This window comes from Nelumbo lutea, chromosome 4, assembly GCF_056320005.1.
Source record: "Nelumbo lutea isolate HS-2025 chromosome 4, American lotus-T2T, whole genome shotgun sequence".
In the NCBI taxonomy this organism is placed as follows: Eukaryota; Viridiplantae; Streptophyta; class Magnoliopsida; order Proteales; family Nelumbonaceae; genus Nelumbo; species Nelumbo lutea.
Window position 1 is genome coordinate 87,185,626 of NC_142687.1, and position 124,482 is coordinate 87,310,107.

Consider the following 124,482-nt stretch of genomic DNA (forward strand, 5'->3'; position numbering starts at 1 on the left):
AGCATCAGACGGTTCTGCTTTGCTGCCGCTTCATCGACAGTGAATTTCATGGGGAAATTCCAAGAGGGGCTCGTGCCACCGTCTTTATCGATGAAGGTTTTCTGCTTTGACCGCGAGTCACCGGAGAGGGAAACGACGGCATAAACGTCCATTTTGGAGAAAAGATTGACGTCCTTGAGATCTTTTGCAGAGATGACGGTGATATCCAAGGTCCGGTATTCCATGTTTGGATCAGACTTCAGAGAATTATCGACGGCGAAACGGATCGGAGAGAGAGAGGAAAGAATAGTTTCGGAACGAAAAAGAGAAGTCAGGTGAGGGTAGATGTATATAGACGCGGTTTTAGAGAAGGCACATTGAAGCTTCTTTCGCGGGAAACCGACTCGAACGGTTGCTTCTCGAATAAAAAATCCGGCGTCATCACTTTCTAGGTTTTAGCCTTGTAGATAAGACAAAACAGCCGCGTTTTTAACAGAATCTACCAAATTGCCCTTGTTAGGTCTGGATGGTTGGAGCCTTGGAGGACGGTCCAGGGTCCACCACCAGTCGAGATTCGAGAGTCCCTTGAAATTCTAGGTATTGATGTCATTCTGGAATCAGATAAGGGTAAATTTGTCTTATGAGTGGTGGTTGTCTTGTTGATGTAGAATCCGCGTACAAAGCGTGGGATCTAACTCCCGTCAACGCTCGTAACCACAGAATGGCCAAACTCAACCGCGGTTAAGGCAGATTGATAAATTTTTTCATTCTCCGAGGTGGCCGTGGCTACGATTCTCATTGACATTTGGAAACTTCGAACGCATTTAGATAGGTCGGTCCTACATCGTAAGACCTTGTCTCTTCAAATAACACGAATGATCCAAAGGGGAAACCGAATTTTAGGGGTGCTCATGGGACCGAACGATCAGTTTGGTTTCGGTTTTTTTCCAAAAATTCGGTTTTCATATCGGTTTATATATTGTATAGCGAAACATTTAAGGTAAATTTTTTAATTAAAAGTTTATTGGAAAAAAATATTTCTTTAAAATAAATAAAAAATTATGGAATAATAATTTATTTAATTTAACAAAAAAACAATAAATAAATAATTGTCATTGTATTTTTGTTTTATATAATAGCATAATTGTAAATAATTAATTTAATTTAATAAATAAATAAATTTAATAAAATAAATAAGATAGATAGGCAATCAAATGAAAGAGTAAATATATATAAATATATACACGATTCTATGTCTTACTTTTCTTGCAATAATAAGTTGTTATGTTACTAAATTATTAACTAATTAAATAATTTATTAAAATAAGTAAATAAATCAATAAAATTTTATGTATTATCAACACAAGATTGGTAAGCACTATCTCAAATTATTTAATTAATTAATTTAGTGTTATTAATAGGTCGGGCTAAACTATCGGGCTACCTAGTCCATGATCAAGTCTAGTTGGTATAACATGTACCTCTCCCATTCCAATAATAAATTATTTTTATTTATTTAGTTTACTAAATTAAATTAGTCATTTATTTATTTTAATAAATTAAGTAAATTATCATCCATCATTTTTTTATTTATTGAATTTACTAAATTATTAAATTAAATAGTAATTTATTTACTAGCAAATTATTTATTTATCTCTTCCTCTCCAAAGCCCAATGCCCCAATATGTAGGTCATCAATAGGTTGAGTCTGGTTTGAAATAGCCTACGCCAATCTCGTCCCAATAACAAATTAATTGATTGATTAATTAATTAAGGGTTGCCAACGGGCTAGGTCGAGTCTTTGGGCTATCCGGTCCACTCTTGGTTGGGCTTGGACAATAATTTGGGCTTAGAGGCTCAAGCCCAAAACACATAGCCTAAGTTTTTTTTTCTTTTGAGCCTGAGTTGTCAACAAGTCATCGACCTACCCAACCCACTCTTGGTCGGGCTGAATAAGAATCTAGGCCCTCTGACTCAGGCTCGGGCCCAAAACACCAAGCCCGACTTTTTTTTCGAGCTTGAGTTGTCAATGAGCTGTCAAGCTACCAAACCCAATTTGGATCGGGCTTAGATAAGAATTTAGGCCTTTAGGCTCAACTCAGGCTTGGGCCCAAAACACCAAGCCTGACTTTATTGGAACTGGGGTGCAAGCCAATGTTTTAAAAACCAAACTAGAGGTCAAACCATTTTTCCTCTAGGTCACAGGTCATTGGTTTGACCGTCAGGGTCAAATGGGTTAGGTCGTGCCACGTCAACCATATGGAAATTCAAACATATGGTATGTATAGGTAGGGATGGCATTTTCCCCATCCCCGATGGGGACCCGACTTCCCTGACCCAATGCGACCGGGGATGGAGATTGTTTAGGCGGAGTGGGGATGGGGATTGAGGTCCCCGCCCCACCCCGCCCCACCCCGACCCCGATTATATATGTAACGTTATTTATATCAAATATACTATTATATAATTTAATATATATATATATATATATATATATATATATATATATATATGTTTATCTGAAAACATTTCAAGGATTAGGGTCCCCATGGGGAACCCATCCCCGTCACGGATCGAGGATGAAGGACAAATTTTTTTCCCGACGGGGATCGAGGAGAGGGATGGAAGTTAATTTCAAAATCGGGGTCGGGGAAAGGGAATATAATCCCCACCCCATTGCCATTCCTATGTATAGGTATGGAAATTCAAACATATGGGTTAGGTTGTGCCATGTCAACCATATGGAAATTCAAACATTTGTGCGTGTGTGTATAGGTATGTATAAACAAGTATTTATCAATAAATAATGTATAATTATGTTCTACATATAATATATTTATTATTTTACATTAAAATTTTTTTATTTGTAAAAACAATATTAAAATTTGCAATTTAAGGCTAAAAAAGTTTTTTTTTGAGAAAATAGAAGTGCAAAGCATATATGGCTCCTTGGGACACATAGATCTAGAAATGTTATCCAAAATAAAAAAGGGTCACCTCAATTGAACATTGGAGTGCAAAGTTATGGCTTCCTAGAGTTCGCATACACATTTAGTATGCAACCCATAACCCGGTCACTGGGTCGAATGGGTCAACAATCCAACCATGCAGGCCAGACATTTTTTGACCAAGTCAATGATTTTTTATCTCCATCCAGGTTTTACTCAAACCAAACCTATAATCTTGACCAAGTGATGGTTCAAGTAGAGCAACCGGTCGGGTTCAACCAAACCCAACCGTTGGAAAACCCTAAATATTTGTTAATTTAGTTTTAAGTTTTTTATTTTTAAAAATAAAAAATACAATTTTAGGGAAAAAAGGGGTTTTGGCCAAAATAGTTACCCAAAATTAAAAAAAAATAATCATCTTAATGGGACATTGAGTGCAAAGTTATGGCCTCCCAAAGTTTGCATACACATTTAGTATGCAACCCGTGACATGGTCACTAGGTCAAACGGGGCAACGCTCCAACCATTTGGGTCAGACAGTTTTTTACCAAGTCAATGATTTTTACCTCCCACTAGATTTTACTCAAATTAGACCCAAAATCTTGATTGGATGATTGTTTAAGCAGTTTAACCAATTGGACCACACCCAACCTATTGACAACCTTAAATATTTTTTAGTTCAATTTTAAATTTTTTATTTATAAAACAATATTAAAATTTTGAAGTTCGTATACACATTTAGCATACAACCTGTGACCTAGTTACTAGGTTGAATGGGTCAACGATCCAACTGTTCGGGTTACTCAAATCGAACTCGAAAACTTCACTAAGTGATGGTTCAAGCAGTTCAACTGGTTAAGTTCAACCAAGCCTAACTTGTTGACAACCCTAAACATTTTTTAGTTCGGTTTTAAATTTTTTATTTGTAAAAATATTAAAATTTGTAATTTGAAGCCAAAAAAGGGTTTTGGCGAAAATAACAGGACAAGGCACCTTTTGGCTCCTTGGGACGTATAGATCTCAAAAAGTTACCCAAAATAAAAAAATCACCTCAATTGGACATCAGAGTGCAAAGTTAAGGCCTCTCGAAGTGTGCAACTTATTACCTACTCACTAGGTTGAACAAGTCAATGGTCCAATCATCCACATTGAATGGTTTTGATGAAGTCAATGATTTTTATCTTCCTCTAGGTTTTACTCAAACTGGACCTAGAATCTTGAATGGATGACGATTCAAGCGGTTAAACCAATCGAGTTCAATCAAACCCAATGAGATGAAGTGAAAATGAGAAAGGACAAATTACCATTGCTTTTTTGTTTTATTCAATGACATCATTGTAATTAATTAAATCTTTAATGATAAATATAAAACTGATTTCACATGCCCCAAACCCCATATGTGTAGATGCTTTTTACTCTTTTCTCATGCAACCATGTCTCCTCCTCTTATGGCGTAGTGTGTGTGTGTAGAGAGAGAGAGAGAGAGAGAGAGAGAGAGAGAGAGAGAGAGAGAGAGAGGTGTGTGTGTGTGTTTTAACCTTTAATAAAATTTATAAACTTTTAAGCTGTTGAGACTTTCCTCTTAATTCAAATTTTGTTATAAGCCTTTTTAAAGTCCACCCCACTTATTCATTTATTCCCATATTCATTTAGAATTGGGAAATTATTTTCCCTTATTCCCCGCTCCCCTATAAACAACATCCCCCCGAATTAGGAATCTTCCACCCCCCTTGACACTGATCCAAATTGGGGAATTATCTTAACCACTCAAGAGTTAAAAGTCGTAATAAAACCCTAATTAGTCCCTAGGCTCACAGATATTTTCCCTCCCATCTCTATCTAACAAGGAACATTTGAAGTTTGGAACACTGAACAATTTCCATCCCTTAATAGTAAATGCATAGAAAAGACTCTATCTCTCTCTCTGATCTTAGATTTTCCATCTTAGTACCTGATTGTTGTGTATATCTATCTACAAGGAGCACCTAAATTGTTAAATGGAAGATTCATCTCCTTTGGTTTAAAACCTATTTCTTTCATCTCCACCACAGTACCATACGATATGTTTTTGGACATTGGCCATTGGCTTGTTGCCTTGTCATTATTCTCTCTATCTCATTGTCTCTCTACTCTAGCAACTCTTGGTTACTCTTTCTTATTCTTAAAGGTAAATCTTGTTTATGTTTTTCCCTTTTTTCCTTTAAATAATCTAGTGTATATTGTTTTAATGCTTTTATTTTTTTCCATTCTATGCATTCCTTTTATTTTTGTGATTTGAAGAACAAGAATACACAGTGGTGTTCTTGGTGAAAACTATTTTTTAATATTTTAAATAAAATTATAACATAATACAAAACCAAAAATCGTAAATGTCAGCATCCAATTTTTGCTCAGTTTCTTCTTCATATCTTTTCATATCCTATTTTTAGACCCCAAAACTATAAAAAACCTTGATATCAACATCAATGTCCAATCAAATATAGCCTATAGACTAAGGAAATTATAAATTAGTCATACATCTACCATTCATCATGCCAACTTCCTTTCTAACTGCCCTGATCCAACACATTCATCACCTCAAGATCACTAGGATAGAATCAAGTAGGGATGGATTCAAGTTGTGAGCCTAATACTTGGCTATTTAAGCTCGATTCGTTGAAATTGTGTTAAGCTCAAGCTCGAGCTCGGCTCAGTTCAAAGCTTACAAGTTCGAGCTCGGCTCGGCTCGAGCTTAACTGTAAGCCAAGGTTTTTTCAACATATAAAATAAAAAATATACATATAAAAAAAATTATTTTACATACAAAAATGAAAATTATAAAAGTTATTTACTATTATATATAAACAATAAAAATATCATATATAAATACAATTATAATAAAAATTATTTATTATATATATATAAATATTTATATATTTATTTTTATATGTATATGTATATGTATGTATATAATAAAAAATTGTTTATTTGTTATACTAGGCTCGGTTAGGCTCACAAGTCGAGCTTCACTAAACTCGAGCTCAGCTCATGGCCACCTCTACAATCAACTAGCAAATCCCACTATAAGTCTACAACGACTAACCTCAAAAGCGCCAAGATTTCATTTTGACGGCCCCACACAACTAGAATTAGAAAACATAGATCACTTGACTCATTACCTTAGTCCATCAATGCCTACCCACCAAATTTCAACCCAAAATTCTCTTGTTTGATATACCATCAAGCCTAGATCCTATTTCAGCAAATCTCATTGATTAGAGCTTACCATCTACCACCACAGCTCCATTTGATTAATCAAATCTCAACACTATGTTTGGAAACCCAAAAAACCCTGGCACATATAATTTCATGACCAAACTCTTCCAATAAACAGTTAAGAAAGTGAGATTCCATTTCAAGCCTTCTCATTAATTAATAAACCATTGGCTAAAACATTGACCCAAAAAACCCAGCACATCAAATTTTACATTCTAATTCACCCGTTTGACCATTAAACTATGAAGATGTTATTTTGACACACAAGATTAAATTGCCACATCATCTTTCCTAACCTAAAACCTCAAAAGGGCGATGGTTGATGTAAGACCCATTCTTGACATGTTCAAACACCTAGACCAATGAAATTAAGCCTAATAGACTCACAAACTCAAAAATACACCCACTTGAAATTGAGAATAGACAAAACAAATTAAACAGAAAATTAATTACAAAGACAGGGAGATAAACTTTCTTAACTCTCCCAACAGAGGCAAGGGCCTCCAAAGTGATATAACTATAATTACTATTGAGGACAAAATGTAGATTCCCTAACCACTCTTTGCTTAGCTCACCCAAAACGAGTTAGTAGATATCTTCACCCAACTATAGTTTAATTCCATGTTCATAACCAACCACCTAAATTTTTTCCTTTTATTGCTATAGTTCCATAACACAATCTTGTCTTCTTTCAACCACCCAACTACCACCTCTGAATTCCCTTCAATTAAAAGCTTCCTAATGTTCATTTTCTTTGCCCTTTGAACACCTTCCAAGACCGCCAAGATCTCAACCCTAAAAGAATTACCTACCCCAATTGGGCCTAAGAACATAACTAAAATACCCATTCTAATCCCTAAACACACTCCCAATGTCAGATTGCCCAAGGTTCCCTCTACTACTACCATCAAAGTTTAGCTTTATGGAACCAAGAGGGGGAGGACTCCAAGACAAATTTAGACCTATTTTGACCTGTATGCAGATAACAATCTCTCCCAACTTTTTTAGCAGATAATCTGCTATAAAATCTGTAAATAACTCTGAGACTTCAACCACTAAATACTCTTATATGAATCAGATCTATCAAGTTTTCAATGCTTCTCTCTTTTTCAGAGAAGATTCTCGAGTTCCTTTCTTCCCACAATGACCAACATATAGCATTCCTAACCCCTAAGACATCTCCACATAGTCTTTCCCTTCTTCAAGTGCCACATAAAGGAAGAATAAGAAAATAACACATTCAAAGGGGGTCCATCTACACCTAAAACGGGAAAATGCCCATTCCCAAAATTGATTTAGCAACTTGGAAAGATACCAATAAGTGATAACTAGTCTCCCCATCAGCTTTGTAAAGACTACACTAGTGAGGGGACAAACAATTCTTAGGTCTCTTTCTTTGAAATAAATCACTAGTGTTGATTATTTCCAATAAAGCTTTCCAACAAAAACTCCCAACCTAAGGAGGAATTGGCTTACACCAAATCTCTTTAATAAGGAAGGACAAGACTATAGGGATGGATGGTTGAAGATAAGACTTTGGAGAAAAAAGTACAAGAAAAAGAACCCGAAGGGGTGAGGGTCTAAATTCTTGCCTTCCTTTGTGGGGTTCAAGAAAATATTTTCAAGAATACCCAAGAGAGTGAAAGTGTTGTTCAGATCTATATCTCTAACAACCCTTCTCAAACCTAAATTCCAAATAAACCCAAAGTTTGAAGATGATGGGACAACAAAGGAGGAGATTGGCTCATTCTTCAAGTTAGAGAAAGCATATAAGGATGAGAATTGATCATTCAATGGGGAACTCCCCACCCAAATTTGTTCCCAAAATTTTATGGCATTGCCTGAGTTTAAATTATACCTAATTAGAGGGGAGAAAACTGGTATCAAGTCATGAATGGCTTTGCAAGGTGAAGCACTTGTAATCCTTGCCAGAATTCCAAGATCCCATTCGTTGTCCTCTAGCCTATGAATGCTAACCACTATTTTATCCCACAACTTCTCATTTATTAAAGAGAACCTCCATAACCATTTCCCTAATAAGGCCACATTCCTTTTTCCAGTGTTCCCAAGCTCCAATCCCCCTAACTTCTTACTCCTAATCACCACCTCCCAACCCACTCTATGGTCCATCTTCTCCTCTCCTAGCTCTCATAGAAAGTCTCTCATCATCTTCTACAATCTATTAGACACTTCTGTCGGAATCTTTAACACTTATAGAAAAGAGATAAGTAAGTTGGCTAAGGTAGCCCTAATTAGTGTGATCCTCTCACCAAGAGAAATATAGTTCTTTTTCCAAGAGACAAGTCTCTTCTCAAATATTTCCACCACCAAACTCCCAAAAATTCCTTTCTTAGGGTTATCTCCCAGGGGTAAACCTAGATAATTCAAGGGTCAACTTGGAACAGCACACCCCAAAAGCTCTGTGCACTCCCTAACCTTCCCTTCTTCCATGTTCACTTTCACTACACAGTTCTTCTCAAAATTCACCTTAAGGTTGGACATATATTCAAAAAATTGTATCACCAATTTCAAGTTCCTAATTCATTTCAAATTTCCACCTTCTTAGAAAAAGAATTGTGTCAAATTTGCTTTATAAATCAATCTCCCCAACACATATACAATCAAGTTAAACAAGAAGGGAGAGACTGGATCTCCTTGTCTTATTCCTCTAATAGCTAGGAAAAAGTCAACCACTACTCCATTTACCAACACAATGTAATAGCAGTTCCTAACACATCCCATTATTGCACCATCTTTCCCTGAACCCAAAGTTAACCATCACTTCCTTTAAAAATGACCAATCAACCAAGTCATAGGCCTTTTCTAGGTCGAATTTGCACACCACTCCTTTTTTACCCTTTTGAAATTCTCTACACTTTTATTGGTAATTAATATTTGATCAGCTATTTGTCTTTCCTTCACAAAAGCTCATTGGTTTGATGCAATAATAGTGGACAGGACTTGCTTTAACCTAGAGGACAATACCTTTTGAATTATTTTATACAAACTATTTACCAAGTTAATTGGTCTGAAATCCTTTGGATGAGACGCATCTTTCTTCTCAGGGATCAACCACTTCAAACCTCATTTCTAATCTTTGTTTGTTTTCAGCCCCTAGACTGGCCAATACAACCCTTCTAATCAAACCCTCCCATTTAATGGCCTTCTAAAAATGGACATGAAGTGGTTTGTAAAGCCCTTGCTATCTCATCCTGTTGGGTCAAAATTGATCCTTCAATTTCCAATATGGAAATAAAATTCTTTCTCCTCTACCATTCACCATAGTATGAAAGAATCTAATAATTCTCTCTCTCTCCTTTAGCCATTTTCATCAAGATTTTTGTCTCAAACTCTCTTCCTCCTTGTGTAGCCAATCATCTAATTGTCATTTCAATCCCCCTCTTTTTTCCTTATCTCCCACTTCAAATTCTCCCCTTTCCTCTTTTAGATCCAAAGCCTCAATTTGATCCATCAATATTCTCTTCCTTTCTTCTAATCTCCCAAACTCCAATAGGTTCCACTCCCTAATATTTGTTCTCAAGAATTGGAGTTTCTTGTGAAACCTCATTCCTTCCCATTCCACTAAAGGATTACACTAGTCCCACCATTCTCTAACTTTCTTGGTAAATCTCGGATTGTGTAGCCACATATTTTTAAATCTAAATGGAGTAGGTCCCTCTCTCCGTTAGTCCTCCTTGCAAACTACTATAGACCAATTATTTTAAGTGAGCCTAGGAAGTTCTTTAGATGTTAAGTTGGACCAAGTAAACATCTTCTGAGCTAGTGGGATTTCTTTAAGCTCAAAAGCATCCACAAAGAGATTAAATTTCCTTATACTTATTGTCACTCTCTGATTAGGGTTATTGGTTTTCTCTATGAACCTAACCACACAGAAGTCCCCACCGACACACCAAGGCCCTTCCCATAGTCCCCTAGCATCACCTAATTCCTCCCACATTTCTATTATTTCCCTGTAATCATTTGGTCTATATACATTCATTAACACCCACTTAAACCCACTCTCTACCTACTTGAATTTCAGAGACACTGAATATTTGCCAATTAATTCCTCCATTCCTTCAAGCACATCATTTTTCCACAATTTTACAATCCCACCAGAGGATCCCTAAGATGGAGCAACCACCCAATTAATCACCATGGTTCTCTATACACTCTTTGCCCATTTGCTATTGAAATCCATTCTTTTGGATTCTTGGATCAACACCACATCTGGGTCATACCTCCTAATCGTTTCTCTTTTTCTCGCACTTCCCAAACCCCTCAAGTTCCAACTAAGAATTCGCATATTAACCTTTGTTCTTGGCTCCCTCGTACAAGTGGCCTCTACTTCACCCCTTTCCTCCTATCTCCATTTACTTCAAACTGCTTGTCACTTTCCACATCTCTTTTCAACTTCTCTACTTCACTCAAATTCCTCTTCTTAGTTTTGCACTTCTTTTTTCTTTTGTTGGAAAACTTTTAAGTCATTTAGATTTTTCAATTTACACCATAATTTTCTCACAAATTTGCCACTAATTCCTCTCTTCCAGAGGCCTCCTCCACTATTCTTTCCATCTCTTCCCTCCCACCCCCTTCTCACCAAAATCTTTCCCTATTGTTTCATTTATGTCCTCCCTCTGTAACTCACTCTCCTCAAATTCTCTCATTATTCTTTAATGATTTCTTAGACCTTCCTATTTCTATCCACTTATTCCACCAGTTCCCCCTGTCTTTCACCTCCTTCTGCTTAGAAGAACATTCTACTAAGTTGGCTTCTCTTCCTTAGGCTATCGAACCTGGGATGAAAAGGGAATTTGGAATACAAGACACAGAGCACTCATTTGTAGCAAAAGTTGAACTCACTTGGTTACCTGGATTTTTCTGCAATGTGGAAGGTGGATAGGGATTGTTGATTTCAACTATCCTACCTTGTTTCGAGGATTGGTTTCTATCTATCTCCTCGGATTGGTAAAAAAACAATCATATCACTTGGTCAATACAATGATCCTTTTTTTCACCCTATAATTTACCCTCTTTCAATGTATTCTTGTTCTACCTCAAATTATCCTAATTCGCTCCTCTATCAGTGCCTCACGTAGGTTGAACCACTGGAGAACACTTTCAAGATTTAAAGTTTCAACATGCTCTTCATTGCAAAAACCTCCATCACCTACACTTCCTATACCAGTAGCGTCAAATAAGTTGTCATCAATATTTTCTTCCTCCCTGCTACAATCCACCTATCCTTCATCTACTTCCTCCCTTTCTTTAGTCATATTCTTTGCATATCTAGGGATTGGGTGCTCGATAGAACGATGATTGACATCGATTTCATCTTGGTTCTAGCAAGATACCCACTACAAGGCGTTTTCTCAAACTAGTTCCTGTTGCTACATCCCCTTTCCTTCACCGTCCTTCGTTTTAGATGATGATAGATGATACTTTTTATCTATTGTCTCCCTCATCTCCCTTGTCTTGCCCCGGTCCACGTGACCACTTAAGTTGTCACATGGATTGGTTTTTTTATTAATTGGCTTAGTAACTAAACCGCCCATAACCCCGGCTAGTTCAGACAAAGCAACTCAATTTAAATTGTTAGGGCCACAAAAATTCTTTGCCACATCAACATAAGAGAGTTTGCTCACTCAGTTTCTATTTAGTTCAAAATTTTGAATTAATTTCCTTAAGGGGGTAGCTTGTCGATTGGTTTACCCCAGCTGACTACTTCTTTTCTAATTTTATGTTCTCTTGCATGTCAGTCTTCTCTTGCACTCCCCTGCGGCCACGTGTTCTCCAACCTACAACTTAGCATCGTCTTCAACCACAGGTTGCCTTCCCCATAATGATGCTTCAATTTTTGAAGCCATCCACACTCGGTACCAAATGCCTTCAGAGCAGATCTTAAGCGATTGAGGTAGGTTTTCATGCTCGATTCCTACAATTCGCAACTCAACTACACTCAAGCTCCTTTGGTTCACTTCCAATAGAACTTCTCCAAAATTTGTACGATGTATTCAAGGGCATATTTGCACCACAAGTTGAAGGGAATCCCCAACTTCAACAAAGTACATCCTTCTTTGAGTTCAACTTTGATGCAAATTTGAGTCTAGTTTTGGATCTGGATCAAACCATCATTTCATCGACTCAAGAATTGCTTTCCTTTTTGCTAATGGAATCAAGATTGCATCAACATCAATTCCAACCTTTTGTGCTACCACATCCAGTCCTTCACCCCCTTGTCTACCGCTAGAATCATTCATTTCTTCCATTTATCAACTCCAACCTTGACCATTACTCTGCACTATTCATTTGAGTAAACAACCGCAAAACCAAAGGGTGGTAGACTTTGCTCCTCATTATTCTCAGGCGCATCAGTTTTACTCAACTCCCCCTAATCCCTTTGACCATTCTCTTCATTGCCTCCACCGAGGACAACCCCTTCATCTATCTCCTTTTTCTCCGCTACTATAAGGAAACTCTACAATTTCTTAACAAAGGCCATCCTTCCCATCTGCTTCTTTCCTTTTGGCACACAAACTTTCCGTCTTCCATTAGTGTCAAAAAGCTTTGTTATAGTTATATACTAGCCCTTTCCATTCCTCCCCAGTTCCACTTCAAAGTTCTTCTCAGGTAAAGTGATGGAGTTTTTTTAGCCTTCTTCCTTAATGGAGTCAAGTGCTCCATTGACAAATCCTTTCACCCACAAAGTTGCCTCCTTTGGTAAGAAAGTTGTTGCCCTACTACATTCTCTAATTTTCAATACATTCTTACCTTTGGATCAAACCTGAGCATCTTTTCTTCAATCACTAATTCATATCGCCACCTACCTGTTGTTCTGAACTCTCTGTCTCCCCCTATTCTTACCTGTGTGTGTGTGTGTATAAATATATATTTTATCAATAAATAATGTATAATTATATTTTAGATATATTATATGTATTTTTATATTTAATTTATACTTTTAATTCATTTTAAATTTTTATTTATAAAAATATTAAAAATTATAATTTAAGGCCAAAAAGGTTTTCTTTTTTTTTTTCAAAAATAGTGATGCATAGATCTCAAAAAGTTACACAAAGTATTAAAAAAAACTCCTCAATCAAACATCGGAGTGCAAAGTTATGGCCTCCGAAAGTTTGCATGCATTAAGTGTGCAACACGTGACTCGGTCATCGAGTTGAATGGGTCAACGGTCGAACCGGTCAAGTTGAATGGTTCTTGACTAAATCACCAATTTTTTACCGTCTGGTGGGTATTGACTGAACTAGACCTAGAATCCAAACCAGGTGATGGTTTGAACAGTTCGACTGACTAGGTCAACGGTAGATTGAAAACACTAGTTGCAACAAGAAGACAAATTTGTGAAGACTGAAGAGAGACTATGGAAGAAAGAAATAACAAAGAGCATCGGTGGGAGTTTAATAAAGGGTATTTTGGTTATAAAAAATCAATGTTTTCGGCTTTCATTGGTCATTTATTTTAATTGACTAGACTTGGGCCCCATTTGGCGTGTCTTTTCGCATGGGCTTTCGGATGTTTAGAAGATTGACAGATTGTGTTTTGGTCTTTTCCCGTTTGGTTGGGAAAAAATCTAGTTGCCAAAAGACGATGCCCCAAAAAGACTCGCAAAACCCGTTTTGGGCTATTTTTGGGAAGCTTCAAATGGAATTTTTTGACTTTTTTCATCATGTCTTCATGCAGAAAGACGTGTGGGAAGATGTGCCTTAACAAAACGGTCTCCTAGCTACTAAAATCTTAATGCAAAAGCTCAAATCGTCTTTTGACTGTCAGGTCTACCGGAAGATCTTTCAAAAAAGACTTGCCAAATGACACCTTGATTATTTAATTTGTAAAAAACCCAAAATTAACAATGTTTCATTGATTGAAAAATGTGTTTGTAATCAAATTGCAAAATATAGTGGTGGGATAAAAAGTTAATATTTTTTTTGACTAAATTACTCTTTCCTATTCTATCACTCTCTCCTTGCTTCCGGTATCAAAGACACCCATTATTTGTCAAACCATGGAAGGAATGTGTATAGGAATATTCTAAAAGATTTGATTTTACATTTAGTTAATCTTTTAACTTAAAAATGTTTTAGTAAAAAAGGCAAATTAAGTTTGTTCTTTGAATGGTAAGGACAAATATGAGACAAAGATGAATAAAGGTATGTGTTATTGGTAATGCAGATAATGCAATTGATTTGGGAACTACAATAGGGTTAATTCATATCAAATGCATGGTTGCTGAGAAAAGAAGGAGAATGAACTAAAAAGCATGAACAAAGTATTTTGTGTAGTAAAACGATCCTACAAATGGGGTTTTACTTGGTGAGCCACATTATGTGCAGGAGAATTAAAAATTTTATTTACAAATAAAAGGTCCACATAGTGAAAAGATTATAGTTTTTGCTTGATCATTGTCAAACGTCCAAGGCACGACAATTAAAATTCATGAACTAAGTAAATTACAACAATTATTGATGTAGCGTGATCTAGTAGTTCCCTGTTGGAGAACAGGTCAAACATCGGGCTAGTGATGTTGCCTGGTCAAACTACAAAATAAGGCTATTAGAGTGTTCGAGGTGCTATACCTGGTGTGGACACTCCAATACTTAAGTTAGTGATATGGAGATTTGAGAAAGCTGAGAGATTAATTGTAAGGGAATTCGAGAGCTAAATCACGCATATCTTGTGAGCCTGGAGGCGAGGCCTTTATATAGGCAAGCTGCCATGGGCCTCACGATGTGTGTCCGAGATTGTTGGCCCATCTAGTCCGTAGTTAGTTTCACACCCGAAGATGGACTCCAAGTAAGCTAATAAGGCTTATCCAGGTCCATCTGAATTGGGCTGGGAAAAGATAAGATCCGTTGATGTATGCTGTGATCCCAAGGAGATTGAAGACAACTGGCTTGCTTCTAGAAAGAGATTGTGTGGCACATTGGCAGGTCGGTGCGTACAATTGAGCTATTTAGACCTCGATCTAGCTGGGTGACCCGAACTATCCCGAGGTGACTAGGATCGTTGAGGTGTCATCACATCATTCCGTCACTCCACGTGTCATCACATCATTGGACATGCCAAATTATCCCTCATCAATTATTATTATGCTACATAAGTTATGATAAATTTTAGTTATTTACATAAATGAAGATAATTTTGAAAATTTATATGATTTATGATAATTTTCAATAAGTTAGTTAATTACATAATAAAAATATGGTAATTTTCAATAATTTACATAATTAAATATTACATAAACATTGGAATAATGTAATTTTTAGTAATTGAAAAACACACATTAAAATTTATTACTTTTACTGAAAATTATGCAATTTACATAATTACAAAAATTATTAAAATTTTCAGTAATTATTAATTTTACATTAATAAGAAATTTAAAATTAAAATAATTTTCATTAATTAAAATTATATAATCTTCAATGATTATGTAAATTAATAGTTTTTAATTATGTAAGTTTCTAAAATTTTAGCTATTTACAGTAATTTAACTACTACAAATTAAAAATCACTACTTCCCAAAAATTTCAGTATTACATAAATTATTAATTTTTAATTACATAAATTAGTAATTAGTTATTTAAATTAGTTAATGACTTAAAAGTATTGATTTAAATTAGTGATAGCAATTAAATTACCGTAATTTAACTATTAATTACCCACTTAACTAAAATTAATTAACTGATTATTAATTGTAATTAAGTGTAATTGTCTTAGATTAATTATTTGGGCCAAGGGGTTTAGATTCGAATTGGGTAACCCATGATATATCCGACCCAAATACCTTGTCTTCCTAACCCGATTGAGGCAATAGTGGTCCCAACGACCACAATATAACAAAATTCAACCATAACCGACCACACCTAATTAAAAAATAACAATAATGCTTGGGGTTGATTGATTTGTCAAATTTAAAAATCCATAACCAACTGTTCAAAATGTAAAAAATGAAATTCCTGTGTTTCGTTGCAGTGCAAATAAATTATATTGCATTCAAACAAAATAAGTTGAAATTTGAATAAAAATAGAGCAGAATTTACACTCAAATCATTTGCACCGTCATAGTTTTACATCAGTACAAATTTATTTGCATTGCTATCAAACACAGGCACACAGCCAATCATTAATCCAAATGTGGATAATCTTTAGGTTCTTTGATCAATTATCTTTTTGAATCTATAACTGATTTTCCCCGGTAAGCTGAGTTTGGAAGGAGTGAAAATACAAATATGTAAGATGTAAAACCTTATATTTTGTATGTATTTACATTTTACATATTTGTATTTGTACTCTTTCAAATGAGTCTTAAGGAAGATCAACCCAAACAGCCTGACATTGCATAGCCTGTAGCATTTTAGCTTCCTCTTGATGAATGACGGGAATAGAGTATTTATTAGTTAATTATAAGTAATTACTAAAATACTGAATTTATTAATTAATAATATTTTTAATTAATATAGTACTTTTAATAATTACAGTATTAATAATTAACCATATTTTACAGTATTTTCAATAATTGCAATATTATTAATTACAGTATTTATTAATTAGTTGTGTTTATAAAAAATACTGTGTTTATAATATTAATATTTTATTTGTTCATTAATTACCAGTTTTTAATTTGTTAATAAATGTACGTTATAATTTAAATTTTATTTTAAATATTAATTAAATTATATTTGAAATTGTAAGTAATATAATTTAATTTTAATTTATAATTAAAAGTAATTATATTTATTTTTTTTATTTATATATAATTTAAGCTATAAATAACAGAAAATTACATTTAATGAACAGATATTAGCCAAGAAAATAACCAAAATAAAGTACTAATAATTGTCATAATTACCAAAAATGGATTAACATAATTTCTAATAAGTATGATAAATTACCAAAAATTAAAAAAATAAAACCATTAATTTGAGGGCTATACCACCTTATACGATTTGATTAGCGGTAAATTTTTTTCCGGTATGATAGATTAATAGTTGAATCCGATGTGTATTTTTTGTAAGATTAGTATTGTTGTATATTTTTGTATAGGTATATATCGGATTCCGTCCGACTCGTTCGAAGGACGTCATTGTCTAAAAGAAAATTGTCAAAGCTAAGCACGTGTACTATGCCAGCGACCTTTTTTTTGGTGAAGTGTGGGCAGAAAATTCCATGACAAATAATGGGTGGGCCCTTACTTACTTAATAACTTTCAGCCGTATGCTCTCTTGTAAGGAGCTTCCAATGCCGTAAAGACACGTGGCGATATTAAAATTCTTTATGCATCAATGTGAGTCCACTCGAATCGAGGCGGCTTCGGTGCTCATAAACCGTGCGCACAGCCTTTTACACGGTAGGTTGAGAATATCTCCATACTTATAAAACAGGAGATATTCTCAATACAAAGCCGTCAGGAACTGCACGAACGGTGTGAATACGTTCTCGTGAGCACATCGACTCTGCTATAAATAGGTCTGTACAAGTACAACGGGCTACTTGATACAATCAAAGTTGAACACGTGATCCGTATAAAATGGATTTTTTGGCCTTTGTCTTCTGCCTGTTTGGCAATTGTTTGATCCATATAAAATGAATTTTTTGGCCCTTGTTTTTTTTCCTATTTGACAATTATTTTGCAGAAGATTTGTTACAAGATCTGATCTGACGACGACAGGATGAACTTTGGTTGATTAAACCAAAAATTCTTTGGTTGATATATTTTTTATGAGTCCGGATCTGCTCCTCATTGCCTGACGAAAGTGGGAGCCTTAATTGTCGTTAGGAGCCATTCCATTAACCGCCACCCCACCACCGAGTATTCCTCCTCCGCAAGTCTTATTTTTAATTTCTTGTTGTTTCCCGCTAAGCCCCTACTAAACCTTAGCGCCCTCCATCGATTGTAGTGCTTTCTCTGGTGAACAGCGATTTCACCGGCGATGATACGAAGTCTCCCTGCGAACACAGACGAAACGAGACTGACAACTGTACCAGAAGGAAAAGAGAAATTACATAGTTTGGAAATATTTTGGCAAAAACTACTGGAATATGACAAAACAATAAACCAAAAGCATGGAATGTTTATCACTGCAGTTATAGCTTTAGGATTTGTGTAAAGAGAAGACGCAGAGTTTGAGCATAAGAAGCAAACAAATAGAGGCACAAACAGAGTATGAGAGTGAAACCAGGCGCTGGGGACCCTGGAAGGGACATCAGTCTCGAACTCAACGGGCAAACCTAGAAAGCCATTGTAGCGATCGAAGGTAAGGTGGGAGACATGCCTGACATTGGTAGGCCAGCTAATATCCTCCCTTTCCATGCTACATGTCACCAAAGACTTCTTTAACGCCGCTAGCAAAATTTCCAGAATTGGGAAATGATGGTGCTCATCTCTGGCACCTCCCTCTCTCCCTGCAGGAATTATATCATCTTCCTCTCCTTCTTCGTCTTAGTTCAGTTAGATGTATGTATATAGGGCTTATATACATTTTTCAAAGTGGATTTCATACCATTGTTGGATATGTATGTGAGGCCCACATACATTTTACAACGTGGGCCTGATGTATCATTGATGGATATGCATGTGGGGTCTATGTGTGGACTCGTATGTGGGGTTCATATGTAATTTTCAGGTTGGTCTCGTATACTATTGGTGGATATGTAAGTTGGGGATACATACATTTTTTCAAGATGGACCCCGCATATCATTGGTGGACATGTATGTAGAGTTCATGTGTGGATATGTACATGGGTCCTATGTACATTTTATAAAGTGGGCTTGACATACCATTGGATATGCATGTGAGTCCATGTGTGGACATGTATGTGGATTGATACATTTTTTAAGATGAATCCTACACACATTTTTCTAAAGTGGGCCCTATATTCTATTGGTAGGTTTCACTTGCACATTCAAATAGGTTTTTGTGGAAAGATAACCCATTTTCCCAAGTGTGATCGGGCACTAAAAAGCTGTAAAAACTTCACTTAAAGTTTCTTACAAAAGCCCAAATTCAGACTATTAGCATTTTTTACGAGGTGGAGTTTTTTCCGGATAATATTTTTATTACCAAACAGAAAATGCCCAGAATTCAAGCCCGCGCGGAAAGACTTGTCAAACGCGGCCGAATTTTTTGGGTAAGAATGTAAGAAGTGATCCAAACAAGCCGTTAGCAGACAACGTTGAGATAAAGCAAAGAGAGAGCGTCAGACAGAGAAGAGTAGTCCTTTCACCTTTGCTTCTCTTTAAACGGTCACCGTTTCTTCATTTTCCCGGCGTTTTTTTTTATTATTTTCCCCCTCTCACTCTAAACACATCCAACTCGGTCGGGGTTCTTTCTCGTCGGCGTTCAAGGCGGCAAGTAAAGATTCTCTGCTCACCTTAATGGCGGATCATGTATTTCCTTCGATCATTGCGCGTTTTTTAGGGTACATGGTTGCTCTCACTTTCCTTTATCAACATCTCACCGTCACCGATCTTCACTCTTCAGTAGCCCTTCACGATTCATGAGTATCTCGTGGAACCCTAATTCTCGTTTTTACAAATATTCCGGATTCTTGACCGTTATTAGTTCCTGTTCGTTTGTCCTTAACGGCGTGAATTTGGGTCATGTTGTTGTTGTGTTTTTTATTTTTGTTTTCTTTTGGAACAAAGTTAGGTTTTCGTTTCGTTGATTTAAATTGTTGATTCGAGACCGTTCTTTGGCGGCTCTGCTTTTGATATGGGAAGTAGGTTTTAGCTCATCTGGTTTGGTTTTCGGTTGATGGAAGAGCCGAGTCAGCTCAAACGGGCGTTGATAGATGCCACGGCGGGTGCAATATCCGGCGGCATTTCCCGGACGTTAACATCGCCGCTTGATGTTATCAAGATTAGATTTCAGGTAAGTTATGTTGATTGATTAAAGTGCTCTTTCATTATTCTATTCATACATATGCACAATAAATTGGGAATTTGCTTTAATATTGCCAATAAAGTGAGACAAGAAGGAATGAAAGAAAAGAATAGCAGCAGCATAGGCAAGAGCTGAAAAATTGGAAAGTGCAGTTCAGAACAAAGTTTACCACGTGGAAGATAGAACATTGTCTTTTCCTATAACTTAGTCCAGAAACTACATCATTCCCCTAAAAGAAAAGTTTCTCTTCTTTTCTTACCAAAGGAACCATTTCCCTTCAGTTTCACGGCCATTTACCTCATGATTGCCTCATTCACAATTTAATATGATCTTATAATACTTCTGGAAGAAAACCTTTAGCTCTGAAAAGTGGATACAATTTATTGCAGAATGGGGGAATTCATCAATAAATTGATATTAATTGAAAATTCAACCATATTGGGGGGTAGGGGATGTTAAGTGTACTAATAATAATTTATGTAGAAAAACTGTATATGAGAAGAGTATGGTGATACACAAAAATTATGAACAGATAGCTCAACCAAATCAGAAGCACTAGCCAGTATCAAGTTATTGTCATATAAAAAATGCCCTGTCAATGATGGTGTTTAACCTTCTAAGGATCCAATAAAACTTTTTCATAGTTCAATAAGATAGTGCACTAATAGATGTGGAAAGAAGTTTGCTGGGTTCAAGTTATGAGCAGAAGAGGGAGATATTGTTTTAAATCTAGAGTGAGATCTTATGGAACATCTTTCATTTTGTAGTCTGTTTTCCCATTTTGAAGGACCATAGTTTTCAAGGCGCCAAGGTGAGGCTAGGCGACAGGGGGGTTCCTAGTCGTCTAGGCGATGGATTTTTTAAAGTAAAAACATGTATCCTAGGGTAGTTCCCTAGGTTCCATAGTCATATTTCCTTTATAAATATCCAGATTTTTCATAAGAAAAGTATAAACTTAATGTTAAAGCATAGAAAATCAACATATTCCAACATATTCATGAGAAGAAAAGGAAGAAAGAAAAGAAAATTTGAAAAATATAGGGGCTGGACCCCTATTTCTGTTATAGGAAAAGAAGAAAAGAAACGTGTTGATTGGAAAACATTTTATGTTTTTTCTTACTTATTGGTTCAGGTTTTGAAGTCTTTGAGGGTTCAATACAGCATTTATCAATGTTTGTGTTGATTAAATCCTAACAAATAAGAAAATAACAAAATGAAATTAGTATATAAACACACAAAATGAATAATTTTAGTTTAAAAATGTCTATTTTATAATTATAACCTAAAAAAATTAAGAATATAAGAATTTGTTATAACACGCTATAGAAAACTGCTTGGCGATTAGGTGAGGCGAGACTCCAAGGGCACCTTGTTGCTTAGGTGCCCACCTAAGCGTCGCCTTGACAACTATGTGAAGGACTATAATTACCATATCTTATTCTTATGAAAATAAAAGTTCTACAATGAAAACCATCGTGTTTGAAGTGTTCAATAAACTCACATTTGTTTGAGTTGCATTGGGGTTTTGCTCGACTTGTGTAGACTTATTGGGTTCCATTGTACCTTGGGTTGGAAGGGGGGTGGAGGGGATATAGGCCCAGCCTTTCCTCTTGTGGTGGAATTTCTCTTGTAAGCTTATGCTCTTCTTGTATTTTTAGTAAAACTTTCTAATTTGTTACCAATTAGGCCTCGCTTGCTTCTCGTTAAATGACTTGCTTGGGTAAATGCACTTATCTGCACAAGTGTTTCTTGGGAAATACTTACCCAGATAAGATCACTTATCAGTGTTCTTTTTATTCCCCAGTAAAAGTGTACAATGACTGATTTATCCAAAAAAATAACATTATTGAAGGGGCAATATTGTCCCATCATGTATTAGCGATATTCGATATGGGTAAGTAATTTACCAAAGTCTGAGGAGAGTATTACTTCCCCAGGTAAATGAGATTATTTTCTATATGACCCACTAATACCGGAAAACAAACATGGGTTTATTTCTTTTCCATGGGACCTACCAACTTCCTAGAAAATGAATGAGGCCTTAAAGAATGAGTGTAGATAACTTTGCCCTGGTTTTCCATTTTGACAGAGTTATGAGATTCAAGATTCCAAATTTTTTATTTTGATTGGGATTATATTATCTTAATATCATTCACTGCTCCATCTATCCTAGTTGTCAAGGCATATAGGTGATTCTAGGTGACAGGGGAGTGCCTGGTCGCATAAGCATTGCCTAGGCAATAGATATTTGCAAAGGAAATAAAACTATATTCTAGGTTAATTTCTTAGTTTTATATACCAACCCACATGCATAGAATGTGAGAAGTAGCAACTTTCTTTTGATTTCTTTTTGAAGGGCTACACAATGGGGGGTTGCCCATCCCCCAACCCAAGTGTAGGCGGGATTCAATCCCAAGTATCCGTATGACCAGCATATAAGTAGCAACTCTCCTTTTTTTTTATAAATAAAGTAGCAACTCTCTCTCTCTCTCTTTATTAATAACATTATTTCTCTCTCTCAAATCATGGCAAATTATTAATTTCAACATCTCAAACACAACATTGTTATATAATTAGTATTTAATAGAACAGTTAAGCTATTCAAGGGGAAAACTTAAGCACACAACATAAATTAATGGTGGTAGAAGTGTGTATTAAAAACAAGAAAGGGAAATAGAGTGGAACATAGGTGCCCAAGAATTGGGTGGGCTAATCTAAACGGAGAAAAGCTAGTACAATTAGAGGCAAATTATTAGTAGAAGGAACATAGAATTTAGATGAAGAGACTAATGATATGTGGCTTGAAATGACCATCTTTATAAAAAAAGTAGCAAAATACATTTTAGGAGAATTTAAAGGAAAATGACCAAGTGATGAAGAAACTAGCAGTGGAATGAAGATGTTCAAAATATAATTGAAGCAGCAAGGTGCCAACTGGACAGACGATAAGGCTAAAGGCCATATCAACTGGTTGTAGTGGAGGCTTGGGATCAAATCACGCCTGCACCAGGGTTGGGCGGGTTATGGGTTTGGGTGATAGACTACCCCCCATAGTGTAGCCCCATGGAGCCATATAAAGTGACAAGCATGCGATAAGGATTGGCAAGTCAAAATACATTGGGTTTACAAGATCTTGATCATGGTGGATATAGATAACTTAATTATCTATCTAATGACACCAAAAGGCATATAATGACTAATCTATTTCTTAGATGGTCACAAACTAGAAAATAAATTTAAAAACTCAAAAGTACCAAAATCAAAAATACACAAAAATTATGAAATAGCCTTGGATGAGGAAATGAGAGAAAAGTGGTTTGTTTCTCTAGGATTCTTGCCCTACCTCTGTGTCTGCACTACAACTATTGTCAAATTATCAAGCTAAAGGGCTATCAATTATAATAACGTCTTATTAGGTCAGACCCAATAAACCTGATTAATAATAAGGTCAATTGGGTTTATTACTTAGAGACCCTATAAGAAAGTAATCAGAACAATCTTTGGTATTATCTGATCTAAAAACCTTAGTTCTCACTCCAAATTGTGTGAGAACCATTTGGTGGAATTGTCGTACTAAGTTAGGAACCTCATCCCGTGATCTCATCAAATATATCCAAGAATATTGTGTATAATCATCCACAAACAAAAGAAAGTAACGGAACCTCCCATGGAAGGGATTTGATATGGCCCCCATACATCAGTGTGAACAATGTTAAAAGCAGAAGTACTTCTTTTATTACTTTGTTTAAAAGACTGTCTACAATGCTTTCCTAACTGACAACTCTCACACTCCAAAGTAGATAATTGAACAAACTTAAACAACTTTGGGAAAAGACATTTCAAAGAACTAAAAGAAAGATGTCCCATGCGATTGTGCCAAAGCATAATCTGGTTTACTGACTCTGACCCACTACTACTGCTACTACTAACATGATGGCCCTGATGTCTCAGAATCTCATCCAGAAGGTAGACTCCATTCACCTCACGACCACTCCCAATCATCTTCTTTGACTCCAGATCCTGCAAAACACAATTACCGGGAAGAAAGGTCACAGAATAATTCAAAGTTTTTGTCAAAGATCTAACAGACAGTAGGTTGGTATGAAGTCTAGGGACATGTAAAACAAAAGACAGAGTTATATCATTGGTCACTCTAACTATCCCCTTCCCAGCAATGGGCATATGTGAACCATTTGCTGTAGAGACTCTGTCTCTACTAGAGCACAATTGATAGGAACTGAAAATGGTAGGGGCATTAGTCATATGCTCAGATGCTCCTGAGTCTATAATCTAGGGAGGTCCCTCCTTACCTGAAGTGGATGCAAGATTTGCAGTTGCATATGAACTACCTGTATGTGCAAAGGAAGTGGTGTAGTTGGCTCTCGCATTCTGTTGTCCATCTGGAAGGCTAGAGCTGGGTGAATCTTTTTTCATAAGCTGTCCAAACCTCTCCAATTTTGTTCTCATTGTTGCTACTGTAATGAATTCCAAATCAGTTTGGGAGAGAGGGGCTTAAGAGTTTCCTGTAGTGGCTACATTTGTATTTCCCTTCTTGTTTTTTATCCGAGCAGGCATAAGATTTGGATGAAGCTTCCAACAAGTGTCCCTGGTATGTTTAGGCTTCTTGCAATAATCACACACCAAGTCCTTCTTATCTTCCCTTCTAGTCTCACTACTCCCCCTGTCTCCATTCGGCTTAGGTTTTGTTGTACCAACCATAGTCGACTGGTCAATCCCAGGCTATCTCAGCATTACATTCCTCCCACTCTTCTCTCCAGAGACAAAAGCATAGGCCTGAGAGAGTGTCACAACCTCCCTAAAAAGAATATGCTGCCTAGCAATGTCAAATTCAGGGTTCAGCCCTACCAAGAACTCAAAAACCCTATTCCTCTCTACTAGTTTGTGATAAGTTGCTGCATCATTTACACTTTCCCATACCATAGTTTCTAAGTGATCTATTTCCTGCCATAGGGTTTTCAGCATGGAGAAATACACAAGAGGTTTTTCTCCTTGTTTCATACTTATCACCTGATTTCTTAGCTAATAGGCTCTGGCTTCATTTTGCTTCTGAGAGTAAGTTTTAGTCATTCCATCCCAAATCTCCTTAGTAGTATTAGCCCATAGGAAATTTTTTGCAATATGAGATAACATAGAATTACACAGCCAGGACATTACCATGTAATTCTCTTGCATCCATCGGGAAGAGTCTGTATTAGGTTTCTTATCCTCCCTAGTGAGATACCCTAATTTTCCACGGGCACCAATAGCCATCTTAGTTGATTGTGCCCACTCCAAATAATTTGTACCATCAAGTTTTACTGTAGTAATGATCCCAGACCCAAAAATATCACTACTACCTCCAACACCCAGTCCCACAGTATCGGTAGATTTCATCTTGGTATTCCAACTCTCCATTTTACTTCAAACAGTTCAACAGTAAGAAAAAATAGATTGGAGACTTTTAAAAAATAATTTAATACCACACACATAGAAACCAACCCTTCTGGAAGAAGAAAACCCTACCTGGAGGGAAATCTCTCTCCTCCCCATGCCTCCCAACAGAGAGAAAAGTGAATCAATCACTTCGGAAGGCCTAGAAAATTTCAGAAACCAAACCGCCCTCTTCAAAAAATCAAAAGAAAACTAACAATACCTGGGCGCCCAAGATCAGATAAAAAACAAAGAGTCCAACTTTTTTGGGACTCTTCCCTGTACTCTAGTTCTTCCTGATTTTGATGCCGAATAGTAGATCACCTTTCTGATGTGTAGATCCCACCAAAAACTCCAAGAACTGGGCAATCTATAGCAGATCAATCAGCCCTTTACTACTTCATGCAGTCGGCTGATCTAGGGCTGCATGAAAATGTTTCAAGAAACCCTAGCCAATGCTCTGATACCAAGTAAAAATCTGCTGAATTAAAAAATATGGAAGAAAGTAGTTTCTTGAAGAGAGAAGGAAGAGAGAAGGAGAAGAAGAGAAGTTGAAAGAAACGAGAGCAATTAACCTGGCCGCCCCCTTCACTTATTATTTATACTAAAATAATAGAACAATACAAAGACAACTATGTCCTTATAGGGCGGCAAAACATAAAGCAGCATATATAACACTCAGAAAACATAATAAAATTTGGACTCACATAACTACTGTGGTCCTCATCTCCTATCTAACAACTAACATAAAACATCTACTCAGAAAAACATCATAAAACTAATTAATCTTCAACAAAATGCATCACAAACACGGCATAGAGACCAGACTGTTGAGCAAATGCACTAATCTGATTGAGATACTTTCCAATAAAAGTTTTCTCTAGGGGTGCGAATCAGGTACCCAACTTGAAGAATTTACACTTCATCAGTTCATTGGGCTCAGGCCCTTGGACTGGGCCCATTCAAATTTTATTAAATGCTCAACCTGATTCCACCCAAATTGCAGCCATAGTTCCCTCTTTCTAGATACTAGAGAGTGTGCAGACCTGTCTACTCATCTGAACAAGATCTTTGCTCTAGATGTTGGAAAGTCAGTTTTCTATGTTTTTTTTTAATCAATAGGTCAATTTTTTATATGCTATGATGGACATAAAAGAAATGCTTGAAGTAATCTGTTCCCATCATTAGAAAGATTTTAGCAAACCTGCAATAAGAACTATGACTAAACTTTTTTTGTCCATACATCAGCTTACTGCTAAACTGGTGGAAGATAATGCAATTAAAGAGTAGGAATGAAAGAAGACAACAAGAATAGGTGCTCCAGTTTTTTCCTAGATGCTTTATCTTAAATTCGTCTGTAATATGTGAAAGTGAAACTGTGAAATTGCCCAACTTTCAAAATTATGAAAGCAGTTGGATTCAAAATTATCTGCTCTGATAGGGAAGTGGTGCTGTTATGGTGACTTCCCTTAAGATTCACTGGTTTTGATCTGATCTACAATTCTATATCATGAATACGGGCATTCTGTATCTCCGTGATTCCATATTGATACCTATTGATAGATTCATTCATTTATTATTTTTTTTATGACTTGTTGACAGGTTCAGTTAGAGCCCACTTCTTCATGGGCTTTGCTTCGGAAAGATCTGTATAGGACGTCAAAGTATACAGGTATCTTGCAAGCATCCAAGGACATCTTTAGGGAGGAAGGTTTTTCGGTAATAGTTCTAACTTTATAATCCTCCTCCCTTCCTTCTGGAACTCTTGACTTCTTTTCTAATTTATCTTCATTTCCTTCATAGCTGTCAAGACATCACTGGGCAAGCAGGTGCCTTGGCTAGACACCCTGACTTATAGCAACAAGGCACCCACCTTATTATAATATCATTCATATTGCTATGTTGGTAAATATTTGTGTAAATACATTCTATTATATACTATATATATCATTTATACTTTGTTTTAAAGTTTTACTATTAGAAATTTAAAAGATCAAAAGGTTTTAAGAAGAGAGGCAATGGTTTCTTTTTTTCCTATTCTCTCTATTACATTAAACAGAACAACAACTCCTCCCTTGTTTAGTTGTTTGTAAGTGTGTGACTACCACTTGATGTCTCCCAATTCTCCAACCTTTGATTAGATTTTTTGAGTCAGCCCTGGAAATCATCACACTTAGAACATCCACTATCAGAGTAAAAGGAAAGGGGGACAAAGGGTCTCTTTGTCTGAGGCCTCTCTTAGCATGAAAGAAGTCTAGCTACTCCATTAACCAAAATGGAGTAGTGGCATGTAGTAATACAACCTTTAATCCACTTACACCACCTCTCACCAAAACGTCTGCTCCTCAAAACATCTAACAAGAAATCCCAATCTACCAAGTCATAGGCCTTTTCTAGATCAAGTTTACAAATCAAGCCATTTTCTCCTCATCTTTTCCTGTAATCCACACACTCATTGGCAATTAGGATTTGATTGATGATTTGTCTTTCATCTACAAAAGCCCCTTGATTTGGTGGAATTAAAGATGTGTGTACTTTTTTGATCCTCAAAGCAAGAACTTTAGAGATTAACTTATACATGCTCCCAATCAAGCTGATGGGTCTAAAATCCTTAGGATGGCGTGCATCCACCTTCTTAGGGATCAAAGCTATAAAAGTCGCATTTGCACCCGAATTAATTTTTCCCCTTACAAAGAATTCCGAGAAGACCTCCACCAAATCCTCCCCTAAAATATCCCAACAATCTTGATAAAAGGCCATTGTAAAACCATCTAGACCCAAGGCTGTTGTCTCCTATCCAAAGAGAAGAGTGTCGCTTTTATCTCCCGACTCTCAAAAGGTTTCTCCAAGGGATTCATCAACTCTCTATCACCAATCTGCCACTCAAAATCAGCTAGAGACTCTCTCAAACTATTAGGGCTGTCAAAGATAGATTTAACATGCTCCACTAGGTCTTTTGCAATATCCTCTTCTCTAGTTAGCACTTCTCCATTCCATTCCAAACTTGCTATGGAATTCTTCCTCTTCCTACCATTTGCCATGTTATGAAAATATCTTGTATAACCATTCTCTTCCTTCAACCATTTGCATCTTGATTTCTATCTCCAGCTTGTCTCTTCTTTTAAGGATTTCTTCATGTTCGAGTTTCAATTTCCACCTCTCTTCCCTTTTTGCTGCCCTCATACTTTCACTTGCTTCCACTAGGGCTAAATCTTAAATCCTTTTGATAATGAGATGGCCTCCCTTTTTTTCTTCAACTCTACCGAATGCCTCTTTATTCCAATCTTTGATCCTAGCTTTCAGATTTTATAGCTTCTTATAGAATCTGTAACCTTTCCATCTAAAAACTACTTGGTCCTCATCCCACCATTCTTTTACTTTTCTTTTAAATTCCGGGTGAAGCAACCACACGTTTTCAAATCTGAATGGGCACTGACCTCCTCCCAATCTTTTCTTGTGACAACCTAATTGGGCAATGATCCGACGTAGGTCTAGGTAGAGCTTTGACAACCAACCCTCTCCAAACCTCCTCCCAATCAGAAGATAGAAGGAATCTGTCTAACTTATAGCAGAGGGGCTCTTCTTGAAAGTTGGACCAGGTGAAATTAGCTTGTAGCATTGGCAACTCTCTTAACTCAAAAGAGTCTACAAAATGGTTGAACTTTCTCATGCTTGAGGTGATCCTATGGTTGGTGTTGTTTGTTTCAGTTACAAATCTAATCACATTAAAGTCACCACCCAGAATCCAAGGACCCTCCCAAAGTCCCCTTATAGCTGCTAGCTCCTACCAAAGTTCCTCCCTTTCCCTGTAAGAATTTGGACCATAAACATTTGTTAAGGCCCATTCCAACCCATCCTCTCTCCTCCTAAATTTTGTTGTAATTGTGAATTTACCAATTAGTTCTTCAGAACAGTCCAACTCTTCATTTTTCCAGATTGTCAGAATTCCTCCTGAGGCCCCCCAAGACTGTGCAAAAGCCCAACTTAGTCCTCTAGAAGCCCAGACACTCCTCACCCATCTCCTATCTACTTTGGACAGCTTTGATTCTTGGATCAGCACTGTATCTGGTCTCTCTTTTCTAAGCATTTCCCTGACCACTCAGTCTAATGGCTGCTGACCGAAGGTCTAATATGAAAACACCATCAAGTTGGGCCTTACACAATGAAGCAATGGACTCAAAAACCTCTTTCTTCCATAGGTGGAAAGGCAATCCAGCAATTCTGACCGTGACTCCATCCATCAACTCCAAGTCCTTTGAGTTTGAGCTAGGGGACCATTTCATAACTGTGACATTTTCCTTTGCTATCTAGGAAGTTCAATGCTTTTACTTCCACTTCATCCTCCAGCAAGTCTATCACAGCTTTGCAGTCTTCTGCTAACCTTCAAAAGGTGTAATTAAGACAGGACCCTTCAATCTCATTACTTTGATTAGGTGTTCTGCTAACCTTCTCCAATCCTCTGGTAGCGTTTTCACAACCGCTACTAATTTCTTTTCCCATTCATCCTTCTCTACTCTGCAGGTTAACTTCCTAATACCTAGGCCATTCACTATCAAACTGACCCCACTTTCTTTCTCAGGGGCAAAACTCTCAACTACCCCCATTTCTTTCTCAGAAGCAAAGTTCTCGACTACTTCTGTAGAAATCTTTGGAACTTCTTCTTCTTTCTGCGCTTTCAAGAACTCCTCCAAGATGCTTCTAATCTCCCTCCAAATTGCACCTTTTTTCCTTCAGGCAAACAAACCAACTGTTTCTTCCTTTCCCCAAAAACTTCCAACACAGCCACAAAAGCTGCCTTTGGTGTTGCTTCTTCTCTCTGCTGTATACCTCCTCTTATCCCCTTCCTTCAGACTTCTCCACTCTGTACTTCTGTTGGCAGAAAGTGCACCATCCAAACAATCTTGAAGCCATTCAACTACATCATACCTTACCAATATGACTATAGCTTTCTTTATCTCCCTTATCTTCAATGAAGGTTTACCTTGCATCCTGGTTTTCTCGAAGAGCAGATTTTTTTGCTTCAGCCTTCAGCCTTCAGCCCTTCAAAAATCTTCTCCAGGTGGAAGACTGTTTGAACTCCATCTCCTTCTCCTTCATGTTCTCCCGTCGGACTGTTCTTAGTTAAGTTTGTAATCCTTTTCTTCTCTCTTGGCATTATATAATCCAAGCCGCAAGCCGAGCTTTGTAATAAATCATCTTTGGACATTGAATACAACTTGTGTTTTGCCTTTTTTTTTTTTATCATCAACTTGTGTTTTGCCTTTAAGGTGTTCCTATTATCTTCTTCTTCCCTTTTTTTGTTGGAACTTTAATGCAAAAAATACTCAATTTTGGTTCAAAGCGCATTCTTCAAATAGTGATTCTTTGGAGCAGAATTTTAACCAAACACAAGTATCTGCATTCTGTAGTAAACATGTTTCCAGGTCAGTATAACCACTGTTTGGTCCCCTTCCCAACCACTTTTAGGGGCTTCAGTCCAACTTTTATTTTTCTTCTATGAATTCTTTTTATCTATTAAAAAGAAATGATCTTTTGCCTTTTGATAAATTTTACTTAATAACTTTTTCAAAAAATGTCTTATGGAAAATATTTTCTTTGTATTGGTTTTCATTAATTTATCAAAGAGTCCGTCCCTTTCCACATGATTTGGTAGGTGTCATTTCTAGAGCAGGTTCTAGAATCTTATTTCCAGAATCTGTTCAAGCATATTTTCTTTGTTTGGTTTGTTCATTTATATGTTAAAGTTCTAAAATCGTCTTTTCTAAGAATGTAAGAGAGGACAATAAATGAACTAAAATTTTGAGATGGTTGTATTTGGACTCTGCACCCTAAGGGTTTGCTCTCTTATACCTCTTTCTTCTCTTCTTTGTGCTCAGCCCCAAACCTTTATCCATGCCCTATAAAATAAATTTGGTCCAACCTATTCCTCCCAAGGTTGATGCCTTGTGTTGGGAATTTTTTCATGGAAAAACAAACACATTGGATACTTTACAAAAAAGAAGACCCTTTTCTGTGTCTTTCCCCTAATTGGTGTACCATTTGTAAAGCAAGTGGAGAAATCTGTTTCCACCTCCCAATCTCTTGCCCTTATGTTGTAGGCCTTTGGGAAAGGGTTTTTGATCTTTTTGGCCACAGGTGGATTATGCCTCTTCAGATTGGAAGCCTCTTTGACTCTACGACCTTTAGTTGGCCAAAGAAGAGAGGTAAAATAAATATGGTCTAACCTATTTCTCCCAAGGTTGAGCCCTTGTGTCAGGAATTTTTTTCATGGAAAAACAACTACATTGGATACTTCACAAAAAAGAAGACCCTTTTCTGTGTCTTTCCCCTAACTGGTGTATCCTTTGCAAAGCAAGTGGAGAAATCTGTTACCACCTCCTAATCTCTTGCCCTTATGTTGTAGGCCTCTAGGAAAGGGTTTTTGATCTTTTTTGTCACAGGTGGATTGTGCCTCTTCAGATTGGAAGCCTCTTTGACTCTACGGCCTTTAGTTGGCCAAAGAAGAGAGAGAAAATCATGTGGAGATGTGCTAAGGCTGCTTTGATATGGATGGTGTTGGAAGAGAGAAATGGCAGTCTTCAGTGATAAAGAAAGGAGTGAGGAGGCAGTGTGGAAATGTATCTTAAATAGAGCTATACATTGGGCTAAATCCTCGGATATTTTTTCAAACTTCTTCATTGATGATTTGTGGAGAAATTGGGATGCTGTAGCAAGAAGTTCTACTGTAAGGAGCAAACCAGTTCTAGCTTGGAAACCCCCTGATGAAGGTTTTGTCAAACTGGATTTTGATGGTAGCAGTCTAGGGAATCCAGGTCTGGTTGGCATAGGAGGAGTGTTCAGAAACAATGAAGGGCATATTGTTGTTGTATTCTCAGGTCCGGTAGGAATAGGGGATACAGTTTTTGCTGAGTTCCAAGCAGTCTTGCAAGGAGTACAGATTGCTAGAGATCTAAAGGTTCTAAGCTTTGACAGACTGTTAATTGATGGTGATTCTAAATTGATAGTAGCATGGCTGAAGGAACCGGAAACAGTAATTTGGAAGTATAGGGAATCTATGCAAATATTCAAATGGATGGTTAGATATGACAATAGTTGTTCAATGGGGATGACAATTGGCAAATGGGACATAGTTGTCAAGGTGACGCCTAGGCAACAAGGCGCCCTTGGAGGCTCGCCTCACCAAGTCACCAAACAGTTTTGTGCATTGGGTTATAAAATACTTTTATATTTTTAATTTTTTGACATTATAATTATAAAATAGACATTATTAAACTAGAATATTCATTTTATATTGTAGAGAACACTGAAGTGGGCCCCACAGCTACGGTCCCACTCTGTTCGTAGGGTAGAAGATATTCTAGTCTGCCTAGGGTTAGCTATTGGTCATTTAGTTGTTTCAGTTGTTATTTATTTCAGTCTTTGTTTTACTCTATTTGTTATGTAAAGACTAAGGGCAGATCTGTCCTTTCCATGTAATGAGCATAACCTATAAATATTAATTAAAGTGGCGGCGGCAGAACATGAAGCTTCTGCTCCTCCTTTCAACCCTTGTGTTCTACTGCTTCTTCTCCCTCTTTCTCTTCTCTCCTCTTTCTTTCTGCTTATCTTCGATCCTGAGATTCATTAGGGTTCAAGACTGATAACAGTCCTGAACTTCTAGTTATATGTTTCTATACTAATTTCTTTTTATTATTTTCATATTTTGTTAGGGTTTAATCAACGCAAACATTGCTAACTTCTGTATTGAACCCATGGTTCAAAGTATACTCGCCCTATTTTTTTTTAATTCTTCAGTTTTCAATTTCAATTTTATATATATATATATATATATATATTATTTAAAAAATGGGTCCCCGAAAAAACCTGTAAATAGGTATTGGGACCCCAAAGATACAATGCAATACACCTGATATGGGGCGTATCGTATTGAAATTTTGATCCTTGATTGAACCCTCAAAAATTTCAAAACCTGAACCAATAAGCAAGGGAAGAACTTAAACATTTTCTTCTTCTTCCTCCACCTTTTCTTTTCTTCTTTCCTATAACAAAAGTAGGGGTTCAGCCCCTATATTTTTTGAATTTTCTTTACTTTGTTCTTTTTCTTCTAATAAATGTTGATTTTCTAGACTTAAACATGAAATTTATACTTCTCTTATGAAAATTATGAATCTTTATTAAGGAAAGATGGTTATGGAACCTAATTGATCAAAAAAAAAAAAAAAGATGGTTATGGAACCTAGGGAACTACCCTAGGATATATGGTTTTACTTAAAAAAAAAATCCATCGCCTAGGCGCCCCTGTCACCTAGCCTCACCTTGGCGCCTTGAAAACTATGAAATGGGATGGCAGATTACTTTGCAAAGATGGGAGTGCGTAAGTCTGAACTATTTTTGGTTCAGTTGTAATTTGTTTCTGTTTGGGGGTTTCACCTTGCATCCTATTGGAATGATTGTCTAGTAAAATTTTGATGTAACTCCTCATTCTTAATAAAATTTCATCATTTATCAAAAAAAATTGAGATGATCATTTTGACACGATAGATGTAGAGAGAGAAGGGAGGAGGGATTGCTCATTTGTATGTGAAGTTCTAAAATTCATCTTTATCCAGGAATGTTAGATATACCTTTTTTATTAGTCTTGGAGTTGGACATGCTTTGCTCTTCAGGATTTGGATATCCTATTGGAAAGTGATGCAACTTGAAGTTCGAGGTGGCTACATATACAATAATGCAATTGCTCCTTTCAAAAATGGCAAGTTTTGGGTGGTCATCTAGAAAAATATTTATGGTCATAGCGGAGACTTGGAAATCCTGTATTTTACATATCCATACGATTGAGTCCTTTGGTTTCCAAAATAGTGTAAAAAGAAGTGCTTCGAATCATTGCTATTGACTCAGACATGTTCTAAAAAAGTCAAGGTATTTTGAATTGTTTGTTGACGCAGACAAAGTTGGGGAAAACCTCTGAAATGATTTCAATATTGGACCTTGGGCATATAATAGTTCCGAATCGAATCTCTTTAGAAAGATCTTTTGTCTCATTGGTAGCCTACTCCAGTCCCCTTACGAAACTTTCGTTATTGGGTTAGCCATACACTTCACATGTTTCTAGTGATTCACATGGTATCATCAAATGATACAAGTCTTGGATAAGAATCTACAACGCACTAGAACGCCCTCGTTGACGATCTTTTACTCCGACAACATCTAGGGTTCCTCGAACAATGTGATATCTTATTCTTTGTTCAACTCTTTGACAACACGAAAAAAACATTGCATTGTTCAACTCTTTGACAACATGAAAAAAACCAAAAGCTCGATATTCCGGTGTCCTAGGCGTAGAGGAACCACACCAATCCATCCCGTTATATAGTATTTTAGCTATGATGTGAACTATATATTCAACAACCTTTCAAATGAACTATATATTTGGTTATTGGCATCTTTACATATTCAACATGTCTTGTGTAACAAATCTTTTATGACAGGGATTTTGGCGAGGTAATGTCCCAGCACTTCTTATGGTTATGCCTTACACTGCCATACAATTTACAGTGTTGCATAAACTGAAAACGTTTGCAGCAGGTTCTTCAAAGACAGGTATGCTTTCTTCTAGAACATGTTCTTTGAGGCTTTCATATAAGATTTTCTTGGTCCATTCTTCAAATTTCAGAGCAGTTATCTGGATCATTTAAAGTTTGATGTTTTATTAGTGTCTTCAAACCATGTTGACCTGGTCTATCAATCCATTTGATCATTTCACCGGGTGAACTGTTCAGCCTGCCTTCTGAACGACTTTCAGGATTGATGTCTGAGCCGGTTTTGAACATTTAATTGTATGATGCCTTTTCTTTGTTCTCTATATTGAAGATTAAATAATAATTATTTCATCATGTTCAACCAAGCACGAATGCTGACAACTGACTGTTTCCTCTTGCTTACATTGTTTAGATTAATTTCTGGTTTAGTTACAACTCCATGATGAATTCTCATTTGTTATTTTCTTGTTGAAATATATTAGAGTTCGGCTTGCCTATTAGACTGATAACAGTCAAGGAAAAGAGAGAAGAGAGAGAGAGAAAGGAGAAGAGTAGAAGAGAAGACAAGGAGGAAAAGGTCTGGTTCGAGTGAGAGAAAAGTCAATCCTCTCATTTGGCCAGATTTGTTTTATATTACTAAAAATATTGTGGAAAAGTCACATGTGCCCCTACTTAAGTTAAGGACATTAGATCTAACATAAACTTACACATAAGCACCTAAGCGTAAGCACAAAGATAGAAATACCCCCACATACTTGACATTAACACTCCCCCTCAAGCTAGAGAGTATATATCATATAATCCCAGCTTGTTACATATGTAGTCCACTCTACCCCGACTCAATCCTTTAGTAAACAAATCTGCCCACTGGTTCCCTGTGTTGACATATGCAATGTCTATCACTCCACTCAGCACCTTCTCTCTAACAAAGTGACAGTTAACCTCTATGTGCATGGTTCTCTCATGAAACACCGGATTAGAGGAAATATGAACTGCAACCTGATTGTCACACTAGAGCTTCATCGGATTATCAACAGTGTATCCCATCTTCTGTAGAAGGTTTCTTAGCCACACTAATTCACAAGTAGTATGTGCCATAGCTCTATATTCAGCCTCTACATTGCTTCTTGCCACAACCGTCTGCTTCTTGCTTTTCCATGTCACCAGATTACCCCCAAGAAAAGTGCAATAGCTTGTGGTAGATCTCCTATCAGATACAGAACCGGCCCAATCAACATCAATATATCCTTCTATTTCAAGTTTTCCATCACTTCTGTATATCAAACCACGATCAGGAGCCCCCTTTAAATACCTCTCAATCCTTAGAACCGCATCCCAATGTGGAACCAGAGGTTTTTGCATGAACTAACTTAACACACTAACTAGGAATGAAATGTCTAGCCGAGTGATGGTTAGGTAGTTCAGTTTACCTACCAGCCACCGGTATCTACCAGGGTCTTCAAACACTTTACCCATATCACTACTTAGCTTAGTGTTTGTTTCTATAGGTGTTTCAGCTAGTTTAGCACCTAACAAACTTGTTTCTTCAAGCAAATCAAGAACATATTTCCTCTGACACAAGTTAATACCATGCTTAGACCTTGCCACTTCTATCCTCAAGAAATACTTCAATTTACCAAGGTCATTTGTCCGAAAATGTTTACGTAGAAAAATCTTCAACCTGTCAATGCCCATTTTATCATTTCCGGTAATGGCAATATCATCTACATACACCACCAATAGGATCTTCCCTACCTGAGAGTCATGACTGAAGACTGAATGGTCAACTTGGCACTGTTTCATACCAAACTTCTTTACCACCTCACTAAATCTGCCAAACCATGCTCGAGGAGACTGTTTAAGCCCATAAATGGCCTTCGTTAGTTGGCACACCTTACCATCCTCCCCCTGAGCAACATACCCCGATGGCTGCTCCATATAGACCTCCTCGAGCAGATCACCATGCAAGAAGGCATTCTTGATATCAAGCTAATAGAGGGGCCAATCATACATCGTGGCAAGAGAAACCACAACACAGATTGAACCAATCTTAGCAACCGGGGAAAATGTCTCTGTGTAATCAATACCATGGGTTTGGGAATACCCTTTGGCAAACAGTCTAGCTTTCAGCCCCTCTACACTACCATTAGGTAAGTGCTTAACCGTATAAACCCACTTACAACCAACAACTTGCTTACCAGGAGGAAGAGTGGTGAGTTCCCATGTACGATTATGGGCCAGAGCTGAGAGTTCTTCCATCGCATGACACCATCCTGGAGAGGCAAGGTCTTCCTAGACATCCTTAAGGATAACAACAGATGATAACAAAGAGATGAACTGGCGATGGGAAACGAAAAGGTGAGTCAGTGAAACATAATTAGAAATAGGATGAAGGGTACAACTGCGTTTACCTTTCCATAGGCAATGGGAAGATCATGATCAAATACTGGGGTTGGGGCTGGTGTGGGAACAACTGCCGGATTTGTCACGATGATGGAGCTGGAGGAGGAGCCGGTACATGTGGGCAATGTGTATACATGTGATGGATAGGTGGTCGTTCAACAGGTGGTGGCACTGGAGGCAAGGACGTGGTCACAACTAGAACAAGAGGAACAAAATCCACAACTGAAAGAGGAAGAGGAGGAGGTGATGAAGAGGAAAAAACATCATCGGACCCCCCAAGAAAAATGTAGACTCGAAGAAGGTAACATTAGCACACACAAAGGAACATTGAGAGCTAGGATGATAACACTTATATCGTTTCTGAGTCCAGGAATTAGATCGTGCATCTAACTTGTCCTTTTTTTATCAATAACAACTTCATTAATTCACCAAGGAGGTTGCATAAGGAAGACAAACACACTTATCTTCCAAGTACAATCAAGAAAACAAAAGAATAGGTAGAGACAAAAAATTACAACTTAGCTCAAATCATTGAATCCCTTTCTCCCCCTTGTTTAGCAAAACCATCAGCTAGAGAATTGGTTGATCTTTTGACCCAACACATTTTAACTTCCATTTCCCGCACCAGCCACTTAAATTTCCTCTGATTACTGTACCTCCATAAACCATTGTTGTCTGCATTCAGCCACCCTATCACTACCTCCGAATCCCCTTCAATTAAGAGTTTTTTGATGTTCATCTCCTTGGCTTTCTGGACTCCTTCCATAACTGCAAAGATCTCAGCTCTAAGGGAGTCACCCACTCCAATTGGGCATGAGAACAAGGCAAAAATGACCCCATTCTCATCCCTAAAGACACCCCCAATCCCTGATTGTCCAGGGTTCCCCCTACTACTCCCATCAAAATTTAATTTCATGAACCCAACAGGTGGAGGTGTCCAAGACACATTCATTACTGACTTGGTCTGTGTGCACTTTGCGATTTCACCCCACTTCCTCAACATGTCATCCACTGTGTAACCTGTGAATAGTTCCAAAGATTTCAGCCACCGTACAACCCTAAAATGAATGATAGCCTTTAGTTCTTCCACCCCCCTCTCAGTCGCTGAGAATATCCTGAAGTTTCTTTCTTCCCATATCGTCCAACATACTACATCTAACTTGTCCTTTCCTGGTCCCAAATTATGAATGAAGCAAACACACCCAAAAACCCAAGGAGAAAGAGGAAACGGAGACAAGGTAGGAAACAGTGTGGTGAATGGAGAATGACCATCAAGGATAGACGTGGGCATCCTGTTAATCAAGAAGCAAGAAGTAAGCACTGCATCACTCCAAAAGGATTTGTGAACATTCATGTGATGCAAGAAGGACCGAGCTGTTTCTAAAAGATGACGATTCTTTCTCTCAGCCACCCCATTTTGTTGTGGGGTGTAGGTACATGAAGTCTGATGGATAATGCCATGTTGGTCCAGGTATTCTTGAAATGATGAAGAGAAATATTCACGGCCATTATCGGAACGAAAAATTTTAATGTGAACACCAAATTGGTTGCGAATCTCAGCATAAAATTTTTGGAAAATGGTAAACATTTCCTTCATTTCTTTCATTAAATAGAGCCACATCATCATTGAATAATCATCAACAAAAATGACAAAATATTTATATCCATTGTATGACATTACTTTATAAGGACCCCAAACATCTAAATGGACCAAAGAAAAAGGATTCGACATATGGTTATCAACTCTAGGACTAAAGGGAACACGATGATGTTTCCCCCAACTAACACGACTCACAATCCAAAACAGACATATGACTCAATGAAGGAACCAAAGACTTCAAAACTTTCAGTGAAGGATAACCAAATCGACAGTGCCACTGGAGAGGAGAAAGAGACGATTGGAGAGCTGTTGATGTACTTCCACCACCATCAAGATAATACAATCCACTAGCTTCATGCCCTCTACCAATCTTCATCCCCGTCTTGAGATCCTGAAAAACACACGAAGAGGGGTAAAAGGTAATGGAGCAATTAAGAGACTTGGTCAACTTACTAACTGACATAAGATTAAAAGGAAATTTAGGGACGTCCAAAACTGAGGATAAGGATATAGGATCATTGTTAACATTATCAACACCACAAATGGAAGATGTGGAACCATTAGCAAGGGTAACAAATTGTGATGTTGGGCAATGAGAGAGGGAAGAAAACACACCTGGAGTTCCAGTCATGTGATCGAAGGCTCCAGAATCAATAATCTAGGGATTGGGTGTGGATGCCAGACAATCCATACCTGAGTGTGCGAGAGTGGTCGTGTTTTGCTGAGATGTGGCCTGAACAAACCTCTCATACTCATCACGGGGAATACTCATCATCTCATTCCCAGTAACACGTGTGGATGTAGAAGGTATCTGATCAGCTGAATGACTCCTGTCTGAAGCTACTGTCACTAGTCACGACATGATTGGCCCAAGTTGAGGGTGGACCATGCAAGTCATAGCAATAATTAATGGTATGTCCATCCATACCACATTGTGTACACCTCCTCGGACCCAAACTACGTCTCTGTCATGGGCTCCCCCTGAATCTTGACCTCCAGTACGACCACCACCACTGTTATACGTAGGTCCACTACCACCACTTCGGCCATATGCCGGTCCACTACTGCCACTACGGCCAGACTGAGCTCCCCGAGCTCCACCTCTAACACCATGGCCTCTGGATACTGCAAAGGCTGATCTATCGGAAACATTAGGGTTCTTGGTAGATCCAATGGAAATCCTCCTAAGTCGAGCAAACACTTCTTCTAAGGAAGGGAGAGCTGACCCTCCTAGTATTTGAGCCCGCACTGGTTCATACTCAGATTTCAGCCCCACCAAAAATCGAGTCACATCAAGTTGTTCCCTCTGTTGGTGCTGAATTTTGACATCAGAAGTGAGGGGGTGATCAACATTCAATTCATTACGAATGTTTATCATACTAGCATAGTACTCCTCAAGACTTTGATTACCCTATTGTAGATTAAAGTATTCCTGATACAACTGATATACTCTGGTTGTATTGTCTTGGCCCGAATACAACTTCTTAGCATGGTCCCACACTTCTGTAGTAGTATCAAGAAACATGAAATTTATACTAATCTTGGGTTCCATACTATTCCATAACCATGTGATAATCTATGCATCTGCTTGCTCCCAATCATCATACTCATGAGAATCGGTGGAGGGTTTTTCGTCCCTTATGTGTTTCACTTTCTTCTTTTGCCTTAAGAAAGACTTCTACAGATTTAGCCCAAGGTACATAATTTTCTCCATTCAACTTAATGGAGGTCATTTGAACATTCAGGTAGTCAGTAGGAACCATCACGCTAGTCTTGTTATCACTGTTGTCTCCCATTGCTGAATTCTGGTGTTGCTGAATTCGGCACACTAGACCGCATTACACACTGATTTCAATACTTGCTATTGCTGTAAACTGCACTCTTTACACCACAAACCCTACCTCACGACTACCTGAAACTTCACCACACTGTTTGAGGAACACTTCCCCTTCGAATCACACTGAAAAATGCACAAACCCTAGCACACTACAATCTGAAATCCCACCATACAGTCTGAAACAGACTTATCATTTAATCCACACCAAGAAAATGCATAGAACCTCTTACCTGATCACCCGAAAATCAGACCACACAAGGCACCCGCTGCACCACACTAATCAGCCCTTTTCTCTTCATCGATTAGGGGAGGGCTTCTTAGAAACTGCAGCAACCGACCACGAACACCACAACTGGAGATATAGAAATCTACCAAGGGAAGAGGGTGATCACTCCTTTTCAGCCCTTTCCATTATCTCCAACTGATGGCAAAGAAAGCACGAGAAAACCCTAGACTGGGTGCGCAGAGAACAGAATTCTGGGTGGATCCGATTTGCTCAGTTTAGCTCTGATACCATATTAGAGTTCAGCCTGCCTGTTAGACTGATAACAGTCAAGGAAAAGAGAGAAGAGAGAAGAGAGAGAGAGAGAAAGAGAGAAAGGGGAAGAGTAGAAGAGAAGACAAGGAGGAAAAGGTCTGGTTGGAATGAGAAAAGTCAACCCTCCCATTTGGCCAGATTTGTTTAATATTACTAAAAATATTGTGGAAAAGTCATGTGTGCCCCTACTTAAGTTAGGGACATTAGATCTAACACAAGCTTACACATCAGCACCTAAACATAAGCACAAAGACAGAAATACCCCTCCATACTCGACACTAACAAAATATTAAATAGCTTCCTTGTAATGACTGTTAACTGATCGTCTTCATTTTTTGTATTTTCTTTGTAACTATTCATATATCTATGAAGACATCACTGGAATATTGAGTATCGAGAATTATTTCAACTTTTCAATTAGATATTTCTTATTTTTGTGATTGTTTTTTCCTTCGATTTTTGTTAAAAATGCAGAGGATCACATTAATTTGACTCCTTACTTGTCTTACGTAAGTGGAGCGCTAGCAGGATGTGCAGCTACTGTTGGATCATATCCATTTGATCTTCTACGAACCATTTTGGCTTCACAGGGTGAGCCAAAGGTATGCCCTCTTAAGTATGTTGAATATATCTATTCTCGGTAATCCAGTAATATTTTGTTCAAGTTCCTTTAGTGGCAGTAAATTTCAAGAATCTGTAAGGTGTCTGTTGTAACTCCCAAATCATTCATTTTAAATATTATATGTTTGGCAACTGTGTTCTCCTTATAGACTTCTTGGAAATGCTGCTATGGGTTATTCTAACAGGGAAAGCACCTGAGCACATCTTCACCTGTGTCAACTTATGCTCTCCTGGAATATCCAAATATTCTTTATTCTTTTTGGCCTCTTTCTTTGCTTCCATGCATATATTGATTGTTATATGTTCTACTATCTCCAATAAAAAAGCTTCTCTATGGTGTTACTGGATGCCTGAATCATACTCCATTATCACTGAATCTAACAGTCCATACACATTGCATTCTGACCAGTGATTTAAAAGGTGCACAGGTGAGGTGCATTTTAGGGTATGCATCCCGCCTGTCCTAGGTGCAGCACTTCCAAAAGGCACACGCCTGATGTGCCTTGCACCTCAGCCTAGGTGTGCACCTTTTTAAATTTTTCGCTCGCTCACCAAAGCTCCAAGAACCCCCTATTTGCTAACATTCGTTCATTCATCCTAATAAAATATCTTCTTAAAAGGTAATTAAAATTATAAATAATTAGTTTTTGTGTGAGAATTAAGAATTTAAGACCCTAACATAGACTTGTTTGGGCATGCCTTGAGGGGTGTGGTACAAAGGCTGCTCGTAGAATCAGGAATGCAATATGTTTTACATCACATTAGCTGCTTGAAGTAATGCAATTGATGTAAAAAAGATATTGTGGATTTGACATGCTTGAAAATGTTCTATATGATTGATTTTATTTTTAAATTTTCATTTGAATACACTTTACATGTTATGTTTATGTATTTTAATTTTAGTTAATAGTTTTTTTTAAACATTCATTTTAATATTTAGGTTTATATTTTTATTAATAATATGTCTAATATTATTTTTTGTATTTTTGCACCTTGCTTCAAAAAGGTGCATGCCTCGCCTTGCACTTTTAAAACACTGATTCTGACTTCATCTCCCTGTGCAGTAGTTATGAGAGCCAGGGTTTTCATTTCAAGAATGACAATTGATAAGAAATAAGCATGCAATATAGAATTTCTTGAGACTTGTGCATTTGACATCATTTATGATGTCACTCTGTTATATGCAAAGTGTTCACTTATACTTTATTAGGAGCAGCCTAACGTGTGATGGTCTTGAAGGGTGTCTTTAAACTTGCACTTGCAGGAGGGTTTTAATGGTTTTCTGCATAGAAATAGAAATAAATAAAGAAGAGAACACAATAAGAAATGTCAAAGGTGGATTTATGGGTTAGTTTTAACTACCCTTTCCGACCTTGGGGTTTGAATCTCATTAATCCTAAAGCAAGGAGTTGATGGTGTCTCACCACCAGTTTAGCAATCTGTCCATGCAAGAAGACAAGCGTGTTGCAGGCTCAGGATGACAAATATGTTGTAGCATTATACAATGGAGTATTGGTTTTACTCAGGAGACAAATCATTTCCAAAAAAACAAAGCAAATAAAGACAAATGAGAGTAGGCTTTCTTCCATGTTGGTCATTTGGCCTGCAGGAGTGGGCTACAAGTTTTGAAGATGAGGCAATGGCGAATGGCTAAATCTATCTGGGCTGTGGGACAATGAGAGTGGGCTATTCATGGTCTTGACACTTGAATCTTAATGGATTTTGTGATCAATCTGTGAACAATTAGGGGCTTTGTATGCTAGTTGTATTTGGATCGTATTCAGATGAGGTCCAGTTACCAGTTACTACTGAGTTTGTTCTAATTAGAAAAAAAAAATCCATTACTGAATTCAATTTGAAAATTGAAATCTATCGGTTGATCAATCCAAGTTTCATATAATTGCATTTATATATTTGATCTGATTAATAAACTGATTGAACTTCTGAAATAACATTTATATTCATTTAATTAATGGATCGTCTGAATCCAGACAATCAGATTTTGAGTATTGGAGTTTCATGCTCCATTAACATCCCTACCTATTTCAATGAATTCAAAGATATTTTACTTTAAAAAAAAAGCCCTGCATATTTGCATATTGACATAGAGCTAGGTGGGCAGAGACCATTGCATCACTTTACGTTTGAAGCGTTTTAACATACCATCACTACAACGATGCAAAAGGATTGAGCTTTAATCAATTGCTTGGACAGTGACAAGGTCAGGCCCAGAGAACTGTTGTTCCAAAACCAAGAAGGTTTAAAATGTCAATGTCAGTCATTCAAATATAAGTAACATGCCGGAAATATCTTATGGAAATATTGTAAAAATTATAGACATGGTGGAAACATTTTAAAATATGCAAATTATAGAATGATATCTTGTGAAATGATAAAAGAAGCATAGGCAAACCTTTTTAAACTATTATCTAGTTCCAAATCAGTAAACAAAGCTAAGAAACTAAGGTTGTAGACAAAATAATACATTTTGGAGTTGCCCTGTAAACCTTAAGATTTAGAGTTTCATGATAAAATGAGTTAAAGCAAAGTTTTAACTCAGAAAATGTAAATGATTGTAATAGATTAACCAAATAATCCATTAAATAAACAAAAAACTAATATGTTTTTCTGAAACCGGTTCAGGGGGGGGCGGCTTAGGGCTCCTCTACCCCCTGAACCGGTCAGACCCCCGATACACCCACTATAGGGGCGTATTGGTGGGGTCCCGGAATGATACGTATCGGCCGAACGGGCCAATACGTGTCGATACTTTGAACCTTGATTGAGCTAGCTCAAAGTGGTAATCATGTTAGTTAGGTGGACAATAACATTGTTATTTAACATATCTACAATATTGTACCAACTTATGTTATAATACTATTTCTTGGACTCCACATGGTACCAGTAGTGTTTAGTGGGGAATATGTTGGTTCTAGTAAAGTTTCATGTCGCTACCCATGGAAGTGGAAATGGAAATATGTCATGAAAACTGTCTATTGTACTCCACATAGTGCTGGTAGTGTTCATCGGGGAAATGTCAATTCTGGTAAAATTTCGTGTCGCTACCCATGGTAATGGAAATGTTGTGGAAATATTAGGGAAATTAGGGACATTTTAAACCATGTTTACAAGGTATGTTCTTTGTCAAGCCCCCGAATGAAGCCCACCCTTGTAGGCATTTTCCATAAATAAAGTCTATTACACCGGCTCATTTTGGTGTCATAGATATTGTGACAGAAAGGAATGATTACTTGATATTTCCTTATTTTTTAATGGTAATTGTTCAATTGTATTAGTTTATAAGAAAAAATGGAGTATAAGCAAGAACAAAGTGCCTTACACCCCTTTTGATTTAGGCGAGCAGTTTCTGTCCACTCATAGTCCCCTTCATTTACATTTATGTCAATCCATCCCCCTTGGTCTGTAAACCCCTCCCCCCCCCCTCCCCCCCTAATTACAAATAAACTGTAATCCTTGTCTGTCCAAATGCATCTGTCAAGCTGTTTGCTGATCTCTCTTTCCAGTTGAACAAGGTTCTTACCTTCCTAGCCAAGCTTCTTACCTCTCTGAATTTGTGTCTGTACTACCATGTACCTAAATTGTTGTTTATAACTTATAAGCTAGTCAGTTACGATCATTGTTCAGAGAACTGGACTGGGGATAGAACTGGAAAAGGAAGAGATTCAACCACGATCAAACCGTGATAACATAACACACATACATATATTTTGGGTTACATAAATACTATATTATATGTACAAATGTTATTGCACTTGAATGTGATGGATAAATGGTTAGAGCCTTAATTTTTAAAGCAATATATACATTATAGAGACATAAAGTGAACACAAATAAAGAGATAGGTTAGTGGTAACAAAATAATATAGACAATTAAAAGGTTATGGGTTCAAGTCTTGCTTTTGACATTTTGAAACTTCCAGTCATTTGGTGACTGGGCAGTTTTTTAAAATTGGGATCAGTTCACTAGTTTTCCTGTTAAACTGGCCAGTCAGCCGGTTTTGACAGGTTTTTCATGAGTTACAGGTTTCAGCATATAACTGAACTGGCCAATGCCCTGGGTCATGGTTTAACCGGTCTGACCAGCTGGTCCGGTCTGCTTTCTAAACAATGATTATGACTGTTGAGTCCCCTTCCACTACAACCTCCCTGTAATTTAAAACGTTTTCCCAACTTCAACCCTTAAAGAACTGCCAACAGCTCTATTCTAGTTGAATCTCCTTTCCCACTAGGTCCTCAATGAAGGACCATGATATTCCAAGGATGACCCATCTACAGCACCAGTAAGTGATATCTGTTACAAGTTGAAGGGGCTAGAAGAGCTAGGAACAGACCAAAAAGGGCATAGGTTGCATTGGTAAGAAACAATTCAAGGGGTCATAATTTAAAAAGGAATATGGCAGTGAAAAATAAAATAGAATGGTGGAACAGGATTCATGTGACCAACCCCATATAGGTGGGACAACCACATATATGATCCCTATACATGTCACAAATCCCTGATTCACCAATCACCAGGATTTTCCTTACTGCAGTCAACAAACTTCAGCTTTTTCGTGTTCAAGATTGGTGGAATCCACTTTTAGATGAAGATGTTGCCAGCCATTGCCATTTGCCATCACCTTGTTAAAACCCAAAGCAAAATGCTTTTTAACTGCAAGGTTGGATACTGCCCTAAATGACATGTGGTCTAATCTTTTTGTTGGGTCGGTAGTGTAAGAAATCTTTGAAACTTGTGTGCCTTGTTGAAGCGAGGGACTTTTTTTTTCTCTGGAAACTCCATTTCTCTGTGGTTGCTTAGAATGTGACTGTCTAGGGGTCTGGGTGGATTACAATGGAATTTCTCTATGGTTTCTTCTTTACACTCCTAAAGGAATTTTTTTTCTTTCTTTTTTCTAGTCTTTTTTTCTTAAATAAAGAAAAGCAGCGCGTGTTCTATTCAGGATCATCCTGCCTTGTCATCTAGTCTTTCTTTGACTTTGCCTGATTTGAACTTTCGATGTTCAGTTTATGCAAATTTATAAAGAGGCCCCATACTTCTTTATCATTGTGCTGCTGCATTTATTACTATTCTTTTGGTCTACTCTGTTATGATCTTTCGATAATATGGTGCAAAAGAAATTTGAAAACCATTGAAAGTAAATATGTGAATTTTTTTACTATGCTAAATGCTTGGCATGCTTATATGGACATGCATTTAGAGGAACAGGAAATTCTTGCAAGTTCACTGAGATTGTCCAACTTATTCAGGTGTACTCTTCCATGAGGTCTGCATTCATTGACATAGTAAGAAAGCGTGGCTTTCGAGGATTATATGCTGGGTTGTCACCAACACTGGTTGAGATCATTCCTTATGCAGGCCTACAATTTGGTACCTATGACACATTCAAGCGGTGGACCATGGTAGGTTAATGTGCACCTTTAATGTATTATGAGTTATGCTATTTTTTTATAATAAAAGAAATTGCCATTAAAATAAAAAAAGAATACAAGCGCTGTTGATAAGACATCAACAAGAGAAGAAACTAAAGGCTACTATTTAATGGACACATCAACCCTAATGAAAACTCCCATTACAAAAATTTCCAACAGTATCACCTAACAAATTCTATAATAAAAAATTCGATTAAAAAGAAATTAACCTCCCAACTAATCCCTTACCTGAAAAAATAAAAATAAGAATACAATTATAAGCATGCCTAGTCTGAGTTTGAAGAGTGAGGCTTAATTTTTCTTGCATTTTCTTCTAGTTTGGGAGTTTTAATTTTCTTTCTTCTAGTTTCAAAAAAAAATTCTTGTATTTTTTTCACCCCTATAAAGAACATCCCAATAAAAAATTTACTTTTTATTGGTATTTTCTTCCCAAATTTTAAAATAATCGGACAAAATAACTTCAGTTCTAAGTTCTAACATGAGAAACCAAAACTCTAGAATGGGCCATATTTAGATAAAGGAGACAGATCTTTTCTTTTCATTCTGTAGTAGTCGATATGCCCTTACAGCTGAATGGAGGAGAAGGATTTATGCCGCCAGACCTAATTTAGGTGGGACAAGGCAGATGATGATGATTATGGAGTTTGCATTATATGTTTTGCTTCTCTATTGTGTCCATGAGACAGAAATTCCAATCTCACCAGTGAAGGCATGGTGAAGATCAAGTGCTCTTCATGTGGGTCTTCACATGAAGGAAACACTGTATGATCCTCTTTGTGAAATGTGCTGGATCTTCATTGTGTGCTTTCCTGTCAAATACTGATGTGTCTTTATCCAGTGGGTGTGACAGAGAACACAATTGATGATCCAGTCTCATGTTGACTATGACGATGAACATCAATCATCTGAGAAGAGGAAACAAGGCAGTTAAAACACTGTATTCCAGAGACTACAAGCCACATTCATCAATCTTATGTCATTGGCCAATGTCTACTTCAATGAGCCCTGCCTTTGTGAAGATGAGATGAGATTGCAGACTTGTTTAAACTGATGTTTTTTTCTGTGTGAATTGCCTTATTTCATCTCACTCTACGAGTGTTAGATTTGAGGGAAAGGACATTAATAGGGTCAAGAATGAATTTTCTCATCTCTTTGGTTCTTGAAATGTGACTTGGCCAATTTGCTAGCAAGAGTAGGATTAACAAGGATGCACTGATGTCCTAATGTAATCTATGTTTGTCATCATACTGTTTTGTTAACAAAGTTGCCTTCAAAGCTTTAGATTGATGCAAAGTCACATCTTGTATCTTGTTACACATTTGGATTACTGATCATAATAATAGCAAGAAAAGGTTAAGGGTTTTCAACTGGAACAATTATTCCACCATCCTTATCACTCGATTAACTTTTTTCTTTATTTTTTGATGGATTACTTTTACTTGATTAACTTCTGCTTTTGTTTGATGGTTTCTGTACTTCAGTCATGGAACAGATATAGATCTCTTCATATTGCCTCAAGCCAGATAGATGATAGTCTTTCGAGTTTCCAGCTCTTCCTCTGTGGTTTAGCTGCTGGTACATGTGCTAAAGCTGTCTGTCACCCACTCGATGTGGTCAAGAAGAGGTTCCAGGTAAAATCTCTATTATTTTAAATTTTCTTTTTCTAGGACTGTTGTGAGTTAGGGGGGTACCCAATGGCTTCTATTTCTCCTGGTAGTTTTTTATATCTTCTGCAAACATGTTGTGTACTGCTTTTCCAAATAGAACATCTAAATCCGGAAGATACTTAATTCAGTCTGCCAACATCATTATACATCTAAAACCTTCACAAGGCAATAGAGTTGGTTGGATTCCCACTTTGTGGTTGCCAGTTTTATTAGATTGAATGATTATTACCCTTGTAGTTGTGAACACTTGATATCCTTATTCAATTTGATCTTTCCTTCTTGAGCTAAAGTATGCCATTTTTTCCTTCTATAGATCATATATATCATATTTGTTTTTGTAAGCACCCAAAAAGTGTGGTTGGAACAAGGCTTGGATATGATGATGATGAGTAAACATCTAAAATTTGTCCAGTTTGGAATAGTAAGTGAGAAGGGTATTTTATTATTTTAGTATTCTAATTTGAAAATTTTCGAAGAAGCCTCTTTTAGATTGCCATATTTTCATGACCTGATCATCTGATTTTTTAGACCTCTTATTGAGCTTGGTGCTAGTAGTTGTTCAAAGGGTTATTGGCTTTGTAAAGTTTCGTGCACTGGTCTTCCACTTGTGTTACTACATTTTTGCTAGTTATAAAGAAACTGTTATATCACCTTTTAAGATCCATATTGATTGACATTCCAAATTAACAAAAGATATGGCCCTATCATTAACTAGAAGATGCTAGCAGAACTGAATTCGTATCTTATCACCCATTAGATGGGATAAAAGATCAGATAGACATAATTATGAAGGCAATCCAAAAATGACTCTTTATTTAACTTAATTCAATTACTTGGATATCTAATGAGCAAAGAGAACCTATTATAAGGCCGAAGGGTAGGGAAATTTCCTGTAATTCTCAGCGTTTTAGACAGCTCCCTAGTCATGGCAGTTTCATTGAGTCAATGGATTCGTACTGGTGCCTCTACTCTGATAGTTTTATTTCGTTTGCCTGTCTACTGCCAATGCATAATCTTCATCTGGTTTTTGCAGATTGAAGGGCTCCAAAGACATCCCAAGTACGGGGCACGAGTTGAGCACCGTGCTTATAGAAACATGTATGACGCCGTACACCGTATCTTGCAGATGGAGGGTTGGTCTGGCCTTTACAAGGGTATTTTCCCATCCATTGTCAAAGCTGCCCCAGCGGGTGCTGTTACTTTTGTGGCATACGAGTACACATCAGACTGGTTAGAATCCATTTTGACATGAAGCTAACCATATTCCTCCCTCCATTTTTGGGTTGACTTTTACCATTCTTTTTCGGTTGTAATGAAGCCCATTTGAAGGGCAAAAGGCACATGTCTATTCAATTAGATCTATTTTTTGTTCAGTATGATACAACCCATGGGAAGAAAAAGATACTCCGAGGAAAAAAGGAATAAAAGTAGGTAGAAAAATGCGACACGCGACCTGCATTTATCCCAGAATTGTTAATGCCATTAAACATATAATACACAATTTCAATTGCAATTGTGGAATTTTGCAACCTAAAGCAGCGAGAGATATTAACCTTTTGATTTGATCCTGTGTTACGATCCTTGGTAATATGCGATGTTAATGTGTAGTATGGGATGCTGTTGGGGGGTATATGTGTTTGGGGTCCCTTCCTTTTACAGTTAGCTTTTAGGGATGAATTCTAGGTGATGACATCGGTATTGCAGTGTTTGACCGAGACTAAGTGGGTGCAAAGCTTGGTGGAATGTTACAATCCATTTGTCTTATATTGATAGTATGAGATGTTAATAAGAGATATATATGCTGTTGTGGGGTATATGTGCTTGGATTCCCACCCTCTAAAAGCTAGGTTTTAGGGGTGAATCCTCCTAGAGCACGCAACATCCTGTACAAGAACATTCATACCAATGTAATTATGTTTCAAGATCTACAGGAATGGAAGTGATGAATCACAAGAATAACCTCAGGTCGTCTATACGCTCAAGGCCATTGCACGAATAGCTGAGGTTGCCTGAGGACTATTCTCCGATCAACTATTATGGGGTGGGTTGTCGGACTCTGACCTGAAAGGGAAAAAAAACTGGAATTTTACAGCTTCAACCACATTAATTCATGGACTAATCCCCCTTAACGACGTCCTGGTTGTCTCAGTTGTTACCACGAGTTAAGCCTGAAAACTGATCTACGGAATTGCTGAACATCTGATGGTAATAGGTAAATCAAAGTATTCCTTGCTGAACATGATGCATATAATAATACTAAAACACGTTCTTCGAATCAAATATAAATTTCCTCGTCCAATCCCGGTGGAGAAACAGACAAACAAGAATTGTTGCTTCACTCGAATGCTCTTCCAATAGATGACAAATCGTATTAGAATAGCAACAAGAAAAATAATAAAATTCCGCATCACAACTATAGATTAACTAATAAAATATGACGAAGCAAATTCCCCTAGGCTTCCGGCTAACAAACTGAAAACTTGATGATTTATTGCTATCACTATAAAGAACTAAGTTATAAAAAGAGATATTAAAGGAGGAAAAAAGGACAATGAAAATGAAAGAAGAGACTACCATGTATTTGCTTGAGACTTTTAGATGTCAACAGTTTTCTGGTTAGAAGGGGTTCCTGCAAGCCATCCCCAAACCCCACCTGAGCTCTGCCTCTGCTTCGCATTCAAGGCAGCTTGCTCAGAAGCAGCTTTCTGCCGTTGGAGCAACTCAAGTTCCTTCTGCAAAGTATCCATTGCTTGAACCTTCTGTCGTAGTTCCGCAACATCAACCTGTTATTCAAAAATGTTGGTTTAAAGAGTTGCACAAGAGAATCACCATTTAGAAGCTTAAGACATATCTGATACTTGGTAGTTGGTTCAACTGAGCAATCTTTGGTTTGGAAGGTTTGTAACCCATTACCTAATTTGTTTTAAAAAGTTCTAAAGTTGGTTCATCCCTTTTCTTCAAACTGCCTAAAACATACTATAAAACCAATGTTTTAAAAACTAACATGAGGCTGAACCGCTTTTTCCCTCTGGAATGGATCACGGGTGGTTCAACCATCTAGGTTGGACATGTCAGATCGTGCCACGACATCATGTGTATAACACCGTTTGTGTGTCTACATATATTATATATAATAAACAATATAGAATCACATTCTAGATGTAGTAATATAAAAATTTGAGATTTTGAGGCAAAAAAAAAACGCAGTTTTTTTTGGCATCGGTGCTGAGAACATTACACCGTTTTCTTAGAAAATAGTGCTTATTTTTTTGTTTGGAACCAGTGCTGCCACATAGGCAGTTTTGTTTGGTACATGCTGGCACCAACATTATCAATATGGTCTATATTTATAATCCATGATTCATTGACTGGGTTAAGTGGATCAACAGTTTTTAAGCTATCGGAGAGTTGGGGGTTTACCCAAACCAAAATTGTGGTCAGTAATAGTAGTAGTAGTAGTAATAATTAGGGGGCCATAAAAAAATCAGGCTGGGATGTTTGAGCCAAGGTTTTAAAAACCAACCCAGAGGCCGGATCGTTTTTCTCCTCTGGGTCCTGGGTCATTGGTTTGGCCGTCTGGGTTGATCATGCCACACACACACTATATATATATATAGATCTGTGTGTGTGCATGTTTTAGACGTCATATGTATTACTTTATATTTAATTTATGTTTTTCAATTCAGTTTTTTATTTTTTTATTTATAAAAACAACAAAAATTATAATTTAATGCCTTAAAAGGGTTTTTTTCATGAAAATAGCAGGGCAAGGCACAGGCACCTTGGGACACATAGATCTTGAAAAGCTATAAAAAAAAAAAGAACACTCCAATCGGACATCAAAGTGCAAAGTTATGGCCTCCAAAAGTTCGCATGCATTGAGTGTGAAACATGCAAACCGATGACCGGGTCAACGGTTGAACGGGTTAGGTCGGACAGTTCTTGACCAAGTCAACAGTTTCTGACCACCTGACGGGTTTTGACAGAACTGGACCTGGAATCCTAGCCTGATGACGGTTTGAACAGTTAAACCAGCTGGGTCAATGACGGGTTGAAAACACTGGTTTTAGCTATATTTTAGCCCCAAAAATTTTTGTTTACCTTGCTATTACATCAGAAAAATTATAAGGGTTGAAAACAAAGTTTTGCCATAAAAAGGGACAAATATAGTAACTGAAATACTTCAGTCTGAAAAGCTTTACATCCATTTTACAAGGAAACAAATATAACCTTAAGTTCAAATTCCAATTTGTCCAATGATCCACTGTTGTTTACTATCTATCTTATGGGCAAGGGCCATCTTCTTTATGTATAGTTTGTACTATTTTGCTTTTTTCTTTGAATCATATTTATCCTGTTAGCATTGCATCCCAGTCCAAACAATTGAGCCAGAATCCCTTTTACCAGTCACTTTCTGGGTTGACCTTCAGGTTGATTTTGTTAACTAAAGCTGATACATGATAAAAATAAGACACCAAAGTTTTCGACAGGTAACTGTCAAAACAGGTAATTGTTGTAATTTTTTATGTACCAATATAAAAGTTAAATGAAGAGAACACTTAAAAGATGCTTCTACCGTGAGAAAAGAAAATTTCCCATGACTACACTAGAATCAAGCAACATCTAACTAAAAAGTAGTGAACAATAAGTTCTAACATAGTCAGCACCTACCTCAAGCTTAAAACATCTTGACTGCTCCGCAGCAAGTTGACCACGGACGGATTGAAGCTCCTACAAAATACAATGATGGCATTAATGACATTTAATGGAAAACCAATGGTTACTTTTGCAATTATTTTGCTATAGATGTTTTCAAAACTTGCACATGGATGATTTGATGTTGTGCTTTACAAGTCTGGTCAGATCACAGTGCCCCAACCCATGCTACTCCAGAAGCTTATGATGAAGGTAACCTTAAAGTCTACAAGTCAGGGTTCAAAATATCGATACGCCCAATATGCCAGTATGGGCATATCGGGCGAATCGATACAGTTTTTCACGCCTTTTTTTTATTTTTTTTCGCAACTGGTTCAGGGGGGGGGGGGCGGTTTAGGTCTCCTCTACCCCCTGAACCGGTCAGACCTCCGATACACCCACTGTAGGGGTGTATCGGAGGGGTCCTGGAACGATACATATTGGCCGATACCGGCCGATACGTGTCGATACTTTGAACCTTGCTATAAGTAACTGCTTTTCGTTAACTTACCTAATTCTTAATTTAACTACATTGTTTCCATTCAACTAATCCAAAGGATCAACTTTTTAGATCCCTATGAATGTTAGAATCTAAAGTCAAACCCTACATATGCTTGTATACAGTGACAACTTAGCTGTTGCCTTCTAAAAATTGATGATGAAACAGCCAAGGAGGAACGAAGTAGGATTAACAGGAGAATATAACCAGATATTCCAAGTTTCTAACTTAAGGAACAAAACAAAATTTTACTCGTCCTTCACCAGAAAATATATCCACATTTAATAATGCTTGCCTTTGCAAGGTCCGTGTTTCGTGTTTCAGCCTCCGTCAACTCTTGCTTCAACTTAAGGGATTGTAACTGCTCTTTTGTGAGTGATGCTTCTAATTCTTCTTTCTCTGCCTTTAAGGCTGCTATAAGCTGATCACTGCTCTCTTTGCTTTTGATGTTCTGCATAAGAGATTCTTAGAATTTGAGGAGAATAGTAACTTAAGAGAGAAACTACTCCCAATTGAACCAAATTGATCATTACTGACCAATGACTTCAGGGATAGAAATTAGGGGTGCAACTCGGGTTGGCCCAAGTTAACAGTTTACACTGTTTTTGGCTCGGGCTTCAGGTTGGGCCCATTGAAATTTTGACAAAATTCCAACCCTAACCTGCTAAAGTTGCACCCCTAATAGAAATATATCTAGAAGATCCAAGTTTCAGAAATATTTCTGCTTCTAATTACATGTTTAATTGTTTTCTCTATATTTCTGCATTTAAATATCTACTAATTTTACAGGCATGAGAAAAGACTAGAAAATGAATGCATTCTGCAATATCATATTACCATGGGATTTGAGTCAACATTGTCCATTACAATTTCCCGTATTTTCCCTTCCTGACCAGCTTCAAACTCATATTCCACATCTCTGGTAGCATTTGTTGCATTGTGAAGGGCAGCAACACTGTCTGGTATGGGGCTCTCCATTATCTTTGATTGCAAGGTTGATTTATGGCTTGGTTTTAGAACATGAACCTAACAATCAGCACAGAAATTAGAAAGAGAGAAATCAATTTATTAAGTTAAAAGACACAATACACAAATGGACCATAGTTACTCCTAACCTCATTGCTGTAGCGCCCATTGTATCCTCCAAATGACACAAGAATATCTTCACCATTGTAGGAGCTCAGGACCAAACTCAGTCCCTACAACAAGAGAAAATTTCAGCTATAATAGATAGGGGTGCAATTTGGATCTGGTTGGGTTAGGTGTTTGTCAATTTTTCAATAGGCCCAAACCTTAACCCAAGCCCAATATAGTTGAAAATTTTCGAGTCATGCAACCCGACTAGCAGCCTTAATAATGGATAAGCATTTAAAGTCTACTGCTGGCAACAAAAACAATTTGATAATTCTAGCAAACCAGTGTAAGTTAGTCCTTTCCAAAATGCATGTTGATCTCCAATAAAGCAAGGGTAACAGTTCAATCCATGTTTAGAAACAAAGGTCTTCATTCATATTTGAACTCTGTAACTTTTATTAAATAGTCCTTGACCATTTAAAGGTTAGATCAGTTCTGAGAAAGAATCATCTAAATGCCCAAAATCAGGCTCCATCACAACATAAAGGCTAGAGCATTTGCACCTAGAATAAGCAACCCATTCAGATGCATCCAAAGTTAGTCCTTTCCAAAATGCATGTTGATCTCCAATAAAGCAAGGGTAACAGTTCAATCCATGTTTAGAAACAAAGGTCTTCATTCATATTTGAACTCTGTAACTTTTATTAAATAGCCCTTGACCATTTAAAGGTTAGATCAGTTCTGAGAAAGAATCATCTAAATGCCCAAAATCAGGCTCCATCACAACATAAAGGCTAGAGCATTTGCACCTAGAATAAGCAACCCATTCAGATGCATCCAAAGGTAGGATAGTTCATTAACAGATGATATGGTCATGGCTGGAGTCACTCATACTGAGTTGTATTGGAGGATTATCTTCCCATGCTAATCTTTCTGTGACATTATACATTGTCTAGTAGCCTTGTGGCTTTCTACAACTATGCTCACTCAAGTCTTGTCTTCTGGGGAGAGTTAATGAGTACTTTCTGAACATATGCACTTGAAAATTTTTAGCTTGTTTTTAGGAGTTAAGCATCTATTTCAAATCAGGGCATGTAACTCAGCTATCCCAATCTCAAGCCTGATGGTACTTAAATGGCAATGTTTTGGAGACACCTGCTGTCATGTATATCCATCATTTATCATCCAATTTATTGCATTAAATTAATTACATTCTTTATTACTGATGAAAAAATAAAAATACAAAGAACAAAAAATCATTATGAAACCACAATGTGCAGTCCCTAAGCATTTGCATTGTAGAAGTTGCATACTGCAATTAGGATTTCAAGTAGTTGACATCCAAAATCAAAACAAATTTTTACAGTGATATGATGTTTTAGGAACATATTTGTACACACTGCAACAATTAGGATGTGACCTCCAATGGAATGTATAATATATGCACATACACACGGCAGATAATATGATCCATTAAAAAACAAAAGTTCCATTCCAGTTCTTTTCCTTTTTTTTATCAATAACTCGCAGATTTTATTAAAATAGATAAAAAACACAGGTACAAGAGAAGGGAGATAAACACTCTTATCTCACCATACAAAACAACAAAACAAAAAGTCAGTTACAAAATAGCCCAAAACAAAGAGTCCCTATAAACCCCTTAATGTTTTTTGTTAACCATTTGAATTTCCTCTTCTCATTGCAGTTCTTTTCCTTCCCATAAATTCACATTTATGTAATAAAATATGCTTTTAATTCATCTAAATTTGATGATTCTGAATTTCTTATTCAAAGCTATTCAGATGAAAGACATTTAAAATTTTGCTTGACTCAGGTTAATAAGTACGTCTTTGCTATGCACCATCTCCTCATCCTTTCTCTTTAAATTGTTTTTCCTTAGGTTGTGTTTGGAAGCGATGTAAATCAAGAACGATGTAAATATTTACACCGGTTTGGTTTTGTTGGCGTTTGGAAGGAGTGTAAATCAAGATCAATGTAAAACTCCACTCTGGTTCGGTTTTGTGTGCGTTACGATGGAGTGAAGTTTTACATCGTAAATTGACATAAAACTTCATCTAAAGCAGAGTTTTACATTGATAAAATCGATGTAAAATTCTGCTTTTCTCGTCACACTTTTCGAAATTCAAGCGGTCACATGCCAACAGTTTGATGTACTTTTACACCAATGACATTTTACGTCAGTTCCAAATGCAGCCTTACCAAAAGGGAAAGAGATTTAGAGGAACATACCTCACTAGCAAGCGGCACACGACCTTGAACAGTAGTTACAACTGACCAAATAAGTGTAGACATGTTAAGGACAATAGTTTCTGAGACACCTGCTACAAGAAAGTGAAAGGCATGAGTATGAATTTCAAGTGTTAATATAAAAATGCAGCGTAGTTCCTCAGAATCAAAACTCAAAAGTGCTGACATTTTTAGCTCTGTCTTCCCTCACTACTCATTTACACATTTGCATTCAGAAAGTTCAATAACCAAATACAAACAAAAAAAAAAAATTGAACTCTATTTGACAACTTAACTAAGCCTTGGCATTCCTTGGGATGTAAATAACATTTGGCTTTCTTCTTTTAAATTGGAAAGTGGGATAAGCAGGTAATCTTTCTTTATGGTCATTTGTAGAGCTAAGATTCCTCATGCACCCCTAGGTCATTCCCCTTCACATTTGTTTGTAAATACAAGAGGTAAGGAATCTATTTACTCATTCAATGTGATGAACTAGGATGATTTGTTCCCACTTTCTTAGGTTTTAGAAATTACCTTCATTTTCCTCTTAAAAAACTGACATGATGACATAATGGTAGCTTTTTCTAGGGTCAGAGGAGAATACTTAATGTCAATAATTGCAATGCATACTTTAATTTGAACTATATTAAAAAAGAAACTTTCTAGAATATGTTTAACTGGAAGAATCAAGGTCAGAATTGCTTGTTTAGAGGTGGCAAGTGGCAAGTGGCAACTAAGGAATGGGATTGGTTCCATCAGATGATATGCTAAGGAATTACTAGACAGTGGCAACCAAACCCAACTTTGATAAACTATTTTGCTTTCTCGGGCCCATTGGAACATGATAAAGAAGAGGTATTGGTTCTTATCGACAAAATTTACTGTCAAGCGAAGATCTCTTTTTTTTATCAATAACATCATCTTCATTAAATTAAGAGAAGAGAGGGAATAAGTATACGAAGGGGGAGATAAAATAACTTAGCTCCCCAAAAACAGAAAACACAGGGAATGCAAAGAAAAATATTAAAAACTAGCCCAAAAAACAGCTTCCCTATTCACTCCTTGATTGGCCAACCCATCTGCAAATGAGTTGCCACTCCTCTTCACCTAGCTGTACCGAATCTCAATGTCCCTACCCAGCCATAAGAACTGTTTTTTTTTCATTGTTAAAGTTCCACAAACCACTGTCCTCTGTCTTCAACCAACTAACCACCACCTTCGAATCACCTTCCAGAATCGAGCGAAGATCTCTTGATAGAAAGTTCATGTTCATAACCATACAAATGGGAACAAACAGCTGAACATTCATAAACCTTGGGGCAAACTTTACTTCCTTTTTTCTTACTATTAAAACTCAATACAGTAATAGTTGTGTTTATAAGTGTGCAAAAGTGAATGCACCATGCACTGATGCAAAAGCAAATTTGTTCAAAAAGAAAGATGCAAACCCAGTTCAGTTTTTCACTCATAAATTTACAGTGTCTTGTTGGGTTCTGATGGGTGCAAATACGAATCTCAAGGCTGGAATCAACATATTTTACTTTGACCAACTTTAACTTTGAGTACAAAGTTTGCTTCCATTTTTTGGAAGCAAACTCTGCTCTCATTTTGAGTGCAAAAACAAATTTATCTTCATTTTAAGTATAAAACACATGCTTACCAAAGCCAGAAAAACCAAACCATAGTGTGCAAATTCACTTTAGTTCTGCATTTGCACTCTTACCAAATGCAGCCTATTGTTGAAATAAAAGGTTATAAGACCCCTCCAATCAAAGCAAGTCAAAACAAAGAGATAAAGATACATAGCTTACAGATGAAACACCATAGATACAGACATACAGTACACACATCATGATATCAAAAAAACAGCAATGTCTACAGTATCTTTTTGCACTAGTGTGTTTGTCAAGAACCAGCAATCATTTACCAATAAGTCCTATGATACAAAAAGACAAAAGCTTTCATGACCAGAAATCGAAATACACGATAACATACCACTCTTATTATCACCTCCACCAACAATGAACCAGTTCTCTCCAACTGTAACACCTGCATGTCCAGCCCGTGGAGTTGGTATTTCACCTTGTTGAGTTGGTCTTGACCATTCCATCTGCAACATCCATAACATGAACACTGTCAATGATAACATTCCATAAAATGCAATTAGACAGGTGCCAGAGAAAGCAGATAGCTTACACTCTGCAAGTCAAGAACATGCAGATCATTAAAGCATGTAGCATGTGAACCCCCACCAAAGATAAGAAGGTACCGCTCTGCATGCACTGCAGCAGCATGATCTGACCTTGGAGAAGGAGGGACTCCCCTACAAAATAATGAAGGTAAGTAAGATTCCAGTTTCATTGAAATTAAAACCTAATATGGTCATTCTCTTACAAGGTACAATTAGCTCCATGAGTTGGTCTGAAGTTTGTATTAGGTACAAATAAAGAAGATATTTGAGAAGAGTAATTTTTGAAGACAATAAGAGTAGATATATGATTAACAAGGAGAAAGAAAAGGCAAATAAATAGATAAAATCACATCAATTTATAAGGGAGTGGCAACAGTCATCATACATTGTGTTAATAAAGGGGTGGAAGTGTTCAAACTTCAAACACATTGAAGATATGGGGCTGCAAGTATTTCTAAATGGAAGCATTAGAGAACCACTGGGACATTTGTTCTGAACTCATTCTGTATCATTGGTTTCTAATAGGGGGCACAAATGTGAGTTTTTCAATTCAAGAGAAGAGTCTTACACAGCATCAATTTCATCCCAGGTCATGGTCTCAAGATCAAGAACATGCAGATCGTTCAGGAGAGATCTCTTTGCATCTTCACCACCAAACATGACTAATGTTGTACCAACTAGAGTGACTGACTGACCACCACGTGAGACCTGTAAAATGTAAGTAAATATATATGAAACAAACAAAAATATCATGGAAACAGAGAAATAACAAACCAAGTGAAATGAGGTAGGCAAGATGGTACTTCAAGAAATAAAAATTTTCCTCGTAAAGAAATGCAATCACAAAACAGCACACAAAATACTTAAAATCTAATCATGCATTTTGAAGTTTTTATCAAAATTATGTTTTTAGTGGGATCCTGAACTCTAGATGTTAGTGGGAAATCATCCAACCCTGATAAAGCCATACTTACAATTCATATGGTTCCATTATTATTTTTTGTTAGGGGAGGGGGGAAATGTGTATAAAATACCGGTGCTTTTCCATAAGTCGTTAGGGTTGACCACGTACACATTTGCAGATCGAACGCCTTCACTGTCATGAGAAAACAAATTAGAATAAGTAAAAAGCATAAGAAAGATGGCACGTTGCTAAGTTAAAATATGACTATATGGACAAGAAAACAATATGATTACCTGTTACAGTCTCAGAAGGGTCCTTTGTATGTCCCGCAATGGAAAGAAGTTTATTTTCCCACGGTATCTACAGGAAAAATAAATGATGAACTAATGCCACTATCCACTAAAAAAGGGTCATGTACCAGTCAAAAACATTCACTAAAAGTGGACATTGGCATCACACTGAATTCTGAGTATTACACACAACCGATTTACTAGTTCCTTGCAGAACCTCACATGTAAGTTAGAAAACTAGCAAATTCAAAACCTCATAACACACTAACCAAGGAATGACCAGCACATGGGGCCGATAGTACTGGAGATGAAGATTCTGAAGACTCAGTTCCCGCCCTAATCTCTACCTTGGACCATGTCAAACTTCTCAAATCCAAAACCTGCATTCACCCAAAGTTGAAGGAAAATCTTATCTATGGCAACCTGGGCACATAAGCGAAACTGAAAAACTAGTTAACTTAGCACTGGCAACCTATGCTATCCAAATATGGCAAGAACACAACTAGACAAAATATAGATTTTACACTAAAACTTGAAGTATCTAACTCGACGTGACATGACACCACTGTATAGGTATCCAAGTATCATATATGGCCAAAAGGCAAGGTAAATAAAATAATTATCTACAACCACAAATCTGTGCATGTGTGCATTGAGAATCTCCTACATTAATACAGGAATCCGGTACATAATAATTCTGGAGCAATAGTTCCTTCATACATTTTTTTATTGGAAACCAACAGTAAAATTTATTCATTTGTGGAAAAAGAATGTGTTATGTACAAAAAGTACCAAGCACTCCAAAAGAAAGTGGCTAACTTCTACTACCACCTAGCCCCTTCCTGTAGTGATTACTATTAGTGAGTATATAACAGTACCCTCCATTGTCTGAGGGCTGTTCAGTAAAGGTTGAAGTGGCTGAACTGAATGACTGATTGCTTTGTCATTCACTAAATTAATTAATTAATAAAATATTATCAGTAAAGAAGAATAAATTTTATTAAGTTGAAAAAAATATACAGCCAGCAGGAGAATACAAACACAACAATTGAAAAGAATTACAAAACTGCCCAGAATAGATCTCGTCTATACACTCCTTGTTTTGCTAGCAAGTCAGCATCCCATTTGCAGTCCTAATCCAAGTGAAAGTGGCATTGAGCTCCCTTGCTAAACTTTCAATCTCTCGCAAGGAATGTCTATAAATCCAGGGAGCGTTACCTCTGAAACTGGACCAAGAAATCACCAGTTTTGAATCTCCTTCAACCTCCAAAATTTTAAAATCTGCTTGTTTGGCTAGTTTTAATCCCTGCAAAAGAGCATGAAGCTCAGCCTTTATGGAGTCACCTTCCCCTACAGGCCCTGAATACATAGCCAGAACATTGTTTGTTGAGTCTCTGAAAACACCCCCTATACCTGCCAATCCCGGATTCCCTATGGAACTGCCATCAAAGTTCAAACTTTAACTTATTGGCAGGGGGTTTCCATTCCATCACCATCTTTTCTTTCTTCTTAGTTGAACATGCCACTTCTTTCCAAGCCCACAGGATATCAGCCACAGAGAAGCTTTAGAACAGCTTGAGTGTTTTTATCCAATGAGCAACTTTTATCTTTCCAGCTTCCACCAACTCTTCTTTTGGTCTGTGTAGAAACCACTGATGTGGTCCCCACCTCTTTCTATTGTACTCGTATACAACTACTAGTTATTTAAGTGTCAGTCCACAATTAGTTGTTACTCTTTTATTAGGACTTTAATCTTTTATTAGGACTTTAATTGTTGTCTTTTATTAGGATTTTAATTTTGCCATGTAAGCAGTCTTATCCTTACTTCAGAATTAATATAAATAGAAAGAGGGGGGCGGCAGATTAAGCATCCTCTTCTTTTCTGAAACCCTTCCTTCGAAATCTTCTTCTCTTCTTTTCTCTTTCTCCTCTCATTCTCTCTTTTCATCCTCTTAATTTCCTGTTGATTATACACCACAGCTTGGGCTGTCAGTAGTCTCATATGACTACAGCCTGCATTTGCCATTAAATATTCTTGCATTCCTTTCCCCCCAAATTGTCCATGCCACAGCTGCCCTCACTGATATCCACATTGTTCTTCCCTTTGTCGGCTGCATTAGGAAGTTTGGGTTGAAGAGGCTCACTACATCCTGTGGGGAGCTCCGCCTGCAACCAAACAGAGAGCAAATAGACTTCCAAACAAAAAGCACATAAGGACAGTGGATCAGTAAGTGAGAGAGGGATTCACCATTCACAAAACAAAGGAAGCACACATGAGGGAGAGGCACATATGAGGCCTCCTCATTTGAAGCATATCACAGGTGTTCACCTTTCCAAGGAACATTTCCCATCAAAGAGTTTGAACTTTGGGTGGAATGGGCTTACTCCAAACCTCTTTCACCAAAAAATCCCCCCCAGAAGAATATGCACAAGGGAAGGGAGTTAAAGAATGCAACACAGGAAAAAGAGACATCGGAAGAAGTGGACCAGACTCTAGTGTCCTCCAAAGATTGGACTAGAAAATCTGAATTGAGGTTATCAAAAAGGATTAATAACCTTTCACACTCACAATCCCTTAGACCTCTCCCAAACCAAAAGTCCCAATTCGCACCGGATTGAGAAAAGGTGATGAAACTTGAGATAGGTCTCTTCTTATAGTCAAAAATCAAGTAAAGATCGGGGAAAATAGAACAAAAAGGAGAGTCACCCCACCAAAGGTCTTCCCAAAACAGAACCCTAGAACCACAACCCACATCATGACTAATGAAATTAAGAAAAGTTGGATATACCTCTTGAATTGCTTTTCAAGGAGAGTTCAAGGTAGATGTCGAAGCAACCTTTGCATTGCAGCCATTATTCTTAGCCCATGAATGCTTTCAATAACCTTGTGCCACAGCCTGTTTCTTCCAATGGAAACCTCCAAAGCCGCTTTCCTAGCAACGAAGAATTCCTGTGAATTAAATTCCCCAACCCTAAACCTCCCTCTTCTTTTGTCTTGCAAACTTCTTCCCACTTTACTAGATGGTCTCTCTTTTCATTCTTGGGCTCCCAGAGAAAGTCCCTCATAAGTTTCTCTAACTCCCTTGCTACCCTCACTGGGACTCTAAAGTGGACAAGAAATAAACTAGGAGGTTCACTAATGATGCTCTAATTAAGGTTATCCTTCCACCAATGGATAACTAATTTCTCTTCCACATAGCCAATTTCTTCATAAATCTCTCCACCACTAGTTTCCAGAAAACCTCTGATCTAGGGTGTCCACCCAAGGGTAAACCTAGGTACTCTAAAGGCCATTGTTTGATCTCACACCCTAACATCTCTGCTATCACCCTCAGACTTTCATCATCCAGATTTATCCCTGCTACACAACTCTTTACCCAATTAATCTTCAAAGTGGAGACTGATTCAAAGGAACTAATGACTTCTCGCAGATTTGAAGCAGATTCAAGGTTGCCTTCCTCACGAAATAGAATGGTATCATCAGCAAACTGCAAATGAGTTACAGCAACCTCCTAGCTTCCTACCGTCCAGCCTTTAAACAGATTATTCTGATCTGCCATCAAAATCATCCTGCTTGGGACATCTGCAATTGATGTGAAAGAAAAGGAGAAAGGAGGTCCCCTTTCCTCAATCCCCTTTTAGCTAGAAAGTAATCTCTTGCCACACCATTAATCAAAATCGAATATTGTACAGACCTTAGACAACCCTTCATCCACTTCCTCCACCTCTCCCCTAACCCAACTTTCTCCATGACTACCAAGAGGAAAGACCAATCCACAAAGTCATAGGCCTTCTCTATGTCCAGCTTACACACCAAACCCTTCCCTTTCCTCCTCTTTTCTACAACACATTCATTGGCCACCAGGATCGGGTCTACAATTTGTCTCCCTTCAACAAAGGCTGCTTGTTGTTGTGAGATTTCCGCTAGTAACACCCCCTCTTTAGTCTCCTTGCTAGCACTATGATTTTATAGAGACTACCCACATGGCTAACAGGTCTGAAATCCTTGGGAACTTTTGCTTCCTTCTTCTTAGGGATTAAAGCAATGGAAGTTGAGTTTATTCCTCGGGAAATTTCCCCTTCCAGAAAGAATTCATTGAAAACTTCAAGGTCTCTTTTGATCAACTCCCAACACTATTGAAAAAAGGCCATGGAGAAACCATCCGGCCCAGGGGCCTTTGACCTATCCATTGGGAAGATTGCCTCTTTTATTTCCTCTGAAGTAAAAACACTCTCCAAAGCTTTTGCCTCAGTTTCAGACACCTTATCCCACTGAAGATCTGGAGCACTATTGAAAAAAGGCCATGGAGAAACCATCCGGCCCAGGGGCCTTTGACCTATCCATTGGGAAGATTGCCTCTTTTATTTCCTCTGAAGTAAAAACACTCTCCAAAGCTTTTGCCTCAGCTTCAGACACCTTATCCCACTGAAGATCTGGAGGCAATGGGCTTCTCTCCCCCTGGTTCAGATAAACACTCTTAAAATGGTCAACAAAGGTCATTAATCACTTCTTCCTTGGTAGTCTCTATGCCATCCACCTCCAATCTATCAATCTGGCTTTTTCTTCTTCTTCCACGGGATAAGGAGTGAAAAAATCTTGTATTGCCATCCCCTTCTAGGAGCCATTTGCATCTAGACGTCTGCCTCCGCGAAATCTCTTCCTTTCTAAGGATCTCTTCTAAATCATATTTTAGCTTCCACCTTTCCTCTCTCCCTTCGCTACTCAACAATCTAAGAGCTTCTTTTTTATCTAACTCCTCAATTCTTGACAGAATTTTTCCTTTTGACTCCTCCACCTTCCCAAAGAGGTTCTTGTTCCATTCCTTTATTTTCTCTTTTAAAACCCTTAGTCTCCTCAAGAAATTTATCTCTTTCTTACCTCATCCTCTCTCTAGCTCCCTCCACCAACAGTTGATATTCTCAACAAAGGTGGGATCCTCTAGCCACATGTTTTCAAACCTGAAAGAAGAGGGGCCACCAAGCAATGTTCCTTGGGTTAGACAAATAGGGCAATGATCCAAAGTAACTCTAACCAATGCTTTGGAAACAAGATCCTCCCACATAATCTCCCAATCCACCGAAATATTTGTCAACACTCAACTTCAGTTATGGCCATTAACGAGCTTAGGACCTCCTTAATAATTTAATCATTAAAGGACAAACCAACAAGTCATTGTTCATCAACTTCAATTGTTATCAAACAGTCCCTTGGTGTAATGGTAAAATCTCTGGCCAACAAGCATGAATGGGGGTTCAGGTCTGAGTAACCACTTTGTGACAATAAAAGAAGAGAAGAAGAAGATAAGAAGAAGGTTAGGATCCAGTCTACTCCTCCCAAGACTCCAGATAGCTGGGACAACATTAGGTAATGGTGTTTATATTTACCCCTTCCTTGGATAAAGTAGCAGCAAAACCATATTCTGGCCTTTAATCCCATTTCCAGAGAAAGTGTTTTATCTCTCATGATATGTTGATATTGTCAGAGGGTGGGCCTTGGTGCAACGGTTGGGTTGCTCCATTGTAACCTGGGTGACCAGGGTTCAAACCTTGGAAACAGCTTCTCTGTATGTGCAGGGTGATATGTTGATATTGCCAGAGGGTGGGCCTTGGCGCAACGGTTGGGTTGCTCCATTGCAACCTGGGTGACCAGGGTACATCTGTCCCTCCCCAGACCCCACATTGGCAGGAGACTCATGCACTGGGCTGCCCTATATGTTGATATTGCCACAATTCTTGCCTATTGTTCTCACCCTAGAGTCCCCTTCCACCTTTTGGTTCCCTGACAATTCAGCTCTCATGGAATCCCCATTAACAATAGGCCCTGATATAATTCCTTCATACATTATAAGAGACAATACAGGTTCAACTAATAGCTGGTCATAAATATGTATGTATATGTATTAAAAAAGTTCAAAAAATGGCTCACTATTTACACAAATGTTGCAAAAAGGCAACTACCACTACAAGCAAATAGAAAACATACCTGGAGATCATTAAGGTAACGACCATTATGGTTTCCACCAAAAATATACATTTTATCTTGAACCACTGCTGCTCCGTGCTACAAAGATTGAAAGGACTCAGTAAAAGAATGGTTCACATTTTTTGATACAAAAGCAGCACATAATAAGAACATGAACAGAGCATTAAGAGTGCTCAAAAGAGGATCGATACCTCATATCGGGCTTTTGGACGTTGACCAGATATAGAAGGTGCAATCCATTGATCATAAACCTCAACTGAACCAAGGCCCTCCAAGACAACATCCTTATCTTGAGTCTCCAATAGACTCCCATTTTCAGCGGAAATAGTCTTTGGCTCAGGAAAAGAGTCCCCATTCTGAGTGACAACTTCAAATTTTTGAGTCTGAAAAAATAATAATCAAAACATAGTAAAATATGGCCTCCACTGTGAAAACAGCAAGATGGTAGGCAGCCCTACCAAAAAAAAATTGTTTGCTTAAAAGCATGGTTGTTATAATTAATAGTGCCTTGTTCACTTTTTCCTGGCTAGAAGGGTATGGAATTGGAAATATATATATATATATATATATATATATATATATATATATAAGCATTCACAAAAAGAACTGGAAAACAGGAGAACTATCTGGAAAATACAAAAGACAGATGCCCCTATTTGAGCACTAGGCAAGCATATTCACCAGGATACACGGTGTTTCAATATGGATCTCCTAACAAGGAGAAAAGCATATAAAAATGTACACATTCACCAGTTTTTCTCCTCCAGAGACAACATGGGAACAGGATATATGATGTTCCAACATGGATCTCCTAACAAGAAGAAAAATCATATAAAATGTATGACTCAGAGCTTGAAATAGATAAAAACCAAGCACTCTAGGTGTTTCCATTATTAACATGAATCCATAATCATAAGATTATAGTGTAAAACAGAACCTGCAATAAGGTTCTTGAGATTCCCATTATAGATTATTGATAAATCTAGTGACTTGAAAGGGCAACCCATAGAGAACCAGATTTTGGATATTTGTACACGGCAGCTCCATTGTCATCTTTGCGAGTTCAACAAACACAAACTCGTATTCATAACTTGTGTTTATTTTCTGGTGGAGAGAGAGGGAGGGAGAGGAGGGACGTCCAATGTGTATAAATTTGAACTCACATTCATCTCCACATCTACAACAGGCTCGACAACATACTCAGGAACTCTTGAATACCACCCCGGATCTTCTTCCTACTCAAACCAATGATACAAAAACAGTCAGCTATTGGAGAGTCTAAAATACATTGCAACAAAATGAATCTTAACTTTCTGTACCTCCAGGATTTTCACAAAAAGGCGCATCGCCTCTGTTGAAGCCATGTTTCCAAGCCCATTCCAACTATAGCAACAGAAACATCTTTCAGAATTCAATAATTAAGAAAATAAAAAAAAATGATGAAGGAATTAGACACATAATGATTGCAGATATAAAAACACATGAAGATTAATTGATCAATGGAACCTTAAGTGTAAATAGACATGATTCCTTTCCTTCTTTTACTTTAAAACCAATGCTCTTTATACAAGTGTCAGATAAAAGTTTCTATGGTACAGCTTGATGAAGAAATTATATAAAGACATTATGGTTATCAAATTCATTTAAAAATAAAAGTTAAGGAAGAATTAAAGAAAACACCACCTAGACTCAGTAGATAATTTTTCTAACCTTTTCTTATCAGTATTCTCAAAACCTCATTTGTTAACATGTCAGATGAGATCAACTGCAGCTTCTTGTAGTAATAAAATTATGTCCATGAAAAAAGTTCCAAACATACAATTATTTTGCATGTAAGCCAATAAAATTCTAGGAGATTATCAGAAAGGCATCTGGGAAGAGGTGTTTATGTTGTTCCTATAACCACTCTACCAGTATAATATGTGGGTAAAATAAGCTATGAGAATGTCTTGGACTAGAATATACTCTAAGGTATATTAGGAGGAAAAAAATCATGTATAAAACAGAAGCGCTGTCGGAGTTGCAGAGCAGAGTGCAACTTTAGAACTTGCAACAAGGTATTCCTAAAAAGAGGTTCAGGATGATGAGATTTAAATAATGGTTACAAAGGACCATTAAGCTGTTTGCATGAGAAGGAATACTAGGTTTTTACCTTGGGGAGAAGAGTCATAAACCCAAGTACAGGTATTTTATCAGCACTAGAGGCCAGTGAAGATTCTCAAAATCAGATTAAGGCTTGTTATGGGACAACCTCAGTTTGAGTTTGGTAATTTGTTAAGCAGGAAGCAGATAGGTATACTTCTAGCATACGTTTTGGGGAACCTGGCAAAAAAGGTTTGGAATTTTGATTTTGAGATAAATTTCAATGCTTCAATGGAATCCTCCCAATTGCCTTTACACCCCACACCCCAAAAGAAAAAAGTTGAATTTCCATAAAGCTGAATTTGATGGCTGCAGTTTGGGAAACACAGAAAGATCCGGAATAGGGGAAGCCTTTAGAAACAGCGAAGTAAGCATATTGGCCCTATATTCAAGATCGATAGGACATTGGAACTCAATTAGAGCAGAGTTGATGGCAGTTCTACATGGGCTGAGGCTTGCTTCATCCTTGGTAACAGAAACTCGAGAGGTAGAAGGGGACTCAAAATGTAGTTTGCTGGTCAAGTGGTTATGCAAGAAGAAGACAGGTCCATGGAACAAAACTAAGAACTATCTATAAATGAACTCCAAAATCGGCCAATAGGCTAGCAGATGGGCTAGTTTAGGCAAGGTGCTAATAGGTATTGGTTGTGTTGGGGTTTGATGCCCAAAGAAAGCAATGGGGTGGCTAGCATGGATTACGGTGCTAGGTACAATGATATACGTACCATTCTTTCATCCATATCAATAAAAATTGAACTTTTAATGATCAAAAAAATTCAAGGCATCAAAAAATGAATAAAAGCTACATGAGATCCAGATGAAGTCAAAGTTGTAAAAGATGGAACCACCTTACTACTGGTGTAACTGATCTGGTTATTTAGACCACAAAGGGAGAGTGAGAGCCAATATTTGTTGCTAAATCCCTAGACAATATTCCAGAGGATTGACTTGCTATACTTGGGGACATGTCGGGTGTCCAGGAAAATCAATCTGTGAGCAATGGTGCAGATCAGGATAAACTTACACAAGTCTCGAAACAATGCAAGGCAGAGCAGAGGTTGGCACAAAGGTATTCAACAAAATGCTGATAGGGGCTCAGAGAAGGAATAGGAAGATCAAGCAAAGGAAGGTAATCAGAAGCTTTCTAACACAAAATCCAAGATATGATGGAAATGGAACAAGAAAATGAAAAAGAATGTGATGATGAAAGGTTGTATTTTCCTTAGCCTTAGCCAAGGGTAAACCAATGGAGTCATGACAATCAAGAGAATGGAATCCATGACAATGTGAACTTCCTTTTTAGTAGATCTTGTCGTTACAAAGCTTATGGCCAGTCCTGCAAAGAAAGGTGATCCTATGGATGAGAACCCAATTGAAAAAATATTTACCCAATGAGACAAATGGCTCAAATTAGGATTGGGTGACAGTGGAAAGCAAGATGAAGAAAAATAACTCTAAATCCAAGAGTATCCAGGAGATACCTCAATCAGGAAATGTTCGTAAATCCTCTAGAATAAACAAAGGTTACCACCCCCGTTACTCTTAAGTTACTTTTGTTCTTTTGTTTGTTTAGCTTTTCCTTTGTATCAAGCTCCGACTCCTATTTTTGTTTCAAGGGTAAGGTCTCATGTCCCCCTCCCCCTCCTTTTAATTATTAATAAATTTTTCTTTTCTTTTAAAAGACAAAAAAAGTATAATTATAACATAAATTTCAGTCTTCTAATCTCTTTCTTGTAACACTCAACTCAACTCAAATAAGCCTTGTCCAAACTAAATGGGAATGACTTCATGAATCCTATTCCAGCATTCTGCTCTGTTCAGTGCCATATCCATTGTTAAGTTTTAGGCCTTTAAATCATTTCTCATTCCTTCAACCAAATCTCCTTTTGGTATGCCTCTAGCCCTTCAGGACCCTTCATCATGTAACAGATCACTTCCTTTTTTTTATCAGTAACAGTAAAACTTATTTCATTAAATACAAGAAAAAAATGGTTGAATTACATATAGTACAAGAATGCCCAACATTCAATTAGTGAGGCTGGCCCCTGCCCCTGTCATTCTAGTACCCCCAAAAAAATTGTTTTCTATGTACTCCTTATCTGGCCATGGCATCTTCCACCACATTTAATTCTTTTAAATCATTCCAGTGCTGCCATGGTCCTTCATTGTTATATTTGAGCTACTTTATCACCACCTTTGAGTCACCTTCCACAACTAGTTTCTCAGGGTTTAGGTTCTTACTAATCTGAAGCCTTGCAATGCAGCTTTCAGTTCAGCCTTGATAGAATTTCATTTCCCAATGGGGCCTGAATACAGGACAAGAATATTCCCTCTTGTGGTCGATAAAAACCCCCCCAGTTCCCAACTCTCCGGTGTTTACCCAAACTATACCTGTCAAAGTTATTTTACTTTTCCTTCATTTGGTGGAGCCCAATGCACTGAGATCAAATCCCTACAGGTACTAGTAGCTGCAGCTGTACTCCACCCTCTAATCAAATCTTTTTTTAACGATAAAGATAAAAAAATATTAAAAATAAAAAGGAAAAGAAATACATTTGAGGTGATAAGATATCACCAAGAAACAATAACAGCCCCATACACCCAAGATGTCCCAAATACCCCACAGCTTACAAACATGAAAACCCGACCAATCTGAGTGAAGTACCCAGGAACCAATCCAAAGCAGATCCCCATTGAAACAAAGACCACGGGCCCATCAGCTGACCCAAATCAAAACCCCTTCCTGAAACACCACCCTCAGTCTTCATCCGTGAGAATATCCTCCTGGGCTGAGGCATCCTCATCCCATCCCTTAGTTCCTTTCGGATGGACTTTTTTCTTCAATTTCTCTTCCTTTTTTCTCTTCTCAAATTCCTCAAAGGCCATCCTAGCAAACCCCTCACCACCCCAGAAAAACAGACCCAGGCTTTTCCCAATCGTAACCTCTCTATCCACTATTTTCTAGAGAGCTGCATAGCCTGCATCACCTGAATCTCTGTCAATAATATCACAACTCTACTGCAACCTGTTCTCATCAGGGTCAGACACAACACCGCTCAGCTTGTTCTCCTGATGTTCCTTCACCAAAAGGGGGACCAATGACTGAACTTGCTTCATTGCCCCCCTATGATCAATACCAAGTATCCCCTTGCCTCTCTCTTTTCCTCCCGTACACCCCTTTGCATTTCTTTTAGGTCCTGCCCCCACCAAGCTGAGTTTTTAGCTTTGAAAAAAGCTATCACATGTACAATGTTATGGTTTCTCAAATTACTTAATTTCTTGCAGATTATCCCATTAGTCTGTTCCTCCTCCTTCCCCTCAAGTTTGCTTCCTCAACCCAAATCAACACCCAACCTATCAACCTTTATCTCCTCGTAATGCATACGATCCTTGAGAAAGTTTTCGCCTTTCCCTTCAATGGATTCATCACCATCTGAAACTCCCTTTCCTCCAACCTCACCTTTACTTTCCAGTTCAACATTGGCACTAACACTCCTTTTCCAAACTGCCTCCTCCCCCCCTTCCAACCTCTCTGATTCCGCAGAGACAAGCTCTTCTGGAGCCATCAGATTTGGTTTTCCAGGTTCACATCTAACCTCTAGGGGAATCAAAACTGTAACCCCGGGTTTGGAGGAGCGACGAATCCATTGGGATCCCTACTAACCCGAGAAAAATGTCCAGCATCGCCAGTCACGGGAGAATGAGTGTAGTCGTCAAAAGTCACTAGTGCTCCACCTATGATCCTCTTCCGACCTTTTTCAAACTTGGCAATCACCTAGATCCATCTTTCTCCCTTTCTTTCTCTAGCCTCAGTCGAGATTCTCCTTCCTGTTATTCCACTCCTTTTAAAATTTGGTCTGTTAAGCCCGGGATACTTTTTCTTGCCGAATTTCCTTCTCTTGAACTGATTCTCCTTCCTGCAACTGTGCTTTTCGGCGTTGCAAACTTGAGCTTCCTTCGACATTTCTTTTGGGCAAGACAAGATCTTTTTTTTTTTGTTTTTTTATCAATAACCAAGAATTTCATTAAGATTAAATAAGAAGTATACATACAAGCAGAGGGAAGTAAGCTATCTTAACTCCCTTGCAACCAACAAACAAAATTATAGGATTAGAAATGAGCCCAAAACAAAGAATCCCTAATCACCCCTTTCTTTGCTAACCCATTCGCAAATTACTTAGCAGATCTCTTCACCCAACTGAATTTTATCTCATTTGCTAGCCATTTAAATTTTTTCCTTTCGTTGTTGTAATTCCACATAGCAGTCTTGTCTCCTTAGCCATCTTATTACCACCTCCAAGTCCCTTTCAATTATCAGTCTCCTAATGTTCAACTCCCTTGCTCTTTGAACTGCCTCCAATGCCGCCAAGACCTCAGCCCTTGGAGAGTCACCCTCTCCAATAGGGCCAGAATAGATAGCTGAAACAATCCCCTCCTCATCCCTGAATACTCCCCCAATACCTGACAAACCTGGGTTTCCAAGGCTGTTGCCATCAAAATTCAGTTTTAGGAAGCCTAATGGGGGAGGTCTCCAAGCCTGGGCAGAACTTGCTATCTCTTTCCAACTTCTCAATAGGTCATCCACAGTGAAGTCTATTATGAATAAATCCAAAGATTTCACCCAATGTGCCACCCTAATATGAATCAACTCAATTAGGTTATCAATGTTTCTTTCATGTTCTGAAATTTTTCTTGAGTTTCTTTCTTCCCATAAGGTCCAACACACTGCAGCCCTCAGACGCCTCCACATGATCCTTCCTCTTTTCATTGACCAACTGAAGAAGAGTAAAACAAACTTTGTACATTCATTGGGGGCTTCCAAGTAGGGGTATCAAAGGACCGGTTTCGGGTTGGACTCCGTCCAAATCAAAATCCATTTGGACGAATAGGGCGGACCAATAAGACATATTGAATTTGGACAGACTGGACGGACCAATATGACATATTGGATTGGACTTGGTTCGTCCATAAAAAATTTATATTGGATTGAGCCAATATCTGGTCCATTGATAGAAGATAACAACATAGGTGTCAATGGACCAAGTTTGAGTTGAAACCAATCTAAATTAACAGGAATTTGAACAGATTGGACAGTCTTTGGACTAGTCCAAAATATTCATTGGACTGGATTGGACCAGGTCCATTTGTAATGGACTCACATTGGATTGGACCGGATCGGACCAAATCCAATCCAGTTGACACCCCTAGTTCCAAGTACACCCAAAAAGTGAGAAAACCCACTCCCATACAGTTTTAGCATAGTGGCAAGATACCAAAAGGTGGTAACCAAATTTCCCATCTGCCTTGCAAAGAATACACCTATGCGAGGATAACAAGTCTTGGGTCTCTTTCTTTGAAGCAGATCACTTGTGTTGATTCTTTCCGTGAAAGTTTCCCAACAAAAACTCCCAACCTGAGGAGGAATGGGCTTGCACCATACCTCTTTAACAGGGAAAGACAAACCAGGAGGAGCAGGTTGCTAAGTGAAGATTTTGAATAGAGATGCACAAGAAAAAGAGTCTGAGGGTGAGGAGGTCCAAAATCTGTTGTCCTCCTTTGATGGATCCAAGAAAATGTTTCCAAGGATGGCCAGAAGGTTCAAAATGTTACCTAAATCTGTATCCCTGATAACCCTTCTCAATCCCAAATTCCACCCAAATCCTGAAGCAAAATCAGAAGGAACTAAGAAGGAAAAAATGGTTTCATTTTTCAAGTCAGAGAGAGCATACAAAGAAGGGAACTGGTACATTAAGGGAGTATTCCCCACCCAAGTTTGTCTCAAAATTTAATGAGGTTTCCTGAGTTCAAATCATACCTAACCCAAGGGGAGAAAACTAACAAACTGGAAAAGCTGATGAGGGACTTTTTGTGGGAGCTAGGAGAGGAAAAGAGGGACCATAGGGTGGTGTGGGAGGTGGTTACTAGTAGAAGGTCGTGGATGGCTTTCCACAGAGAAGTACTAGTAGTCCTTGCTAGAATTACAAAATCCCACCCATTGTCCTCCCAACCATGAATGCCAGCCACTATCTTTGCCCACAACTGATCCTTCTCTAAAGGGAACCTCCATAACCACTTCCCCAATAAAGCCGTATTTTTTTTTCTTATATTTCCAATCCCAAGACCTTGTTTCTTACTTCTAGTAACCACCTCCCACGCCACCCTATGGTCCCTCTTTTCCTCTCCTGGATCCCACAAAAAGTCCATCGTCAACTTTTCCAGATTGTTAGAGACCTCTGTTGGGACCTAGAATACTAACAAAAAATAGACAGGTAGATTAGCTAGTGTAGACCTAATCAATGTGATCCTTCCTCGCAAAGAGAAATAATTCTTCTTCCAAGAAGCAAGTCCTTTCTCAAATCTTTCCACCACCGGAATCTAGAAGCTTGCTTTCCTGGGGTTATCTCCTAGGGGAAGGCCAAGTACTGTACAGGCCACTCCAAAATTGCACACCCTAGAGTATCTGCATACTAATCTCCCTTCTCTCCACACTCACTCCCATTATGCAACTTTTCTCCAAGTTCATCTTAAGATTTGGCATTTGCTCAAACAATTGTATCACTGATTTCAAGTTCCTAATCCAACTCATGTTCCCACCTTCACAGAGAAGTATTCTGTCACCAATGGTGGGCAAGACAAGATCTTCATGCAAGTACCCTATTCAAAGGTAGCCAATGGCGGTCGTGTGTCGCGACCCTTTAACTCACCTATGATTCCTGGAAGTGGTTCACCTAATCCCACATGCTCTAAATGCCCATAGATCCCTTCTTGTATTGGTAGGGGAGACACAGCATTAGCAACTATATTTGAACAGATGCATAAAAAAAGCTTCAACAACTTTTAAGGCTTTGATCTAATAGGCAGCTTTTGTATGGATACTTTCCTTGATTGATTTTAAAGTTCTTGTCCTGTCTTTGAAGATTCTATTGTTCCTATCTTCCCAAATTGTCCATAAAGATGTAACCTGATTCATCCCAACATGATTCTCCCTCTCATGGTGGGAGAAAGAGAGAGGGATCCCTTGAAAAGGGATTCATGGTTGTCAGACTCTCTCCACCTGCCACCAAAAATGATCAAAAGCCCACTCCCAAAAGCTAGTTGCTAGCTGACAGGAGATTAATAGACGGCATATTGATTCTAACTTGCAAGGCACAAAGATCAAGCATGAGGTGACAAACACCAAAAAGGCCTTCTTGTTTGTAACAGATCACTTTTTTCTTGTGATACTCCCCTAATTCTTTTGGTATAAATATTGTAACTACTTGCCTAAATCATGTGATTATGGAAACCTTGTCCATGGTGTTGATAGATGTAAGGGGAATAATGTTATATTGTAGCACTTCACGCAATAGTTTAAAGGCATTGTAGTCATTGTACTATCTCTCATTATCCTTTTCCATTGCAACAACCTATCTACTACAACTATATAAAATCCAACTCATAGACATTTTAGATCCCCCTAAAAAGGAAATTTCATGAGAAAAATTAGAAAAATGTTGGGGATAGGATATTGCACACCATGAGTCAAATAAATATTGCAAATTGCATTCCCCAAAGTAAGTACACAATGTGTCCAAGTACTATAGTTGGATGTCTTGGGCAATTCTTTAACGATTGATCATTATTTAACATGAACATATTTCTTAGATGCTTGGACTTGGAAAATTTTTTATAGAGGCCAAGCACTATTCAAGGTGCAAATACTAAGATTCAATATTAAGGCATCCCCAATATTCAACTGCTACGAGGCTGTCCCCATGTGTGACCCACTCTAAGCAATTTGATTACTCAATGAAACAAACAATAGAAAAGGTGGAAACTTTTCAGGAGGGATCAAGAAAATTCAGCTTTTCATTTTGTTCAATTCAACATATATTATTTATTTACCAATTATTCAGCTATTGATGATAACCAGAACAGAGAAACCAAAAAAAAAAAAACTTCTATCAGCCATTTTTTACAATGATATGGTTTATTAATATTAAAATTGCTGATTTTAAGGGTTAGTGATTAGTGAATTTGTAAAATGATATGACGATAAAATGTCATTGAAACAGGCATTCACTTCACTGAATTGGAAGGTGAGTATTTTAAGCGTGCTATTTGAATTTAAATTTCATCCTACAAAACAGACTTTTTTTTCTTTTTCATTGACACATTGCCTAAAGCATGAATTTATAGTAGTAAAATCAGAAGCTAATGACTTTATCACCAACATAACTTCTTCGGACCTGGGTGCAATAATGATCCACTGGTTCAAACCTATTTTATGAAATTGAATTAATTTTTATGCAATGATTGGATTCTAATATTTTTAAGGGTTAGTGATTGGTGAACTGTAAAATGTTATGATGGTGAAATGTCAACAAAATAACCATTTATTCACTGAATTGAGAAATGACTATATTAAGGTCTTTTCTAACTGAATTTAAACTTCACTTCACAAAACAGAAGTTCTTTCCTTTTTAATGATGTAATGCATAAGTCGTGAGGTTTGATGGTTGTAGTAGTGAAATTGGAATCAGATTATTCTTTAACACCAAAGCAAATGTGAAAATATTCTTCCATATTTTGATAGTGGTCGCTAACTTCTTCAGAAGCGGGGGTACCTCATTTAACCAAGATCCACTTATTGAAATTTTATTTGTGAAAATAAATTAATTTTAAATTTTTAATGCAGTGATTGAATACCAGTAAACCAACCAATCCAATCCCATTTGTATTAGAAAAATACAGAGAAATTTCTAAATTGGTAAAACATGTTGCATAGCTCAAATAATCCGTCAATCAAGAAGTGCCTTCAGAATAAACGGCACACTAGTGGCAATTAAACCGATGTGTCTAACAATTATCCCCAGAAGAACTCAAAACTTAACCTGCCAAGTAATTTCAGAAGGTCTGCATGGTCGTCATACATCACACTATGCAAATTAAACAACGGAATTAAAAAACAATGCAAAATCCTGCACACAAACCTCGTCCACTTGCTGCTCTCCACAGGATTCCAAGCTCGTGGTTTCGGAACATTACAGGGTCCTACAGTTGCCTGCGATAGTGGAAGTGGTTTCAAAATAATTCAGTTGTTTCAGTGTCTCTTCACAAGCCAAAACTAAGGAACCATTGAAATAAGCCCAGTTTGAAACAATATTAGCCAACAAGGACACCTAATTTCGGAATTTCCCAGTTTCCCTGGCGCATCCAACGAAATGCCCCAAATTAACAAACAGTCAATACATAATCCCGCAAGAACCTCATTCTCAGAACTAATTCATTTCCGATCTGCCTTCGCCTACACTGGATCAACATTCCACCGACTGTAATTTCAATTCATATTCTAGATCTACCTAAATCTCAACGGGGAAAAAACAGCCCGCCCCAAGCCGACATGAAATAACAGTTTTCAGCATGATACTACACGATAATAACAAAGTTCCTGAAAGTTACATTTACGCAAAAACTAGTAAACGATCCCGGAATTCTCGAAGCAGAAAACTAGATCCAGGGAAGAAACTCTGTGAGAGAATAAATATTTCGCAGAAATTAAGTGATTACTTGTTGATACAGTCCGTAGAGTAACAATGCTACGTCGTTCTGGAACTTCGAGATCACGCCTTTGGAAGAACTCGGAGATCCGCCAAACCCTGCATATGAAGCTGCGGCATAAAATCTCTCTGGATAAGCGAGGCCAGAGCTTGCCCTCGCCATCGCCATTTCTGCAAAGAGATGGAGAGGGAGCGCTAAAGACTCCAACAAGAGGAGCGGAGCACCGCCGAACGAAACGCTTTCTGACTTTCGGCGTACAGCTATTTATAGTGGCGGGTCCGTACGGACACGGCAGGTATATAAGAAGTTTAAGAAGATCTCTTCTTTCCTTCCCGGGTATTATTGCTGCCGGTTCCGACCTCTCTCTCTATCTCGAGTCTCGACGACAGAAGTGAAATGAGCTCACGATAAAAACTAAAACACGCAGGAGTGTACAATAAACCTGACAGACAAGAGTTCGGATCTACCGCACTTATCGTGCACCTCCATTCAATTTTCGACAGGTGTCCTATTACATATATTTGTTTGTTTACACGTGTAATAAAGCACACGTCACAAACTCACAAAGAATGCAAGTGCCCGATAGCCAGTAAGTGCAGCTACCGAGATACGGCTAATGCTGACGACGCATTATCAGAATCTTTGATTTGGAATCTCAATTCCCGATATACAAGCCGTGTTGATTCTAAATCAACCGCTCCCCAGGGCGTTTAATGTTCCCAAATCCGAATAAAAAAATTCCAAAATAGCGGTTACGACTTACGACTGTTGTTACCGGTAAGAGAAGAGTCTACGACCATCGGTGTAGGCCATGTGTTATATCTCAACGTAACGTTTCGTATGGCAAATTGATGCGCACACGGCACATGACAAACTGCCTGTACATCGAACGAAGGATGCTGAACATTCCAAGGGAAGGGAACATTCATAGACGGAACGGGATGTGTTCCTCGAGACCGGATCTGCTCCTCACAAAGAGCTCCTCACGTGTACATCCTATCATGCATTCGGAACATCTCCCATAATTATAAGTTATTATTCACGGGAGATGTTTTTAATGAACGGTGGATGTACATGTGAGGCGCCCATGTGTGGGGATCAGATCCCATTCCCTGTTCTTCACACATGGGCATCTCACATGCACATCCACCATGCATTAAGAACATCTCCCGTGAATAATAACTTATAAGGGATATGTTCTCAATCATGGTAGCATCTGCTCCTCACACGGGGCGCCTCACATGCACATCCACTGTGCATTGGGAACATCTCCCGTGAATAATAATTCATAAGTACGGGAGATGTTCCCAATGCATGGTACGATGTGCGTGTGAGGTGCGAGTGAGGCACCCTATGTGAGGAGTAGATCTGGTCTCGTCTAATTCTCCCAATATCAGATTCAATAGTTACTACCATGCTCACACCATACTCATATCAACTTGCAACCGTCTATTGAGAACATCTCCCTATTTATATTTTTTCATTCATTGAGAATCCCAATGCACAGTTGTCATGGTCTGACACTGGCTTAGCCTTGCTTACGCTTGGCAGGCTTACGTTAAGGGACATCACTGTCATTTTTGCCAATAAGATTATTGAGAAATCCCATGTCATCTTTAGGCAGACTACCAGAAGCTTAGCATACTCTTTGAGGATGGGTGGTTGACCTCCTTGGGTGCCTAACCTTGGCACTCCTACACCAACATCCCTTGCGGGGCGGCCCTGGTTAATGGCTAGCATGGCAACCAAGGTTCCTCATGGGGACAATGCATGGATCGGCATTGCGCCACCGACACTCAAGGGAGGCTTGGCATGCGTGCCTGGCTTAAGCATGACCCTTCACCATGCCAGCCCCTTGCTTAAGCTGAATAAGCTATCCCGTTGCCCCTAGCGCACGGGTGTGTTCCGACCCAACGGTTGCCTATCCTCAGCGGCACATTGGGTGCCTACATTGTCAGTATACAGGAGTCCCTTTACATTGGTGCCAAGTCACCTCTCATCATGGCCATCCCCCTTTAGCACGTAAGTGGTGCCTCCCATGAACCAGCAAGAGCCAGCAGAGTGCCCCGGCCATGAGCCTTGAGGTCATGATCTAGTGCTACTGACCTTGGTGGAGCCATCTCATCAGGCAACTCCTAGCCTCAAGCACACATAAGGCTTGTCCTATCCTGCTTTGGCCTAGACGCCGCACGGGTTTCTTCCACTACAAAACTACCCCTATGACAGTTGGTATTAGAGCAAAATGCACACAGAGCCAGTTGAAGCGGTCATCACGATAAACAACACATCGTGGGGCACGGTCCCTCGGCACTTCCACTTGGGTACAAACAAGCAAGCAACACATCAGGCCTGGCAAGAGGCCATTCATCATGTCCTCATTCCAATGACCCCAAAACAGCGCCCTTGTGGGGGCAGACGCATTGGTCGCTGTGCTCATATGTGGGCAGACACATGAACCATTTCCTGGAAGGCATATTGTGGTGGTTTGAGTGGGGGAGTGCCATGCTTCCTCACGGACATCAGTTGCTGTTCATTTTAGTGAGTTGCGAGCAGTGCGCCTACATCTTGGTTTCATGACGGGTGAGTCATTGTTCCGTAGCTTTGTTTGAGGCACTACTAAAGCGAGGATAGTAGTCCATAATTGGTTGGTGTCAACACTTGGTCAAAGAATATCACTGAAGTGGCATTTTTTGCACAAAATGGGTCCTCGGTTGAAGCCACAATATTGGAATGCTAGGTATGTGGGTACACTGGCCGTTGGAGGACATGCTTAGCTAAACACACTGGCGGAACATTCGAACAACAATCACACATCACAAGGCAAGTGCATGTTCGGCAACATCATGGGTAAAAGTTGCCACACTCGCGCACATTGCAATCAGATCTTCTTGAGGCAGCAGCACATTGGTCCCCCTTGAAGCGAAGAGGTAGCCCGAGTCGGCGAGGCGAAGTGTAGTTTCGAGGGCCAAGAGAGAATAATCCATGGACTAGGTTTGAGTAACCCGCACACGGAGATGTGAAGTCTGCAGGCTAGCATGGTGAAAGGGTGCCCAGGACACATCGCCAACAACAGGAGTAGACCTATCACATCGTGTTCGGTAGCACCACCGAAAAGCTACCAAGAAGACAGTCGAGCCTTGAGGTAAAGATGATACATGGGGCAGACCTTCACAAAGCACACACATCCAATTTCTTCGAGGGCCCTTCTCACACACTTTCAACGGCATAGCCATCACACGGTTTGAGTAACCTCAACACAGGGGATGAAGTCTATGCAAGCCGGCATGGTGAAATGGTTCTATCCCCATAAATGGACACCAACATAGGTGAGACCCAAGTTGGCTAGGTGAGCCCAGGAACTGGCACACAAGTGGATGGCATGGGACACAGACGCCCATTCACAAGAAGAGCCATTGTCGATAATGACAATGGATTGCGTAGGGGAGCCTGTCACGATTTGACACAGGCTTAGCCTTGCCTACGCTTGGCAGGCTTACGTTAAGGGACATCACTATCATTTTTGCCAGTAAGATTATTGGGAAATCTCATGTCATCTTTAGGCAGACCACCAAAAACTTAACGTACTCCTTGAGGAGGGGTGGTCGACCTCCTTGGGTGCCTAACCTTAGCACTCCTAGACCAACATCCCTTGCGAGGTGGCCCTGGTTAATGGCTAGCATGGCTGCCAGGGTTCCTCATGGGCGCACACATGCTCATGGGGACAGTGCATGGACCAGCACTGCGCCACCGACACTCAAGGGAGGCTTGGCATGTTGGCTTGGCTAAAGCATGACCCTTCACCACGCCAGCCTCTTGCCTAAGCTGAATGAGCTATCCCGTTGCCCTTAGCGTACGGGTGTGTTCCAACCCAACAGTATCCGGTGCCTACATCATTGGCATACAAGAGTCCCTTCACATCGGTGCCAAGTTGCCTTTCATCATGGACATCCCCCTTTAGCACGTAAGTGGCACCTCCCATGGACCGGCAAGAGCCAGTAGAGTGCCCTGGCCATGAGCCTTGAGGTCATGATCCAGTGCTGCTGACCTTGGTGGAGCCGTCTCATCGGGCAACTCCTAGCCCCAAGCACACATAAGGCTTGTTCTGGCCTGCCTTGCCTGGACATCGCACGGGTTTCTTCCACTGCAGAACTACCCCCATGACACAATTGCAAGCGGTTGTAATTATTAGGCCATGCTCATGTGGTACTAAGCCACTCGCAGCTATGTTTTGGGAATATTCCCAATACACGATTGCAAATGATTATGAGCACGGTCTTGTGATGACTAAATCAAATCCAAGGAGTCCGATTTTGCTCCTTACATCGACTTTATAGCATGTTCCAACCGCACATCGGAATTATTTTTCATACTTGTATGTTATAATTAATGATAGATGTTCCCAATATATGGTGGGATGTGACCGTGAGGTTGATGTGATGAAAAAATCCCAATTCCTTTCATGAAGTGTTCATTATAGAAATTGTACTTCATGCCATGTGTAATTTGGGCAGGCCTAAATAGACCAATCCAGTCTACATTTTTTCAAGAATTAAGCTTGGGTTGTGGTCATTAGGTTGGGTTTGAACCCAAAGTCTAGGCTTTCCTAATGTTTTCGTTTGGTTTAACATAGTCGAGCCACTAACTATTTTAGTCCAATTCGAGCATAGCTATTTACACGCATTTAGATGCAAATGTTGTAAGCAAAATATATAAAATTATTAATTAAAGGTTTAAACTAGTAATATTAATAGGCCTCTTTAAGCACCATTTTGTTAGCCTTATGTGTTTTAATGATAACAAACTCATTGAGAGTGCTAATGAATAGTATTAATTGTGTAGTTATATACATTGAACTACAAATGTTCAACAAATTGCTATGAGCAAAGCACAAATGATATGCATTGGACAACTGCAAATTAACTTGAATCACTCAAAATAAGAAGTATACTAATAAACAGGGTTTTTAAAACTGAATTGGACAACAAACCATTCAAGGGTCTAGTTCCTAGGTCGAACGGTCAGATAGTTCAAATAGTTTGACCACTCGGATCTATAGTTTGCTGATCAAATCAACAGTTTTTACCAAAAGATGATTATGGGGTAAAACAAAATCGACCAAGTAACTGGTTATCAGTTTTTCCAGTCCGGTTTTGAAAACATTGCTACTAAAAGCCAAAGAGAGGGAAGTATTATTTTGTATTGTATTTTAGCACTTGATGTAGACCATTTGCATAAGATGCACTTCATAGGCTTAGGGTCCATTTGGTTCAAGTTCAATATTGAATTTGAAATTATAATGGGAATCCCCAAGAACCATAATCACATTAGCTTGTTCTTAATGTATATTTGGTTCAAATGAGAATTAGGGATGCCAATTTTCCCCACAAAACCGGGCCCTTGATCTAACCCTACCCGAATGGGATGGATTTTTCCTGATAATAAAAGCAAATGTGTCGGGTTTGGGGATTTCTCTTTTGCCCCAACCCAAGGACGGGGCGGGGATGGAGTCTGCATAAATCCCTGAACACGATTGTAAATTATATAAATACCCTTTTATATACATGTGAGTTAGCCAACTAGGTTTTTGTGTTTTTGTAATTTTGGTTTCTCTTTCTCTTCTCAGTTCCAGAGTTCCAATTCGGTAGTTCCAAACTTCCTATTTGTCTTCACCTCTTCTTCTTTAGTCTTCCTAGATTTCTAGTTCAACAATTCCATAGTTCCAATTTGTCAATTCTAACCGTCACAGATGGTTTTTCACTTTGCGGCTTGCGCTTTTGGCTATGTTCTTCCTCTCTTAGTTCGCCCGCCGACCACCAAGCGTCGTAGCAGTTCTAAACTTCTAGTGGCTCCGTTCTGGCATTTTCAGTTTTCCCCTCTCTCATTTCTTCATACATGTATTTCTCCCTCTACTCCATAATCGTTTTTGTCATATGTATTTAACTATTTAAGGCTTTAAGCTTTAGGCTGTGTTTAGTTTTTGAGAAAATTATTGGAATTGAGAAAGATGAGAAATTCTCGAGGAGATAAGGTTCGAGTGAAAGGAAAGTTGAGTATGGATGCAAAATGGTTGTTAGAGTTGGAAGCAAAACCCAATATTGACCAAAATAAAATCCCATAGAGAGTGGTTTAGCCCCACCACATTGAACTGACTGAAGTTTACAAACTTCTCCCGAATTTGGAGTGTTGTTTGATCTAAGTCACGTTAGATGAAAATAGGGCAACAGAGTGGGGATATGTTGAGAATTCCCCATACCTGACGAGGCCAAGGATGGGGGTTGAATCTTTACCTTGATATCAGGGATGAGTTAGGGAATTTTAGCCAAGGGGCGGGGAGGGGGAGGGGGTGCCCTGCCCCATACCCGCTCTATTCAAAATAGGATTTTGATTGTTGTTGTTTGGTTCAACTAAAAATAATGATAATAATGACAATGATGTGAGAAAGAAAAAAAGAAAGTTGATTTGAAGGAAGAAAAGCAAGATGAATAAATACCAACCACTAGTGGTATTAGTAATGACAACAATGACTGAGAGGAGGATGAAGAGGGAGAGAAGATAGGGGAATGAAGAAAATAGAGTGGAGGAGGAAAAATATGAAGAAGATGGAGAAGAAGAAAAAGAGATGGTAGTCAACGATAGTTTTACCCCATTGGAGAAGGTGGTCTATAGCAGGTAGTCAGATACTTGGATGGAGGAAGGTATGAAGGAGATGCTCAAGACTTGGGTCAATTGGGGCTTTATAAAAAAAATGAAATACCCAATAAAGAGGTTGGAATGGGAATTACATTCTAATGGGGGATCACAAATGGCCATTTGCCCATATGGGGAAATCTCATTCCGCTAAGAATGAGAATGGGATTCCTTTTTTGATCAACCAAAAGGTTGGAATCAAAATAGGCCCTTTCAATTCGATTCAAAGCATTTATTCCTGCAAACCAAATCAACCCTTATTCGGTTACCCAAACCTTAGCATCTAATTTCTAATATTAGGTTTGGTTCTTAAGTGCTTTTGGACTCAAAATTAATTAATATAAACTTAGAATCCAAAAAAAATGGATATTTGAAATGGAAATGTTTAAGTTTTTAAGGTTGTGAAAAGTGAATAGTCAACTTCCAATAAACCTATAGTCAATTACCCTTGATAGTCAAGGTCATTGTTGTATAGATATTGTTAGTGGTCGACTACCCATGAACCTATAGTTAGATGACCTTAACATGAGAGGCTTGTTTTGATTAGGCATTGATGAGGGCCGATTTGGCCCGTAGAATAATATGGTGACATGTGGAGCCACAAACCGACAAAGTGACACTTTAGTATTCTTGGACACCTCAACAGACCTAGTCACCTTAGGCACCTCATGCCACTCAGCCTAGGCTGGGGCCCGAGCAACTCTCCATACTCACTGACCTGTCGAGGTTCCACATAGCCTCCTTCTAGAAGTGAGCCAGTTGTCTTCGGTCTCCTCGGGATCATGACACATGTCAATGGATCTTATCTTCATCCCGCCTGAATCGGATGGACATGGATATGCCTTATCAGCTTACTAGGAGTCCATCTTTGGGTGCAAAAATGACTCTGGGTTTGACGGCCCAGTGAACCCGGACATGCATCGTGAGGCCCACAGTAGCTCACCTATATAAAGGCTTTGCCTCCAACCTCACAAGGTACACGCGATTTAGCTCTCGCAATTCACTACTCTAAGATATCAAGTCTCTCAAAACCTCATTCGCTAATTTAAGCATCATAGTGCCCACATCGAGTAAAGTACCCCGGGAGCTCTGATATTCTTGCCATACAGTTTGACCTAGCCACATAGCAATCCAACGTCCGAGCTGCCTTCTAGCAAGGAGTGACCAGATCGTGCACCATCAGGCATTATTCAGTAGATGACTACATTAAATCATGAATTGACTATATCTCATAACCAATACTATGATTAAATTACTAGTCAACTATCAGGGGAACTAGTTGAATGCTAAAGAAAAAGGATTCCTCCATACTAGTGGTAGTCAACTACTAGCTCATGGTAGTTGACTATTTGTAAAAAATCAACAAATTGAAGGCATAATGACCATTACCTCTTATGGTATGCCTTTTATCTTGTTGAAAACTCAATTTGTTTATTTTTCACAATACTAGTAATTAAGTCGTGTGTTGCACATATGATTTTTTTTCATATTAATTACTTGAATTTTAGATATATGATATATCATATTAGGATAGAAATTGAAAATTAATAAAAGTAACAATATGGTTAAAAATAATTTTAAATACTTGTACTAAATGTGCACCTACAAAAATTTTAGCTTATAATAACAATTATTATTATTATTATTATTATTACTAAATTTTGTATCCCATTTCTTTCTTAAATAAAAATAATTTTTATTCTAAGAATTATTTTTATTTAATATGATGATTATATAACATTGGAAATGTTTCAAAATGTCTTTGATAAAACTCTATAATTTTTTATCTTTTGTGTTCTATCTTTTTTTTTAAATATTTATTATTCAATTATGACATCATGAATTCCTTTGAAAAGTTGGATCATTGACCCACCATTTAAATATGAAAATATATTTTCTTTCGGATCAATTTTAAATTATATATTTCACCTACAATATATACATAATTTTTACTTATCACACTTAATTTTTGTTTGGCATAATTGATATATAATTTTTTATATAATCTTTTGATTACAAATATTTGTTATTATTTTTTGAATATTTATTATTTAATTATTATATAATTGATTAATTCATTTGACCCAAACCATTAACCCATGATCCAAAAAGAAAAATAGTTTGATTTATAGGTTGACATTAAATTTTGTATTACATTTCCATTATTGATAAAATTATATCTTCTGTATAATATTTATTTTTGTTCAATATAATGAATGGATAATATTATATATATCCAATAATTTTTTAAAATATATTTATATCTTATGTATAATATTTATTTTGTAATTCTCTGTATTTCTATTTTTTAAAATTTTATTATTTGACTATGACATCTAATGATGGCGGATTTGGCCCTCCAATGATATTTGTGACACATGGTACCTCGGAACAACTAGGTGACACATGGACCCACTTAGGCAACAACTTGCCTTAGCCAAGTTGATGGTGTCCCACCTGGCGGCCTGGCCCTGGCGCGAACTGGCAGCCTGGCACTGGCGGCCTGGCCCTGGCGCGACCTGGTGGCCAGGCCCTGGCGTGACTTGGCGGCCTGGCCCAGGCGCGAGCTGGCAGCCTTGCATAGGCGCGACCTGGCGGCCTAGCACAGGCGCCAACCTGACGACCTGCGAGACATGCAAACTGACAAATTCGGCATGCATATCCAAACACTCCCGCAATCCTTGGAAGTTGGCCCATGTGCCAAACGATCGAGAGGGTGGTCAACGTGCATGGCGGTTGCCTCAGAGAATCTCAGACCACTTAGACGACCTACGAGACGTGCTCGTTGACAAATTCGACATGCATATCCAACACTCCCGCGATCCTTGGAAGTTGGCCCATGTGCCGAACGATCGAGAGGGTGGTCAACGTGCATGGAGGTTGCCTCAGAGAATCTCGGACCACTTAGACGACTTCTCAGAAATCTCGGATATGGTGCGTGAAGCCCACGCCGACCAATGCCTATATAAAGGCACCAACCCCAATGACATGGGGGACAAGTAAGCATATTCTAGCTCTCATACTTTGTGATTTTTAGCTCGTAGTCTACTATGAGAGTACTGACTTAAGCATTGGAGTGACCTCACCGGGTTAGCAACCCCAGGTCCTCTGACATTGGTTCCTCATAGGTCTCTAAAGAACTACGAAGCTCAACAATCAATCCAGCTCGCCACCAGCCAGCTCGTCACCTAATAGGCAGCGTGACACTCTGGTCAGTTTGGCACCTAATAGGCAGCTCGACCCACTAGTCAGCTTGTCACCTAATAGGTAGCTCGACACTCTGGTTAGTTCGGCACCGAATAGGCAGCTCGACACTCTGGTCAGCTCGTCACCTAATAGGCAGCTCAGCACTCTGGTCAACTCGTCACCTAACCTGTCTAGCTCGGTCTAGTCAACTCGGCACCTAACCTGCCCAGCTCGGCCCACTTAACTCGGCACCTAATCTACCCCCAGCTCAGACCAAATGACGAGGTACTTAGCACGAAAAATTGATACCTCACTGAAATATTGATTCATCAATTGGCGTCGTCTGTGGGAAACGCTACAAAAAGATAAGTTCCCATCCTCCAAAAGGCTAAGTCCTCTTCTTCCAGAAAGCTAAGTTCTCACCTTTTAGAAACTAAAAGCTCTCACTTTCTAGTTTCCATTTTTTATGAACTCAAAGACTATGTAGGAAGTTGATGGCCAACAGACTAAGCAACTCTACCAACTTTATTTCAACTCAGATAAAGCCTCATTAGTCCTCTTTGCAAGGTACCCTCTACAAAGATGAGCTCTTCGTGGCTTCCGTGGGAGTAGGCGGTCAACAGACTGCCTGGACGCCCCTGTGGGTCGAGCCTTCCAAGGATCCCGTGTGAGCTGGTGACATAAAGTCAGTAGTGCTGCCCCCGTAGGTCGAGCTCCTAGTAGCTTTGTAGGAGTGGGTAACGACGTCACTAACGAGGCTGATGCAGCGCAGCCATAGCTCTAAGGAGCCGACCTGGCCTAGGCGCGACCTAGCGGCCTGGCCCAGGCGCGAATTGGCGAGCTGATAAAAGACTTCGGCTCCACATAAGATCTAGTCGCCTCTTCGGCATGGAAAAAATCAAAGATCAAGGAGAGTGGACTACGAGTCGCTCCCAGAGCCCAAGGGCTAAGGTGTCGAACTGATAAAAGACCTTGACACCACATAAGTCTTAGTCGCCTCCTCGGCATGGGCATACAAGTCCCAATCGCCTCATCGGCATGGGCACATAAGACCTAGTCGCCTCTTCAGCATGGGCAAAATCAAGGGTAAGGAGAGTGGATTGCGAGTCACTCTCAGAGCCTAGGAATTGAATCGACGCTTACGAGCTCATCGAATTAGTCATTATAGGCCAAAAGGAGCAATCTACTCCCTTCGTCGAGTTACTTTCAGCTCGGGAGTGGGGGCAAATGATAAGGGCGGATTTGGCCCTCTAATGATATTGTGACACATGGCACCTCGGAACAACTAGGTGACACCCATAACCACTTAGGCAACAACTTGCCTTAGCCAAGTTGATGGTGTCTCACCTGGCGGCTTGGCCCAGGCGCAACCTGGCAGCCTATCCCTGGCGCGAGCTGGCAGCCTGGCACTGGTGTGACTTGGCAGCCTGACCCTGGCGCGACCTGGCGGTCTGGCCCTAGCGTTGAACTGGTAGCCTGGAACAGGCGCGAGCTAGTAGCCTGGCCCTGGTGCGAACTGACAGCCTGGCCCCGGCGCGACCTGGCGGCCTGGTCGAGGCACCGACCTGGCAGCCTAGCACAGGTGCCAACTTAGCGACCTGCGAGACATGCTCGCCGACAAATTCGACCCAGAGCCTAAGGAATTGAATTGATGCTTACAAGCTCATCGAATTAGTCATTCCAGGCCAAAAGGAGCAATCTATCCCCTTCGCCGAGTTACTTTCAGCTCGGGAGTGGGAGATAAATGATGAGGGCGGATTTGGCCCTCCAATGATATTGTGACACATGGCCCCTCCGAACAACTAGGTGACACCCGGAACCACTTAGGCAACAACTTGCCTTAGCAAAATTGATGGTGTCCCACCTGGCAACCTGGCCCAGGCGTGACCTGGCGGCCTGGCCCAGGCGTGACTTGGCGGCATGGCCCTGTCGTGAACTGGCAGCTTGGCACTGGTGCGACATGGCAGCCTGGCCCTGGTGCGACCTAGCGGCCTGGTCCAGGCACGAACTGGCGGCTTGGCACGGGCGCGAGTTGGCAGTTTGGCACAGGCACGAACTGGCGGCCTGGCGACTTGGCCCAGGCGGCGAACTGGCAGCCTGGCATAGGCGCCGACCTGGCGGCCTAGCACAGGCGCCAACCTGGCGACCTGCGAGATGTGCTCACCGACAAATTCGGCATGCATATCCAAACACTCCCACGATCCTTGGAAGTTGGCCCACATGCCGAACGATCCGAAGGGTGGTCAACGTGCATGGTGATTGCCTTAGGGAATCTCAGACCACTTAGACGACTTCTCAGAAATCTCGGATATGGTGCGTGAAGCCCACGCCAAACAATGCCTATATAAAGGCACCAACCCCAATGACATGGGGGGGCAAGAAGCATATTCTAGCTTTCGCACTTTGTGATTTTTAGCTCGCAGTCTACTATGAGAGTACTAACTTAAGCATCGGAGCGATCTCGCCGGGTTAGCCACCCCGGGTCCTCTGACATTGGTTCCTCGCAGGTCTCTAAAGAACTACGAAGCTCAACAATCAATCCAGCTCGCCACCAGCTAGCTCGACACCTAATAGGCAGCTCGGCCCACTGGTCAGCTCGACACTCTTGCCAGTTCGACACCTAATAGGCAGCTCGGCCCACTGGTCAGCTCGTCACCTAACAGGCAGCTCGACACTATGGTTAGTTTGACACCTAATAGGCAGCTCGACAATTTGGTCAGCTCGTCACCTAATAGGCAGCTCGACACTCTAGTCAGCTCGTCACCTAACCTGCCTAGCTCGGCCCGTCAGCTCATCACCTAACCTGCCTAGCTCGGCCCAGGCAGCTCGGCACCTAACTTGCCCAGCTTGGCCCAGTTAACTCAACACCTAATCTGCCCCCATCTCAGACCAAATGACGAGGTACTTAGCACAAAAAGTTGATACCTCACCGAAAAATTGATTCATCAACATCATTTCATTTTTAAGTTGATTTTTATTTTGGCATTCCATTTTCATCATTTACAAAAATACTTCTTACATTTCATACTTTCTCTTGCTCAGTATAATGAATATACAATATTAATGACATGCCCAGTTCTTTTTATACATTTGTATTATATATTTTATTTTGTTTTGTTTTTGTTATTTAATTATGGCATTATTTATTAATGGGTTTTACCCCAAATGGTTGAAATGCTTACCCACCATCGAGAGGAAAGAAAATGGTTTTATTTTTCAAAATATTTATTTTTATATTATTAAAATTAATGTTGCAGATTTATTTAGTACAATTTAATGATTAGAAAAATATATCTTAAATATAGTATTTAATAAAAGAATATACATTAGATATAAGTTTTAGTGAGAGATAATAGAAAATAGTTTTACTTCCAATTGGTTTTAAATTTTATATTTCATTTCCATCATTAATAAAAGCATTTCTTATTTATCATCAATGTTTTCAACTTGTAATTGACCTGGTCGATTGAACCGTTTGAACCGTCGATCTTGATTCTAGGTTTGGTACAGTTGAAACTCCCCATTTTGGTTTAAAAGTGTCTAACTTGGGTGGTGCAACCATTGACCCGTTCAACCTACTAACCAAGTTGCAAGTTGCACTCTTAATTATGTGCAAACTTCTGAAAGCCATAACTTTGCACTCTGATGTCTAATTGGGGTTATCTATTTTTCTTTTTTCTTTTTTTATTTTGAGTAACTTTTCAAGATTTATGTCCCAAGGGCATTATGCACCTTGCCTTGATATTTTCACGAAAAAAAAAAAACATCTTTTGGCCCCAAATTGCAATTTTTAATATTTTTTATAAATAAAAATTTTAAATAGAATTAAAAATATAAATAAATGTAACATAATACATATATTATATGTAATATATGTAAAAGATAACTATGATATATGTAAAACATAATTATATTATTTATAGATAAAATATGTATTTTTACACACACAAGAAGGCAAAAGCGGATCGGCCTCCGGGTTGGTTTTTAAAATATTGTTTATCATACTTATTATTGTTTAATATGTCAAATATATGATGTTAAAAATGTTCTCATTTTTTTAATTTCTATACTTTTTGTATTTTATATATTTTTTTATTTTATTATTTAATTGTGGCAATATGAATTGGCTCATTTGACCAAAATGGTTTAATTGCTTACCACCACTTAGATGAAAATGCTATTTTTTTTCAAGTAGATTTTAAAAGTATAAGTTTTTGTGTTATTAAAATTATTATTTTATTACGTATGTATTTAATTATAGAATTTCATGATAAAAAGAAATAAAGAAGCCTTAAATATATGATTCAATGAAGGTGAATGCAAATTAATACCTTAAATATTGGATTTAATGAGAGATAATTAAGTATCTTAAAATTAACTCTTTTCAACTCATTTAATATCAATAACTAATTACCCTGTTTGCCCTCATTTTTATAAATAAATTTAAATACAGAGGGGTACATTTTGTCATCACAAAATTCCAGAAATATTCTTGAGGTTATTCTTACTTTTTAAAGTGGTATAGATGGATTAATCCATTGCCAAAACGACTATCCAATGGTCATATGCTCTTAACCACTACAAACCAGTAGTTTTGGCTTGAAGAGAAACATGGATTTTATAAGTAAAAACCTAATAGTTAAAGATAACATTCTTAAGAGACTGCTATACTAAATTTGCCAATAATGAGAAAAAAAATGACTAGCATTCTTGGCTTAATTATTTATCTTTGATATTTGTCGAATCTCTTCAATAGCGTAGACTTGTAGTTATCGTGCATTCTCTTGTTGTGATATAATTCGATTCCTACTTGCTTTTATCTACATGTTGAGAGGCATTTGTATTGTATTCATGTTTACATTGTTATATACGTTGATTGTTGTGCTTAAGGTGTTCAAGAGAGGAATACCATTATAGGTGTAGTTGGCACCTATGTCATCACCTGATTTTTGCTTGGTTCGCTGCTTAACCCCTTGTCTCACTTCGAACACCGATCAAACCCTTCCAATATCCCTGAAAATACCGAAAAACCCCAATAACCTGAATTTTGCAACAAGAGCCCTCAAATTCATCGTTGAATCTGCCCGATACCAATCCGATGGCCCTAATCAATCCCCATTTGCACTTTAACCCTTAGATCAGACACTACCATTAGACCTCAATCATCCTACATAGCAAATATCAACTCAAGATTCCTTTATTTACCCTTAGTCAAACCAAGATCCACTTTTGAGCCCTCCCATTAGCCTAAACCTAAAACCTAGATTCCCTCGATCTTAAAGCATCCAAACCGATCATACCACACCGATCTTAAAACATCCAAGATCCCCCAATTTATCCTTCCTTTAATCTAAGATTTTGTTTCAAATCATCCTATTGACCCAAATTCCCACAATCTTGACCCCCCCTAAACCGACCAGACATTACCACTAGATCCCTGATACTTTAAAATACCTACCTGTGAAATTTCAGGCCGAAATACCTTTGTTTGCCCCTCTACCACACCTAGATTCCATTTTGTAGCTTTAAATTGACTGAACCAATACCCTTCCCAATCTACCAGATTCGGGCCTAGTTTGGCCAATCTGACCCAAACATTCAACCTAGAGTGTGCAAAAACCCTACGTTGTGAAATTTTAACCCAAAATACCTTTGGTTGCCCCTCCATCGCACCTAGATTTCATTCTAAAGCCCCAAATTGACTAAACCAATGCTTTTCTAAATTTGCCTGATTTGGGCCTAGTTGGGCCAATTTGACCTTACCAATCGACCAAGAGTGATTAAAAACCATCGCACCTAGATTTCATTTTGAAGCCCCAAATTGACTAAACCAATGCTTTTCTAAATTTGCCTGATTTGGGCCTAGTTGGGCCAATTTGACCTTACCAATCGACTAAGAGTGATTAAAAACCATGTCTTGTGAAAATTTATCAAAAAATATCCCTGTTTACCTAATTATCTAAAAAGATTTTGTTTTAGCCAAACTCATTATCCCATATACACAAAACCACTCTTCGCGGTCAGACCCATCTTGACCCTCCATTGTTTGACCCAAAAATCCCCACCATCAAACTAGAACCCCTGGCTTGATCCCCTATGCCGGTTTTGACCATATTTTTCCAAAATTACCAAAATACCCCTAGATTTTCCCAAGTTTACCAAAATGCCCTTAACCCTACATATAAAAGCCAACCTAAGTTTTCATTTAAGGACATACACTTTTCATCGTCTCCCTCCCTTTGACACACAACGGCGGAATGGTGAGATCTCTCACTTTCTTTCCGATACATTTTCTTTCACTTTCCCATCCTCTTTGCTCCAGTCATTGTCACCCCCTCTCTGCGGAAAATATGTCACCTAGTTGGTGGCGGAACTTTCATCTTTTAATAGATTTGATGAGAGATTTGTCATCTGCATAGCTCTTCATCTCTCGTTCATTTCCTAGTGGTATTTTCAGTTCTTAGCATTTTGGCAGCCAGCCCGATGCTTCCTCTATTCCACGGGCTTTACGTGAGTCGAACAAGTTGCAGAAGCTATCGTTGGTCCACTCACGTTTGGAAGATGGAAGTAGACTCAGTTGACCTACCATAATCTCTAACCCATACCTATGGAGCACATCAAACTCACGTGCATTTCCCATTCACAACACCAAGTAATAGGTGAAAACATCGTTTAGATAATCTAAACCGAGACTCTTCCTGTGTTTTCTTTGACAGTGAAGATTTGAGGTTGAGGAGTAGATCGATGAAGTAGGTTCCATCGGAATTATTCCCGTAGATCTTATCTTCAATGTAGATCGATGAAGTAGGTTCCGTCGGAATTGTTCCCGTAGATCTTATCTTCAATCCAACCCAACCTGAAGTCTAATGTTTGCTTTATGAATTTGATGAATGTAGCGTCAGTAGGGATTATGTTGCTATTAACCTCCTCTGTTCTCTTCTCTTTCTGTTCTTTCTTTGAAATTAATGCTGGTAATGAGTTGGATATTAGTTAGGATCTGTTTCAATTTTGAACTGCTTGTTCTAGGGGTTAGGCTACATAGGATTTAAGTGAATTGGGTTGTTTGTTTTAGAATCTCATTAGCTTATGATATGATAAGCTCCACATGCTATAGTTGGCTAAGTTTTAATAGTTCGTTTATGAACTACACTCTTTTTCTGTTTTACATATAATGCCGGGGATATGGTTCTTGGGGGAGTGCATATCTGAATTACTAATATGTTCATCAATAAATAGGAAGTAGTAGATATGTTAATGGACAAGGAAAAAGGTAAAGGGATGAAGTTAGGGAACATGTTTTCCCTTGTATTTAAAAGAAAGATCATAGTGTTGAAAGGGTGATTTCCCTTATTTCTCCAGATATCAAGATTTATTTGAGGGGGGGGGGGGTTGCTAATAGAAGTAAGGAAAGATCTATAATCAAATAAAACAACAAGAGAAATAAGTAGTAGTAGTGAGAATAAAAATATGAGGTATGAAATAAAAAGGATGGAAAATAGAAAACTAAAACATGTGCAATAACAAATGGGATTAACTCATTAAGAGGCCTGGGGTCTATTTGATGGAAAGAGTACATGCAGATTAAAAAGAGGGAGAATAAGACATTTAGAGAAAAAGAGTAAACATGTCAATAATTGGTAAAAATAATAAGAAGAATTATAAAATAATAAATAATAAGATAAAAATAAAAATAATAAAAGAAATAAATATAAAAAGATAAATAAAAAAATGTATAAAAAGAAGAAGAATAAAAAAACTAACAAATATAATAAAAATATATAATGAAATAAAATAAAATAAAATGGGAAGGTTTTTTGATCATGTTCTTTGTTATGTTTCTTATTATTTTGCTTGGTTGGTCGCCTATTTTGTGATTATTGTTATGCTTGAATTTCCATGTGGGCCCCACCAGTTGGACCCAGGAGGTGGGTGCCTTACCCCTTCCCTCTTTCATTTGAATCTTATCCAAGCTGGTTTAGCCGATGCCTTGGGTTTTTGAGTCACTATTAACACTAAAACATTTTGAGAATCATTATTAAGGGTCTCATCACCTCCATTTCCTTAATTGATGGGTGTCAACTCCATTTCAACCCAAGTGAGCCATTTTTTTATACTCATAACTTGTAAGGCAACTATTTAAGTATTCTTAATTGTTGGCACACATAAACCAACAACTCAGGTTTGGTTGACACCCATGAGTTGAATCGGTTGAGGTACTATATGCACCCAGAAGCATTGTTGGTTGTGATGTTTAATTGACACTCGAAAGCCCAATCAGTTTTTAGTGAAATTCCTATGAGGTTGCCCAAGGAGAATATGTAGTCCCATGGTTTGGCCAAACCTCTAAACCCCTTATTCCGATTTCTCTAGTTAGCTAGGGTTTATGGGAAAAATCTTCAAAGACCTGTCTTAGGCCTCAATCTAAGTGATAAATCTTCTCCATAAGTCTCCCCTATCTCCCCTGACTGGGCAGCACCGATCTTCAATCAATCAATAGCTTACTTCTCCATATACACTATGTACGGGACTAAGAGAAGAAAAGCATGAAGTGGGAAATTGCTCTGGTACCAAAAAGCAAACTGGTCTAACAATTTCTTACTTGTATAACAAATAAAATAAGGAGGAAGAAGAGGGAATGAGATGTTCACGAGAAAGAAAGTTGGAAGCAAATAGGCAAATAAGAGAGTGGAATTCATCCCTCTCTCACTCCCTTTATGTAAGTGCTAGAACAAATGAAAGAGAAATTACATGGGTGCCCTCGGTTAGGTGGACCCAAAAAACATAAGAAATAAGTGTGTTAAGTGCCTATAGAGACAATCCATTACAACAGAAATAAAACGAATAAATAACAGAGCCAAACTAAGGTCCATTCGGTCAAATCTCTCTACACAAAATCAATTTTTTATAATCCCATTCCCATGTAAGTCGCATGATTTCAAAATATTCATCTTTGTATCAATTAACTTCTAGTTCACTAAGGGCCATAATTAACAATATTCTAACCTAGAGGCTGATTGGTAATATAGTTGTTTATTTAATAAATATTTTTCATAAAATTTATCTTGAAAAACTTGAAAAGTTATTTGATAAATGTTTTTTTAGTGTTGTTTTACAACTAGGTACCATTATATGCCATTAGGTGCCAAATAAGTTGAACAGTAAATAAATTTGGCATTTGGAGAAACACTAAAATGAAGCTTTCCCCAAGAGTTGTCTCTCACACAAACCAAGACAAATATTTATTTAATTAATATTTTACCAGACAATTAACATTTCATAATAAATGCCTATGTGGCAATGGGCTTGCACCATTTTTCAAATAAATGGCAACATAACCAAACACCATCCTTCTTGTATCATAAGTTGTGTTTGGTTTCCTTAATTTTCTATTTCTTTCTCTACCTTTTCTTTTAAACCAAACACAACCCAAGGTTGGGTGAGTTCAAGTTGAAGTTTGGGTTAGTGTAAAAAAATATAAGCCCAACTTCAGCGTTTAGGGTTGAAGTGTTAGACAATCCAATCCAACCCCAACCCAACATGTCTTCAGTTTGTGTGTATGAAGAATATATATCACCAACCTTAGAATTGACTAATCCAACTTGCAATTTCACATAGTCTTGAATTTTCTATCATTGGGTGGGTTCAGGCTTAGGCCTTAGATAGCCCAAGCCCAATTAAGGGCTAGCTCAACCCCATCTCAAACCCCCAAATACGTATATACTTACATACACATGGATACATAAATACTTACATGCATGCATGCTAGCACGCAAGCATATTATATATATATATATATAAGTAAATTTATATAAAATTTTAGTATGTATTGATTGACTTAATCTATATATATATATATATATATATATATACACAAATAAATTTATTTAAAATTTTAGTATGTATTGATTGACTTAATCTAAGCTAGGCACGTGCCCAAACCTAACTTGAGTGGATCAAATTTTAGTGTCGATTGATTGTCTAAGCTAAGCCCATGTAAAAACGCAATTTGAATGCATCAAACTTTAGTGTGGATTTGTGACTGAATTTGACAGGTTGGGTTGACACCAGCTTTGACAAGGCTCATCCCTTATGCCCAATACATAGTTTCGAGCACTTCCTAGGCTCCTCAGACGTGCGCCCCTATATATTATCAATTATATAATTGATTCAGATATTTAAAAATTTGTATGAAAAAACAAAAATTGACCGGGCCCAATTATAACTAGAATACAAAACTGGAATCCGGTATTGTTCAATTAGTTTGATAGACCCGACCCTTTGACATGTATTCATTGAACTGAAAAACCAAATATGCTAATTTGGTTCAATTTATTTAGTTCCCGGTTTGATTTGGTGTGAAATAAAAAAAAAGAAAAGAAAAAACTTAGTTTAGGTTAGCAAAATTTAATCGAACCGAAAACAAGTTGAATAATCAATAGTAATATACAAACATATATGATATATTTATAGATTATTAGATTTGTTATTCATAAATGTATAATAAAATGTTGCACAAACAATATCACTTGTCAAGTAATGAGATTGTATTTAGCATTCCTTATTTTAAGGATAATGTTAAATGCAATTTTAAATTACTATTAACCAGATCTCTTACCCACAAGAATCTTACCTACACTTTCCCAGATGACACTAGTGGGTAGGAGGTCCGAACTCGAACTACAAGCTAAAGAGGGGATGCCTAGCTTGTTTTAGGCCTAATCTCAAAGATTTATTGATGAAGGAAGATTTGGCCCAACTTTGTAATTACGCAATACATGGCAAAGGCAATAGCTCGGCACAACAGTACATCTAAGGTGTGAGCACCAAAGGGAAGAACCAGCGGTTCGAACTCCCTACCAGCAGTCCAAACTCCCAACTAGGAGCCCGAACTCCCCTTAGGCCCCAAGCCAAACCCAAAGGGCAGTAGCACGAACTGGCCTGCCCTATGGCAGTTCGAGACACACCTCCGAACTTAAGACTTCACCTTGCTCACCACTCCAGCACTTCGCCTCTAGAACGCCAAACTGAACAACCGTACCATGCCTGACACCGAGGAAGTTCGTATTCAGGGGCGGTGCACATGATTGACTTGGGATCTGATGCTTGACAACCGCACTTCAAACGGCCACCTACCACCGCCACCTGTCACTGCCATCTCCAGTTACAGAAACAGCTCCGACAAGGGGCAGTGGCGGTTCTGTCCTAGCAGAAGGGATGACACCCGAACTGGCAGAAGCACAGAAGTAATCATACCCGACCTGACAGAAGCCTCAAAGTGAGTGCGCGAAGTGGTTATAAAAGGCCCCCTACCCCCAACAACAAGGTATGCAAACTTTGCGCCATCTGGTTTTATCTTGCCTTTGAGAGAATACTAACTTGAGCTTCGGAGCAATCTCACCGGGTTCCCCCCGGAGTTCCCTCATCTTCTCCGTTTCGGGCTCCCCGTTGCTCCAGTCAGAGGAAAGATCATTGACAGCTAGGACCGACCGGATTGCACACCATCAATTGGCGCCGTCTGTGGGAAACGCTTCTAAAAGCCTCCCTCTAGAACTCTCTTAACCTCCTCTTCTTCCAAAAAAACTCCAACACCCATGGCTTCTTCCAACAATGCCAGACGTGGCACAGAAACGAACACCACCGGACAACAACACCAAGTTCCTGTGGTGTGCATCGGGTAGTTCACCATCCCCCTTTTAGTGGAAGGGATCCCTAGCTTGAATGCGCCACAAGCAGTGGTGCCCCTGAACCTTCCTGCCTTGAACGTCCCTCTTCCACTCCCTATCAAAGCAACCTTCGCTGAACCAACTGTTGTCCCATTGGCGACCCGCCAGAACCAGCTGGACGACCTAATGCAATGCATGCAGGCAATGCAAGCCCAAATGCAACAATTCCAGTATCATAAACTCCAACAGCACCAGATACTACACCACCTCTCTCAACACCATTATCAGCAGCAATTCCCTCAGCTACCCCTAAACCAGTCATTGCTTCCACCACAGCACCCTACTCCGAAGCCAGTTAAGGCCTCCCCTCAGGGTGGACGCCCTCACCGAGGAGAAGCTTCCCAACTCCAGAACCCCCTAATAGCCAGGCCGAAAAGAAAGAAAAATTACCCCCGCCTCGCAGCTCGCAAATGGGTCGGGAACCTCACCCACAAAGTCAACACCTCGGTGCTCCAAGCCTGATTTCCCGCTCACGGAGAACCGGTTCAGCGCCCTAGCAGCAGACCAACATTCTGGGCCCATCGAGCTAGGCAACACAGAGGCCAGCAGCGCTAGTACCAGGCCCACTCAACAAAGCCGCCGACGAAGTCACCGAACTGCCACCCGTGTCCTACCCGAGCTCAGAGGTAAGGAAGAGACGAGCTCGAACGAGGTAAAAGTTGCCCCAATTCTCTCAGTTCCTTCCCCCCTCGCATCAGAACTCCCGACAATCCCCATGCCCAGAGACTTCAAACTCCCACCTTTGGACAAGTATGATGGGTCCTTTGACCCCAACGACCACGTCGGTGCTTTCCAGTCCCAAATGCACCTCGCTAGGGCCAGTGAATCATGCATGTGCGTGGCCTTCACCACCACCTTCAGGGGGTGGCCCATACCTGGTACCGGAACCTAGCCCCCGGGTCAATAAGAAGCTGGGCCCAGTTCGTGCAGGTCTTCACCGCACACTTCGTTACCAGCAAGCGGTGCCCTAGAACCGAGGAAAGCATCTTCAGGGTAGTCCAAAGGGAAGGAGAATCCATCCAGGGCTACATCAAGCGGTTCAATGAAGCATGCTTGCAGATACCGCGATTAGACCCCACGGTACAGGTCACGACGGCCAAGAGAGGGGTAACGCACAAGGAGTTCAAATGGCACATTGTGGCTAGCAAACCCGCGACCGTGGCCGATTTCCTCAAGTTCGTGGACAAGTTCATGAGAACAGAGAAAGAAATCAACCAAAGAACCAAATGCGGGGTTGAGAAAAGAAAAGGGGAAGGTGAGCCCTCCAACCTAGGCGACAGAAGAAACCAGGCCCGAGAGGCGAAGCCAAGCCAGCTGTCCCGAGCTCCTTTAGCAGTTCGGACGAATTACACGCCGTTAAACACAAGGCGGACCGAGATCTTAATGACAATCAAGGACGCCCCCTACGTAAAGTGGCTACATCGCCTAATGAGTAATCCAAGCGAGAGAAATAAAAATATATACTGTAGTTTTCATAGAAATCACGGTCATAGTACCGAATAGTGTAATAATCTCCGAGATGAGATAGAGGGACTTATCCGTCGCGGATACTTGAGAAATTTTGTACAACATAATGATAATAATAATAAGACAGATAGGCAAGGGGAGCACGGAAAGGATGCCCCTGAATCCATCAGCAGACCGGCCGAAGCCTTGCAGCGACCGCCTCTAGAAGAGAGGCCAGTTCGGGGAACCATCCATGTGATAGTGGGAGGTTCGGTGGTAGCAGGGTGCACTTCGGCAGCAGCACAAACGTCAGTTCGCGAGGCAGTCCGAGAAGAACATAACCCTCCAAAGAGGTCGAAGATAAAAGAACCGATCTTTTTCACGGAAGACGACGCGCGAGGTGTCCACTATCCCCACGGTGACGCACTCGTCATAAAACTAAGGATCAACGACTTCGAAGTCTAGCGCGTGCTTGTGGACTCAGGTAGTTCGGCGGACATCCTCTTCAAGTCGGCGTTTAACCAACTACAGTTGCAGAGAAGCGAGTTGAAACCCGCAAACACTCTTCTGGTGGGCTTCAGCGGAGAGGAAGTCAGGCCCCTCGGGAAGATAACAGTACCTGTGGACGTCGGCACATGGCCTTGTGCGGTCAGACTCAACCACGATTTCCTAGTGATCGCGACCCCCTCCCCATACAATGCCATAATAGGGTGGCCAATTATGCATATTCTATGGGCATGGTCTCCACCTACTATCTGACAATGAAGTTCCCCACGGACTTCGGTGTGGGGGTAGCGTAGGGCGACCAACTTGAGTCCCGCAAGTGTTATGTTGCCACCCTGAAGGGAAAAACCAAGGCAGCCGACGACCTCGAACTGGAGCGGCCTACTGAGCAGGGCGAGGAACGAGCTTCGCCCACTGAGGAAACGGTCACGATCCCGACCTCGGCTATAGATCTGGCTCAAACTATAGATCGGTGCTTCCATCAAAGAGCCTCTACTAACCGATCTGGTGAGTTTCTTACTTCAAAATTTAGATATTTTTGCATGGTCCGCGGCCGATATGCCCGGTATTGACCCCGGCTTTATAACTCACAAACTTAACACTGACCCTGTAGTCAGACCCATTAGACAAAAGAAACGCAACTTAGCTCCGAAGCGCTGGAGGGCGATCGACGAGGAGGTCGAAAAGCTCCCTGCAGCGGACTTCATAAGGGAAGTTCATTATCCGAGCTGGGTAGCCAACCCAGTGCTGGTGAAAAAGGCAAACAGCAAGTGGCGCATGTGCGTCGACTACACCGACCTGAACTGAGGTTGCCCAAAAGACTGCTTCCCCCTCCCCCGAATTGACCACCTAGTGGACGCGACCTCGGGACATGAGCTGCTAAGATTCTTGGACGCCTACTCAGGCTACAACCAAATCAGGATGGACCAGTCCGATGAGGAAAAAACAAGCTTCATAACCAAGTTCAGCCTGTACTGTTACAAGGTAATGCCCTTCAGACTGAAGAATGCTGGGGCGACCTTCCAAAGACTTGTAAATAAGCTTTTTCGGCCCTTAATTGGCACAAAAATAGAATGTTGTGTAGATGACATGGTCGTCAAGATGCAGTTCTCACAGGAATTAATACAAGACTTAGATTCTGCCTTCCAAATGTGCCTTCGGTGTCACCTCGGGTAAGTTCCTAGGGTACATTGTCAACCGGCGCGGTATCGAGGCCAACCCGGACAAAATAAATGTCATCTTAGATATGAGACCACCCCCAAAAGTAAAAGAGGTTCAGAGGCTAAACGGCCGCATAGCCGCCCTCAGCCGCTTCATGTCCAAATCGGCAGACCGCTGTCTCCCTTTCTTTAAGGCGATCAAAGGCAAAGAGTTCGAATGGACCTGAGACTGCCAGCTCGCGTTCGATGAACTAAAGAGCTACCTCACCACTGTGCCAACCTTAACCAGGCTCGAGGAGGGCGAGGTCTTAGAACTGTACCTCTCAGCGAGCGACGATGTGGTCAGTTCAGTACTAATAAAAGAAGTAGATCGGGTCCAGCGGTCCGTCTATTATGTTAGTAAAATTCTGCAGGGAGTAGAGACGAGATACCTGCAGATAGAAAAGCTAGCATACGCACTGGTAATTGCAGCTCGGAAACTCCGCCCATATTTCTAGGCTCACACCGTCGTCGTCTTGACTGACAAACCTTTGAGACAAGTCTTACTCAAGCCCGAGGTTTCCGGTCGGCTGACGAAATGGGCCATCGAGCTCAGTGAGTATGACCTCCAGTACAAGCCATGAACTACCATTAAGGCCCAATCCTTAGCAGATTTTATCACCGAGTGCACATTCAGCCTTGAAGCCCTTGGACCGGTTGAGCCCGACATCCCCAGTTCGGGTGAACCCGAAGCTTCCGAGCCGATAAAGTCTAAACCCCGTGAAGTAGCAGCCAATGTGGCATCTCTCCTTGTTAGGCCAAGCGCGAACTGGGATGGGGAGCCCTGAATCCTTCACGTAGACGGCTCCTCGAACCAGCAGGGCAGCGGGGCTGGAATAGTCCTATGCGGCCCAGGTGGCACGAAATTGGAATACGCACTACGCTTTGAGTTCGCGGCATCCAACAACGAGGCAGAGTACGAGGCACAGATAGCTTGGTTGAACCTAGCGCAAAAGGTAAGAGCAAACTCAAAGTAAAGGAAGCTCTGCTCAACTTTCAGTCACACTTCATCAGGCAAATCCCGAGGTCAGATAACACTGAGGTCGACGCCTTGTCCCGGTTAGCCAGCACGAGTCACAACACCATGAGAATCGTGTACGTAGAGGACTTACCTCGGCCTAGCATTCTCGGTGGGGCAAAGGAGGTCGCTCCCGTCCTTGAAGCAAAGCTTTGCTGGATCGACTCACTCGTGAGCTTCTTGCTAGATGGAACCCTCCCTACTGATCGTAATGCAGCCAAGAGGGTGCAGCACCAGGCAGCCAAATACGTCAAAATAGACGAACGGTTGTACCGACGGTCTTACACGCTCCCCTACCTGCGTTGCTTGCAACCTACCAAAGCCGAGCTCGTACTCCGCGACACTCATGAAGGACTCTGCGGCGGACACCTGGGGGGCAGAGCACTCGCCCAAAAGGTACTTCGACAAGGATACTACTGGCCAACGATGAAGGCAGAAGCCGTCGAGCTCGTCAGAAAATGCGACAAGTGTCAGAAGCACGCCAATATCCACCATTAGCCTGCTTTCGACCTCAAGTACCTCACCAGCCCATGGCCCTTTGCGCAATGGGGCATCAACCTCCTGGGGCCATTCCCGCCAGCAACTGGTGGGAGAAAGTTCCTGGTGGTGGCAGTAGATTACTTCACAAAATGGATAGAAGCTGAACCACTGGCAACAGTTACAGCCCGAAACATACAGAACTTCTTTTGGAAAAACATAGTATGTCGCTTCGGGCTACCTCGGGTACTGATCTCCGACAACGGCAAATAGTTCGAAGATATCAAATTCCAAGAATGGTGCCAAAATATGGGAATTCGTCAGAACTTCACAACGGTCGCACACCCGCAGGCAAATGGTCAGACAGAAGTAATGAACAGAGCCATCCTCCGCAGACTGAACGCACGACTAGACCGAGCTAAAGGGTTGTGGGCGGACGAGCTACCAAGTATTTTATGGGATCACCGAACTACAGAAAAAACCGCCACGGGAGAGACCCCCTTTAACCTCATCTACAACACTAAAGCGATAATCCCAACAAAAATCGAAATACCTACACTACGACTAGAAGCATATGACAATCAGACAAACAGAGACGAGTTACGTACCAACCTCGACCTACTGGACAAGGTAAGAGACCTTGCGCACATCCGGACAGCGGCCTACCAGCAGCAAGTAGCTCGGTACTACAACGCTAGAGTAAAGAAGCGAAGCTTCCGAGTCGGTGACCTGGTTCTCCGTAAGATTATGGTGCCCGAACCCAGTGGGCGCAAACTTGGACCAAATTGGGAAGGGCCCTACAGAGTAAAGAAAGCGCTCGAAGGGGCATACGAGCTCGAAACCTTAGAAGGAAAACAAGTACCCCGAGCGTGGAACATCGTCAACTTAAGGCGATACTACCTATAGACTGTCAAGCGAAATGGACGAAATCGCTACTAGAGCCTAAAAGCCAGGATGCCGAGCTAACGAATGAACCTCGGCATAGGCAAAGAGACGGGCAAAGCGAAGTATTAAACATTGAAACAGGTCGCGCGAGAGCAGTAACCCGGGCAAGAAACAGATCGGGCATATGGTTAGTTCGGGAGAGAACAACCAACACTTAACCCATTCCATTACAAGATAAGGAAGATTACATTTGATAAAAATAAAAAAAATAAAAATTTGCATTTTCACAAGCCCGGAGCTATTTCTTCATTATCAGAAGGCACTTCGACGACACCCGAAGGTCCTGCCTCGCCCTCGGAATCTGGCTCACCATTGGCAGCGTTGGCCATCTCCTGAGTAATGCGCGAAGTGGATATGGAACTGATATCGAGCTCGAGGTACGTGTTCCGGATCATTCACCGGCTCAGTTTAAATCCCCTCCTATACGAGTCCACCATCAGGTCATCAAAGCACATCGAGGCGATGTATTCATCAACGGCCTTCTTTTTGGAATCTTCGATGCCTTGGGAAAAGATATGCGTTTTCTCCCTTATGTCCTCCGGAAGGTATTCGACTTGATGCTGCAGGTCCAGCCTCAGGTCTGCCATATGCTTCACAACCACCCCCATGGCCTCGGCATCCCTCTGAGACCTCGCCTGCCTGGCCATAGCAGCGCGAGCAGCCTCCTCAACAGCATGAGCAGCCGCCTCAGCAGCTCGGGTAGTTCCCTCGGCGGCACGGAAAGCCTCTTCGGCAGCTCGCGCCTGCCTCGAGTTCCTCTCCACCTGGGCCGCCAAGGCATGAATAAAAGAGTTCACCTACCAAAAGGAACAAGTGATTAAGAGAACAACAACAAGAGGCATAAAAACAAAGAACGTCAAGAAATCTGACTCATCACTATAGCATGAGTAGCGGCACTACAGGCGACCTGGTTCAAAGGAAGATCGGTCCATGTTGCGATCTCCTCGGGGAAGGTGGCTTCCCTACTCTTCTGAAGAGCGTAATTCGGTGACAGCACGCTCCTGAATTCCTCTTGAGCTCCCGAACCTGAAGGCCCAGCTCGCGTATGAGCGAACACAGAGTAAGCGGGAGCACTAGAGTAGGCGGGGGCACCCATGTGAGTAGTCTCGGCATAAGGGGCCCCTGCCGCTTCTTGCATTGAAGGAGCCACCTCGGGCTCCCTGGGCGGATCCTCTGATGTGTAGTCTGGTACATGAGACTTCGCATCCTGGGGCAGCTCAGCACGAGTTCGCTTGGCGACCCGCTTCCTCCTCTTCATGCCTTGGAACAGGTGCCCACCGCGAGTTCTCTCTGAGTCCATCACACCTGCGAAAAAGAGTTCGGCATTAGAAAAAAACATAAGAACAAAGCAGAACGAGAAAACCTCTGAGCAAGGAACCTACCCGAACTCAGGCTGGCCGCAATGAGCTTGGCCTCCATCAGGTACTGATGGCATTTTAGCCCTAGCCGTGCGCATTGCCGGAGGCCCTTCACCGTTTCTTTATCAAGCGTGACACCGGAGTCAGGGGCGGCCACCCCCCACTCGGTCTGAAAATGCCACCCTTGTACATTTCGCACCACGAAGTAGTCCCGCTTCCACACCAGGACCTTGTTGGGAAGTTCGTGCAAGAGCTTAAAAGCCGGGCGAGGAGACAAGTAATACGCCCGCCTATTTCCAGGAAGAGGACCCGCTTGTTTCTTAAGCATTAAAATAGAGAAAAATATCTCCAAGTCTAAAGAAAAGCCCTATTTGCAAAAAAAAAAAAAAAAAAAAAAAAAAAAAAGAGATTGTCCCCACCAAGTTACGAATAGAGTTCGGGTGAAACTGGCCGACGGTAACGCCGAAGTGGTTTATGACCTCGACAAGGAGGTGGAAAGGTAGTTGTAGCCCCGCAGCGAGCTGCTCCCGAAATATCACGATCTCATCAGAACCATGTTCCAAGGAAAACTACCCGAAAGAATGAAATAGGCATACTCCCTAGGCAAATTGTAAGAGGTAATAAGGGATCGGAGCCCCTCGGGCGTCATGGTCGAAGGACCAAACCTGTCTAGCATCCGACATCGACGAGATGTAGACGAAAACTACCCGAAGCGGCTTGGCCTACGGGTTCAAACTCGTCCTCAAGTTCTACCTCTGGTTCGTTAAGGCCATCGGGGGATGCAACTTGGTTAGTAAAACCTGCATCATACCCACTTGAAGAACCGTTTGAGCTATCCAAGCTAGACATCCAGGAGAAAAGGTGGATTCCAAGAAAGTACTCACCCAAAAAAATGTTTGAACAGACTCCGGAAATTGGAACAAGCAAAAAACTTTGAAGGCGAACTAAAAAGCCTCGACGTGAGCTAAAACTTGGACGCGAGCTCAAGAAGCAAAACGCAGAAGTGACAAAACGACTAGAGTCCCCTACTATTTATACGCACAGTAATCGAGAACCAACAATGCAGATCAGAGCCAATTCGACGGCCCGCATTGGCGCTGACCGCACGTCCCCTGAGATCAAGACGTGATTGGCGCACATCTTTCTGTAACTGACAAAACGACCAACGCACATCTCCTCGCCTTTCAAACGACAATGGCACGTTTTTTCAAAATCGAAAAGACCCTTTGTCACGACTCCCAGCGGCGCGCCGCCATGTCTGTCAACATTTGTAAAGCAGGTAGGCACGTCTCCCGCCTTTTAGGCGCTCGAAAAACCCAAAGAACCCTGACAACGCACCTCACGCTATCAGGATTCGAAGTATGGGACAAATCCACCGACCACCTCGCGAACTCCCCGCGCTAGGGCAAGACCCTTAGCACAAGGAGTGGGGGGCAATCGATGAAGGAAGATTTGGCCCGACCTCATAATTAAGCAACACGTGGCAAAGGCAACAGTTCGACACAACAGCACGCCTAAGGCACGAGCACCAAAGGGAAGAACCAGCAGTCCAAACTCCCTACTAGCAGTCCGAACTCCCAACTAGGAGCCCGAACTCCCCCTTAGGCCACGAGCCAAACCCAAAGGGCAGTAGCCCAAACTGGCCTGCCCTATGGTAGTTCGGGACACACATCCGAACTCAAGACTTCACCTCGCTCACCAATCTAACACTTCGCCTCCAGGACGCCAAACTGAACAACCGTACCATGCCCGACACCGAGGAAGTTCGTATCCAGGGGCAGTGCACCTGACTGACTTGGGATCTGACGCTTGACAGCCGCACATCAAATGGCCACCTACCACCGCCATCTCCAGTTACAGAAACGGCTCCAACAAGGGGCAGTGGCGGTTCTGTCACAGCAGAAGGGATGACACCCGAACTGGCAGAAGCACAAAAGTAATCATACCCAACCTGACAGAAGCCTCCAAGTGAGTGCGCGAAGTGGTTATAAAAATCCCCCTACCCCCAACAACAAAGTATGCAAACTTTGCACCATCTAGTTTTATTTTGCCTTTGAAAAAATACTAACTTGAGCTTCGAAGCAATCTCACCGGGTTCCCCCCAGAGTTCCCTCATCTTCTCCGTTTCAAGCTCCCTGTTGCTCTAGTCAAAGGCAAGATTGTTGATAGCTAGAACCATCCGGATTGCGCACCATCAATTTATGAATGTGAACTTATGTATTGGGCTTAGAGTGCTAAAATTAAAGCCCATAAAAAATGGACCAAATTAATTAAAAGCTCGAATTTGATTAGGCGAGGTTTGTTGAATCCAGTTTGGTTTGATTTAAATGGCTAAGCTAAATTATCAATTAGGTTACAAATTTTCATCTAAACCTAATCGAACCAACCAAATTACACCTAATCATTTGCGCATTTTAAAATTATTAGATAAGTCTATGATGTCATTATAGCTTTCTACAATTGAAACGTCCCATGAAGTTCGATGAATAATACATTATTGGTGGCACGACTTCAAATAAGTGGGATCAAACCCTTTCTAAATCCGAATTCAACCCGATAAGAGCCGAATTTAGACATCTCCCTTTATCTTAACAAATTGGGTCAGATTGGAAAACTTAGTTTATTTAGTTAACTGATTGAATTCGGATATACTCCGATTTGTTTGGCTACGACCCGATTTGTTCCATTAGTTATGAAATATCACATATTATCAAATTGTATCGCATATGCCATTTACTGAATTTGATAGTAATTGGTGGACTTCTATGATACTGGTTAATTGGTTTATAATTTTATACCATATGATTTTTTCATTGCATCTGGGAGATATACAAATAATCATTACAAATACAAATATGTTTGGTTCATAAAAATACAAAGTCAGTTTAATTTTGTATTCTTGTCAAATAATTTTTAATTGTGATAGATACAAACAGGACTCCTAAGACTCAAATCCACATTTTTTTTACATTGAACAACTTGAGTGCAAAAGTGTGCATCCATCTTTGCAATCATTTGAATACAAACATGTATTGGAATTTGTATTTGCTACTATTATCAATATATAAATACATCCTTGCCAAATACCTGCTAAATTGAACCTGGTGCATATATGCACTTAATCATTGATATCTGATCAGAGCTATAGTTGAGGAAGACATGTAACAGGTAATCATACTAACTTGGATGAGCTGAGGTGGAAGGACGAATTTGTGCATGGAACAGATCTGTAAGCAAAGCAATGCCAATGGCTTGAGGATATTGTCCCAGGGAAGGCATTTCGATGCTCAAGTCAATAAAGGATGGTGAGATCGGTTGGGCCGAGTTGTTAAGGATGAGCTAGTTTGAGCCGAAGAAGAGGAATGAGAGTAAGGGAGCAAGAAGTAGTGAGAGAACTCAATATAGCAAACCTTTGGGGTGTGGAGATGCCTTTAAATAATCAAGTGTAGTGATGCACTCAAACATGTTCCTTGTGGGATTTTAGGGAAGAGGTTGCCCACCAAGGCCTTTGGAAGGCTCTACCTTCCCTGACAAGGGTGTCTATCTGTAAGAGATTATGCTTCCTCAAGGTTCTCGCTTATGGGATTATACGATGTTCTCGGATTGACCTAGGACACGACAACACCCACGTGGCGACTTCAACCAACTAAGGCATGACCCTAACATGCACTATTCCCAAACATGGCCTTTGTGTTTGCACTTTGGGCCCGTTTGTTTTTTTTGGATTTTGAGATGGAGAGGGGAAGTAAGTCAATTGGAATTGGTTTTCATTGACTTGGATACCCATGTTCTTTATTTTTTTTTTATTTATATGGGGTATTATGAAAAATTCATTTTCCCTAGATATCACTTACATGAGTAAGTGATACTCATTTCCTAGGTGAATAATTAACTTTCTGACATAGGAGAAAGTTGAGAACACTTGGATGAGACAAAGCTACCCCTTTTAATAATGGATTTTTTATGACTAAAATGATCATTGTCTTATTTACCTTGGAAATAAAATAACATGGGTAAATGCACGGGTCATTAAGTTGATGCATTTACTTGAATAAGTATCTTCTCAAAAATGAATGGTGCCTTTGACCTATCGAAATGGATTTCGAATATTTGATATTCCTACCTCAATTCTCAAGAATTGAAATGATCACCCTATGTCAATTTATTACTATGGGCGTCTATTTAATAAATATATTGTATTATTTTTATCTTGAAAAATAAGAAAGTGGTTGATAAACATTTATATGGTGTTGTTTGACAGACAAACCATTAGATGCATAAGTCTATGATGGAGATGATGGAACCTCCAAGAATGACATAAAAAATCATTTTTGTTTGTAGTGACTCCAAAGTCAAAGGCACTAACTACACCAATTTGGGTAAGACTCAAATAGGAGAGGGAAAGGAGTTAGGCACCCCTCTCCTGGGTCACATAGGTGGAGCCCACATGGAATACCAATAATTACAAATATAAATAAACGAAGATCCAATTGTCTAAGAGAATAATAAAGCAAAACAAATAAGGAACAAAACACCCCTGGAAATTTCCACTATTTATATTGTTATTTATTCTATTTTCTTCTTTTATTATTATTATTTTAATTTAATTTTATCATATTTTCTTCCTTTAATTTTTATTTGTCTTATTTTTATCACTTTTTTTGTTTTTTTATTCTCTAATTATTTTTTTAATGTTTTATATTTTCCATATTTTTATCATCATTTTTTATTTTTATTTTTATTTCTATGCTTTTACTTTTATTATTTCTTCCCTTTTAAAGGCTTATTTCTTCCTATAAAAAGATTCTAATTCATAAAGCTAAATACCTAACTCCATGGATTCGAACCCACCACACCGGATTTACATTATTGCTATTTCTCTCCTTTATGCTTTATTTTATGTTTTATATATTTTATTTTTTTCCTTTTTCCTTTTTATCTTTTTTTTTTATGATTATACTATCTCTTGTTATTATTATTATTTTCTTTGGACCTAACTTGCTAATCGATTCCTTGCCCTTTTATCTATTATAGAAATTCAAGCATCTGGATTTATCCCCAAACCCATTTCCTTCTTCCTAAATAAAAACACAACTGCATTCCTTTCCAGCTTTTTCATCGTATATATTTTTTTATTCCTTGTATTTTCAGATCTTATTTATTCCCTACCATCCACCCTTTCTCTCATCCTAATCTACACAATTCTTTGCCATTAATCAACACATAATCATGATTTTCATCTATCTTAGAAAGGGAAAACCTGACAGCTATTCAGTCTAACTTTCATAACAAAATCTAATATGAACTAAACAATACGGATTAAAAGAACACAAACACACGTTGCATACACCTTAAGCATAGCAATGACGACAAACACTAGTTGATAAAGCTACAGAGAATAAATAGAACAACTAGAAACATGGAATGATTACTAGTATTCAACACCTTCAACTATTCTATTTGACAAGATTTTGAACTTCAATAAACAGAGCAATAGCAAAAAGTACGAATGGAATCAATGATAGCCACTAATGAGCGGGAAAACTGAAAACCATAGATTCAACTAATAGATTTGATTAAAACAATCATTGGGAAATATAGAAAACATTAGCGATTAGAAAACCAAAATAAACCAACGGGTTCAACTAAAATCTGCATATCTATCACAGTAAAAGAAAAGAGTGGAATCGAATAAGCCAATCCAGGCTGGTATAGAGAGTTACTAGAGCTGAATTAGCCCAATCTCTCTCCTCCCAATCCTAGATATAAAAAAAGGGGGAGCACACAATGAAAGAAAACACATGAAAACCAGTTGTCGATTGAGCAAAAAATGAGTGTTACCTAATGGAGATGTGGCCTGGGAACACAATTAGCAGCAGGAATAGTTTCAGTCTGCTTCAACTTCTGGTTATGGGTCTTTAAACAGAGTCAACTTCCGCGGAGCATTGTTAGTATAGGGAAGTCGAGAAAGCCTCACGAACTTGACTTTTTCGGATGACTGAGAACGACGATAAAGAGATGCTTCGGGCGATAGCTACTACCATTGGTTCAGCTCTACCAGAGAACGATAAAGAGAAATGGGGATTCGATTGATTGGTGACAATGGAAAGTAATGAAAAGAGGGAGGGAGAGGAGAGAGAGAGAGAGAGAGATGAGAAGATTGGAGGAAAGGGAAGGTTCTCCACCACAGCTGTGTTTAGATCCACTATTGCAAGCAACGGTGATTGAAACATGGGAAGGGAGAGAGGGAGAGAACGAAGGGGAAAAGAAAAATCAGAAAATAACAGAAAAGTGGGAGAGATAGATGGGGGAATAAAAAGAAAGAGGTGGGGGAAAAGAACAGGGAAGAGATTAAGGGAGGAGATCGTCGCCGCCTCTCAATTCGGTTCGAAGGAACGAGGAAATGAGGTTAAATTTTAAATTTACCTTTGTATTTATAATAGGGAATAATGGGATTTTCGTAATTTTGGAGGCTCCGAATGACATTTTTGTAATTATGAGATATTTGGGTCAAATTGGGTCTAGGGGGTCAAACCGAGAGTTTTGGATGGATGGCTAAGATTTTGGGTCAAAATGTGAAGGGTTGAGATGGGTCTGAGTGTGTATAGTGTTTTTGCATGTGTGGGCTAGTGAGATTGGTCGAAATGGAATTTTTTTGCATAAGGGGTAAATAGGGTATTTTTGGCTGAAATTTTGTAAGGTAGGGTTTCTGGACATTCTGAATTGATCGATGGGGTTAGATTGGCCTAACTAGGCCTGGATTAGGCAAATGAAAAGGGGTTTAATTCTGTCAGTCTAGAATCTTGAAATGGAATCTGTGTATAGAGGAGCAAACAAGGGTATTTTGGGTTGCAATTTTGCATGTGGGTATTTTAGAGTATTTAGGATCTGGTGGCAATGTTTGATTGGTTCAAGGGTCAAAATTATAGGAATTTGGGTTAATAAGAGGATTTGAAACAAAATTTAGGTTTGATGAATGGTAAACGGGGAAATCTTGGGTTGAAAGTTTATGGGTAGGCGTTTTGGTGTGTCTAGGGATCAATTGTATGGTTTGATTGGCTCATATGGGTTTGGATCAAGGGGATTTAGGTTATAAGTGTTTTGGGTTAACATTAGGGGTCAAAATAGAATATTTGCTTGATGAGAGTGTAAACTTGGGAATTTTGAGTTGAGATTTGATGGATAAGTATTTTGGTAGGTCTTTTAGTCTAATGGTGGTGTCTGATCTTAGGGTTAAAGTGCAGATGGGGGTTGGTTGGGGCCATCGGATTGGTACAGGATATATTTAACGGTGGATTTGAGAACTTTTAGATTGAAAGTAGGGGTTTTGGGGTGTTTCAGAGAGATTGGAAGAGTCTGATCAAGTTTCAAAGTGAAAAGGGGGGTTAAGCAGTGGACCGAGCAAAAATCGGGTGTTGACACCAAATATCATGCAAACAAAATTTTGGGTGCATTCTTTTTTGGATTTTGAGATTGGAGAAAGTTGGTACCTATGTTTTTTTTTCATATTTATGTGGGGTCCATGGAAAAGTTACCCACCTAGAGTGGAAGTTGCCAAAATTGTGTGATAAAATTATCTCTCTTAATAATAGATTTTTATGGTTAAAATGGTCATTTTCTTATGGATAAATTTCTTAAACTACCCTTATGGTTTAACTAATTGACTCACTCTACCCTTACTGTTTATATGTTGTCTTAAAGTACCCCCAAGTGTTTTTTGACAATTGTGTAAAACCTCCCTTGCCATTAACTTTCCATCTCATGTGACATCACATGATTGATATATTTTTTAAAAATTCCTAAAATACCCTGTTTACCTTTATTCCTAGAATACCCTTTTACCTCTATTCCTAAAATACTATTCATAAAACCTTTATCAAGAAATGGTGTGCCCTAGTCCTTGTGATCGCTAAGGTCGAATTGGGACAAGCTACTAGACCTTGGTCTTCTCCTAAGGTTTGCATGATAGATCAACTCTACTCGATCATGATGGTGATTTGATTCATAATGAGACCTTCTATAACAATTAATTGGACTATGTCCATGTCTACGATGATAATAGTATTGAGGAGATGAAGACCTAGATGAATCCGACAACGACTACTAATATGCCCTTCGGCCCTTGGAAGAGGATGCAACTACACACAATGGCTTATTGATCGTGATAATAATTGAGCATTAACCCTAAACAAATACAAGATTCATACATTGAATCCGAAGAATAGTGTGACAATTGACAGACGAGAAGTTGATTTGGATTCCAACGAAAGAAGCATGGGGTGGTTGACAAGGCCATCATTGTCGCCAACCTTGTAAGTAAGCTTATTGGCTTGGGGCAAATTTGACGTTCTCAGTTGACAACAACTCTTTTTCACCTGTATACTCCCTCTCCCTCCAAACAATGGTTGCTAGGCCCACTATTATTAGTTGTTCATTTTTTCCTCCATGATTATCATATGTAGTTCTCGGTCTAATGTGACTCCTCTTCAAGCAGTCTCAACTCTTAATCAATGGAGAATATCTTCCTTATTGACTCGTCCGTATGAATTTTTCTCCCTCAATAGGATTCCCACTAGAGAACCCATTTTTCTCTCTTCTTCAAAGATAAAAAATTACCTTAGAGATCATCCAAATCCATGCTTAATTGATCAAAACCAACATTATCTCCAATGCTCACCACAAGGTGGGATGGCCAACCCAGGATCCAAGCAGATCTACTTGATATTCCCGATTGACAGCACGTTTGATCTACTTAGGGCAAACTGCATCGTTCTTGTTTGTCTGTGTTATTCTGTGTGTGTATGTATGTGTATGAATAGCTCTATTTTTCGGTGGTAAATTGCATCATTCATGCTTTTCTGTGTTGTTTTCTCTATCCCTTTGTGTGAATAGCTTTGCTTTTCGGCATGGGTTGTGTACTCCTGTGGCTCCAAACCCAAAATGCCCTGAAGGAAATTTGTAGTTTCAAGAATGTGAAGCATTTAAGACTAGAGACCTAGTGGATATGGTATGCATTGCAGTTCATGCCTGAATGTGAAGTGGGTTTTACACTTATTTCTCCTTGATGCCAAACTGTCAGTATCTAACTCAAAATTTGATCTCCCTTTAAAAGAGCTACCCCGAGATTCTTCAGGTTCAGAACTCACACCGCGATCAATGCCATTTTCCTTATTTTCATCTCTATATTGATTGCCACCTGTAGTTTTATCTGCCTTCACTTCATTTTCCCAGTCTTTGGCTATGGTTACATGAAACATGATTAACTTCCTCATCTTATTGAAAATTTTCAACATTTGGGTTTGATGTTGATGAATAATAGGATAGAGAGCAAATTTGACATTTTGGCTTTTTTCGTTAGTACTTAATGGCAATGGCAATTGTCATAAAACTTGGGGGTATTTTAAGATAATATGTAAATAGTAAGGGTAGAGTTAGTCAATTAGCTAAAACCGTAAGGGTATTTTTAGGAATTTGTCATTTTCTTATTTACTTGGAAAGTAAAGAAACATGGGTAAATGCACTTACTCGTATTAGTGTTTTTTGGGAAATACTTGCTCAGATAGGTAACTTCTTGAAAATTGAATGCCTATATGACGATAAATGGCAAATGGGCACAAAATCAAACACGATGTATATGTTGGGTTTCGTGGGCATTTATAGATGGGTCATTTATTGCTTTAAATGTTTATTTTTACGACTTTACTTTAAACATTTCTTACTTTTGTTGTTTGGTTGGGTATTACTTTAAACATTTTTTACCTTCCACCTCATATTAACACCCATGAAAGTGTGCCACATAAGCATTTTGTATCAAGAAATAATGGGGTGTTGGGGGAAATGAAAACTTTACGTTTTCCTAAATGCCCCATACACAAGAATCAAAGCATTTCAATTTTTTCGATATTTATTGGATAAATGGTGAAACCAAATAGGGGATGTTTGGTCTTCCATTTATTTGAAAAATGTTTGTACTTGATTTGTCTTCAAAACCGAAGAAAGGTGGTTGGTAAACGTTTTTCTATTGTTTGTTGACAGCTAGGAGCCACTCAACGCCATTAAGTGCCGCATAAGTGGAACAATAAAATACACACATTGGTATTGGGGAAAACATTAAAATGAAGATTTCCTAATGATTGACTTGCACATAAACCGAGATAAATATTTAGAGGGTGTTTGGAACCATGGGTGTTTATTCAATAAATGTTGCCACATAGGCGCCACTTCAATAGTTCCCCTCTCATGCTCTTCCGTATGCATTGAGAATAGCAAAAGGTGACTTTGGTTTCTGTGCACACCTACCGTTTGGGGAAGTTATTTTTTAAAGCTTCCCCAATGGTTAGGCATTTTTTCACTATTATGCTGATGTGGTGCCTAGTGGCACCTAGTTATCATAAACGGTTGTAATTATTACCTTTCTCGGTTTTACAAGCAAATAAAATACAAATGTTGAGACTGCATTTGTTTCCGATGTAAATGCACTTTTACACCGATGGAGTTGAGACACGATGGTTCGGTGAGAGTGTAAAATACGAACTGGCCATTGTGCCCATTTTACACTCATCCTGTTTGGTTACATCAACGTAATGGAGGTTACCTTGTTTTCTGGTTTGTTGCAATGGGAGATTTATCGGAGAGAGAGAGAGAGAGAGAGAGAGAGAGAGAGAGAGAGAGAGAGAGAGAGATGGTGTCTGTTTTCAAGTCCTGAACCAACTTTCAACTGGTTGTAGCGGTTCAGATCTAGGTCCTCTCTAGTTCTCCCTTTAGAGGACGAGGTTGGGGTACTGCTCGAGGACGATCTCTGTTCTGGGTCCTCTCTAGCTCTCCTTTTGGATGTGGGTTCAGATATACTGCTGCAACTAGCGACGACGAAAAGAGAAAAAAAGGGGGGAGAAGACGAAGAGAGAAGGATAAGATATATATATATATATATATATATATATATATATAGAGAGAGAGAGAGAGAGAGAGAGAGAGAGAGAGAGAGAGAGAGAGAGGTCGTGTCTATTTTCTAGTCCTCAACCAACTTTCAATTGGTTGTAGTGGTTCAGATCTAGGTTCTCTCCGACTCTCCCTTTGGAGGACAAGGTTAGGGCACTACTCGAGGACAATCTCTGTTATGGGTCCTCTCCAGCTCTCCCTTTGGAGGTGGGCTCAGATCTGCTACTGCAACTGGTTGCAACGGCAGTGATAGAAAGAGAAAATAAAAGGGGGAAGAAGAAGAAAAGATAAGGAGAAGAGAGAGAGAGAGAGAGAGAGAGAGAGAGAGAGAGAGAGAGAGAAGGATAAGAGAGGAAGAAAGAGCGGTTACCTTTTACATCAATAATTTTGATGTATTTATTACATCAACTATCGATGTAAATATAATTCAAAATGTAATTTTACATTGATTTTCGGTGTAAATTTACATGTTTATCAAATGCCAGTAAAATCAAAATACCTCAGTTCGATTTTCCACCACAAACAAATCAAAATCAAAATACCTCGGTCCGCCAGCCCTCATCCCCATCGGCTCCCGTCGAGTTGAGCCTTCAGAATCCGGCAGCAGCCAACGCTCTAGTCAACCTCCGAGAAGCTCAAGACCCCCCAACCGAAGGGGGGAGGAGTCGGCATAATCCCGCGACAATTGCCAGGACTCCGAACAACATCACCGCCACCAAAGAAGAGAGGAATCACGGGACGAAGGCAGGCGCCCTAGCCACCGCAGCCCTCTTTCGAGGGCCGAGAGTCGGTGGCGCGCCTCTCCCTCACAAGTTTCGGACCTCCAAGACCTCCTGAACAACCGACATGCCAGAAGGAAAGGGCACGACCCTACCTATGAGTACTCTGGGGTCTGGGCTGACCCCATTGAGACCACGAGGCCAAGAACAGAGCACTAGCCCCCCTCGATCCATGGATTGCGGACCTACAAGCCCAGCTCAGAGCCGTCAAGGACGAGCTCCGCCAAGTCAAGGAAAGCCAAGCTGAAGCCTTGACTAGCCAGAGCCATCCATTTGGGAGGATGGCTGCATACACCTTGAATATCACCTCTGAGCCTCTCCCCCTACACTTCAAGGCCCCAGCGTTGGAAATGTACGATGGGATGACCGACCTCGATGACCACCTAGAAAGTTTCAAGGTGCTCATGCTTCTTTACGGGTGCTCCGACGCCCTAGCATTCCGAACTTTCCAGGCAGCCTTCAAGGGGGCAGTTCGGCGCTAGTTCTCAAGTCTCTCTCCTCGCTCCATCAGCTTGTGGGAGTAGTTTGCCAACCTCTTCCTCGCCCACTTCATTAGTAGCAAACAGTGTCAAAAGAGCGTCATCTCCTTGATGTCTGTCAAGTAGAAGCACGGAGAGAGTATACGGTCTTACATTGGCTGCTTTAAGAAGGAAGAGCTTGAGGTTCAAGACCTCGACCCCATGGTCTCCATCAACGACCTCCTCCCCGGCTCGGCCCTTAGGTGATCAGTGGCCAAAACTACACCAAAGTCTAAGGCTGAGTTCCTCAAGAAGGCATAGAAGTACCCAAAATTTGTATTAAAGCAAGTTTCTCTTACTTCGCCTCAAACCCTCAGCGTATACGTTCTCGTCCCGCTCAAGCGACTGGTTATAGCATGCAACCTTCACCAAGGTTACACGCTCGGACTAGACCTCAGTCCAAGCCACACAACCCTCAGAGGTCATACACCTAGTTGCTAGGTCCCCTTCGATCAACAGACCGATCGCGGCATACAATGTTCACCAAGGTTACACGCTCGAACCGAACATCGACCCAAGACATACAACCCTCTAGAGGTCATACGCCTACTTGCCCCTTTTTGACAAGGGATCTAATGAACCTCAACCGCAGTTGATGGGGCAACCCTTAGTATTGGCCTCAGCCTCGGAGAGACCCTCCTAGTGAGCAAGTTCTCATCCAGGCTCAAGTGCCAGTATCGACCCTCCGCTTAGCACAATTCATGGTAAAACAAACATGCTAAAGGGAACAACGCCACCTCGCTAAGACCATGCGCTCAACGGCCCTGGCCGGACTCCACATGGCCTCGACTATGCACGGGTCCACGTGCTTTGACCCCCATGAGAAGGGTATCAAGGAGAGCTAAGGTGTGTGGCTTCCCTTCCTTCTCGCCAAGGAAAGGAGCCTCGTGTTTTCGGCTGCAAAGATCGACCTTAGCCTTGCCCACTTGGGTGCTTGAGCATATGGCTTATTGAGCAATGGATTTTTGCAACTTGTGACCTTGGCTGCCCCTCGGCCCGCCTCTCAATGGGCGCGCACCCCTCCTTGCCAGAGACCTCACCTCTTCGGCTCAGGGCATCATCACCTTGGACGGCGGCAACTCCTCGACGACCTCAATAGTCACACCTTGGTGGCCACACTTTGGCTGCCCCCCTGCCACACTACGGCAACCCCTCAGCGGCCACACCTTGGCAACCCCCTCTGCCACACTACATCAGCCACACCTCGCCGGCCCCTTAGGTCACACCTTAGCGGCCACGCCTCGGCTGCCCCCTCTGCTCGCCTCTCGATAGACGTGCACACCTCCTCACTAGAAACCTCACCACCTCAGCACGAAGCATCGTCACTTTGGACAACAGCCACACCCCTCGGTGGCCCCCTCTACCTACCTCTCGACAGACGCCTGGCCCACACACGGACTCATTAGCTAATCTGAAGCACACGACTAGGGGCACACACACCTCGTACTCATGCAAAATACGGTGTTTGGTCTCATCCTCCCTCGGGCTCCACAAGTCATCGGCTTCAATAGTACTCGGACTCCATAGGTCATCGGTCTCAACAGCCCTCGGGCTCCATAGGTCATTAGCCTTAGCAGCCCTCGGCTCCACAGGTCATCGGCCTCAGCAACCCTCGAGCTCCATAGGTCATCGGCCTCAGTAGCCCTCAAGCTCCACAAGTCATCGGCCTCAGCAGCCCTCAGGCTCCACATGCCATCACCTCAACAACCCTCGGGATCTACAGGTCATCAACCTCATCAGCCATCGGGCTCCATAGGTCATCGGCCTCAATAACCCTCGGGCTCCATAGGTCATTGGCCTTTGCATCCCTTAGGCTCCATAGGTCATCGGCCTCAATAGTCCTCAAGCTTCATTGGTCATCATCCTCAGCAGCCCTCGGGCTCCACAAGTCATTAGCCTCAGCAGCCCTCAGGCTCCATATGTCATCAGCCTCAACAGCCCTCAGGCTCCATAAGTCATTGGCCTCAACAGCCCTTGGGCTCCATAAGTCATTGGCCTCAACAGCCCTTGGGCTCCACAGGTCATCGACCTTAGCAGTCCTCGGGCACGCATAGGTCCTCGGCCCCGACCAACCTCGGACAAACTCCCTAGATCCTTGGCCTCAGTAGCCCTCTGAAATCGAGGCCAACACCTCCATGCCGAAAGACCGTTCTCACCAGCTCAGCCATAGCCGAGGCCCTCGCCATAGAAGACCACTCGGAACCTCCCAACAAGGATGACACACTCTCTTCAGTCAAAAACCAAGGTCCTTAGCCAAGACTTCCACTACGATCTCGAGAGTGAGGGGCAAATGATGTAGGCCCTTTAGGCAGACTAGTAGCATGCCAACATGCGGGCGAGGGTGGTGCATATTGCGAGACCAATGGTGTGGCCACACACGATGACCTCGGATTGTTGCACTCCTAGGGCCAGATCGCATCCTGACTGTCTGCGCCCATTTACCTCCAGGCGGTCTCAAGTATTAAGGTAATCATTTGGAACCTGGGCTAGAAGCCCACTACTCCAAGCTCTCTAGCTCATAGGCGACCTCGTTTAAGCTACTCTACTCAGGCCTCGTCTACCCTATTTTCTTATGCCTTCACTAACTTGACCATCGGAGTCCCCGCTTCGGGCTAGCGCCTGGGGCCTCTAACGCTCCCTTCTCCATAGGTCCTCGGCCTCAGCACCCCTCAGACTCTTCCATCTGCCAACTTGTCCTGGAAGCAAAGTACAGTGTTATCCTCAACCATTCCAAACATAAACAGGAACCAAACACATATTTATTGAATAAACAAATTTACCAAATGAAAGCCGTACCAAACACTATGGTTTCATATATATATATATTAAAACTGGTCCTGCCATGTCAGTAGGTTTCTCCTTGCAAGAAACCCTCTATTATATTTTTCTATTTTTTTTATTTTTCTTAATTTTTTAATCCATATAATTATCTCACAACCAATCTTTAGGAAGCTTGGGAACGTTTGGACTTCCAAAGCCCCTCCTGCCCATGTCTGCCATTAAATTTTATCTTATAGGAAGCCTAGGAACTTTGAACTTCCAAGTTTTTCTACAAAAACCGTTTGACTCCCATGCATGTTCTTTCTTTTCTTCTTTTTCAGTCTGACTTTTTTAGTATCAGATTCGAATTCACTCGAGCATATGTGATTTAGCTTAGAAGAAGAATCTCAGCAATTCTCCAATTTGCTTGCATAGACTAGGTACGTATTTGTTTGTTTTTTTTTTTCTTGTGAAAAAACAGATTTGATTAGGTGATTTTTTTTTTTGCATTTTCGGGTGAGTTATGAAGTGTTTTTCTGATGCTGAGTATCAAAAATAAATTCGACTCATTAAAAAATAGAGAAAACAGCAAAAAATGCAATAAAAAATGAAAAAAGTTAACCGGGTCATCGTAGAACCCGTTTCAACGGTCGGGCGAAGAAAACAACGAAAACAGGTTTTTCGCAACTCGTTTTTGACAGAATATCGGGTATGTCTGAACCCCAACCGTTTTAGGACGGTTCGCACCAACCGTCCATTACACCAATTAATGTTGATTAACATTAACAATAATTAACGTCAATAAATTTAATGTTGATTACGTGGATTGGTTGTGAGATAATTAACGTCCAAACGTTAATAAATACTGTAATAACTGTAATTACAGTATTATTTATTGGTTGACGTTAATAATTACAGTATTATTTTAATTACAACACTTTTCATAATTACAGTATTTTTATAATTTTTAATAATTAACATTATTTAAAAAACACAGTATTTCTTAATTAACAGTATTAATTACAACATTAAATTAATTAACAGTAATTTTAACAAATACAGTATTTTGTTAATTACATTATTTATTTAAAAACAATGTATTTATTTAATAACAGTATTTTCAAAAAACAACCAAAAACTATGTAACTATGTTTCTGAAAATATGAAAATATGTAATTAACAGTATTTAATTTACACTATTTAATAAATACATTACTTTTAAAAAATAATATATTTTTAATTAAAAGTAATTAACAGTAATCAATTATGTTGATTAACATTAACAATAATTAATTACTGTTAATTTCTTTTAATGAATTAATTATTGTTAATACAACATAATTGATTACTGTTAATATTAACAATATTTATTAAATATATTATTTACTAATTAGAGTAATTTAATAATTACAATATTTTTTATACTTACAGTATTTTTCACAATTTTTAATAAAATGCAATTAATGACATTTAAATAATTACAATATTTTAATAAATATAGTATTTATTACTTACAAGTATTAATAATTACTGTATTTATTAAAATAATGTATTTACTAATTAACAGTAACTTAATAAAAATATATTTATTAAATAACTGTATTTTCATAAAAAGAAAATTAACAGTAATTGTTTTTTATAATTAACATTATTCTAACAAATACTGTATCTATTAATTAACAGTATTGAATACAGTATTTAATTTACACTATTTAGTTATAAAATCAGTGATTATCACAAAATTAGACGTAATTATTTTGTACACGTCTCTCCTTTCTCCCCCCACCCTTTTCCTAATTTCTCAGAATTTTCAAATTTTTATTTTTTTAATCCACATAATATCACTTAAACCAATAAAATGAGCTTGCAGTGAGATGTTTTGCAGGAGGCGTTTGGGCTTCCAATGCATCTCCTGTCACAGGCTTTTATTTCAAGGATACTCCAAACTCCTCTTTATCTTCTTCCAATGCATCTCACTCAAAGTTACAAAGCCACTTCAAACATTAAAAATCTGAGATCGGTGAACACAGAATAATAAAGCCATATCCTCTAGTTTTTTATCGTTCTTCAGTGAACACATATCAGGTATGTTTTAGATTATGTTTTCTATTTTTCTGGGGTTAAATCCTATTTTTTGAAAGTAAACTCTATATCATTCTTTAGTTTTTTTATCATTCTATATTGTGTTCACAAAAAGTAAACTCTAT

The 124,482-nt window shown here is 39.5% G+C and overlaps 4 protein-coding genes and 1 long non-coding RNA gene across 9 annotated transcripts in view; 1 reads left to right on the plus strand and 4 right to left on the minus strand.

The window, feature by feature from the left end:
- LOC148861571 (protein SRC2-like) overlaps positions 1-550 on the minus strand; it is a 1,295-nt gene extending 745 nt beyond the window's left edge. Inside the window, exon 1 of the mRNA XM_088984320.1 lies at positions 1-550. This exon is cut by the window's left edge and continues 745 nt beyond it. Coding sequence (XP_088840446.1) covers positions 1-224 — 224 coding nt within the window. The 5' untranslated portion in view covers positions 225-550.
- An 18,737-nt stretch (positions 551-19,287) lies between these two features.
- On the plus strand, positions 19,288-50,732 carry LOC148861572 (mitochondrial thiamine diphosphate carrier 2-like). 4 transcript variants are annotated; one of them, XM_088986749.1, is made up of 8 exons: positions 19,288-19,622; positions 19,924-20,074; positions 27,119-27,235; positions 35,005-35,116; positions 41,908-42,035; positions 47,323-47,475; positions 48,987-49,136; positions 50,206-50,732. In XM_088986749.1, the coding sequence occupies exons 2-8, from the start codon at positions 19,958-19,960 to the stop codon at positions 50,422-50,424; spliced, it is 996 nt and encodes a 331-aa protein (XP_088842875.1). In that variant the 5' UTR covers positions 19,288-19,622; positions 19,924-19,957; the 3' UTR covers positions 50,425-50,732. The 4 variants fall into 4 exon arrangements, with proteins under 4 accessions (XP_088842875.1, XP_088842874.1, XP_088842877.1 ...); XM_088986748.1 differs by having other exon boundaries at positions 19,927-20,074; XM_088986751.1 differs by having other exon boundaries at positions 19,408-19,704; positions 19,853-20,074.
- A 686-nt stretch (positions 50,733-51,418) lies between these two features.
- On the minus strand, positions 51,419-79,181 carry LOC148861573 (acyl-CoA-binding domain-containing protein 4-like). 2 transcript variants are annotated; one of them, XM_088986752.1, is made up of 18 exons: positions 78,747-79,181; positions 78,170-78,240; positions 68,375-68,438; positions 68,219-68,290; positions 67,247-67,438; positions 67,056-67,133; positions 61,342-61,452; positions 61,076-61,142; positions 60,913-60,974; positions 60,447-60,586; positions 59,884-60,010; positions 59,683-59,797; positions 57,691-57,779; positions 55,482-55,565; positions 55,204-55,392; positions 54,662-54,817; positions 53,844-53,903; positions 51,419-51,955 (listed from the first exon to the last, which is right to left on the minus strand). In XM_088986752.1, exons 1-18 carry the CDS (start codon positions 78,903-78,905, stop codon positions 51,767-51,769), a joined length of 2,025 nt encoding a protein of 674 aa, XP_088842878.1. In that variant the 5' UTR covers positions 78,906-79,181; the 3' UTR covers positions 51,419-51,766. The 2 variants fall into 2 exon arrangements, with proteins under 2 accessions (XP_088842878.1, XP_088842879.1); XM_088986753.1 differs by having other exon boundaries at positions 67,247-67,411; positions 78,747-79,146.
- A 26,869-nt stretch (positions 79,182-106,050) lies between these two features.
- LOC148861574 (uncharacterized) lies at positions 106,051-107,673 on the minus strand. Its single transcript, XM_088982893.1, has 3 exons — positions 107,305-107,673; positions 106,830-107,227; positions 106,051-106,719 (listed from the first exon to the last, which is right to left on the minus strand). The coding sequence occupies exons 1-3, from the start codon at positions 107,606-107,608 to the stop codon at positions 106,318-106,320; spliced, it is 1,104 nt and encodes a 367-aa protein (XP_088839019.1). The 5' UTR covers positions 107,609-107,673; the 3' UTR covers positions 106,051-106,317.
- A 2,551-nt stretch (positions 107,674-110,224) lies between these two features.
- On the minus strand, positions 110,225-113,657 carry LOC148861575 (uncharacterized). Its single transcript, XR_016112517.1, has 2 exons — positions 113,122-113,657; positions 110,225-110,507 (listed from the first exon to the last, which is right to left on the minus strand). It is a non-coding gene; the product is annotated as an uncharacterized LOC148861575 (long non-coding RNA).
- Positions 113,658-124,482: the final 10,825 nt, after the last annotated feature.

Excerpts from the sequence above, each read along its gene's own strand:
- LOC148861572 (XM_088986749.1), top strand. The coding sequence starts at position 19,958 with ATGGAAGAGCCGAGTCAGCTCAAACGGGCGTTGATAGATGCCACGGCG. Across the intron at positions 27,236-35,004 it reads TTAGGGAGGAAGGTTTTTCG|GGATTTTGGCGAGGTAATGT; the intron begins GTAATAGTTCTA and ends CTTTTATGACAG. Across the intron at positions 49,137-50,205 it reads TGGTCAAGAAGAGGTTCCAG|ATTGAAGGGCTCCAAAGACA; the intron begins GTAAAATCTCTA and ends TGGTTTTTGCAG.
- LOC148861573 (XM_088986752.1), bottom strand. The coding sequence starts at position 78,905 with ATGGCGATGGCGAGGGCAAGCTCTGGCCTCGCTTATCCAGAGAGATTT. Across the intron at positions 78,241-78,746 it reads TCTACGGACTGTATCAACAA|GCAACTGTAGGACCCTGTAA; the intron begins GTAATCACTTAA and ends CCACTATCGCAG. Across the intron at positions 61,143-61,341 it reads CATGTGCTGGTCATTCCTTG|ATACCGTGGGAAAATAAACT; the intron begins GTTAGTGTGTTA and ends TTTTTCCTGTAG.
- LOC148861574 (XM_088982893.1), bottom strand. The coding sequence starts at position 107,608 with ATGCTTAAGAAACAAGCGGGTCCTCTTCCTGGAAATAGGCGGGCGTAT. Across the intron at positions 107,228-107,304 it reads TGCGGCCAGCCTGAGTTCGG|GTGTGATGGACTCAGAGAGA; the intron begins GTAGGTTCCTTG and ends TCTTTTTCGCAG. Across the intron at positions 106,720-106,829 it reads CCGATCTTCCTTTGAACCAG|GTGAACTCTTTTATTCATGC; the intron begins GTCGCCTGTAGT and ends TCCTTTTGGTAG.